Source organism: Staurois parvus, unplaced genomic scaffold (genome assembly GCF_062004578.1).
Source record: "Staurois parvus isolate SC_StPar_1 unplaced genomic scaffold, SC_StPar_1.0 ptg000602l, whole genome shotgun sequence".
NCBI classification, from domain to species: Eukaryota; Metazoa; Chordata; class Amphibia; order Anura; family Ranidae; genus Staurois; species Staurois parvus.
In genome coordinates, this window is record NW_028318398.1 from 184,159 (window position 1) to 328,337 (window position 144,179).

The 144,179-nt window shown below is 44.5% G+C and overlaps 1 protein-coding gene across 1 annotated transcript; it reads left to right on the forward strand.

Annotated features, from left to right (window-relative positions):
* Window positions 1–23,577: 23,577 nt before the first annotated feature.
* LOC149449819 (vomeronasal type-2 receptor 26-like) lies at window positions 23,578–110,612 on the forward strand. The gene is made up of 9 exons (XM_089692714.1): window positions 23,578–23,767; window positions 43,717–43,880; window positions 50,230–50,276; window positions 53,309–53,591; window positions 69,059–69,379; window positions 73,158–73,275; window positions 84,311–84,621; window positions 89,006–89,129; window positions 108,789–110,612. The coding sequence occupies exons 1-9, from the start codon at window positions 23,578–23,580 to the stop codon at window positions 109,691–109,693; spliced, it is 2,463 nt and encodes an 820-aa protein (XP_089548840.1). The 3' UTR covers window positions 109,694–110,612.
* Window positions 110,613–144,179: the final 33,567 nt, after the last annotated feature.

Sequence of the window (144,179 nt, forward strand, 5' to 3'; positions counted from 1 at the left end):
TCGATTCATTCAGGGTTTTTTTTTGTGCGTAGCTGTGATTTGGCTAATCACATGACACAGCTGGGCTGTGATTGGCCCAGTTTGTGCATGTGATCGCTGTGACCATTCACAGCTAGACACACTAGTATACAATGGATGGCATGAAAGGAAGCCATCCATGGTATACAACTGTCATGTGACCTGCTGTGATTGGTCACAGCAGGTCACATGGTACTGGCAACGGGGCCAGTACTCAGATCTGTCATCGGCCGTGTCATCCATCCGGTGACAGATCGCGCCTCTGCGCGGCTCTGCGGGCATGCAAACTGTGCATGCCCGAAAGGACACCATATGGCGTCCACCTGGTGGGACGAGGGGTTTTGCAGGCCGCCATCTGTCTATAGACTGGATGGGAACCTGTTAATAAAGAAAGAGGCCTGGAATTTTGTGGGTTGTCTGGATCTTTACCTGATTTGGGGATTGTTACAACTAATGCTTGTAGCATTTAGGAAGGTAATGAGGTGGAAGAAAACACGTCAGTGTATAGTTGGTTTAGATGAGGATTTTTTAACATTTTATAGTATTCGCTGGAAAATCCATCTGGTCCCGGACTTTTGCCATTGGGTAGTTTTTCTATTGTTCTGTTTATTTCATTTATTGAGATAGGGGAGTTTAAGATACTTAGTTGTGATTTCGAAAGAGTGGGTAAGCGAATGTGTGATAAAAATGCTTGTATGTTTTCTATAGAAGGTTGGAGAGTGGATTTGTCTTGATTTAGGTTATAAAGTGAATTGTAGTAACTAGCAAATGAATTTGCTATTTCTTGAGGATTAGTGATTTTAGTTTTATCTCTTGGGTTGATAAGGTACAGTATGCAGGGATTTCATTTTATTCGCTAGGTATTTCCCTGCTTTGTTTCCATTAGAGTAGTAGCTGAGTTTTAATCTTTGCGTACTTCTATCAAATTGGTACATTAGTAAGGAGCGTAATTCGTTCCGTAGTCTGGAGATTGTATTCGAGGTGGTTTGATTGACTTGAGCTTTATTTTGCATTTCTAGTTTGCGAATATCCTGTAGTAAGTCATTAAGCTGTTTATTTCTTTGCTTTTTAGCTTTAGCGCACATATGTAAAATGATACCACGTATATATGCTTTGTGAGCTCACCAAAGGGGGCCAGAGTTTGATACAGATTGCAAATTTATATGGAAAAACTCCTCAAGATGTTTTTCAAGTATATCAAGTTATTGTTGTTATATATACAGTATATATGTATATATATATATATATATATATATATATATATATAGTGGCAGTGCGGTATCCTGCCACGGTGGAAAGCACGATGGAGACCCAGGATTCTCAACCATACAGGTTGAGGGGCTCCAGGCAGATCTCATAATGCAGAGGAAACTGGTTTATCAGTTTCCTCTTTGGTTTGTAAAGCCTGTTTTGGGACCTGTAGCCTGGAGATTTCTAAGAGATTTGGGAGGGATGAAATCTCCAATCCTGGGCCCATATTTTGGGAGCAGCCAGCACGCTGATGGCACAGGTGTGTGCAGGCCTTTTTGTGGAGGCCAGGCCATGATTCTGGGCTCCACCCCGGCAGATAGAGTCAGGAGGGCTCCACCCCGGCAGACAGGAGGTCTCTGCTGTAGAGTCAGGTGGGCTTCACCTAGTAGAGGTGGAAGCCAGACAAGCTGTGTGCGATTGGCTAGCTGTGTGCGGGAAAGCCATTTTTGGAAAGAGTCTGCAGGAGACAGACGGAAATCAGTGTACCAGCCAGAAGGCTGAATGTCATTTGCATTTGTTTGATGTGGATACCCCTGCATGGGAAGATTTAAGGAACTTTTTCTTTCAAATAAAATTGTGCAAAAAGGCCCTTAAAAAGAAGCGAGTTGCTGTGTGCTTTGAAGAAGCTCTACCACTGGAAGCGAGTTCCCACTATATATATATATATATATATATATATATATATATATATATATATTTTTTTTTTTTTAATATATTGAATATGGCCAAAACTGTAGCATGTCAAATATATGTCAATATATTTGGGAAGAATATTTTTAAAATATATTTCAAATATATTTTTCTTTCATATGGGTTTCTTGTTGATAAATAGGGCTGAAGCATCTGATCGTTAAAATCCACCAACCCCCCATACAGATTATAATTCAGGCTTTTAGATGAGACCACATCTTCCATAAATTTCCCCTGAGGTGTCATTGTGGATGGTGGACAGGATGTATACATCTCTCTTTTCCCTCCATTTCATGGCCAACACTTTGTCATTATTCAAACTCGTTAATTGCCCCCTTTGTAGCCTTGCAGTTATCTTTTTTTGGGTGGTACAACAGGCCAAGGTTTTCTGGAGGTACAGGTGGCAGGAAAGGGGCAGACTTGTATAGAAATTATCCAGATAGATGTGACAACTCTTTTTGAATAGTGGAAATGCCAGGTCCCAGGCAATTTTTCCACTTTTGACGTTGGGCACTCATTGGGCTAGAGCTGGAGATCATTGCCTTTGTACACATGAAATGCATACAAATACCCCGAGGCTCTTTCACAGAACTTGTAGGACTTTACTCTATACCTGGCCCTTTTACTGGGAATGCACTGCTTGATTCCCAGCTGGCCAGTGAAGTGGACAAGGGACTCATCTACACTGACGTTTTTGTCAAGGACATACAAGTCAGTGAATCTCTGGGGAAAAAAATAAGTTTTGGGCAAATTTTGTAGAGCTTATCATATCCAGGCTGATCTCTGGGAGGACACTGTGTGATATCACTGAAATGAAGGAAGAACGTGATCATTTCATAGCGTGACGTTGACATTACAGTTGAATAAATGGGCATGTGATGAAAGGGGTGGGTATACCAGTAAGTATGTGCTTCATTTTGCAAGCCAAGGTCAAGGTTAATTGTGAGGCCCAAAAATAATTTGGACTCTTCCACTGTGAGAAGTTTCCATTCAAATGGATGGGCATAGGATGAATTATGGTTATTTACAATATATTGTTGGACATAAAGATTGGTCTGGTCCAGAATCAACTGGAATTGGTTTTCAGAAAAAAAAAACCCTAATTCTTGGTGTCTGATGGGATATCTCTGTACTAGTAACAGGCCTTTCATCTAGGGGTCAAGGGTAGAGATGAGCGAAGAAATGAAAAATTCGATTCGACTGATTCGGCGAATTCGTGGACAATATTCGATTCGAGTCGAATAAATTCGCTGTGAATTTAACTTAAAAAAGGGTGTTTCTAGGCTTCAGAGAGACTTAATATTAGTGCAGAACACTGTACCTTTAATTTAAATGCCCTTGGAGTCTGCTGGGGAAGAGAAATAATACTGTCTGTCAGTATGACATGCAGATGAGTGCCGTCGATCTTAGAATCACTGCACACTTCACTCCTTTGGCCAGTCACGGGGCCAAAACCAGTGTTTGGAGCCACAGTGTGGCGGTGGAGGCAGCAGCAATGGGAGGCCATACAGCAACCTATGACAAAATGGAAACCAGCAGGAGCGTGAGGAGACCTGAAAGTGGCACATGGCAGAGTGGGAGCAATGGGAGGCGGTACAGGGACCCAGGTCACACTGTGGGCCCAGCAGCAGCGTGACCAGGCGGTACGGGGGCCCATGGCCGATATGGGGCTTGGTGGCACCTATGGAAGGCCTGTAATCTGCCAGCAACCTATGACAAAATGGACAACCGCAGGAGTGTGAGGAGATTTCAAAGTGGCACATGGCAGAGTGGAAGCAATGGGAGGCCGTACAGGGACCCAGGTCACACTGTGGGCTCAGCAGCAGCGTGACCAGGAGGTACGGGGGCCCATGGTCGATATGGGGCCTGGCGGCACCTATGGAAGGCCGCTAATCTGCCAGCAACCTATGACAAAATGGACAACCGCAGGAGTGTGAGGAGATTTCAAAGAGGTACATGGCAGAGTGGAAGCAATGGGAGGCCGTACAGGGACCCAGGTCACACTGTGGGACCAGCATCAGCGTGAACAGGCGGTACGGGGCCCATGGCCGATTTGACCTCATTCATCCCATAGTCCTGCCGACTCACGAATAGCGTGGCCTCCTCAAAGGGCCTGAGCAAGCGCAGGTGTCACACATGAGCTGACAATGGCTGACATCTAAGTTACACAGGGAGTACCTTTATCCGCTTTTAACATCAGGAAATCTGTGATGGCCTTTAGCTGTTCGTAAAGGCGGTCTAACATATGTAGGGTTGAATTACACCTTGTTGCAACGTCACAGCATGAGGAGTCGGTACGGGGGCCCATGGCAGATTACATGTCTGGCAGCAGCAATGGGAGGCCCGTAATCTGCCAGCACCCTATGTCAAAAAATTTAACACACCAGCAGTGTGAAGAGACCTGAAAGTGGCACATGGCAGCAGAGTGTGGCGATGGAGACAGCAGCAATGGGAGGCCGTACAGGGACCCATGAGAGACTCTAGACTTGGCAGCAGCATGAGGAGGCGGTATATAGGGGCCCATGGCAGATTAGGGGCCTGGCAGCAGCTATGTGAGGCCCGTAATCTGCCTGCACCCTATGTCAAAAAATTTAACACACCAGCAGTGTGAAGAGACCTGAAAGTGGCACATGGCAGCAGAGTGTGGCGATGGAGACAGCAGCAATGGGAGGCCGTACAGGGACCCATGAGAGACTCTAGACTTGGCAGCAGCATGAGGAGGCGGTTTATAGGGGCCCATGGCAGATTAGGGGCCTGGCAGCAGCTATGTGAGGCCCGTAATCTGCCTGCACCCTATGTCAAAAAATTTAACACACCAGCAGTGTGAAGGAGACCTGAAAGTGGCACATGGCAGCAGAGTGTGGCGATGGAGACAGCAGCAATGGGAGGCCGTACAGGGACCCATGAGAGACTCTGGACTTGGCAGCAGCATGAGGAGGCGGTATATAGGGGCCCATGGCAGATTAGGGGCCTGGCAGCAGCTATGTGAGGCCCGTAATCTGCCTGCACCCTATGTCAAAAAATTTAACACACCAGCAGTGTGAAGAGACCTGAAAGTGGCACATGGCAGCAGAGTGTGGCGATGGAGACAGCAGCAATGGGAGGCCGTACAGGGACCCATGAGAGACTCTGGACTTGGCAGCAGCATGAGGAGGCGGTATATAGGGGCCCATGGCAGATTAGGGGCCTGGCAGCAGCTATGTGAGGCCCGTAATCTGCCTGCACCCTATGTCAAAAAATTAAACACACCAGCAGTGTGAAGAGACCTGAAAGTGGCACATGGCAGAGTGTGGCGATGGAGACAGCAGCAATGGGAGGCCGTACAGGGACCCATGACAGACTCTAGACTTGGCAGCAGCATGAGGAGGCGGTATATAGGGGCCCATGGCAGATTAGGGGCCTGGCAGCAGCTATGTGAGGCCCGTAATCTGCCTGCACCCTATGTCAAAAAATTTAACACACCAGCAGTGTGAAGAGACCTGAAAGTGGCACATGGCAGCAGAGTGTGGCGATGGAGACAGCAGCAATGGGAGGCCGTACAGGGACCCATGAGAGACTCTGGACTTGGCAGCAGCATGAGGAGGTGGTATATAGGGGCCCATGGCAGATTAGGGGCCTGGCAGCAGCTATGTGAGGCCCGTTATCTTGCAGCACCCTATGTCAAAAAATTAAACACACCAGCAGTGTGAAGAGACCTGAAAGTGGCACATGGCAGCAGAGTGTGGCGATGGAGACAGCAGCAATGGGAGGCCGTACAGGGACCCATGAGAGACTCTAGACTTGGCAGCAGCATGAGGAGGCGGTTTATAGGGGCCCATGGCAGATTAGGGGCCTGGCAGCAGCTATGTGAGGCCCGTAATCTGCCTGCACCCTATGTCAAAAAATTTAACACACCAGCAGTGTGAAGAGACCTGAAAGTGGCACATGGCAGCAGAGTGTGGCGATGGAGACAGCAGCAATGGGAGGCCGTACAGGGACCCATGAGAGACTCTAGACTTGGCAGCAGCATGAGGAGGCGGTATATAGGGGCCCATGGCAGATTAGGGGCCTGGCAGCAGCTATGTGAGGCCCGTAATCTGCCTGCACCCTATGTCAAAAAATTTAACACACCAGCAGTGTGAAGGAGACCTGAAAGTGGCACATGGCAGCAGAGTGTGGCGATGGAGACAGCAGCAATGGGAGGCCGTACAGGGACCCATGAGAGACTCTGGACTTGGCAGCAGCATGAGGAGGCGGTATATAGGGGCCCATGGCAGATTAGGGGCCTGGCAGCAGCTATGTGAGGCCCGTTATCTTGCAGCACCCTATGTCAAAAAATTAAACACACCAGCAGTGTGAAGAGACCTGAAAGTGGCACATGGCAGCAGAGTGTGGCGATGGAGACAGCAGCAATGGGAGGCCGTACAGGGACCCATGAGAGACTCTAGACTTGGCAGCAGCATGAGGAGGCGGTTTATAGGGGCCCATGGCAGATTAGGGGCCTGGCAGCAGCTATGTGAGGCCCGTAATCTGCCTGCACCCTATGTCAAAAAATTTAACACACCAGCAGTGTGAAGAGACCTGAAAGTGGCACATGGCAGCAGAGTGTGGCGATGGAGACAGCAGCAATGGGAGGCCGTACAGGGACCCATGAGAGACTCTAGACTTGGCAGCAGCATGAGGAGGCGGTATATAGGGGCCCATGGCAGATTAGGGGCCTGGCAGCAGCTATGTGAGGCCCGTAATCTGCCTGCACCCTATGTCAAAAAATTTAACACACCAGCAGTGTGAAGAGACCTGAAAGTGGCACATGGCAGCAGAGTGTGGCGATGGAGACAGCAGCAATGGGAGGCCGTACAGGGACCCATGAGAGACTCTAGACTTGGCAGCAGCATGAGGAGGCGGTTTATAGGGGCCCATGGCAGATTAGGGGCCTGGCAGCAGCTATGTGAGGCCCGTAATCTGCCTGCACCCTATGTCAAAAAATTTAACACACCAGCAGTGTGAAGAGACCTGAAAGTGGCACATGGCAGCAGAGTGTGGCGATGGAGACAGCAGCAATGGGAGGCCGTACAGGGACCCATGAGAGACTCTAGACTTGGCAGCAGCATGAGGAGGCGGTATATAGGGGCCCATGGCAGATTAGGGGCCTGGCAGCAGCTATGTGAGGCCCGCAATCTGCCTGCACCCTATGTCAAAAAATTAAACACACCAGCAGTGTGAAGAGACCTGAAAGTGGCACATGGCAGCAGAGTGTGGCGATGGAGACAGCAGCAATGGGAGGCCGTACAGGGACCCATGAGAGACTCTGGACTTGGCAGCAGCATGAGGAGGCGGTATATAGGGGCCCATGGCAGATTAGGGGCCTGGCAGCAGCTATGTGAGGCCCGTAATCTGCCTGCACCCTATGTCAAAAAATTTAACACACCAGCAGTGTGAAGAGACCTGAAAGTGGCACATGGCAGCAGAGTGTGGCGATGGAGACAGCAACAATGGGAGGCCGTACAGGGACCCATGAGAGACTCTAGACTTGGCAGCAGCATGAGGAGGCGGTATATAGGGGCCCATGGCAGATTAGGGGCCTGGCAGCAGCTATGTGAGGCCCGTAATCTGCCTGCACCCTATGTCAAAAAATTTAACACACCAGCAGTGTGAAGAGACCTGAAAGTGGCACATGGCAGCAGAGTGTGGCGATGGAGACAGCAGCAATGGGAGGCCGTACAGGGACCCATGAGAGACTCTGGACTTGGCAGCAGCATGAGGAGGCGGTATATAGGGGCCCATGGCAGATTAGGGGCCTGGCAGCAGCTATGTGAGGCCCGTAATCTGCCTGCACCCTATGTCAAAAAATTTAACACACCAGCAGTGTGAAGAGACCTGAAAGTGGCACATGGCAGCAGAGTGTGGCGATGGAGACAGCAGCAATGGGAGGCCGTACAGGGACCCATGAGAGACTCTAGACTTGGCAGCAGCATGAGGAGGCGGTATATAGGGGCCCATGGCAGATTAGGGGCCTGGCAGCAGCTATGTGAGGCCCGTAATCTGCCTGCACCCTATGTCAAAAAATTTAACACACCAGCAGTGTGAAGAGACCTGAAAGTGGCACATGGCAGCAGAGTGTGGCGATGGAGACAGCAGCAATGGGAGGCCGTACAGGGACCCATGAGAGACTCTGGACTTGGCAGCAGCATGAGGAGGCGGTATATAGGGGCCCATGGCAGATTAGGGGCCTGGCAGCAGCTATGTGAGGCCCGTAATCTGCCTGCACCCTATGTCAAAAAATTTAACACACCAGCAGTGTGAAGAGACCTGAAAGTGGCACATGGCAGCAGAGTGTGGCGATGGAGACAGCAGCAATGGGAGGCCGTACAGGGACCCATGAGAGACTCTAGACTTGGCAGCAGCATGAGGAGGCGGTTTATAGGGGCCCATGGCAGATTAGGGGCCTGGCAGCAGCTATGTGAGGCCCGTAATCTGCCTGCACCCTATGTCAAAAAATTTAGCACACCAGCAGTGTGAAGAGACCTGAAAGTGGCACATGGCAGCAGAGTGTGGCGATGGAGACAGCAGCAATGGGAGGCCGTACAGGGACCCATGAGAGACTCTGGACCTAGCAGCAGCATGAGGAGGCGGTATATAGGGGCCTATGGCAGATTAGGGGCCTGGCAGCAGCTATAGGAGGCCCGTAATCTGCCAGCACCCTATGTCAAAAAATTAAACACACCAGCAGTGTGAGGAGACCTGAAAGTGGCACATGTTTGAGGCATGATTCATGGCGGATTTAGTCAGTTGTGTCAGGAACTGGTGGTTTGAAATCCAGACTAATCCACGCCTGATTCATTTTCACAAACGTGAGTCTCTCCACACTTTGGGTGGACAGTCGTGTCCTCCGCGGAGTTACAATACCTCCTGCCGCACTAAACACGCGCTCCGATGCCACGCTACTGGCCGGGCATGACAGCCTTTCAAGGGCAAATTCAGCTAGTTGGGGCCAAAGGTCAAGTTTCGTTGCCCAGTAGTCAAGGGGATTGTCTACCTCGGTTGGCAGGGTGCTGTCCAAGTAGGCCCAAGCCTGTTGTTTGAGCTCCTGCTCCAGGTCCACCTGATGCTGCTGCTGCTGCTGCGGCTGGTTAGTAGTTTCCTCACTGCGCTGGTGAAGAAAGCTACTCATCATCGACTGCAGACTGAGGCAGCCACTGCTGGTGGAGCTGCCACTGCTCCTACCACCCCACCCCTCCCCTGCTGCCATGCCAGCGGAACGCGAGCGCACAGGGCCCACAGTGTCTGAGGATGGACGTTGGCGCACAAAGGCAGAGACCAACTGACTACATAGGTGGTTTTTATAGTACGTAATTTTGGCCTCCCTCTCAGCAGGTGTGAAAAAGGCCACCATTTTGGACCGGTAGCGAGGGTCCAACAAGGTGGACAGCCAAAAGTCATCCCTCTGTCTGATGGTTATTATTCGGCTGTCGCTACGCAAGCAACCGAGCATGCTATGGGCCATTTGTGCCAAGGAATGCGAGGGACTCCCTGCCTCCATCTCCACAGCATACTGCCACGGTGCGTCTGGGTCCTCTGTCTCCTCCTCCTCCTCCTCTACCAGATGCTCCTGCTCCTCCACTCCTGTCCGCTGAGTGGAAAAACCACCCATTTCACTCAATAATTCCTGAGCACAAATGTCCTCCTCTACCTCCTCCTCTTCTTCCTGTCCTGCCCCCACAGGGGTCATGTGGCGTTGAGATCTGTGCGCCACGTCTACCGCACCCTGACCAGCCATTGTTAACAGCATTTGTTCCAGGACGTGCAACAGAGGAATGACGTCGTTCATCCCATAGTCCTGCCGACTCACGAATAGCGTGGCCTCCTCAAAGGGCCTGAGCAAGCGGCAGGTGTCACGCATGAGCTGCCAATGGCTGACATCTAAGTTACACAGGGGAGTACCTTTATCCGCTTCTAACATCAGGAAATCGGTGATGGCCTTTCGCTGCTCGTAAAGGCGGTCTAACATGTGTAGGGTTGAATTCCACCTTGTTGCAACGTCGCAGATCAGGCGATGCTGTGGAATTCCGTTCTGCCGCTGCAGCTCAATGAGGGTGTTCTTTGCGGTGTAGGAATGGCTGAAATGCATGCACAGTTTACGTGACATTTTAAGGATGTCTTGCAGTGGGATGGTGGATTTTAGGAACCGCTTGACAACCAGATTGAACACGTGAGCCATGCATGGCGCATGGCACAACCTTCCTTGACGCAGAGCAGACACCATGTTCTTTCCGTTGTCAGTCAACATGGTTCCGATTTTTAGTTTGCGCGGAGACAGCCATCTGTCGATTTCTCTGTTCATTACACTCAGCAGTTCCTCCCCTGTGTGACTACGTTCGCCAAGGCATACCAGGTGCAGCACAGCGTGACACCGTTGCGCCCTGCACATGTGATATGCCGGTCGGGTAATGGGACTTGGCACGGGGGTGGCGGCTGAGGACACGGCGGAAAAAGAGGTGGTAGAGGCGGACATGCTTGCTGGACCAAGGACGTGCAAACGTGGAGGCAAAAGCGTCGTGACCTGTCCAAGTTGCTGGTGCGGCTGTGCCGGCACCACGTTCACCCAGTGGGCCGTAAATGACATGTACTGTCCCTGACCGTAGTTACAGCTCCACACGTCGGCGCTGCCGTGCACTTTGGCAGAGACCGACATGCTCAAAGACTGGCCCACCATCTCTTCTACATGTGAATGCAGGGCTGGCACTGCCTTTTGGGCAAAGAAATGACGGCTTGGCACTCTCCACCGCGGCGCGGCACAAGCCATCATTTCTCGGAAAGGTGCTGAGTCCACCAGTTGGAAAGGGAGGGACTGCAGCACCAGCAACTTGGACAGGAGGACGTTCAGCTTTTGCACCGTCGGGTGCGTGCTCGCAAACTGTTGTCTCTTGGATACGGATTCCAAGAAAGACTGTTGACGGAATCCGAGAAGAGGAGTAGCAGGAGAAGGAGCATCTGAACGAGCGGAAGATGCCAACGAGCGACAACTCCCCTCAGCAGAGGTGTTGGAGCCTTGACTGGCTGATAGAGGGCGATTGACGACGTCGGGTGACGGAGCAAGTAACGGAGCGGGTGATGGAGCGGGGGCTGGGGCAGGCAGAACCGCCGTATGTTTATCACGGTTTTCCCAGGCCACCGAATGGTGACGCTGCATATGCTGACGCAACGCTGTAGTCCCAACATGGGCCCCCTGGCCACGCTTGCATTTCTGGCCACATAGTCGACATACGGCTACGTTTACTTCCTCGGGCGGCTTGAGGAAAAATTGCCACACCACCGAGTAGGAAACTTTGCCCCCGCTACTCTTCACTGGCTGACTGCTACTTCCTCCGTGCGCACCGGCACCACTACTGGCCGTGGTGGTAGGCTGCAGTGGAGCTGGTGCTCTACTCCGTGGACGTTTGGCTCCACTGACACTGATGCGACCCTGCTGCTGTCTCCTGGGCAACCCACCGACTGTTTTGCTCGCTGCCAAGCTGCCACCCTCTTCTCCTGATGATGCGGAAGAAATTGCCTGATGACGACGAGGCTGCCAAGTGCGATCAACCTCCTCATCATCAAGTAGGGTCTCCGCCTCACTACTAGCCCCCTCGGCTGCGTCTGGGTCAGGAGACAGACCTGTCTCTAGACCGGCTACCGAGCCACTCTCCTCGCCAGTACTTGTTCGCTTGGCTGCTGAAAAGGCCGATGTCTCCCCCCGTTCCTGACCGCCCTCTGTTAGCTCTTCCTCACTGTACAGTGGGGCTGAGCCCACAGCATGCGATACTTCGCTTGGTGAGGGAACAGCAAAGGACAGGGGCAGGTAGAGGACACGTGATTTCAGTGGGCTTGCTCCCGGGCCATGCCAACTAACGGTTGTGTCTGACGTACCCACCGACCGTTGGCTGTAGGTGTCAGAGGTGACCTGGGAAGAGGAAGACGACCGAGCCAACCAATCAATGACGGCAGGGTTGTCGGTGGAGACACGACCGCTGGATGACACCGGGAGCACTGGCCTCTGGCTGCGAATACTGCTGCCTCGACCCCTTCCTCTGCTGCCACGTCTGCTCGCTCCTAAAACATTGCCTCCTCTGCCACTCCTCTGCATGTTGTCTGACATACTATTTAATTCAACGATTAGGTGTCCCTGAGTAACAATTCTCTGGCACTCAGTAACAATTCTGTCTGTCCCTGAGTATGAATTCTGTGGCCCTGAGTAACAATTCTGTGTCTGTGCGAGTAACAATTCTGTGTCTGTGCGAGTAACAATTCTGTGTCTGTGCAAGTAACAATTTTGTGTCTGTGCGAGTAACAATTCTCTGGCACTCAGTAACAATTCTGTCTGTCCCTGAGTAACAATTCTCTGGCACTCAGTAACAATTCTGTCTGTCCCTGAGTAACAATTCTCTGGCACTCAGTAACAATTCTGTCTGTCCCTGAGTATGAATTCTGTGGCCCTGAGTAACAATTCTGTGTCTGTGCGAGTAACAATTCTGTGTCTGTGCAAGTAACAATTTTGTGTCTGTGCGAGTAACAATTCTCTGGCACTCAGTAACAATTCTGTCTGTCCCTGAGTAACAATTCTCTGGCACTCAGTAACAATTCTGTCTGTCCCTGAGTAACAATTCTCTGGCACTCAGTAACAATTCTGTCTGTCCCTGAGTAACAATTCTCTGGCACTCAGTAACAATTCTGTGTCTGTGCGAGTAACAATTCTGTGTCTGTGCAAGTAACAATTTTGTGTCTGTGCGAGTAACAATTCTCTGGCACTCAGTAACAATTCTGTCTGTCCCTGAGTAACAATTCTCTGGCACTCAGTAACAATTCTGTCTGTCCCTGAGTAACAATTCTCTGGCACTCAGTAACAATTCTGTCTGTCCCTGAGTATGAATTCTGTGGCCCTGAGTAACAATTCTGTGTCTGTGCGAGTAACAATTCTGTGTCTGTGCAAGTAACAATTTTGTGTCTGTGCGAGTAACAATTCTCTGGCACTCAGTAACAATTCTGTCTGTCCCTGAGTAACAATTCTCTGGCACTCAGTAACAATTCTGTCTGTCCCTGAGTAACAATTCTCTGGCACTCAGTAACAATTCTGTCTGTCCCTGAGTAACAATTCTCTGGCACTCAGTAACAATTCTGTCTGTCCCTGAGTAACAATTCTCTGGCACTCAGTAACAATTCTGTGTCTGTGCGAGTAACAATTCTGTGTCTGTGCAAGTAACAATTTTGTGTCTGTGCGAGTAACAATTCTCTGGCACTCAGTAACAATTCTGTCTGTCCCTGAGTATGAATTCTGTGGCCCTGAGTAACAATTCTGTGTCTGTGCGAGTAACAATTCTGTGTCTGTGCAAGTAACAATTTTGTGTCTGTGCGAGTAACAATTCTCTGGCACTCAGTAACAATTCTGTCTGTCCCTGAGTAACAATTCTCTGGCACTCAGTAACAATTCTGTCTGTCCCTGAGTAACAATTCTCTGGCACTCAGTAACAATTCTGTCTGTCCCTGAGTATGAATTCTGTGGCCCTGAGTAACAATTCTGTGTCTGTGCGAGTAACAATTCTGTGTCTGTGCAAGTAACAATTTTGTGTCTGTGCGAGTAACAATTCTCTGGCACTCAGTAACAATTCTGTCTGTCCCTGAGTAACAATTCTCTGGCACTCAGTAACAATTCTGTCTGTCCCTGAGTAACAATTCTCTGGCACTCAGTAACAATTCTGTCTGTCCCTGAGTATGAATTCTGTGGCCCTGAGTAACAATTCTGTGTCTGTGCGAGTAACAATTCTGTGTCTGTGCAAGTAACAATTTTGTGTCTGTGCGAGTAACAATTCTCTGGCACTCAGTAACAATTCTGTCTGTCCCTGAGTAACAATTCTCTGGCACTCAGTAACAATTCTGTCTGTCCCTGAGTAACAATTCTCTGGCACTCAGTAACAATTCTGTCTGTCCCTGAGTAACAATTCTCTGGCACTCAGTAACAATTCTGTCTGTCCCTGAGTAACAATTCTCTGGCACTCAGTAACAATTCTGTGTCTGTGCGAGTAACAATTCTGTGTCTGTGCAAGTAACAATTTTGTGTCTGTGCGAGTAACAATTCTCTGGCACTCAGTAACAATTCTGTCTGTCCCTGAGTAACAATTCTCTGGCACTCAGTAACAATTCTGTCTGTCCCTGAGTAACAATTCTCTGGCACTCAGTAACAATTCTGTCTGTCCCTGAGTAACAATTCTGTCTGTCCCTGAGAATGAATTCTGTGGCCCTGAGTAAGAATTCTCTGGCACTCAGTAACAATTCTGTCTGTCCCTGAGTAACAATTCTCTGGCACTCAGTAACAATTCTGTCTGTCCCTGAGTAAAAATTCTGTGGCCCTAATAACGTTTCTGTGGCCCTAAGTAACAATTCTCTGGCACTGAGTGAAAATTCTGTCTGTCCCTGAGTATGAATTCTGTGGCCCTAACTAGCGTTTCTTTGTCCCTAAATAACGATTCTGTGGCCCTCATTAACAAGTCTGTGTCCCTGAGTAATGGTTCTCTGTCCCTAAGTAACTTCTCTCTGTCCCCAATTCTCGTTTCTGTGGCCCTAACTCTGTCCCTGTCCCTAGTACAGAGCGGTCTGCCTCTGTTCAATGACTGCAGGCAAATGAAGATTTCCAAAATGGCCGCTATATATACCTCGACCATTACACAGTGCTGGCTGGCTGGCTGCTGATTGGCTGATGCGATCACATGTCGTTGAGGAATGCATTATGGGGCAGCGCGCCTTGTCTGCGCGCCTTCCCCGACATCCCCGCTCCGTCGCCGCACATGTCAGCCGCCATTTTCGGAAAAATTTCGATTCGCGCGTCCGAATTAGGCTGTTTTTCGGATTCGGCACGAATCGAAATTTTTCCGATATTCGACTCGAATTCCACTTCGGATACTTCGATTCGCTCATCTCTAGTCAAGGGCCAATTCAGCATTGGAGTGTATGTGGCTACTGGTGGTTGCCTGGAGTTCAAAGCATCTTATCCTTTTTGGAGGGACTGTTTCTTCCTCCGATTCGGTCACAGATCCACAAGTTTCGATCGGTTCATACTCAGAATTGGAATTGGACAGTGAGAGCTTCTCGCTGCTCTAATCCGTCATACTGAGGATTTGAAAAGCCTCCTCACTAGTATAACTAGGGAAAGGTATACTGCTGATGGTGACTGTGTGACAGGTATACTGCTGATGGTGACTGTGTGACGGGTATACTGCTGATGGTGACTGTGTGACGGGTATACTGATGATGGTGACTGTGTGACGGGTATACTGATGATGGTGACTGTGTGACGGGTATACTGATGATGGTGGCTGTGTGACGGGTATACTGATGATGGTGACTGTGTGACGGGTATACTGATGATGGTGGCTGTGTGACGGGCATACTGCTGATGGTGGCTGTGTGGCGGGTATACTGCTGATGATGACTGTGTGACAGGTATACTGATGATGGCGACTGTGTGACAGGTATACGGATGATGGTGGCTCTGATCACTCTGTGTGACAGGTACACTTGATGGGGCACTGAAGGATCGCTGAATTTTTGGGTCCCCCTAAGCTCTGCACGGCCAGGCAACATGCATTTTCCACATGTTCTAGAGTCAGTAAAACAGTCCTTGAGTCCTTGTTTTTGTTGTTTTTAGTGAGGGTAACAACTTGGATGGGTTCTAGGGGTATATGAGATGCCCAAAGGAACTGTAAACTTAAAGGACACCTCAACACCTTCCCCCTCGACCCTATCCCCTCACAACTCCTACGACCTCCCTCCCCCTCCATCCTACGCTCCCTCACCCACATCTTTAATCTCTCCTCCGGCACTTTCCCCTCCCCTCTGAAACATGCACACATCACCCCCATACCTTAAAAGCCCTCCCTGGACCCCAATGACCCGAACAACCTCAGACCCATCTCCCTGCTCCCATTCACATCCAAACTCCTCGAGAGCCTAGTCTACACCCGCCTAAGCTCTCACCTCAATGACAACAACCTCCTCGATCCCCTACAGTCCGGCTTCCATCCCCTACACTCCACCGAAACTGCCTTACTCAAACTCTCCAACGACCTGCTAACCGCCAAAGCTAATGGCCACTATTCAGTGCTCCTACTCCTTGACCTCTCTGCGGCCTTCAACACAGTCGACCACCCCCTCCTCCTCAAAAAACTACACTCCCTCGGCCTCAGAGATTATGCTCTCTCCTGGCTCTCATCCTACCTGTCACAACGCTCTTTCAGCATTACCTATAATGCTACCACCTCCCCGTCACTCCCCCTCTCTGTTGGGGTCCCTCAAGGCTCTGTCCTCGGGCCCCTTCTCTTCTCCATCTACACCTCCTCCCTTGGCCAACTCATACACTCTCACGGCTTCAACTACCACCTCTATGCCGATGACACACAAATCTATCTCTCAACCCCCCACCTCACCCCCTCGGTCTCCGCCCGAATCACACACCTACTAAGCGACATATCAGACTGGATGTCGCTCCACTTCCTTAAACTGAACCTCTCCAAAACCGAGTTTCTTGTCTTCCCCCCAGCCCGCACACCACCCCCCATTGACTTCTCAGTCACATCCAACAACGCCACCATCAAACCCGCCCCACAGGCCAGAGTACTTGGTGTCATTCTGGACTCCGACCTATCCTTCCAGCCCCAAGTCCAATCTTTAACTAACTCGTGCAGACTCCACCTCCTCAACATCACCAAAATACGCACGTTCCTAACCCCAGAAACCACTAAACAATCCCTCAATCCCCTCATGTTTTGCATTGTATTGGTATTGTTCTGTCACATGTTCTGTCCCCCTTTGTAATGTATGAGCGAACCATTGGCGCTTTATAAATTCTGTATAATAATAATAATAATAATAATTTACAAAAATGTACAAGATGTGGACCAAAATCAGCAACTCTCTCTTTAAAGAACACTGAGTCCCTTTTGGTGTAGCTCCTCAGACCCTAGTTAAACCTCTCCTCATCCATCCGGCTGTCCTGAGGGTATCCCTGGGCAAGGGATTCCAAGATCTACAGTGGGAACTAGTTGGGTATTGCACTTGACCGCCCTCTCCCTTCTTTGGCCCAGGGGGTGTAGAAGTATTCACACTTTTTTTCTGTAGCTTAATGGGTTGAAGATGCTTCCAGGCCTCACACTGGGCTGTCTCCTTCCCTGCTGACAGGTTGTCTTTTCTAGCAGACAGCAGGACAGTGGAGATTCTTATTTCCAGATTCAGCCTGTAGGTAGGCCCCCTGATACTGGGTCCCCCTTCCAGGCTACAAACACCATCACCTTAATTCACTCTTTGTTCCGCTCAACTCCCTTTCAGGCTCGCCCATATTTAAGGGCCTGTCTGACCACTATTGCCCAGCCTCCGACCAGGGGATTGGTCAGACTCCCTTAAATATGAAAATCTAAGCCTCCTCCCCTCCTCTGCCCCTCTTCTAGAAAGTGCCAGAAGTTTCTAGAAGGGTGAGAAGGCTCCAGAAGCCCTAACTTGTAGAGCCTCCCAGCCTCCCCCGAAGTACCCTTGCTGACTCACTCCCAGGCTGACTTAGCCCAGGCTTCTAACAAGCCTCTGACTCACAAACAAAAAATCATCTACCTGGAGGGCGCTACACCAGTTATCCATGAGGTTTACACAACACGTCACACAATATGTTATAAAAATGAGGAGGGGATGTTTTTTGTAGTTCTAAATCTTTTCTGACAGTGCTGCTCCCTCACAGATACAGTAATTATGTTACTTGCAGTATTACTTGCTGGATTCTCAAGTGAAAATAAAAGGGAAAAAGCATAAAAAAAACAAACAAATGCAGCCATTACATCAGTAAGCTGTAATATATTGCATTGTTGCTTTATCTTTAATTTAATTAATTAGTAATTTTCTGCATGACAGTAAAAAAAATTTTCTGAGCAATTGCTTAAAAAAGATGAATTAGAGGATATGTCATCCAGAACGTGGTCTATAGGTATGAGATTAGAGGATTAATAAAGCACAGTCATTGTACTGCACGGCCAGTAATAATCAGCGTATGAACATTTGGCTGAATATGGCTACCTACTGTAAATGTACATCATTATTAAAACGTCAAAATGTTATAACGATCATTTACATTACAATCCCGTCTGTCTGCAGCTGGATGTATGCTTCAGGAACTTTTGTGTCTCTTCCATTACAATTCATAGTTTGTATTTATCAATGGCTTTACCTTCTCAGTAAGATGGAGTTTCAATTCTTCTCATTGTTTTTTTTTGGCTTCCATTCAAAACAACCGAGCCTGCTGCGTCTGCTACTAAATCTATCCCTGTCCAAGGTTCCCTTAGGTAATGTCGGCTCGGCATATAATTATAGAGGGGAGACCGAAGCTTTTCTGTGACAATTAGCAGACTTGTAACATCAATTAATATGTAATATGATCCATGTGATTAGTGATGGAACCGCAATGAAAGAAGTCATTAAATGATCACATTGAAACACATTAATGATAATACAGAGACAGTTGTCAAACATCAAGGCTCATCATACAGATCATATTCCATGTTCCTTATATACCTGAGGAGCAAGAAAAGTACCTGATTTACAGCGGAATGTCAGAATAGATTGATACTGGTTTTATGTCAGTAGAAGTATGGAACTAACTGCTATGGATTATGTGCGGGCAATATTAGTATTATCATTTATAATAATAGATCCTATTTGAGATCACATAAGCATTTTTATACATTCCACAGTATTTCACAAAGTCAGTATTATTATTAGTATTATTATTAGTAATAATAATAATAATAATAATAATTATTATTATTATTATAATAACACTACTACTACTAATAATAATACTACTACTACTAATAATGATAACTAGAAAAGGTACAATTTCTGGGGAAATTGTGTGAAGTGTTCTTGCATCCAACACTAACCAAATGATTGATGAAATGTAAGCAGTGCACATGGCAAGCATAAAGAAATGCATTTCAACTTTTATTTTGCAGCTCACACTGTAGCTTTGGTCACTCTGCTTCCTGGTGACTCACCTTCGGTTGCTATGGCAACTCACTCAGAGCAAGCTGAGAGGAACTTTTATAAACACACTGCTCCAACTTGCCAACTTCACTGGCAATTGCCATCTTCAAACACATGTAGTTTTAAAAGTATAAATGCTACTGCGAAGAGCTTTATATTGTGAGAATCACAAGAGCCAGACCTAAATTTTGATATATAGTATGTCTCTGAAATATTAAAAATGAAGGCACAGTCGCAGTTTAAAAATGGCCCTTGAAATTTCAGGTGTCTAGAGTGAAGATTCAATGAAAGTCAATGGGCGGCATAAGTTGCAAACAAATGGTCATATTGTGAAAACTATCAGGACTATGGCTTAGCCGTGAACATTTTTAGTGACAGCAGGGTTAGCTGAACGTTTTGATATAAGATATGTGTAGGTGGGCTTGAAAATGACAGAGTGATGGCAGTTTACAAATCATGTTCTGATTTTTCCTTCCACCCTGTAGCTTTGCTCTGCTGCCACTCTAGATGCACCATTCATTCCTATGGGAAAATTTCACCACAAAAACCGCGATATTTTGTGAACGATTCAGTGAAACGTTCCACAAAGTAATAGCAATCCGATCGGGAACAATCCGCACGTTTTGATATATTACTTGTCTTTGTAGTGTAAAAACTGTGGGAGGAGTTAGCGTGGCAAATTTAGCTATAATAATAAGAATATATATGTGAGATAACAATAAGTGTTCCTGCTATGCAAGAACACTTAATAAGAACTAGAAAAGGTACAATTTCTGGGGAAATTGTGTAAAGTGTTCTTGCCGGCAACCTTTACCAAGTGATTGATGAAATGTAAACAGTGCACATGGCAAGCCTGATAGACTGAGAACTTTATTTCAACTTGGTGACTCAGCTGCCTGTGAGTCATGTTTGGTTGCTATAGCAACTCACTCAGTCACAGGAATGTGAGAAGCTCTGTTCTAAACACCCTGCTGTAACTTGCCAACTTCACTGGCGATTGCCATCTTCAAACACTTGTAGTTTGAAAAGTATAAATGCTACTGTGAAAAGGTTTATATTGTTAGAATCACAAGAAACGTTCCACAAAGTAATAGCAATCCTATCGGGAACAATCCGCACGTTTTGATATATTACTTGTCTTTGTAGTGTATAAACTGTGGGAGGAGTTAGCGTGGCAAATTTGGCTATAATAAGAATAAGAATATATATGTGAGATAACAATAAGTGTTCTTGCAAGAACACTTAATAATCATATTAACCTCTTCCCGCCCACAATGTACTGCGGCCAGGCGGCAGCTACAGGCAAAGCACCGTACCCGTACGTCGCTCTGGATGTACTAACACAGGGGACGCAGTGCTCCCCCCTCGCGACTGCTGTGTCTGGCGGACACAGCGGAATGAAGATCCCAGTGAATGGGACCCGTCATATGATCGCTATCCGATCACAATGTAATCAAAGCTGTTATGAATCAATCTCATTCATAACAGCTCTGCTCCTCTTCCTAGTGAGCTGTGATTGGCGCACAGCTGTCACATGATACATGGGGCCAATCACAGCACCCTGTACCATGTGACCAGCTCCAGCCAGTCACAGACTATACTGAGCTGTCAAAAACCTAACTCATTGATGACAGTTCATGAATGAGTTATGTTCATGACAGCCAGCTTTACATTGCAGGATCTTTATTTCTCCTGCAAAGCAAAGTATAAAAAAATAAAAAAAACATCCCTGATCACCCCCCCGCCCAGCAGTACAGTGTTACTATGGTAATATTGTACTATTCTGATAAAAGTATTACACAAAAAAAATTTAAAAAAATGTTTAAAAAAATAAAATAAAACATACCATATTGAGAATTTTCTTTAAAAAAATTATTTTTAAGGGTTTTTTTTTTAATTATTTGCCAACCGCTCACCCACATTTTGCGGGTGAGCAGCAGCTCTTGGCAAAGTGATGTAATCTTGCATCGCTTCCTATTTTGGGGTGTGAACGTGCCTGCATCTCCCGCTGCCCCCCCCCCCCCCCCCCCGGTCAGTTCAGGTTCAGAAGAGATAACACGGCATTGAGTAAAAGCACTACATTTTACACAAACATGTTAGATTAGCACATTTAATCCGTTGATTGCCCCGTCACCAAGCCAGTGCCATTAGTACAGTGTCAGTATATATAATTTTTCACTGATCACTGTATTCCTGCCACTAGCAACATCAGATAGCATCAGGGTCAGTTAGTGTCCCTCCCAGCCAGGGTCAGTTAGTGTCCCTCCCAGCCAGGGTCAGTTAGTGTCTCTCCCAGCCAGGGTCAGCTAGCATTGCCCGCACACTATCGCACTCACGCTATAGGTCGCTGATCACCCCCATTACTAGTATAGTGTTTGAATGAATCAAGATATTGATCATGAACAGAACTATACTAGTGCCTGCTTAGTATAGTGTCCCAGAAAATTCAGTGTTAGCAGGATCAGCGATGTTCAAAGTAATTTTATAATGAAAAAAAATGTTTTTCATGTAAACAAAAAGTGTCAGAAAAGGCTTGGTCTTCAAGAGTGGGTGATGTGTGGCATAAGCTTCTAATGTTGGTCCTGAAATGTCAGGATAGTAGAAGAACCCCCCCCAAATGACCCCTTTTTGGAAAGTAGACACTCTAAGGTATTTGCTAAGAGGCATGGTGAGTATTTTGCAGATCTCATTTGTTGTCACATGTTTTTGGAAAACGAAGAAAGAAAACAAAAATGTATTTTTTCTTTTTCAAAATGCTGTGACAAAAATTATATCTGTAAAATACTCACCATGCCTCTCATCACATTTCTTCGAAAAGGGGTCATTTGTTGGGGGGTGTTTGTACTATCCTGGCATTTTAGTGCCTTTCAAAACTGTGATAGGTAGTGGGGAAGTGATATGAGGAAATATGCCCTTTGAAAGCCTGGAGGTGGTCATTGGATTTTGGGGACCTGTATGTAGTTAGAATGCCAAATTGTCTCTCACATGTGGTATCCCCATATTTGGGAGAAGTATCAGAATGTGTTTTGGGGTGTTATTCCACATATACCCATGGCTTGTGTGCAAAATATATCATTTAAATGACAACTTTGTGTAAAAAAATAAAATTGGATTTTGGGAGCCTGTGTGTAGCTAGGCTGCCAAAATGTCTCTCACATGTGGTATCCCCATACTCACGAGAAGTAGAAGAATGTGTTTTGGGGTGTTATTCCACATATACCCATGGCATGCATGAGCAATATATCATTAAAGTGACAACTTTGTAAAAAAAAATGGTAATTTTAAGAAAAATTGTGGCAAAAAATAAAATGTTCCATGGACTCAACATGCCTCTCTGCAAAATCCTTGAGATGTCTATTTTCAAAACAGGGGTTATTGGGAGGGGGGGGGGGGGTTATACTGACCTGTTTTTTTAGCACCTCAAGAAATGTGATAAGCAGTCAGAAAGTACATGAGTGAAAGAAAAACACATATAGTGTTATGGTGGTGCTAAATTAATAGTAATAAAGTGATATAGTGAGTACAACACAATAAATTGTGAATAAATCACAAAATGACATCCATGAATTAATGTGAATACAAAAATATATATAATGATCCAAAGTCCACAGAAATGATTCCTCCTTCTTTGGAATCCATCACGTGCTGTTTACTGAAAGCAAGTGCTTCAAAATATTCCCCACACGGATGTGGACTCAGCAAAAGTTGTTGCCTCCCAATTTCGTGTTTGGCAAACAGGCTTCAAGGAATAATCCTCCAAAATATAAACGGACTATAACCAATGCTTATATATCATACAATCATGATATTCCTCTATCTCACAATTATCATGTAAAACAAATAGCAGAGAGGCACTCCAATGGTGTAGTATTAAAACCAAGATCCTTTAATTGTTCAAATGGACATTACTCACAAGCAAACAGTTGTAAAAAGCCCGGTATCATATACATGGATAAACCTGAAGTGACAATAGACAGTAGGTGCTCTCACCACCTCTGGATTGTTGTTTTCTGAAACTTCCGGTTCCGGTCAACGCTATATATGTGTTGTTTTTTCACTCATTTATTATGGTTTGTTTAAAGTGGCAGCTTTTAGAATATATTGGATACACTTAGCACAATTTAATAGGAGTTGAGAAATATCACATATAAGTTTATTTAATACACTCATTTTATGTATATATTAGTCAGAAAGTAAATGCCACGTAAATTCCAATATATATACCATAGATTGTAGACGCTACAACTTTCACACAAATCAATTAATTTATAAGTATTGGGATTTTTTTTTTACAAAACACATGCAGCAGAATACATTTTAGCCTAAATTTATGACTAACTTTGAGTTTTTTGGATATTTTTTATAACCAAAAATAAAAAATATTGTTTTGTTCCCCAAAATTTTCAGTCTTTTTTTGTTTATAGCGCAAAAAGTAAAAACTGCAGGGGGCGCATGCGCGGCCGGCTCTGATGGTGGACGTGCTTTGAGAGCAGCGCCGTCCACCCGCCAGTAACCGAGCGGCTCACACCGGCCCTGGGACTCCACACAGGCTCCACTGCACTGACATAAAGTGCCCGCACCTCCTCAGCTATGCCGCGGAGGAAAAAAACCTCCGATCAGCCCGGGAAACTTACGAAATTCTTCCCGGCCGCCGGGCCGAGATTCCGAGATGGCGCCCGCGGCTGCAAGCAGGGGGACATCAGCAGCACCCAGCAGGAGGACTACATGGCCCAGCAACATGATTCCAGGCTGCAACACTCGCTCTACCCTGGGGACCCTGGTGAGTTGTCACCCCCACTGTCCCCTACATCACTCAGCCCAGCTAAATCCAGGCCACGGCTAGATCAGGACCCCAGTACAGCATATCAGGCCTCAAACCCTTTATTGCAACCTTCTCATAAAGCCATGCCTGACATAGACGTATTCCCTCTGACATACCCTTGATGGAGATATGCATGAAAAGTATGCTTACATCTCTGCGCCAATCTTTACACAACGATATTTTTACGTCACTCAACCAGCTATCAACTATAGTACAACAACAAGAACACAGAATAAGCCACATTGAAAATAACATGGGAGACATAATCACGGCGCACAACAACTTGATTGACGCACATGCAGATCACTCAACCGATATTGAGCAAATCAACCAAAAACTGGCCGACTTGGAAGACAGATCACGCCGCAACAACATTAAGTTCAGAGGCATTCCTGAATCTATCACCAATGGCGACTTACTACCATACATACAGCACTACATCAAAATTCTCCTTCCATCAATCTCTGACATAGAGATCGCAATTGACCGTGCGCACCGCCTACCAAAACCCTCCTTCCTACCAGCAACCATCCCTAGAGATGTATTAGCCCGCATCCATTTCTACCATGTAAAAGACAAAATTATGTCGGCGGCCCGGAATCCACCGCCACTCCCGCCATCTCATGCAAATCTCTGCCTATATGCTGATTTATCTAAAGCTACCCTCCTCAACAGAAAAAGAATGGTATCCATCACCAAGGCCCTCAGAAACCACGGTATAGCCTACCAATGGGGGTTTCCCACCAAATTAACGGTGCGGCAACATGGTAGGATTTTTACTATTAAAACACTGGAGGCAGGCCTGGATTTACTAAAAACCTGGAATATCCTCCCTGCGGAATCACAAGAACCCGCACATAGCTCTATGGAAGCAACATAATCTTTACAAGACATATTTTCTACTGAAACATGCTCACACTCTCTCCCAGGAGCCACTTCTTAATTCGATATTTCTGGCGTTCGGCCCAGACCCATTGAAGTTTGTACGACGTGTTTATAATAGGCTTGACTCCCTCAGGCGGTCAAGTCCATTCGCATCCCCCAATTTTAAAGTAGAAATGTTGGCTACTCAACATATTTGCATTTTTTGCAAATGTTTTTTTACTGTTCTCTATATCCTTCCATTTCCATTCCCTTGGCACCACTGGACACCCACTCAAGACCCAAGTGTTAATTACCTCGATTCCTCATGGAACACTCCCCTCAATGCTCCGATTGAGCGACCATCCTACCACCCCCACCTGAATACCCATTTTCTTGGAAAACACAACATCATACGCTTCTCTCAAATACCACACCAGATTACGGAAAAGCTGGAAACCACGCTTACCAATGATTAATCTTACATCTTTAAATGTGCGTGGCCTAAACTCACCATATAAACGATCACTACTATCCAAAGAAGCAAGGAAGTTACGAACGGACATACTCTTCATACAGGAAACACACTTCGCTACCCAAAAGACACCCAAACTATACCTTCATCGTTTTTCTCAGCTGTTCATGGCAACTAACCCCAAAAAGAAAAATGGAGTGATTACGGCCATTAATGACTCTCTCTCATTCCGTATCCTATCACAGACGGCGGACCCACAAGGCCGCTACCATATATTGGTGTGTAAAATAAACGACAAGACCCATACTTTAGTGAATGTCTATGGCCCGAACTGCTAACAGCTACGTTTCTACCGTAAACTCTACAAAGTCATCTCTCCACTTAAACAAGGGAAACTCATTATCGGTGGAGACTTCAACATTGTAGGTAACTCGGACATAGAATCGTCTTCCACCTCGAAATCCACAAAACCGACCCTTAACCAATTTCTTCATGACAATGACTTATATGACATCTGGAGATGTCAGCACGGCTCTGAAAGAGACTATACCTACTACTCTCCCCCACATCTCTCGTACTCACGAATAGACATGTTTGTGATGGACAAATGGACATGTGACGTCATCTAAAATAGAAACTATAACCTGGTCCGATCATGCCCCAATCCAAATATCATTAGATGATGATCAAAATATGGAGATCCCACCGATTTGGAGACTCAACTCCTCACTCCTAACGTCACCGGAAAATCAGAAACATATTCAAGAAGCTCACAAACTCTTTTTTGATACCAATGTCACCCCTGATATATCCATCACCACACTTTGGCCGGCTTACAAGGCCTACATGAGAGGTATCCTCATACAATTAAACTCCCGCACTAAGAGACAACGATCTCAACAAGTCGACCAACTCATGACCTCCATTCGCCTAAATGAACGACTCAATAAACAACATCCAACTCCCTCCACAACCGCGACACTAAACGCGGATAGAAATAAATTAAGCACCATTTTACTACACACATACGACGCCAATCTGCAAAGATCGAAAGCCAAATTCTATGCACTCGGTAACAAAGCAAACTCGCTTCTTAGCAAGATCATTAAACAAAAACGACTTAAAACCAAAATACCCATAATTCGACACCCTACTTCGCACGTCCCCTTGACAAATCCCCGAGATATAGCCAATGCCTTCGCGACCTACTACCAGACATTATATAACTTAAAAGATGACACTAATACAACCCAACCAACAACGCAATCAATAGAACAATTTTTACATAACACTAATCTCCCACACATAACTCCCTCTCAACTTGAATCTATATCCGTACCGATTTCTCCTTCCTTTAAATAAATCACCAGGGAATGATGGTTTCACAAATGAATACTACAAAACATTCGCCCCCAATCTTAACTCACACTTATCTGTCCTATATAACCATGTCGCATCCTCCGGGGAATTCCCCCAAGAAATGTTACAGTCAATAATTACTACCATTTCGAAACCTGGTAAAGACCCCCAACTAGTACAAAATTACAGACCAATTTCGCTTCTTAACACGGATATAAAAATATACGCTAAGATAATCGCCCTCAGACTACTCCCCCACCTACCGACCTTAATTCACCCAGACCAAGTGGGATTTATTCCTGGTAGACAGGCGCCTGACGCCACTAGACGTATCATATCCCTACTACACCACCTTGAATCAGATACCCAACCTTCGCTTCTACTATCGCTTGATGCAGAAAAAGCATTTGACCGAATCCATTGGCAGTTCATGTCGTATACGCTCCAAAAATTTGGAATATCTGATTGGATGTTATCAGCTATTCTGTCCCTTTACTCTAAACCTTCAGCCAGAGTTCTAACCAATGGCACACTATCTCAACCCTTCTACATCTCCAACGGAACTAGGCAAGGATGCCTGTTATCCCCTATAATTTTTGCCCTACTCATTGAACCACTAGCAACCAACCTTAGAAATGATCCTAATTTCACGGGAATCAAATTTCTAAATTCCGAACACAAGATCAGCCTATTTGCAGATGACATTATCCTAATGGTCACTAATCCATACAAATCCCTCAAGTCGATACGAATGCATATTCAAAATTACGCATCCATATCTTACTACAAGCTCAATGAGCCTAAATCATCCATATTGAACTTACACATGCCTGAGACCACCCAAAGCCTACTCTCTAAACACTTCCCTGTTACTTGGGAAAAACTTAGCATCCCATATTTGGGAATTAAACTTACTGCAAGGACAAACCAACTCTATAATGCTAATTTTAAACCACTACTTGAATCTATTCCGCAAGAGATTAAAGGATTACGCACCACTACCCTCTCGACATTAGGTAGAATGGCGACAGTTAAAATGTCTATACTACCCAAGATACTCTACATCTTTCGCACTCTCCCTATCCCAGCCCCTCACACTTTCTTCACGAAACTCCAGGCAATATTGAACAAATTCCTTTGGAACTTGAAAAAGCCCAGGTGTGCCACAAACCTTCTAATTCGTCCTCCCTCCAGAGGGGGAGCTGGTCTCCCACATGTGAAATCATACTACCATGCCGCTCTACTTGATCAGCTCTTCTTTTCGAGGCAGCCCACAATAAGTAAAACCTGGACTCTGATGGAAACTTCCCTGTTACTACCGCACACCTTATCAGATTTATTATTTGTACCCCGTGGAGCACACCCTACAAATTTACACAACCACCCTTGCAAACAAGCTTCATTAATAGCTTGGTATGACTTTATTGCCCATAGCCACTTACGCAAAGATAACCTTCAAATTCCCACTCCGCTCTCATCCCTACATTTCCTTTCCCCCCATTTAAACCTAACTCTATGGATAAACCATGGAATACTGAATATACAAGACTTATACACTAACAATACATTAGATTCCTTTCAGACTATTCGAGGGAAATACCAAATCCCGGCTACTGAACATTTCACATATGTACGTATAGCCCATATCCTGTATAAGGTACATGTACCACTCAACGTAAAAATTCCAGCAACAGCACAACAATTCTTCCAAAGGACAACTTATCCAAAAAAAGGTATATCAACTTTTTACACAGCTCTAGTTGAAGCACAATTTACCACATACACATCATCCCTTGCGAACTGGGAAAAAGTAATCTCCCAGCCCATATCTCCCAATACGTGGGAGGAAACTTTCACCATCACTTTCAAGGCTTCAAAGTGCAGCTCCCATTGGGAAGCATATTTGAAAATAATTCACCAATGGTACTTAACTCCCGTTAAACTGTCCTTATTCTACCCTCAGCATTCCCAAAATTGCTGGAGACATTGTGGTGAAACAGGCTCACTTCTCCATTTAATGTGGGCGTGTAAATCCCTCACCTCCTACTGGAAACAAGTTTTCCAGATAATCTCCTCCATCGCTAAGACATCAGTTACTCCAAACCCTGCTCTAGCACTCCTACATATCGGCATAGACAAACTACCACTGTCTTCACGCATTATTACCATACACATCTTGTCAGCTGCAAAGCTCAATATCACCAGGTTGTGGCGATCTATCACCACTCCCTCTTTACACCGCCTACTAACTGTCCTTAACTTTCTATGCGAGATGGAGAGAAGAACAGCCCTCCATAATTCCTCATAAATTTGAGACTCACTGGACTCGCTGGCTACAGAACCCCAACTGCATAATAAAATGATCTTATAATATCCAAGTTACACGATTTCGATTATTTAGGTGCCATCACTTCCCCCCCCCCTTTTCCCCCCTTTGCCCCTTCCAATTTCCCTATATAAATATCTACCAAAATTTCAACAAGGTTCACAAAATTAGAGCATACCTCTCATGTAACCAAGACGAGACTTTAATATCTACCCCGGCCAGTTGGCGGGGTACCTCCACTCCATCCTTTCCTATCCATAATGTCTATATTTATTGTGAACCTTGTATTCCGTTGATCTCTGTTCTCTGTTATGTTGTATGTTTCAAAATATTTCAATAAAAACTAAGTGAAAATAAAAAGTAAAAACTGCAGAGATGATCAAATACCATCAAAAGAAAGCTCAGTTTGTGTGAAAATTAGGACATAAATAGTTTTTATACAGCATGGCACAACCTTGCAGTTACCAGTTGAATTAGGGCAATGCCAAACAGCAAAAAATGGCCTGGTCATGAAGGAGGGTAAATCTTCTGGAGGGCAAGAGGTTAATCACAATAATAATAATAATAATAATAATATAATTCCAACATTTAAACACCACATTGTTGGAGACTGAAGAACTGAAGTGGTATAATTGTGGCATAAACAATAGATTTGTACATTTTAAAATATATTTTGGTGATAATGTTAAAACAGTTATATATTTGTATCTTTGCTGAGCTTTCCATAAAATGTTTCTTAGTAAAACTTTTTCATTTTTATCAAAGAAAACAACTGAAAGTAGATACAGAAAAAAATAGCATATGCAGAACAATGATAAATCTATTACACTGAAATGTATAAAAAGAGAGAGGAGAGATGATGACATTGTCAGTAACTTACTGAGGGCATGTCACTGATCAATGTTCAGTATCATCTCCACATCCATGATATTGATGCCAGAGAACGCTTTATGTTCTATGAAGATCAGAATCTTAGTTTCATGTAATCTCTATAAAGGTCTTCTTTTCTGCATTGTCCTTTGGATGACATTTTTTATAACCAAGACTCACAATTTACCACCATTCTTTAAAGTCCAGTTGGGGTATGAGGAAGATGAGACTGGATATTATCAAGATGGTGACCTTATTATTGGAGGAATATTAACAATATCTGCAGATGTTGTACCAAAGGTGGAAAACAATACCCTAATCCTTTCTACTATTGGGTAAGTAGCATTTTACAGAATTGCTTACATTGTTCTCTTTTTTTTTGTTGAATTCAGTTGAAGAAATGTCCAGGAATTGCCATAACCAGTGATAAAAAATAAAGGGATTCTGTGAAGATAGAAATATAGGAGTTTCATCTGATGACTTGTTTGAAAACCTGTACTGAAGTGTATGAGACTGTCTGTGGTGACCTTCCTAAAAAAATACTAGTTCTTTGGCCAACACGCTGATCGTTCAGGTTCAGTCCTTCCTTGATCACAGACCTAGGGCAAAATGAGGCTCCAGAATTCTGACTTTCCTAATCTGAAGGCTTGTTTTTGTCTCAGGATGTATTGGTCCAGAGGAATACAGTTTTCCTTTAGGGCAGACATTTTTGCATTGTGATATTGATCCTCTATTCATTGGCTAGACGGTCACTGACTTCAAATAATTATGCAGGATGCACATATTAATATTATTCAGCACTTTCTATATCCACTTCAAATTTGGAAGGTTTTACCCCCTTCATGACCAGGTCATTTTTTGATATTCAGCGCTACTTTTATTGGTAATTGTGTGGTCATGCAACACTGTCAGGGGCGTATTTACTGCTAAGCAAAAAAGGCATTTGCCCCATGGAAGACGAGACTAACATGGCAGGGGACAGATGATGGGCTCCGGGTGAGGCACTGCCTGAGCTCCGCCATGGGATCTGAGAGAGGCTGCGGGCTTCCGGAGGGGGTAGGTAAAGGGCGACTCTCATTCCCGCACAAGGGCGACACTGAGGATGGCTGGCTGCTTTCATTCTGGAGAGGTGCAGGTGAGTGCTGGAAGAATGCTTCTCTCTGTCTGTGGCTCCGGGGATGGCTAGCTGCTTTTTCTCTCTCTTTTTTTTTATTTGGGGGGGCACCCGATTTTTCTGTTGCCTAGAGCAGAACAATCACAAAATAGACCACTGAACAATGTACCCAAACTAAATGTATATACATTTTTTCACACAAACATAGCTTTCTTTTGGTGGCATTTGAGTAACACTGGGTTTTTATTTTTTATCATATGTATTAAAAAAGACTAAAAATTTTGAAAAAAAATATATTTTCTACTTTCTGCTATAAAACATATCCAATAAAAAAATCGAATTTCTTCATAAATGTAGGCCAAAATGTATTTGCTACATGTCTTTGGAAAAAATCCCAATACATGTATATTGATTGATTTGCGTGAAAGTCACAGTGTCTACAAACTATGGTATATATACTGGATTTTTTTCTTTTTTTATACTACTAATGGCAGTGATCAACGACATATAGTGGGACTGTGATAGTGCAGCAGGAAATTTGACACTAACTGATACTGACATCTCCAGTGACACTAATACAGTGATCAGTGATAATACTATACACTGTCACTGTACTAATGACACTGGTCGGGAAGGGGTTGACATTTTGGATAATCAAGAGGTAAAATGTGTGCCTAATACATGTTCATTTGTGTAATGTGTTCTGATTTTTACTAAAAATCTCTTTGATTCTTCTCCCTGCTTTGTAGGGAGTAGAAGTATAGAGATCATTCCCTCTGTGCAGAGCCCTGTGTTGATTGTCAAGCAGGTCCCATCCATGAATAATTGTCTTGGACCTGCTGACAAACTTCCACTGTGTACAATCGGCGGGCGGGGGTGCGCACATTCACCTTGTAGGTGGAAGAGTCCAGCGGTGTACAGGTACGTTGCATTGCCTGTATGGGCCGCCCATCCGCAGTACATTGCTGGTGGTCCACAAGTGGATATAAATATAATTTGTACCACCACCCAGTTTTATTTTCAAATAATTTTTATTGAAATTTTTATCATCTTAAAACAAGATAACAGCGTATAGAAACATTCAAGTGAGAGGTTCACAAAGGCAAGGTTACAAAACGTAAGATAAAAGAAGAGGTGATAGATCCCCACCATCCGGTTGGGGACCTGTTAAGTGTAATCAAGTTTACGTGAGAGGTATGCTCGTGGTTCATGAACCATGTTGTAGAACGTAAAACAAAAGAAACTAGGTAGGGGTTGAGAGAAGGGGTAGGAAGAATGGGGGAGGGAGGGAAGAGGGCACCAATGAGCTGTGAAAACAGTATCTGCTAGGATTTAGGACTAGTAATCAGGTGAGTGAACAATTGGGGTGTTTTAACCAACGAGACCAGTGTAGTATGAATTTATGATAGGTGGAGTTTCGGAGGGCCGTTCTTCGTTCCATCTCGCATTGTAGATTGATATCAGCAACGAGACGAGACAATAAGGGGGGTGACGTATTTCGCCATAGTTTAGTTATGTTTATCTTAGCTGCTGCCAGAATGTGTACAATAATAGTGAGTGAGCGTTTGGGGAATTTTTCTATCATTATATGTAGGAGGGCTAGACCAGGATTTGGGGTCATTGGTGTATCTATAATTGAAGAAATCATTTGAAACACTTTGTTCCAATACGACTTGATGGATTTGCATGACCATAGCAAATGAAAGAGCGAGCCAGTTTCGCCGCAATGTCTCCAGCAGGTTTGTGGCTGTTGTGGATAGTACAGAGATAATTTGGCAGGGGTTAGATAGCATTGATGGAGAATTTTCAAATATGAATCCCAGTGGGAACTACATTTTGAGGCTTTGTATGTGATGGCGAACGTTGTTTGCCAGGATTGTGGAGTGGTTGGGAGAAGTAAAATCCTCTCCCAGTTAGTCAGGGACGACGTATGGGTTGTAAATTGCGCTTCAATTAGTAATGTATAGAAGGTGGATATTCCCTTCTTCGGGTAAATAGTCTTCTGGAAGAAATGGTGTGCGGTAGCAGGAAAGTCTATTTCAAGTGGTATGTTCGTTTTATGGAGCAAGTGGGTTACGCGCATAAAAGTGAATTGCTCCTTATCAGGAAGATGGAATCTCCTCTGGAGGGTCTGAAAAGAATCTGGTTTTTGAGTAGTGTAGAGATCTTGAATATGATGTATACCGCACGCTTTCCAAGAAGTTAAGTTTAAATGGGGGGACAAGAAGTGCAGTGATGATATGGGGATAGGGATTCGTAGATTAGTCTTATGTGAATGCGTGTATGTCAGAAAATCATGCCAAACCGTCAGAGAGGCCTGAATACATGGATGTGAATGTAGAGGACCAGTCTGAGCTATGTGGGGGGTAAAAAGTAAATCTATTAATAATCCCGGTGAGTACAAAGAGGATTCCATGATAGTCCAGGTTTTGTCTTAGGTGGGGTGCCACCAGTAGAAGAGCTGATCTAATAAGACAGCTTGGTAATAGGATTTTAAATGCGGGAGACCGGCTCCCCCTCTGAAGGGTGGGCGTATCATTTGGAATTCCAAATGAATTTATTCAGAATTTTTTGAAGTGTGGAAAAAAAGGAGGAAGGTATAGAAATAGGCAGCGTGCGGAAGATATATAAAATTTTAGGCAGTATGCACATTTTGATAGTCGCTATTCTGCCTAACATAGATAAGGTAGCTGTACGTAGGCTTCTAAGCTCCTGTGGAATTATGTCAAGTAACGGTTTAAAATTAGCTGCATAGAGTTGATTAGTTTTGGCAGTCAGTTTAATCCCCAAGTAGGGAATATTGTGAGTTTCCCACTGAAAAGGGAAATGTTTTATAAGCCAGTTTTGAAGTGGAGCAGGAGTATATAAGTTTAAAATAGAAGACTTGGGTTCATTAAGTTTATAGTATGAGACATCTGCGTAGGTTTGTATGTGAGAGCGTATTGAAGTAAGTGACTTATAAGGGTTTGTAATCATTAGAATAATGTCATCCGCAAAGAGGCTAATTTTGTGTTCGTGCCTAAGAAATTTAATTCCTGAGAAACTGGGGTCATTTCTGAGGTTAGATGCTAGTGGTTCAATGAGTAAAACGAAGATTATGGGGGAAAGAGGGCAGCCTTGTCTAGTTCCGTTGGAAATTTAGAACGGTTGTGAAAGCGTGTCATTGGTGAGAACTCTAGCAGAGGGTTTGGAATATAGAGATAGAATTGCAGACAACAACCAATCCGTAATTCCAAATTTTTGGAGAGTGAGTGTCATAAACTGCCAGTGAATGCGGTCAAATGCTTTCTCTGCATCCAGAGATAGGAGGAGTGAGGGTTGATTTTCTAAATCAAGGTGGTGTAGTAGTGATATGATTCGTCGAGTCGCATCGGGGGCCTGTCTACCTGGTATGAATCCTACTTGGTCAGGGTGGATTAGGGTGGGAAGATAGGGAAACAGTCGTAGAGCTAATATCTTGGCATATATTTTTAGGTCTGTGTTGAGCAGTGAGATTGGCCTATAGTTCTGAACTAATTGGTGGTCTTTACCTGGTTTTGGGATAGTAGAGATTATTGATTGTAGCATATCAGAGGGAAATTCCCCTTTAGAAGCAACGTAGTTATAAAGATCCGAAAGGTGTGGAGTGAGGGAGGGAGCAAATATTTTGTAATATTCATTAGTGAAACCGTCGTTACCTGGTGATTTGTTCAAAGGGAGTTTATTTATGGTTTTCTCGATCTCTGTGGGTGAAATCGGTACAGAGAGGGAGGCTAACTGGGAAGGCGTAATGTGGGGGAGACTGGTATGACGCAGGAAATTTTCAATCGATGGGGTTGTTGGTTGAGTCGTGTTGGGGTCGTCCTTTATATTGTAGAGAGATTGATAGTAACACGCAAACGCGTCAGCTATGTCTTGTGGGTTGGTCAACGGGGCACGTGAGATTGGGTGTTGGACCGTGGCAATTTTGTTTTTAAGCCGTTTTTGTTTGATGATTTTAGTAAGAAGAGAATTTGATTTGTTGCCTAGTGCATAGAATTGGGACTTTGTTTTTTGGAGGTTCGTATCATAAGTATGTAATAGAATAGTACGTAGTGTGTTCCTATCTCGGTTTAAGACCGCGGTCGTGGTGGGGTTTGGATTTTGTTTGTTAGTGTCTTCATTCTTGCGTATAGAAGCTAGGAGTTGGTCAATTTGCTGTGACCATTGTTTTTTAATGCGAGAATTTAGTTGGATGAGGATACCTCTCATGTAAGCTTTATATGTTAACCAAAGTGTGGTAATAGAGATATCCGGAGTGATGTTAGTTTCAAAAAAGAGGTGATGAGCATCTAATACAAATTTTTGGTTGTCTGGGTGTTTCAGAAGTGTAGAATTAAGTCTCCAAATAGGAGGAATCGCTGACCGTCGGTGATCATCCAAAGAGACGCTGATCGGAGCATGATCGGACCAAGTTATAGTACCGATGTTGGATGAGGACACGTGTTGTAAAGTCCATTTGTCAGTGACAAACATGTCAATTCTAGAGTACGAGAGATGTGGGGGTGAAAAATAGGTGTAGTCTCTCTCCGAGCCGTGTTGGCATCTCCAAATGTCATATAAGTCATGGTCATGCAAGAAGCGGTTGAAGTCCAGGTTGGTGTGTTTCTTGTTAGAGGAGGAATCTATAAGTGAATTGCCAAGGACATTAAAGTCTCCTCCAATGATGAGTCTACCTCGTTTGTGTCGGGAGATGAGGTTGTAGAGTTTGCGGTAAAATCTGAGTTGTTTACTATTCGGGCCATATACGTTCACTAAGGTATACGTAAGCTCCTTAATTTGGCATATCAAAATGAGGTAGCGCCCTTGTGGGTCGATTATGGTGGAGGTGAGTTGGAAAGAGAGAGCGTCATTAACAGCGATAATAACTCCATTCTTTTTTTTATCATTCGTTGCCATGAATTGTTGAGAGAATCGGTGAAGATACAGTTTAGGGGTCTTTTCCGTGGCGAAGTGAGACTCTTGTATAAAGAATAGGTCTGCTTGAGATTTTCGAATTTCTCTTAATAGCATCGATCTCTTGAAAGGGGAGTTGAGGCCTCGTACATTAAGAGAGGTGATTGTAATCATTTATAAGTTGATTTTCGGGGTAGAGGCATATTTGGGATGTTCTTTGGTAATATTCTGGGTCAGAATACTTCAATCCAGTGTCAGAGATATATAGCTGGTGGTGCCATGGGAAGGGATAGGTGGAAAGGGAGAAAACGGGAGTAAAAAAACACTTACGTAAAACGCAAGTAACCAATGTAGCCAGGAACGCTACTGCAAAAATGGGGGAGCCAAACAGGTTTTGACCACCGGAGGGGTCATACCTATAGAACACTTTGCAAACTAAAGTCATTAGGTATAGGCCGATCGCCAGAAATAGGAGTGTTCAGAGAGAACCTCCAGGGAAAAACATAAGCATGCGTAAACACGTTTTTGCCACTGGGCCCTTCAAGTCGCTTCCATATTTTGAACGGAACCAGGGTTGTTCTTCTGTGGGTCTGCAGGTAAAATGCTCCAAGCCTTAAGGAAGTCCAATCCAGCCTCCAAATTTTTAATAGTATAAATCCTGCCTTGGTGTCGCACTATTAATTTTGTTGGGAATCCCCACTGATAGGCCATACCATGATTCCTGAGTGCTTTTGTGATTGAAATCATCTCTTTCCTGTTGGAAAGTTTGGCCTTGGACAAATCAGCATAGAGACGCAGATTCGCATGAGAGGGTGGGAGTGGAGGTGGGTTTCTAGCCGCCATCATAATTCTCTCTTTAACGTGGTAGAAGTGTATACGGACGAGCACATCCCTAGGGATGGATGCTGACAGGAATGAAGGCTTAGGAAGTCGATGTGCTCGATCGATCGTGGCCTCTACTTCAGAGAGCGTTGGGATTAAAAGCTTTAGGAAGTGTTGCAAATATGGCAGCAGTGCGTCGGTAGCACTGTTTCTGGGACCCCTCTGAGTTTGATATTATTACGGCGCGATCGGTCCTCCATGTCAGCCAACCTTAGGTTAATTTGTTCGATGTCCGATACATGGTCTGTGTGAGCATCAATCAAATCATTGTGTGCCTCTATAATGTCAGCTATATTGGTCTCAATATGGCGGATTCTGCGTTCCTGTCTTTGCACCAAGGCAGTAATTTGGGTTAATGGCGCAGATATATCATTATGTAAAGTTTGATGCAGTGATGTTAGCATGTTCTTCATGCAGATTTCAGTCAGAGGTTGGTCAGATGCTGGGAATGCGTCTATGTCAGGCAAGGAGGAATGTAATGGCTGAGGTGGGACATTTATGGCTTGGCAGGAGTCGTCAGGGTCACTCTCTAGCCGCGGCCGTGATTTAGCTGGGCTGCAGGTCGTGGGTGACAGTGGGGGTGACAACTCACCAGGGTCCCCTGGGTAAAGCTGGTGCTGCAGCCTGGGATCCGCGCTCTGGGACCTGTAGTCCTCCTCCTGACCTTTGCAGCCTCCCTGCATGTCTGTATGGCGGCCGCCATCTTGGTTTCCCGGCATAACAGTCGAGAAGAAGTTTGTTAGTTTCCCTGGCTGCCCCGGGCTCTTTTTCCTGCGGGGCATGTCTAGTGGGCTGCGGGCACACTACGGGAGCTGCCGTGTGCTCTTAGTTTTCCCTGGGGTCTGAGTGAGCCGCTTCAATGCTGGCGGGTGGACGGAGCGGGAACTATCGCGCGTCCATCCTCGAGCCGGCCGCGCATGCGCCCCCCACCACCCAGTTTTAAACAATAAAATCAATCACTTATAAAATGAATTATAAAGTAAAGAATTATTAATGACAAAACAAGCCTGTATCCTAATCCTTCACATACATAATCTGGGAAATAGAGGAATAAAAGTCCTTCTTTCAAGTGTTTTTTCAGGAGCCTGAGATATATCAATAGAGCAAACCCAGAAGCTCCGTCTCTCTCTCTTTTAACCACTTCCAGTCCGGACACTTTCCCCCCTTCCTGTCCAGGCCAATTTTCAGCTTTCAGTGCTGTCACACTTTGAATGACAATTGCGCAGTCATGCAACACTGTACCCATATTAATTGTTTAGCATTTAGTTTGAGACAGATAAAGCTTTATTTTGGTGGTATTTATTCACCGCTGGGATTTTTATTTTTTTTTGCTATATAAATGAAAACGTCCAAAAAGTTTGAAAAAAAGTGTTTTTCTTATACAATTTTGCAAATAAATAAACTTTCTTCATAAATCTTGGCCAAATTTTATTCAGTTATCTTTTTAGTAAAAAAAAATAACCCAAATTAGTTTATAACCAAAAATTATAATTTTTTAAAACTTTTTTTTTACATTTTTATGTTTTTTTTATATTATTATTTATGTGGTTTTTTTTTGTTTTTTTTTACATACTGTCACCCTAGCAGCACAGTGTCACCATGGTGACACTGTATTACTTGTGGGGGTGATGAAGATTTCTTTTTTTTTTTTTTTTTTACACTGATTTCTTTTACACCCATAAAGGCTGTAAAAGCAATAATTTCTCCTTTTCTCTTTGGCTGTATTCTTGCAGCCATTGAGAAATAATGTGTGAGCTGTGATTGGTCACAGCTTGTCACATGGTACATGGCTGTTGTGAATAGCCTTGTACCATGTGACCTCGGTGATCAATCACAGATTTCACACGTAGTAAGCAATGATGTCAGAAGTGACATCTTGCTTACTACTCTGCATGTGATCACTAATAATATGTAAATATGCAGCGCTGATATGACTAAAAAACACACAATCATTAATAAAAACTTTAAATTAAATAAATATCATAAATAAGGTCTGAATCCCAATGTGATGGGATATTTACAGTGACACGTGCAGTAAAGTCATTGAATTCGTAGTGAAGAATGTCTATGGCTCCTGTGATAGTGGACATGGATACACATTGCACTAACCAGATAGCACAACTTAATGCGCATGGAGTATATAAGACCTACTCCCGGTTCTCTGGATGTGGAGTACTGCAGAGGATTGATGTCATCAGCGCTGCAACCACCAGGTGTCATCCATCTGAACTGAGCATCCAGCCTCCAGAAATGCCAATAACAGCCACCAGGGGGGTCATACACAATGCCAAGCCACAGCACTACAGGTGTCACCTTCAAAAAACGGGCTCCCAGGGAAAAAAGAGCCCAAGAGAAAGCCTCCAATAGTGTAGTATGTCTTTATTAATCCAAAATGACAGCATAAGAAGGATGAATCAGACTTACATCAAATTCCAATATGGCTGCCGGCCGTCCCAAAAATGGCCCTACGGTGTGTACAAAGTGGTTAGGGGCACCTCCCTAATGCGTTTCGTGTTCAAACACTTTTTCAAAGGGCCCTTTGAAAAAGTGTTTGAACACGAAACGCATAGCAGCGCGGTATATTTACATATTTTTATTCTGTTTTATGGGTTCTTGAGGTTCACCTGCATATGCTAGCAGCTGATTTATTATCTACCCAGCGCTCGATTATTTACATTTATTTATGCATGTGATCACTGATTGGTCAATCAGTGATCACATGATCGGGACCTCGCACAGAGTTCCTGTACAACGATCCGGAGGACACAGCGGACACAGCGGGCACCGGATCGCGGTACTGCGTGCTCCCAGGGACCGCGCACAAGCAGGGGGTGGGGAGGCCGTTTATGAACGGCCACCAGACCCTGCACTGCCACCGTCCTTCCATTTATATACAACGGCTGGATGGGAAGTGGTTAAACCACTGATGGCACGACCAGGAGCCTAAGAAGAAGAGCTCACCTGAGATATATCTCAGGCTCCTGGTTGTATCATCAGTGGTTTCTAAGAGTCAGAGACGGAGGTTCCGGGTATATTGTATCACAAACTGATAACCGGCAAGCCTTCTGGTGAGGAGCAAAGTGGTGGAGGATTCCACACAGACAAGTGGCACTTTTTGGATTAAGCACTAATATTTTTGAACTGTCACATGAAGGACTTTGACTATATTATTGCACGGGCACCTTAACCGTGGTACATTCACAGCTGCGGCTGTCAATCACTGGGTCCCGGGCAGTGATTACTCGCTGGTACCCGGTGATTGCCGAGGATCTCCGGCGGTGGGGGGGAACTGTTTGTAAGCAAAACAGTTCTCCTCCACAGCCATGCACAGCAGTGTGCTTACAGTGAAGCGCTAACACACAGCCCCACAGTAGAACAGCACACAGTTAACCCTTTGATCACCCTTCCTGCCCAGTGCCATTAGTACAGTGTCAGTGCTTTTTATTAGCATTTATCACTGTGTTGGTGTCACTGCGGATGTCAGCAGGAGCGTATTTACCACAAGGTAAACAAGGCATTTGCCTAGGGCGGCATTTTTCAGGCGGGCAGCAGTGCTCCTCCGGAAGAAGGGATAGAAGAAGAGACACATGTGGCATGGGGACCAGGTGAGATCCAAGAGAGGTTGTGAGCTGCTTGATGGTGTATGGAGAACCCGACTCTTGTTCCGGGGGATGTCCAGAGCTGTGAAGGTGAGTGTCTTTCTCTCTCTCAATGTGGGGGGGTGCTATTGGAAGGCTCTCACAGGGGGGTGGGCAGGGGTGTTGTTGGTCAATGTTAGGCTCTCTCCGTATGGGCGTGCCCGATTTTTGTGTTGCCTAGGGCAGCACAAAACCTAAATACATCATTGGATGTCAGTGACACCAAGTCAGTTCCCCCCAGTGTCAGAATGGCCGCTGCAGTCCCTCTATAAGTCGCTGACCGCTGCCATTACTAGTAAAAATAGAAAAAAAAATTCCTTTATATATACCGCCATTTGTAAATGCTATAACTTTCACATAAACCAATTATTTTACACGTATTGGGATTTTTGTTTAGCGAAGACACGGAGCAGAATACATTTTGGCCTAAATTTATGACGAAATTAGATTTTTACATTTTTTTACTGGACATGTTTAATAGCAAAAAGTAAAAAATATAGTTTTTTTTTCAAAATTGTCGGTCTTTCTATTTTATAGTGCAAAAAATAAAAAACGCAGAGGCGATCAAATACCACAGAAAGAAAGCTCCATTCATGGGAAAAATGGATGCAAATTCCATTTTGGGTGCAGCGTTGCATGATCGCGCAATTCTTAGTTAAAGTAACGCAGCGCTGTATCTCAAAAAATGGCCTGGTCAGGAAGGGGGGGGGGGGAATCCTCTGGAGGGCAAGTGGTTAATAAGCTTTTTTTTATATATATATTGTATATTGATTTATGATAATTGTACATATGTATTTATTTGGGTAGTCATATATATATATATAGCACTGCACCATCTTGATTTATTTGTTCTTTGGGTATTGTCACTTACCTTTGTTGCAAGCAGCTCCAAGACTCTAGCGCTCGCCATTTTTATTTGATTGCTATCAATGACCACTGATTGATCAGATCTCTGTCTTTAGTGAGCACACAGTAGGTGATGTGATGTGAGGCATAAGCTTCTAATGTTGGTCCTGAAATGTCAGGATAGTAGAAGAACCCCCCCAAATGACCCCTTTTTGGAAAGTAGACACTCTAAGGTATTTGCTAAGAGGCATGGTGAGTATTTTGCAGATCTCATTTGTTGTCACATGTTTTTGGAAAACGAAGAAAGAAAACAAAAATGTATTTTTTCTTTTTCAAAATGCTGTGTCAAAAATTATATCTGTAAAATACTCACCATGCCTCTCATCACATTTCTTCGAAATTGGTCATTTGGTGGGGGGTGTTTGTACTATCCTGGCATTTTAGTGCCTTTCAAAACTGTGATAGGTAGTGGGGAAGTGATATGAGGAAATATGCCCTTTGAAAGCCTGGAGGTGGTCATTGGATTTTGGGGGCCTGTATATAGTTAGAATGCCAAATTGTCTCTCACATGTGGTATCCCCATATTTGGGAGAAGTAGCAGAATGTGTTTTGGGGTGTTATTCCACATATACCCATGGCTTGTGTGAGAGATATATCATTTAAATGACAACTTTGTGTAAAAAAAAAAATTGGATTTTGGGAGCCTGTATGTAGCTAGGCTGCCAAAATGTTTCTCACATGTGGTATCCCCATACTCAGGAGAAGTAGAAGAATGTGTTTTGGGGTGTTATTCCACATATACCCATGGCATGCATGAGCAATATATCATTAAAGTGACAGTGTCAAAAAAATGGTAATTTAAAAAAAATTGTGGCAAAAAATAAAATGTTCCATGGACTCAACATGCCTCTCTGCAAAATCCTTGAGGTGTCTACTTTCCAAAAAGGGGTGATTGGGGGGGGGGGGCTTATACTGCCCTGGTATTTTAGCACCTCAAGAAATGTGATAGGCAGTCAGAAAGTACATGAGTGAAAAAACAACACATACAGTGTTATGGTGGTGCTAAATTAATGAATGAAAAAGTGATATAGTGAGTACAACAATAAAATGTGAATAAATAAAAAAAATGACATTTGTGAATTAATTTGAATACAAAAATACAAAAATATATATAATGATCCAAAGTCCACAGAAATGATTCCTCCTTCTTTGGAATCCACCATGTGTTGTTTACTGAAAGCAAGTGCTTCAAAATATTCCCCACACGGATGTGCACTCACCAAAAGTTGTTGCCTCCCATTTTCATGTTTGGCAAACAGGCTTCAAGGAATAATCCTCCAAAATATAGACGGACTATAACCAATGCTTATATATCATACAAGCATGATATTCCTCTATCTCACGATTATCATGTAAAACAAAGAGCAGAGAGGCACTCCAATGGTGTAGTATTAAAACCAAGATCCTTTAGTTGTTCAAATGGACATTACTCACAAGCAAACAGTTGTAAAAAGCCCGGTATCATATACATGGATAAACCTGAAGTGACAATAGACCGTAGGTGCTCTCACCACCTCTGGATTGTTGTTTTCTGAAACTTCTGGTTCCGGTCAACGCTATATATGTGTTGTTTTTTCACTCATTTATTATGGTTTATATAAAGTGGCAGCTTTTAGAATATATTGGATACACTTAGCACAATTTAATAGGAGTTGAGAAATATCACATATAAGATTATTTAATACACTCATTTTATGTATATATTAGTCAGAAAGTAAATGCCACGTAAATTCCAATATATATACCATAGATTGTAGACGCTACAACTTTCACATAAATCAATTAATTTATACGTATTGGGATTTTTTTTTACAAAACACATGCAGCAGAATACAAGTTATGACTAACTTTGAGTTTTTTGGATATTTTTTATAACCAAAAATAAAAAATATTGTTTTGTTCCCCAAAATTTTCAGTCTTTTTTTGTTTATAGCGCAAAAAAGTAAAAACAGCAGAGATGATCAAATACTATCAAAAGAAAGCTCAATTTGTGTGAAAAGTAGGACATAAATTGCTTTTATACAGCTTTGCACAACTGCAATTACCAGTTGAATTAGGGCAATGCCAAACAGCAAAAAATGGCCTGGTCATGAAGGAGGGTAAATCTTCTGGAGGGCAAGAGGTTAATCACAATAATAATAATATAATTCCAACATTTAAACACCACATTGTTGGAGACTGAAGAATTGACGTGGTATAATAAACAATAGATTTGTACATTTTAAAATATATTTTGGTGCTAATGTTAAAAAGTAATATATTTGTATCTTTGCTGAGCTTTGCATGAAATGTTTCTTAGTAAAACTTTTTCATTTTTATCAAAGAAAACAACTGAAAGTAGATACAGAAAAAAATAGCATATTCAGAACAATGATAAATCTATTACACTGAAATGTATAAAGAGAGAGGAGAGAGGAGAGATGATGACATTGTCAGTAACTTACTGAGGGCATGTCACTGATCAATGTTCAGTATCATCTCCACATCCATGATATTGATACCAGAGATCGCTTTATGTTCTATGAAGGTTCAGAATCTTAGTTTCATGTAATCTCTATAAAGGTCTGCTTTTCTGGATTGTCCTGTGGATGACATTATTTATCACCAAGACTCACAGTTTACCACCATTCTTTAAAGTCCAGTTGGGGTATGAGGAAGATGAGACTGGATATTATCAAGATGGTGACCTTATTATTGGAGGAGTGTTAACAATATCTACAGAGGTTGTACCAAAGGTGGAAAACAATACCCTAATCATTTACACTATTGGGTAAGTAGTATTTTACAGAATTGTTTTACATTGTTCTCTTTTTCTTTTTGTTGAATGCAGTTGATGAAATGTCAGGGAATTGCCATAACCAGTGATAAAAAATAAAGGGATTCTGTGAAGATAGAAATATAGGAGTTTCATCTGATGACTTGTTTGAAAACCTGTACTGAAGTGTATGAGACTGTCTGTGGTGACCTTCCTAAAAAATATTAGTTCTTTGGCCAACATGCTGATCCTTCAGGTTCAGTCCTTCCTTGATCACAGACCTGGGACAAAATGAGGCTCCAGAATTCTGACTTTCCTAATCTGAAGGCTTGTTTTTGTCTCAGGATGTATTGAACCAGAGGAATACAGTTTTCCTTTAGGGCAGAAGTTTTGTCATTGTGATATTGATCCTCTATTCATTGGCTAGACGGTCCTTGACTTCGAATAATTATGCAGGATGAACATATTAATATTACGCAGCACTTTCTATATCCACTTCAACTTTGGAAGGTTTTACCCCTTTCATGACCAGGCCATTTTTTAATATTTAGCGCTACTTTTATTGGTAATTGTGCGATCATGCAACACTGTCAGGGGCGTATTTACCGCTAAGCAAAAAAGGCATTTGCCCCATGGAAGACGAGACTAACATGGCAGGTGACAGATGATGGGCACCGGGTGAGGCACTGCCTGAGCTCTGCCATGGGATCTGAGAGAGGCCGCGGGCTTCTGGAGGGTGTAGGTAAAGGGCGACTTTCATTTACGCACAAGGGCGACACTGGGGATGGCTGGCTGCTTTCATTCTGGAGAGGTGCAGGTGAGTGCTGGAAGAATGCTTCTCTCTGTCTGTGGCCCCGGGGATGGCTAGCTGCTTTTTCTCTCTCTCCCTTTTTTTTTATTTGGGGGGCACCCGATTTTTCTGTTGCCTAGAGCAGAACAATCACAAAATAGACCACTGAATAATGTACCCAAAATAAATGTATATACATTTTTTCACACAAACATAGCTTTCTTTTGGTGGCATTTGAGTAACACTGGGTTTTTATTTTTTTATGTATTAAAAAAGATTAAAAATTTTGAAAAAAATATATTTTCTACTTTCTGCTATAAAACATATCCAATAAAAAAAATCTAATTTCTTCATAAACGTAGGCCAAAATGAATTTGCTACATGTCTTTGGAAAAAATCCCAATACATGTATATTGATTGATTTGCGTGAAAGTCACAGTGTCTACAAACTATGGTATATATACTGGATTTTTTCTTTTTTTTATACTACTAATGGCGGTGATCACGACATATAGTGGAACTGTGATAGTGCTGCGGGAAATTTTACACTAACTGACACTGACATCTCCAGTGACACTAATACAGTGATCAGTGATAATACTATACACTGTCACTGTACTAATGACACTGGCTGGGAAGGGGTTAACATCTTGGATAATCAAGAGGTAAAGTGTGTGCCTAATACATGTTAATTTGTGTAATGTGTTCTGCTTTTTACTATAAATCTCTTTGATTCTTCTCCCTGCTTTGTAGGGAGTAGAAGTATAGAGATCATTCCCTCTGTACAGAGCCCTGTGTGATTGTCAAGCAGGTCCCACCCATGAATCATTGGCTGGGATCTGCTGACAAACTTCCACTGTGTACAATCGGTGGGCGGGGGTGCGCACATTCCCCTTGTAGGTGGAAGAGTCCAGCGGTGTACAGGTACGTTGCATTGCCTGTATGGGCCGCCCGTCCACAGTACATTGCTGGTGATCCACAAGTGGATATAAATATAATTAGTACCACCACCCAGTTTTAAACAATAAAATCAATCACTTATAAAATGAATTATAAAGTAAAGAATCATTAATGACAAAACAAGCCTGTATCCTAATCCTTCCCAATTTACACATATTGGGATTTTTGTTTAGTGAAGACATATAGCAGAATACATTTTGGCCTAAATTTATGACGAAATTAGATTTTTACTGGACATGTTTAATAGCAAAAAGTAAAAATTATAGGTTTTTTTTTCAAAATTGTCGGTCTTTCTATTTTATAGTGCAAAAAATAAAAAACGCGATCAAATACCACAGAAAGAAATCTCCATTCATGGGAAAAAATGGATGCAAATTCCATTTTGGGTGCAGCGTTGCATGATCGTGCAATTCTTAGTTAAAGTAATGCATCGCTGTATCTCAAAAAATTGCCTGGTCTGGAAGGGGGGGGGGGGAATCCACTGGAGGGCAAGTGGTTAATAAGCACTGTTTTTATATATATATATATATACATTGTATATTGATTTATGATAATTTTACATATGTATTTATTTGGGTAGTCATATATATATAGAGCACTGCACCATCTTGATTTGTTCTTTGGGTATTGTCACTTACCTTTGTTGCAAGCAGCTCCAAGACTCTAGCGCTCGCCATTTTTATTTGATTGCTATCAATGACCACTGATTGACCAGATCTCTGTCTTTAGTGAGCACACAGTAGGTGATGTGATGTGAGGCATAAGCTTCTAATGTTGGTCCTGAAATGTCAGGATAGGAGAAGAACCCCCCCAAATGTCCCCTTTTTGGAAAGTAGACACTCTAAGGTATTTGCTAAGAGGCATGGTGAGTATTTTGCAGATCTCATTTGTTGTCACATGTTTTTGGAAAACGAAGAAAGAAAACAAAAATGTATTTTTTCTTTTTCAAAATGCTGTGACAAAAATGATATCTGTAAAATACTCACCATGCCTCTCATCACATTTCTTCGAAAAGGGGTCACTTGTTGGGGGGTGTTTGTACTATCCTGGCATTTTAGTGCCTTCCGAAACTGTGATAGGTAGTGGGGAAGTGATATGAGGAAATATGCCCTTTGAAAGCCTGGAGGTGGTCATTGGATTTTGGGGGCCTGTATGTAGTTAGAATGCCAAATTGTCTCTCACATGTGGTATCCCCATATTTGGGAGAAGTAGCAGAATGTGTTTTGGGGTGTTATTCCACATATACCCATGGCTTGTGTGAGAGATATATCATTTAAATGACAACTTTGTGTAAAAAAAATAAATTGGATTTTGGGAGCCTGTATGTAGCTAGGCTGCCAATATGTTTCTCACATGTGGTATCCCAATACTCAGGAGAAGTAGCAGAATGTGTTTTGGGGTGTTATTCCACATATACCCATGGCTTGTGTGAGAGATATATCATTTAAATGACAACTTTGTGTAAAAAAAAAAATTGGATTTTGGGAGCCTGTATGTAGCTAGGCTGCCAAAATGTTTCTCACATGTGGTATCCCCATACTCAGGAGAAGTAGAAGAATGTGTTTTGGGGTGTTATTCCACATATACCCATGGCATGCATGAGCAATATATCATTAAAGTGACCTTGTCAAAAAAATGGTAATTTAAAAAAAATTGTGGCAAAAAATAAAATGTAAATAAAACATTTTTATTTGATTGCTATCAATGACCACTGATTGATCAGATCTCTGTCTTTAGTGAGCACACAGTAGGTGACTGTCAGTCACTGGCTCTCTGCTCTTCCCCTCCAGCGCTCACGGGAATGCCAGGCCATGCAGGGGGCTGGAGTAGTTGGCTCAGGATATCATCAGCATGCTGAGAATCTGAACCAGCTGTCAATCCAGGCATCTGGGTGGATCCCAGCACTAAAGTGGGGATCTCTCCAGAGTCTGGATCAGCTGAATGATGCCAGCCAATAGTAGACTTTAGCCCTGGGCACAACAAAATGAACTCCTGTGATCTGTAGGGAAAGAAAGGCCAAAAGAACTTTGGCCCTACTTCTCCTTTAAAGCAGAACTTGTAAAAAAAACTCTTTGCTGTTTACTTACTAAGTACTATATTCCCAATACTCATTTCCATTTTAGGTGGTATATGAGACCACCTTATTGTAGAAGGAATTTCCAAATTTCAATAACACCCCTTCCTGCAGACCCAGCTGGTGGGAAGAAAGTGGACAGTTTCTGAGGCTGAGGCTGCTCTTTTTGCTGAGAAGACATCCTGGAGTGTGTCGGGGACATACAGTTGTCAGTGGCTGTGTGAGCGGTGGGGAGGGAACCCTTCCTTCTGTGAGGGGAGCTCTTATAGTGTGCAGCCATGAGCTAGAGCCGTCACCACTTCCCTCAAAGCATCTCCATGTTAATGTGTTGAATAACAATAACAAAATGTTGCATTTTTGAGAGAGAGCTTTCCTCCACACCATGGATCACTTATATGGGCTATTAAGGCCTTTTTTTATGTTAAGGGATGTAATTTTAAAGCACATATTGAAATTACATTAGAAGCTTGGAACAACTCAAAAGGGGAGATAGCAATCAACCAGTCATATACTGTACAGGTGAAACTCGAAAAATTAGAATATCGTGCAAAAGTTCATTTATTTCAGTAATGCAACCTGAAAGGTGAAACTAATATATGAGATAGACTCATTACGTGCAAAGCAAGATAGTTCAAGCCGTGATTTGTCATCATTGTGATGATTATGGCTTACAGCTCATGAAAACCCCAAATCCACAATCTCAGAAAATGAGAATATTGTGAAAAAGTGCAATATTATCGGCTCAAAGTGTCCCACTCTAATCAGCTAATTAACCACTTGCCTACCAGGCACTTATACCCCCTTCCTTACCAGGCCAATTTTCAGCTTTCAGCGCTGCCGCACTTTGATTGACAATTGCGCGGTCATGCAACATTGTACCCATATGAAATTTTGATCATTTTTTTCTCACAAATAGAGCTTTCTTTTGGTGGTATTTAATCGCCACTGGGCGCTTTACTTTTTGCGCTATAAATTTAAAAAAGTGCAAAAAATTTGAAAAAAAAAAAAAAGTGTATTTGTTTCTTTTATAAAATTTTTCAAACAGGTATTTTTTCTCCTTCACTGATTTGCGTTGATGAGGCGGCACTGATGGGCACTGATAGGCGGCACTGATGGGCACTGATAGGCAGCACTAAAGGGCACTGATAGGCAGTACTAATGAGGTGGCACGGATAGGCGGCACTGATAGACAGAACTAATTAGGGGTCACGGATAGGCGGCACTGATATGCAGCACTGATAGGCGGCACTGATAGGTGACACTGATGATGGGTACTGATAGACGGCACTGACTGGCATCACTTCTGGGCACTGACTGGCGGCACTGGCTGGCACAACCCCTGGGCACTGACTGGTGGCACTGACTGGCAGCACTGCTGGGCTGCACTGGTGGGTGGCACTGGTGGGCAGCACTGGTGGGTGGGCACAGGTGGGTGGCACTGGTGGGCACAGGTGGGTGGCACTGGTGGGCACAGGTGGGTGGGCACAGGTGGGTGGCACTGCTGGGCACATGTAGGTGGCACTTCTGGGCACAGGTAGGTGGCACTGCAGAGTGGCACAGGTGGGTGCACTGCTGGGCACAGGTGGGGGCACTGCTGGGCACAGGTGGGGACACTGCTGGGAACGGGTGGGCGGGGCTAGTGGGCGCACTGCTGGGCGGAACTTGCGGGTGTCACTGCTGGGCACCGATCATCAGGGCACTGATCATCAGTGCCCTGATGATCGGTGCTGATCCCCGCTCTGACAACTGCCGGTTCTCGGCAGTACTTTCCTCACGATCTGACAGCGTGAGGAAAGTGCAGCCGAGAACCGGCACTTGCATTTCCCTGTGATCAGCGTGTCATTGGACACCGCTGATCACGTGGTAAAAGGCCGGTGGGATCGGCCTTTCACCACATCACGTGATCAGCTGTGTCCGTAGGACACAGCGATCACGGAGATCGCCGGGTGCGCGCCCCCTGGGGCGCGCAGGAGAGCGCGTTCTGGGAGGACGTCATATGACGTCCACTCAGAACTAGCCGGCCGCGGTGAAGCCGTCATTCGGCTATGCACGGTCGGCAAGAGGTTAAGCCATAACACCTGCAAAGGGTTTCTGAGCCTTTAAATGGTCTCTCAGTCAGGTTCAGTAGGAACCACAATCATGGGAAAGACTGCTGACCTGACAGTTGTGCAGAAAACCATCATTGACACCCTCCATAAGGAGGGAAAGCCTCAAAAGGTAATTGCAAAAGAAGTTGGATGTTCCCAAAGTGCTGTATCAAAGCACATTAATAGAAAGTTATGTGGAAGAAAAAGGTGCGCAAGCAGCAGGGATGACCGCAGCCTGGAGAGGATTGTCAGGAAAAGGCCATTCAAAAGTGTTGGGGAATTTCACAAGGAATGGACTGAGGCTGGAGTCAGTGCATCAAGAGCCACCACACACAGATGGATCCTGGACATGGGCTTCAAATGCCGTATTCCTCTTGTCAAGCCGCTCCTGAACAACAAACAATGTCAGAAGTGTCTTTCCCGGGCTAAAGAAAAACAGACCTGGTCTGTTGCTCAGTGGTCCAAAGTCCTCTTTTCTGATGAGAGCAACTTTTGCATCTCATTTGGAAGCCAAGGACCCCGAGTATGGAGGAAGAATGGAGAGGCACACACTGCAAGATGCTTGAAGTCCAGTGTGAAATTTCCACAGTCTGTGTTGATTTGGGGAGCCATGTCATCTGCTAGTGTTGGTCCACTGTCTACCAGGAGATTTTGGAGCACTTCATGCTTCCTTCCGCAGATGAGCTTTATGGGGATGCTGACTTCATTTTCCAGCAGGACTTGGCACCTGCCCACACTGCCAAAAGCACCAAAACCTGGTTCAATGACCATGGGATTACTGTGCTTGATTGGCCAGCAAACTTGCCTGACCTGAACCCCATAGAGAATCTATGGGGCATTGCCAAGAACAAGATGAGAGACATGAGACCAAACAATGCAGAAGAGCTGAAGGCCGCTATTGAAGCATCCTAGTCTTCCATAACACCTCAGCAGTGCCACAGGCTGATGGCTTCCATGCCACGCCGCATTGAAGCAGTAATTGCTGCAAAAGGGGCCCAAACCAAGTACTGAGTACATATGCATGCTTATACTTTTCAGAGGTCCAATATTGTTCTATGTACAATCCTTGTTTTATTGATTGCATGGAATATTCTCATTTTCTGAGATTGTGAATTTGGGGTTTTCATGAGCTGTAAGCCATAATCATCACAATGATGACAAATCACGGCTTGAACTATCTTGCTTTGCATGTAATGAGTCTATCTCATATATTAGTTTCACCTTTTAAATTGCATTACAGAAATAAATGAACTTTTGCACGATATTCTAATTTTTCGAGTTTCACTTGTATATATACACAATATATTGCCAAAAGTATTGGGACACTTGCCTTTCCATGATGTTTAATGGCATCTGAGGTCTTATTCCACAGAGTTCAGTAATACGTTGGCCCCGCCCTTTGCAACTATAACAGCTTCAACTCTTCTGGGAAGGCTTTCCACAAGGTTTAGGAGGGCGTTTATGGGAATGTTTGACCATTCTTTCAGAAGCACATTTGTGAGGTCAGACACTGATGACCAGTGGCAGACTTACAACTCATGGGGCCCCCGGGCAATAGGGGATAATGGGGCCCCTGTGTCCTTGCCCAAACTCAAAAAAGCCTATGAAAAAGGTACCGGGGCATCTCATGGGGCCCCTTACTGACCCTGGGCCCTCGGGCAGTGTCCGAGTTTCCAAATGGTCAGTCCGCCCCTGCTGATGCCAGCCGAGAAGGCCTGGCTCACAGTCTCTGCTCTAATTCATCCCAAAGGTGTTCTATGGGGTTGGGGTCAGGACTCTGAGCAGACCAGTCAAGTTCCTCCACCCCAAACTCGCTCATCTATGTCTTTATGGACTTTGCTTTGTGCACTGGTGTGCAGTCATGTTTTAACAGGAAGGAGCCATCCCCAAACTGTTCCCACAAATTTGAGAGCATGAAATTGTCCAAAATGTCTTGGTATGATAATACCTTAAGAGCTCCCTTCACTGCAACTGAGGGGTTGGGCTCGGCCCACTAATTCCAGTGAAGGGAACTCTTAAGGTGTCAGCATATCAAGATATTTTGGACAATTTCATGCTCTCAACTTTGTGGGAAGAGTTTGGGGATGGCTCCTTCCTGTTCCAACATCACTGCACACCAGTGCACAAAGCAAGGTCCATAAAGACATGGATAAGCGAGTTTGGGGAGGAAGAACGTGACTGTCCTGACCTCAACCCCAGAGAACACCTTTGGGATGAATTAGATTGGAGACTGCGAGCCAGGCCTTCTTGGCCGACATTAGTGCTTGACCTCACAAATGTGCCTTTGGAAGAATGGTCAAACATTCCCATAGACACACTCCTAAACCGTGTGGACAGCCTTCCCAGAAGTTTTGAAGTTGTTATGGCTACAAAGGATAGGCCAACTTAACATTGAACCCTACAGACTAAGACTGGGATGTTAATAAAGTTCAGGTGTGTATAAAGTTAGGCATCCCACTACTTTTGGTAATATACAGTAGTATATATATATGATCTGTGGTCTAGGGGGCTTAGCTGGATCAAACCCATCTTGTCAGGAAAATCACTAAAGGTCATTGCAGGGATACACTCATCTCTGTCGCCATTGTTATTTGCCATATATGTGATCTCAATGGGAAATACCATTCAATACCATAGTCTTAGCTACCATTGCTCAATATATGGCACACAAATAAAACCAGACACAGGTGACCCTGTGATCATGTAATCGTAGAGGTTAGGCCCATGACCAGGTGAAAGAGGTTATTAGGGTGTGGCTTGGGAGGATTCAAAACTGAAGGCTAGTTGGTATACTTGGAACCAGGAGGCTTTCTGGTGAGTGCTTCTAATTCATTTATAGTTAGTGACACTACTTAACCACCATCATTGCCACATCACCTCACTTTTTCACTCTCTAAATCTTGTAAGACAAAATCTATTTTGAAGTGGTTATTCATTCCATACTGAAAAAATAATCTGAATTTAAATCTAGTCATGTCTACTTAAAAGTGTTAGACAACGTTTAGTGAACATGTGTGTAGTGGTCTACAATTTCCTGTCCCCACCTTTGACAAGCCAGACACTTAAGCTGGATATAGACAAATAGAATTTTGTTTGAAAAATGTAATTCTTAGAACATTCTTTGATTTTTTTAATCATTAATGGGGTCAAATCGATGTTTGTTTTTAACCACATTGATGCCTATGTGGATTCGTTCGGTTAAGTCTATTTGTTCCCAAATAGAATGCTAAAAGCAAATTACATTTTGAACTACTTTCGAACAACATTCATCAAGTCATTGAATGTTCTGATAATTTTTGAACACATTTTTGTTTTCAAACATTGCTTGAAAATCTACTAGCGTATAGCTTAATGTGTCTCTGTGCCACCAAGACGAGTGTTTGTTTTGTCAGAGATGTAGGAGAGGCCATCAGAGGCCAGTTGGTGTAAGTCCATTGTAAAATGTATGCTAATCCACCACAAATATTTTTTCTTTACAGATTTGATAGACATACACTTATAAATGTTTTTGCTTTTCTTTCTGCTATACGCGATGTTAATAAGAATCCAAAAATTTTGCCGAATCTTACACTTGGATTTCGTATGCTAGACTCATGTTTGCATCCTAGTTTTGTTGTAAGGAATGTTCTAAGGATTTTATCTGGACCACGGAAGACAGTCCCTAATTATTCATGTTCTAAAGAAGCTGAACTGGTGGGTTTCATTGGAGATCTTTGTTCAGTGACAACAATTCCAATGGCAGAGATACTGGGAATCTATGGATATACACAGGTAGATGCTAACTATTGTAATTCCCTCCCCATTGAACTAGCTAATCGCAGGTTATCCCCTCTTCAGTCTTTCATGAATGCTGCTGCCAGACTCATTCACCTCATCAACCATTCCATATCTTCCACCCCTCTCTGACAATCCCTCCACTGGCTTCCCATTGTCCAACAAATACATTTCAAAACATTGGATCCAAGCCACTGACTCCACCTCCCCTGCTGCCCTCTCCTTTGGAGGCCTCGTCTAGACCCATTCACCCAGACCGAGCGGACGCAGAGGCGGAGGGGTCGGTATGCTCCTACCACTGCTGAGCACCTTCCAGGTCCTCCCTAACCCTTCCTCCCTATCCTTCTCCTCCTTCGAGGCCCACTGCATCCGGCTCTTCTCTCCCACCCCCCTAAGGATTGCAGTAATCTATCGGCCTCCTGGCTCCTCATCCCCCTTCCTAGACGACTTTGCCGCCTGGCTTCCCTTCTTCCTCTCCTCCGAGCTACCGACCATCATCCTAGGTGACTTCAATATCCCGATCAACGCCAACAGCCCTGCTACTTCCAACTCCTCCTTCTAACCTCTTCCTTCGCGCTCACACAGCACACTCAGTCCTCCACCCACTCCAATGGAAACACCCTGGACCTCGTTTTCTCCCACCTCTGCACCCCCCACGACTTCACTAACACCCCCTTCCCCCTCTCTGACCACCACCTCCTCACATTTTCCATCTCCCCCTCCCTCAACTCCCCCCCCCCAAGCGTCTAACCATCACCCGCAACCTCCGCAATCTGAACCCGACCCATCTCCACCCAGCAGCTGACCGTCTGTATGACAGTATCCTCCCTCTGTCATGCCCTGACCTGGCCACTACTGCATACAATGACTCACTGTCAGCTGCCCTTGACTCCCTGGCACCCCTAACCACACATAGCATTAGACCCCGACCGCTTCTACCCTGGCAAAATGACCACACAAAATGCCTCAAATGACGCAGTCGCGCGCTGGAGCGCTTATGGCGCAAAACTAGATCCCCTCGCGCGTTCTCCCTCTATAAAGCCGCCTACCTCGCCTACACCACCTCCCTCCACGCCGCCAAGCAAGCCTATTTCATAACCCTTATCAACACCCTCTCCACCTGTCCTCGTTGGCTCTTCTCCACTTTCAAATCTCTGCTCTCTCCCCCTCCACCCCCACCCAGCACCTCACTCACCGCCCACGAGATTGCCAATCACTTCCAAAACAAGATTGACGCAATCCGTAAGGACATTGTCAACTCACAATCCACCTCTCCACCCAGCCTCCCGCCCTCCTTCAACCCCTCAACCGTCCTCTCCCCCGACCTCATAGCCGCACTACCCCCCACTATACCTAATGCCCCGCACATCATCACCTCCCCAACACTCCGCTCCTTCAGCCCAACCACCCCCGAGGAGGTCTCTAAGGTCTTCACTGAAGCCTGCCTCACCACCTGCCCCCTGGACCCTATCCCCTCACAGCTCCTCCAGTCACCCCCCCTCCATCATTCGCTCCCTCACCCACATCTTCAATCTCTCCCTCTCCACTGGCACCTTCCCCTCCCCTCTAAAGCACGCACACATCACCCCCATACTCAGAAAACCCTCCCTTGACCCCACCAACCTTAACAACCTTAGACCCATCTCCTTGCTGCCCTTCACTTCCAAGCTCCTTGAGCGCCTGGCCTACAATCGCCTAAGCGCCCACCTCACTGATAACAACCTCCTTGACCCCCTACAGTCTGGCTTCTGTCCCCTGCACTCCACCGAAACCACCATACTTAAAATCACAAACGACCTCCTAACCGCCAGAGCCAATGGCCACTATTCTATCCTCCTGCTCTTCGACCTCTCCGCGGCCTTCGACACTGTTGACCACCCTCTCCTCCTTGCTAAACTGCACTCCCTGGGCATCAAGGATGCTGCTCTCTCCTGGTTCTCCTCCTACCTTTCCCAACACTCCTTCAGCATCACCTACAACACTGCCACCTCCCCCTCCCTCCCCTTCTCTGTCAGGGTCCCCCAAGGCTCTGTCCTCGGGCCCCTCCTTTTCTCCATCTATACCTCCTCCCTTGGCAAACGTATTCACTGCCACAGCTTCAATTACCACCTCTATGCCGACGACACCCAAATTTACCTCTCCTTCCTACCCCACATCCAACTGCTAACTAGATCTTGTAGGCTCCAGCTCCCCAACATCTCCAAGATTCGCACATTCCACACCCCAGACACCACCAAACAACTCGTACACTCCCTCATCATCTCACGCCTGGACTATTGCAATTCCCTTCTCACTGGCCTACCCAAACGAATGCTATCCCCACTCCAGTCGATCCTAAACTCAGCGGCTAGATTCATCCACCTCACCAACTGCTCCACATCTGCCTCCCCCCTCTGCCAATCCCTTCATTGGCTCCCGATTGCCCAACGCATCAAATTCAACCTGCTAACTCTGACCTACAAAGCCATTCACAATGCCGCCCCAAACTACATAACTGACCTGATACCCAAATACTACCCTACCCGTGACCTCCGCTCCTCACAGGACCTCCTACTCTCTAGCTCCCTGGTCTCCTCCTCCCACGCTCGATTGCAGGACTTCTCCAGGACTTCCCCCATCCTCTGGAACTCCTTACCCCAATCCATCAGACTGTCACCTACCCTCCTCACCTTCAGGCACACTCTGAAAACCCTCCTCTTCAGGGAAGCCTACCCAAACCTCACCTAACACCTGACCTCACCTAACAACTAACCTCCTCCACTCCTCCCGCCACTCCATCCCCCACAGCCATCTCCTCCTCTGCCACCTTTCCCTCCCTCCTAGATTGTAAGCTCAAAAAAGCAGGACCCTCGAACCCCTTGTGTATTGTATTGTTACTATCTTGTCTCATGTTCTGTCCCCCTTGCTACTGTACAGCGCTGAGCATACCCTTTGGCGCTATATAAATACTGTATAATAATAATAATATAAAGCCATTTATAACTCTGCCCAAAATTACATCACCGATCTTGTCTCCAAATATCACCCAAATCATCCTCTCTGCTCCTCGCACAACCCCCTGCTCTCTAGCTCGCTTGTCTCCTTCTCCCACGCTCATCTCCAAGACTTCTCAAGAGCCTCCCCCATCTTCGGGAACTCTCTACCCCAATTTGTCCATCTATAGCCTACACTTTTAGGCGATCTCTGAAAACCTCTCTCTTCAGGGAAGCCTATCCTGCCCTCAGCTAATAATGGAATCTTCTATTCCTCCTACCAGTCCATCCCCCACAGTTATTACCATTTGTACCACCAGCCCCTCCCTCTTAGATTATAAGCTACCAGGATCAGGGTCCTCCGAACCCTCTCGTATTGAACTGTATTGTTGCTGTATTGTCCCCCTTTATACTGTAAAGCTCTGAGTAAACTGTTGGCACCACAAATCCTGTATAATAATAATGATAATAATAATATTCCTTTTATCTTTCCATCATGTGCAAAATTCTAATAATATAAAGCCAATGAGAAAAAGCATGTTATTCAATGCAACTGAAATGATTGTGAAAATAACTGTTTTGTGCACGGAACTCCTGGTATTAAGTTTTAAAGGACAATTATATTTAGTATGTTGTCTTTAATTAAACCCCCATCCCCTGATTGCATCCTGCTTGATAAAATGCTTAGCCTCCCCCTTTTGTTTTCACTGTGAGCCCCTGCCCAGAATAGCAAAGCTTTTGCAAGTGTAGCACCTTCCTAGTTAGTACAGGCTGTTAGGAAAATGTAGTAGAGCTCTTCTGTAATCAGTGGAGCCGGGGGTCATTATTCTGGCTTGCTCAGTGTTTCACCAACTGATGCTCTGATTGCTTTCCTCTGGTGGGGGGAGAAGTAGAGTGGGGATCGGTGGTGATGACAGGGGAGCAATGTTAGAGGGAGGGTAATGATGATGGGCTGGTTTCTTGTTGCAGTGTGGTGAGTGTAGGACAGCCATCAGTGGATGCACATGCCGGGCTCCTGTCTGTGTGATGAGTGACATGTGAGGTCAGACCTCGGCTCTAGCAGTGTGTGTGATCCTCCAGTGCTTTGTAATGATCATTCCTCATCCATGAGATCACATGACAGTGTATGTGCGCATCAAAGTGAATGTAAAAATCTCACAAATGGTCCAGTGTGAACAGTCTGTGGTGGAGGCTGGATGTCCCACCAGAGGCTCTATGCCCCCTCCTCCAGTACCACTGAATGCAGACTGAAGGGGAATAGTTCAGTTGGTTCTCTTCTTCCTCCATTAGCTGCTTCTTTTTTGGAATGCCCCAAATTCCTCTGTCTGGGGGAGCACTAGGAAGGATGATACAGATTTCCTGGCAGAGGACATTTGATCTGATCCAGTAGTGACCACACTTAGGGGTGGGATGGCTGTGAGCTGTATACCATGAATAGATCCCATAGACTGGAGGAGCTCAGGGTGACCACTCTATATGCTCTTATGTCCAGAATGCTGTGTACTGGGAGGTAAGGCAGACTTCATACACCCCCAGTGCCATCTAGCTGGACGAGATCTGATCACACACTACTATTTAATTCACTGCTCATCCATAGAATACCTAGACTTCCACCTGTCCAGGATTCACCCTGACAGTCTGGGTTTTAAATCATGTGTCCACATTTCAGTCTGCAAGAAAATTGGCACATTAGTCTGATCCGGCTGTGACTCCCCAAGTAAACAAAATACTCACACACAAATGCCATTCCAAGAGCTGTGGGTGGCTGTAGGCAGGACTGGCATTATTGGGGGAATGGGGTGATGATGTCAGCAAGAGAAATTTGGCCACACCCACTGTTCGCCGTGGCACGCTATGTGCCTCGCTTTAGGTGCCTTCGGGCACCTAAAGGTGTCCCAGGTCTTTTATGATCCTATAGTGTATACTTCAGTAAATAAATTTGCCCTGCACCGCTACAGTGTTCAGGTTTGGCTTAAAGAAACGGTGGCAACCCTAGGCCAGGGGGCCATGGTTGCGGCAGTCAGTGGTGGCAGAGTGTGGTGGTGCGGGGGGGGGGGGGTTGGTCACGTGTTGCATAGGGAAGCACAAGGACTAAATACACCACTGAACGCATCATGGAACTCAGCGTGGCATGACTTCATCACACCAGCGCTGCAGTCCTTGGTGCGTTCCAGCTCTCGCTCCAGATGTTGGATTGGTGACCAGTTATGTAGGGCTACACCAATAGGACCAGACTGAAAAGCAGGAAAAGTAATAAGATTTATTAGGAATGCACACTTTTTTTTTTAAATACAAACACCAACAAAACACAAAACTCCCTATCTAACCTGACAATTAAAATGACATTAAAGTTTCATTTTTTTTTTCAATAAATAACAAACATGTCATACTTACAGTACATGCTCTGTGTAATGGTTTTGCACAGAGAAACCCCAATCCTCCCATCCTGGGGTCCCGTGCCGGCATTCCAGGCTCCTCTCCCCTCCTTATTGCCCACCATAGGAAGCCGCTTCCTATGGTGGTCACTTGTGTGTGCTTGCTTCAAAGCTGAGCTTCATGTGTCTATTCAGACATACATCCCGGCTTGGCCTGGCCCCCACTGTCTACTCACTGGTCTTGAGCCAATGGCTCCCAATGCTGTGGGAGATGGCAGACATGCGCGGTGATGGACCAAGATCGAGCTCAGGTAAGTATATAGGGGGGCTGTGGGGAGAGTTGCTTCTTAAAAGATTTTTTACAGAGAATGTATTAAGGTAAAACACATTTTACCTTTTCTACCACTTTAATTAAATAATCTACAAACCAATGCAAATTTCCTAAGATATGTACAAGTGTAAACTACCTAAACTAAATGCAAAGCAGCAGGAGGAGTCAGGTAACACAGTGTAAGTTAGGAGGAACAAGGAACAGTGGATATGATGGGTCAGGAACAGGGGCGGAATGACAACTCATGGGGCCCCCCAGGCAATAGGGGATCATAGGGCCCCTGTGTTCTAGCCTACACCCAAAAAAGCCTATGAAAAAGCCAATTAAAGGTACCAGGGGCATCTCATGGGGCCCCCTACTGACCCCGGGTCTTCGGACAGTGCCCGAGTGCTCAAATGGTCAGTCCGCCCCTGGTCAGGAACAGGGCCAGAACAGGAATCACATACACAGGAAGCAGGTACAGGCAGTAGGAACAGGAGGATGGGGATAAAGGTTCATAGGAAGCAGGATCAGGATAACTGGCAAGGAGAAGCAAGTAAGACAGGTAAGGAACTGGACCAGGACAAGGTTCAGGATCACAGAAAGCAGCAACAGGATGAAGGGCAGCAGGGGTGAAGTTTGTGATTGGAGAGAGTACCAAGACAAATGTCACATAATGCATTGAAGTGCCGGGGAAATCTGGTCAGGTACAGAGATTGCATATCCACATTTTTTTTTTTTTATAAATATTTATTAATTTTCCATTTCATATACAAAACATTTCAACATTTCTATTAAAATAATTATCACAAACGTTTTCTTCTTACATAAATTATCCCTGTATATGACTTTCTTTTCTTACCCTCCCCCCCTCCCCTACTCCCCCCCCCCCTCCACCCCCCTATCTCCTCCACCCCCTCCCACGCTCAACATTCTCTTTACTCTCGTTACCTCCATATTATTCTGTTGTTTCTAAATCCCAGTTCTAAGCCGGCTTCCAGGAATATTATCTCTTCATATATTTCACCTTTTCTCTGTATTCTTCCCAGCCTTTCCATTTTTTTTATATAACTCCAACTTGTCCTCGTGCGTATAATACAATCTTTCTGTCCCAGCGATCTGATTTACTTTAGCCATCCATTCCTCCTCAGTTGGCACCTCTCTTTTCTTCCAGAACCTGGGTATCAGACTCTTTGCTGCGGTCAAGTAATGCCATATCCCCGAACTCTTGTATGTTTTCACAGAGAGTTCTGAGATATGGAGGAGACATAATTCTGGATCTAATCCTATATTGATTTTAGTGATTTTCCCTATCAAATGAACTATCCTCCGCCAGAACACCTGTATTTCTGGACACTCCCACCAGACATGATACCACGTGCCCTCCTCTCCACAACCTCTCCAACACATCCGTGATATTTCCATGTTCATCTTGTGCTCCACGTTGGGTGTAATATGCCATCTATTCAAACACTTAAAATTTATTTCTACTTCCCTCATACTAATATTTTCGTGAATTAATGTGAACATTTCCCTCTGCTCCTCCTCCTCTATTTTTCTCCCCATATCTCTTTCCCATTTCTCTATGTGCGTTAATTTTGTGTCTGTGTCAAGTTCCATTAATATCTTGTGTATTTTTGCCAATCCGTGTCTACCATTTCCCCGTGACTCAAATATTCTCTCAAATGGATTCCAATCTTTTCTAGTTCTTATAGGCTTTGGAAGGCTTTCAAAAAAGTACTTCAGTTGGTAATATCTTAGTCTATCCATCTTATTAAAGACTTCACCCTTTCTTTCCTCCATATCCCTATATGACCCTATTTCCTCTCCTATCATTATATCTCTCAATTGCGCCTCCTGTTTTATAATCCATTTCCCTGCTATACTATCCTTACCCTGGATGAAAAATTTTGTGTTCCTAAGTGGTATTAAATGTGAGTTAAAAACCCACCCCTTTTGTCTGTGTAGTAAATCCCATTCTTTTAAAACATTAAGAGTGTACGTGCTTGTGCTCTCCTCTAATTCCCTATATTGTGCGGGTACCCAAATATTTTTACTTAAACTTATTCCACTCAGTGCTGTCTCTATTTTAACCCAGCTTTTCTCTGGATTATGAATCCAGTCAAAGATTCTCGCAATTATCCCCGCTTTGTAATATCTCCTAAAGTCTAGTATCCCCAATCCTCCTCTTTCTTTACTTCTAGTCAATGTTTCATAACCTATTCTAGGTTTTTTATTCCTCCATATACATTTTATTATCATTTTCCTGAGTTCTTTAAAGTATGCCTCTGGGAGTTTGATTGGGATCATTTGAAATCTGTATAATACTTTGGGGACAATTACCATCTTTATCAAGTTTATACGACCTATCCATGATGGATTTCCATTTCCTACTCTCCTCAGCTCCTCCTTAATCTCATTTAATAATGTTATATAATTTGCTTTATATAGGTTCTTAATTGAGGCTGATAGTTTTATTCCTAGATATTTTAGTTCTTTATCTCTCCAAAGGAAGGGGAATTCCTCTTGTAATTTTTCTTTTTCGCTGTTTTTGAGGTTTATGTTTAAGATTTTAGTCTTTGTCGGGGTAATTTTCAGATTCGATAGGTCTCTGTACTCCCTCAATGCTTTCATTAAATTTGGAAGTGCTGTTCTAGGGTTTCCAACATAAAACATCAAATCGTCCGCATATGCCACTACCTTATGTTCTCTATCTCCTATCTTTATTCCTTTTATGTCTATGTTCTTCCTAATTATGGACAGTAAGGGCTCCAGTGATAACACGTATAACAATGGAGACAATGGACATCCCTGTCTTGTGCCATTTGACATCTTAAAATACTCTGATCTTCCTCCATTTACCATTATGGTAGTGGTAGGCCCTCTATATAATTCTCCAATCCACCCTCTCATTCTATCTCCTATTCCTAACGCTTCCAGAGTGTCCATCATAAAACCCCAACTTACTCTGTCGAATGCCTTCTCAGCATCTATCAACATCAGTATCATTGGAGTTTTCCCTTTTTTACCCTCCTGTATAAGCAACAATGATCTCAAAGCATTGTCTCTGCCCTCTCTTCCCGAGACAAACCCCACCTGGTCTCTATGTATCCACTCCGGCATCAGCTTTTTCAGTCTATTTGACAAAACCTTTGCGTATATTTTAGTGTCAACATTCAGCAGTGCCATTGGTCGATAACTTGCACATTGCGAGGGGTCTTTATCTTCCTTCTGTATCAATACTATATTAGCCTGTAAAGATTCTCCCCTTATCTCCATCCCATTCCCCAAAGCATTCATATAAATCTTCATTTTAGGTATTAACCTCCTTGGCGGTATTCCCGAGTGTAGCTCGGGGTAACATTTCAGTACCAAAAGCGGTAACCCCGAGCTACACTCGGGAATACCATGCGGCACTGCTCCGGCATGTGTTCTTCACTTACCTTACCCTGCGCTCCCACGATGTGTCCCCTGCAGCGTCCCCGGCCATCTCCTCTGGCCGATGCCGGCATCCGGCTTCTGTGTCCTGTCCCTGTGACGTCGGGACATACAGGCGCCGCCGGCGGCGGGAAATTTAAAAATTTTAAAAAATGTCATTTTTTTTTTTTTACATTTTACATAGTAAAACATTGCTGTCTCAACCAATTTCACATACATTTTGTCCCGAGTGCTTTGTCCGGCGCCCTGCCTGCATTTTGTCTGTTCTTTCTGCCTGGAAACTGAGAAACATCCATGGTGTCCAAAAAGTGTCCCTTTAGGTCAAAAGCGGTTTAGATCAGCTAGAGAACAGCGATAGTAAATCAGAACCACTTGCAGAATTGAGTGATAATGATTCGTGGGGGAAATTCCTCATCAGACACTGAAAACGATTCTGCGACTGAGCTCAGCAATGTGCGAACTTGGCGCTATATTTCAAATTTCAGTGTTTTTGGTTTGATTATATTATTGAATTAAATTTTTTATTATTTTTATATTATTTTTATGATTATTTATTAAATTATAATTTATGATTTTGTGTTTCAAATTTTATCATACCCGGGATGTTTACTAGACTCTTGTTCGGACAGATTTCAGTGAGTTTTTCCTAAAAATTACAGGCCTACAATTAAAAAAATACATATTTCCATGCAAAAAATGGTACCGCTTTCAGCACCAAAAATCTGAAATAATCATACCGCCAGGGAGGTTAAAAGCTCATTATATTTTTTATAGTATTTAGCCGTATATCCATCCGGGCCCGGACTTTTCCCTCCCGCCATGATTTTTAACGCTATTTTTATTTCCTCTGAAGTTATTTCTGCCTCTAAAGAGTTCAGTTGTGTTTCTCTTAATTTTGGTAGGCCTGCATCCTCTAGGTATGTCTTTCTTTTCTCCCTATTTACTATTTCCGTTTACTTAAACGTATCCTGAGGTATGATATTATACAGCTCATTATAATACTCTTTAAATATTCTAGCAATATCCTTGGTTGAGTGTACAAATTCCCCCTTAGGATTTCTTATTTTCTCAATATAATTTCTATTTTTCTTCTTTCTTAAAGTTCTCATTAAATACTTTCCCGGCCTATCTCCCCATCTATACCTTTTACATGTTATTTTATTAAAGACTCTTCTTTTTTCCTCCTCCATTACTTTCTCTAATTCTTCTTTCTTTTTTATTATCAGCTGCATTATCTCCTTAGATCTTTCCCTTTTATGCACCTGTTCGTGATCATATATTTCATTTAATAATCTATTTATCTTTTCTCTCCTTTCTTTTTTCTTTTTTGCCCCCATTGCAATGAGTAGACCTCTAATGTAAGCTTTATGTGCTTCCCACACCGTTGCAACCGACACATCTTCTGTTTCATTCTCTTCAAAAAACCATTCAATTTCCCTCTCTATTCTTTGACCAATCTCTTCATCCATGAGCAGTGCCTCATTCAACCGCCACACATATCCTTCTCTCTCCTCTCTACCCCATCTTAACTTCATTGCAACTGGGGCGTGATCCGACAGGGTGCTTCCTCCTATTTTTACTTCTACCACCAACTCTATCAATCGGTGTTCTACTAATATGTAATCTAGTCTAGAATAAGTCTCATGTACATGCGAAAAGAAAGTATAATCTCTCTCCTTCATGTTCCTGATTCTCCAGATGTCCACTAATTGACACTCATGCAAAAGTTTCTTTAACATTCTCAAGGGCTTGCTTTCTTCCCTCCTCACACAGGAAGTGGTATCCATCCGTGGGTCCATACAGATGTTAAAGTCCCCCCGCTATTATCATACATCCCCTTTTAAAATCCATCAATCTCTTCAACACTTCTCTCATAAACCTCTCCGGCTTTTTATTTGGGCTATATATGTTTGCTATTGTGCACTCTATTTCCTGTAATTTACCTCTCAAAAATAAAAACCTTCCCTCCGGATCCGTTAATCTCTCCTCCACCTCAAACCTTACGTTCTTTGCAAAGCCTATAGCAACTCCCTTTGCTCTTTTAGTTGGTGAGTCCGCATAGAACCATGTTGGAAAATATCTAGTCCTCAATCTAACCTTTGAATCTATCTCTAAGTGTGTTTCCTGCAAAAATACCACTGAGTATTTTCTATGTTGGAGTTCTTTAAATAGCCTAAATCTCTTTCCTGGACAGCTTAACCCTTTTACATTGTAGGTTATATATTGGATTTCTTCCATCTTACTCTTTTCCTGCTAACTCCTTCTTCCTCCTTCCCTTCCTCTTTCTTATTCCTATTGAGCGTTTTTATCCCAATACTCTTTTCTCTCCCCCTCCCTCCCCCCCTCTCTCAGTACTCCCCTCAATCCCCCACCCCCACCACCTCTCCCCTCCCTCCTCCCCCCTCTTTTTAGGCCTTCGTTTTGCCTCAACATCATTTGTGGAGCTAACATCCACCTTTGACTTAATCCTTAGGGCTACGCTCCTCCCATGGACAGCCTCCCTCCCCTCCGAATCCCCCCATTGACCCTCTTTCTACTTATACTTCTAAAGAAAGCAAGGGAAGAAGTTAAGCTGGAGTAGCGGGGGGGGGGGAAGGCGCTGGATTGGGAGCAAGGAGGTTCAGAAAGAGAGAAAAAAAAACCCCTCTTCTCTCACTTCTCCTCTCCCTCCCCACCCTACCTCCCCCCCGCCACCCGTCTCCACTCCTCCCCTCTTTTCAATCTATTTCCCCTGGATTCTTCTTCCCAACCATTAATTTCAATTCTCTGCATTTCAAATCTATCGCAAAAGTTTCTCAAGTCCTCTGGGAACCTCAAATAGGCTGTTATTCCGTTTTTCCATCCTATTAAGCACTCCGGTACTCCCCATCTATATTGCACCTTCTGTTTTTTCATCAGCTCCAGCAAAGGCCTCAGAGCTCTCCTCCTCCGGAGAGTCTCCGATGACAAGTCCGCATAAATTTGGATATCCATTTCTCCATATTTTATTACTGGTTTTCCCTTAGTTTCCCTCCAAATTCTTTCCCTTTGCTGCAGTTCATAAAATTTAACAAGTATGTCTCTCGACCTTTCCTTCTCATAGTTCCCCTGGAGTCTCCCGACTCTAGAGATTCCTTCTATATTAGTCCTTTCCATATCAGAGTTTCCCATTATAAAGTTCAGAATTTTGTAAACCTCCTCTTCCAATATTTCTCCTTTTAGACTTTCCGGTATCCCTCTTATCCTTATATTTCTCCATCTTTCTCTATTCTCTTGGATTTCCACCTTGTACTGCAATTTTTCCTGAACTTTTTCCATATTAATTATCTTCTTCTCTAATTCGGAAATAATCTGGGTCTGATTTTTAACTTTCTGCTCCGTTTCTTCCACTCTTAGCAACAACTGCCCCAGGTCATTCCGAATATTTACCATTTCTTGCTTTCTTGTTCTCTCCAATTCTTTAAACGTTTCTGTCATTTATTTTTTATTTGGGATTTGGAGCTCTTTTCCTGTCTCTGATATTTGTTGACTACTAATATCCAAGTCCATTAATTGTTTAGGGCTAATTTGCATACTTAGATCTAATTCTCCTTTGTCATTTCTACTCTGGGGCCTTTCCGGGGTCACGTTTCCCTGGGATGTGTACTTTTTAATTGTACCCGTTTGGGTCCCTTTTGGCCCCGTTCCTTTTGCACTTTTATTTTTCATTTCTTCTGTATCTTTTCTATTTCTCTAGAGATTTGTGTTAAGAAGAAGCCGTTTATATGATTTGCAAGTCCCAGCCCTGTCCATTCACTTTTCTTTCCTACATACGTTCTTCTCTTTATTTATATTCTCTTCTCTGGGGGTCCCCCCTTTTCTCTCACACTGATTCCCCACTAACTCAATACAGATTTTATGTGTGAAGCCACAGCCAGACTCACTCACCCTCCTTGCACATTTCTTCTCGTGAGACGGCTCCAGGCTCCCTCCTCCAGTTTCTTTTAGCAGGTCAGCTCCTCTCCACCTCCTCTCAGGGGGACCCTCCAGGACTTTCTTCCACTCTCTCCTGCCTTGGACCAGGCTGTTCTTCCCTGCCAGCACCACGACAGGGGTCCGGGATAGCTGGACGTTTTCAGCAGATCAGTGTCTCTCCTGCTCCCTGTCAGCCGCTTGCCGGCCAGCCGGCTTCCTCGCCTCCCAGGGATGCACTGCAACAGGTCACGTGTCCTGGCCGCACCTCCTCGTCTCCCGGCAACCAGGCTCACTATTCCAGCCTCTCACCGCTGCTCTCCAGCTCCAAGGCTCTCCCTCCCGCGGGCCGTCGCTCATCAAAGGGGCCCGCCAGGCCGAGGTGAGTCTCAGCCTTCTGGAGCTCCATGCATCCGGGGGGGATTTGGGGCCAAGGGGGGGGGATCAGACAGAGGAGCCTCGTGCAAGAGCTCCTACCACGAACTCCCCGCCGCCGCCATTGTCAGGCTCCGCCCCCTACTCCCGCGTGGAATGCATATCCACATTTAAACACCCTTGTTCTCATGGGGACAAGGTGCTTTGCCAAGGTTGTCCCTCAAGGCAAGGCCCATATTGTGGACATGTGGCCTGGTATGGTTCAGGAGGAGGAAAAAGTACCCTCCCCCCATTCCCGGCCATCTAGGCTGCATGCTTGGATAAGGGCCTGGTATGGATATTGGAGAGGGGCCCTATGCTTTTTTTTCACTTCTGTGTCGGATTACCCCTTAAACACAATACAAGACTCAAATAGTCAGGTGTAGAATTTGAAGAGAATCCACATTCTTTCTGGCAAGGCCCCTAAAAATGTTGGTGGTGTCTCTCCTATGAATTTTGGGGGGCACCCTATGCTGTTTACTATCCCCACCCCTTTGTTCACATTCACCTTTAAGCTGTGAATTTCCAATGAAATGGGTTCGGTGGGGATGATTCAGTGTTAGCAATACTGTTGCATTTCCCACTCCAGCAGGATGTTTGACTCATTCGCTGAACCTCCAAACAAGCAAAACTCCGTCAGAACATGGGTTGACGCTGAACTAGAAGCTCATCCCTACTGATAGCTACTGGACCAGGCTTGTTATATCTTGAGTTCACACAGGATTGGTGTGGAAAACCTCCCTGCGCTCATCCCATGCTGAGCGGAGGGTGGGCGATTTGAGATGTATACTATGGAAGCAGATGCTTCATATTCTCAGTGGTAGGAGAGGAGAAAAAGTGGTGAGGATTTCAGATCCCCACCACTTTTCCTTCTCTCCTTGCAGGGATGACAGTTTGGGCTAGAGGGCTTTTTATTAATCAGCACCCTCACATGGATGGTGCTGACCAATCAGTTGCCATCTAGCCCGTACTGTCATCCCTGCAAGGAGAGGAGAAAAAAAAAACTTCACAGGTCTAGGGATTTGAAATCCGTACCGCTTTCTCTCCTCTCCTTGCAGCAAAGAAGCTGATTGGCTACCATGCACAGCTCCACCAGATTCTGAGTGAACCAGCTTTAGTATATAAACCCCTATATGTCTAGACCAGGGGTAGGCAACCTTAACCTCTTCCTGACCACCCTATAGCAGAACTTCTGCTACAGGGTGGCAGGGCTATGCAAATTCACATATATAAATGTGATTTTGCATTATCTGGTAGGGGTCGCACACGTGCCTCCCTACATATGCTGCCATCGGTGGCTACAGCTGTCAATCACAGGGTCCTGGCCGAAGATTGACCACCAACACCTGGCAATCGCCAAGAAACACTGACACGGGAGAGGTCTGTATGTAAACAACAGCATGCTGCTTACATAATAAAACACCTTCCTAACCCCTTCCTACCCAGGGCAATTAGTACAGTGTCAGTGCATTTTATTAGCACTGATCACTGTATTAGTGTCACTGTGGATCTCAGTGGCAGTTAGTCAGTTCCCCCCAGTGTCAGAATGCCCGCCGTAGTCCCGCTAAAAGTCGCTGATCACCGCCATTACTACTATATATAAAAAATACTATACTATTATGCCCAGTGTATTACTTCACACTGACCTGAAGATCTCTTCTTTCCTGCTGCCGGCACCACTCTAGAGGCCACTAGCCGGGATAAGAGGTGGAGTGTAGTGGGTATCATGGGACAGGAGCCGCCACTACAGAGGAGGCATCGGCTTATGTGGCTCTTGCTCCCTACTACAGCTCCAACTTTACAAGTAGCATTGCACTCTGTTTGATGCTCAGAGATGGGGGGTCCGCAAGCCCAGACCACCATCTACCAGTCACCTAGCCACGATCAACTGATAGATAGCAATCTATCGGTTGCTGACCCCCGGTCTAGACTATAGTAGACTGATTTAATTCCTTTTGTCTTGTGGATATATTTCATAAAATCGACTTCAGCATTGAAAATAATGGCTCTTTTTCTGTTCTATAGATCAGTTATGGAGCTACGGACTATTCTCTAACCAACAGGCTTCTCTATCCTCATGTATTCCGGACAGTTCAGAATGACCACGTTCATTATATGGCTGTTATTAAGTTGCTGAAACATTTTAGCTGGACGTGGGTTGGAATAATTGCATCACAAGATGATGCTGGAGAAAAAGATAAAGAGATATTAATAAAGTACATGAAAAGTAACAGTATTTGTGTGGAATATACAATATCAATCGGGTCTTATATGTTTGCTGCTGACACTGATATAGAGCGTGCTATAAAACGTGATATCTCTGTTATTAAAGAGTCTAAAGCTAAAGTAATTGTAATATGTGGATCACTTATCAGTCAGAGTGTATTTTATATGTATTTACATGATGTAAGTACTAGCTTTGAAAAAACATTTATCTTTCCTCCTCTGAGGTATTTGAGCTTTTCTGGATATAATCCACTACCTGCCTTTAATGGTAGCTTGGCTGTGGATTTATATCCTTTATTCATTCCAAATAAACAACATTTTTTTGATGGAATTGACAAGACTTTTAGCTTAACTAATTCATTTGGAGACATCTATATTTTATCAATTGCAAAGTGTATGTCTGCAAACAAAGAAAATGAAAATAGAACCATATCATGTCCACTTAACTTTGCTGATTGTATAATGGAAGAAATGTGTCCAAATTTATTTCCTTTTGTGCATCAAGGACTCTCTCCACGAATTTATTATGCAGTGAAAGCTATGGCTGAAGTACTGCATTATATGAACCTGATCTATAAAGGAACATTGACTACAAAACAACCTTACAGGCACAAGGTAGAGTACTCTCTTTTTTTGGAAAATATAAAATAAAAAAGCGATATGGTCAAATTTCAAATATTCAATCCCTCTACCAAAAAAAAAAAGAAAAGTTGTTCCTGTAATAAAACAGTTTTGTTAGTTATGTTGACATATTTAGAGGAGGATTGGGAATTTATAGCCAGGGGGCAAACAGGACCAATTGGCCCATTCATGGTAGGGACACTTTCAGGGACAAATCACGCTGCAATATGAACGGGGTGAATAAATGTTTTTTTGCATTAATGTTTCCTTGCTCTGTCAGGCTTCCCTCTACTAAGTCACCGGTCACACCGCTGCAATTTAAAATTGTGAGATTTGTGTGCAATTTCAGGTGCAATTTCTGAAGACTTTATTTCTACTTGTGAAGATTTTCAATGATTTCTTGCAATTTGCAGTGCAATTTCCATTATATTCTATGTATGTGAAATTGCATCAAAACTGCAGAAAAAGTAATGCAAGAACTATAGAAATTGCCTTGCAGCAAATCGCATGTGTTAAGACACTGACATTCACATTCATTAGATGAAATTTCAGGTGCGATTTCAATTTGCATTAGGTGAGATTAAAATCGCACCGGTATGATTGGGCACTAACATGTTTTTTCAGCTACACCCTATACATATACACTATATTGCCAAAAGTACTGGGACACCCCTCCAAATCATTGTATTCAGGTGTTCCAATCACCTTCATGGCCACAGGTGTATACAATCAAGCCCCTAGGCATGCAGACTGCATTTACAAACATTGGTGAAAGAATGGGTCGCTCTCAGGAGCTCAGTGAATTCAAGCGTGGTACCGTGATAAGTTGCCCCCTATACATTAAGTCCATCCGTGAAATTGCCTTGCTACTAAATATTCCATGGCCAATGGTTAGTGGTATTATAACAAAGTGGAAGCAACTGGGAACAGCAACTCTCATGTAAAATGAGAGAGCGGGGGGGGGCATGACTTGGGGAGCATGGAGCCACAGGGATACTTACCTTCTCCTCCGCTCCTGTCGCTTTCTCCATGGGCAGGAACCAGCACTGGAACCCCAGGAGGTCAGGTGGGGGACGAGCCAGCTGCGATTTAGGCTTCATGAGGTCTACGGCCGCGGCCTTGCATATTCCAGCAGGCAAGATTGCGCCGACCTCGCCTTCTTCTGCTCCTTGGGACACAGAGCCGCAAGCAGACATGCAGGTGAGCTCCCAGGGCCGCCTCTCCTTTCCTGGGAACTCTGACAAGCTCTCTCAGTGGTCCCGTAGCCCCTCTCAGATATCTCTTTGCTCCGGGAATGGCTGGGACATGCAGTCTCATATCAGGTCCTTGCATGAATATATTAGATCCCTACCTACTAAGGTGGACTTTGAACATTGTGTGAAGTGCATAGAGAACACATACAAACAAGAGATCTCTGATCTTAAGAAGGATCTTTGTCTACGTATGGAAGACATTGAAAATACCTCTGACGGCCATTGTAACGCATTACAGTCCCATGAAGGGACCCTCAACTCTCATACTACAACAACTCATGTAGCAACAGGATGATATAGGGAACAGGAACAGCCGCAACAATATAGGGATCAGGGGTGTTCCAGAGTCCATAGAATCTAAGGACTTAGTCGGAGCAGTTACTGCCATCTTCAACCAGTTACTGCAACAGCCTAAAGATGCAAATATTGAGCTGGACTGCGTACACCGCTCTCTGGGCCACAGGAATCCTGACCACTCTTTTGTTCATGATATTCTATGCAGGGTTCACTATTTCAAGGTCAAGGATGCCATTATGCGTGCAGCCAGCACACAAGATACCATCTTGTTTAACGAGATACCAGTGATATTCCTCCCTGACATTTCCTGCCAGACACTGAACATGCGCCAAGCCCTGCGCCCACTCACTCAGCTGTTACAGGATTGACACATTAGATACCAATGGCGGTTCCTCTTTCAACTCAGTGCCTCCCAGAATGGTAAATCTGTGCAGTTCCGCACTCTTGGGGACTTGTCCACCTTCCTCGGCACTTTTGAACTGCCTCAAGTAGCTTTTCCGGACTGGCCCTTTCATCTGCCAACTCCAGGTCTTCCTTGTGCCCCACAATGGCAGTGGTCCAGCAGGAAGAAGCTCTCCAGATCCTCTTCTCAGAAGATTCCAGATGGTTGACTTCCCAGCTGCTATGCATTGGGAGGTTTTCCTTTTTCTATTTGTGTTTGCATTTGACTGCATGGCCTCCACCCCTACTAGGTGGTTTCTGAAGTTCTGTTGGTTCCATGCTCTTAAATAACTACATTAATGTTATTTTTCTTGAATTGTCATTGTTACATGTGGTTTTTTTTTTATCCATTCCTTGTGTGTTTTGGTTTGGGGTTAGCTCCTGAGTACTACAACCTGTGTTTTTGGGGGGAATGGTAGGGGGCTCCATCAATCCTTCCTGTGAGGGTTTTGCGCCCCTCCTTTCTTTTTGTGGGGGAAGCTCTCCCACTGCTCGTGGGCTCATGCCTCTCTGGGGAGGAGGATAGCTTGTTTTCCTCCATTTACCTCCTGAGGGTATGTTATACACATTTTTTATGAGGGGGTTGCTCTTTAACTTGAGTAGCTTCCCTCTTGGATCTGTTTCCCTGTGGGAGGGCTGGACCAGGACCTACTCAATGTGCCTTTGACGTTCCCCACCTAGGCCTCTCAGTGTTTTTTTTTTTTTTTTTACGCACTGTATTATATTTAGACGGTTCTTTGTCTACTAGTTTTTCTTCTCTGGTTTTCTTCTTTTCCTGGTTCCTCTTTTTCTTTTCTATGCCTTCTGTTATTTTGTATTTTCCTTTCTCTTTTGCTTCCCCCATACTCTTTCCTTCTTACTTCTCCCATGAGAATCGTGAGCGACACTGTGGGCCGCCTTTGGTGGCATTTGTCTCCCTCGCCCTTTATTCCCTATGGTGGGTAGGACCCCAATTAATTTCTCCTCTGTCAACTGCAGAGGATTTAATACCCCAGAGAAGCAGAGCCAAATGCTCTATCACTTTCAAAAGACTGGATCCCAAATTTTTCAGGAGACCCATTTCCATACGGACAGTATTCCGGTTCTCCAAAAGTCTCTACTACACCCAATGGTACCACAGTACTAATACACAAGCCAGGTCTAAGGGGGTGTTGGTGGCCTTCCATAATATCTTTAGTCCTGAGGTCTTGGACTCCCTCATAGATCCTACCGGTCATTATATTGTTCTTAAATTGAAACATCAGGACTTTGTCTTTATGGTGGTAAATATTTATGGTCCCAATCAGGACCAGGGTCCCTTTCTCTCCGCTGTTCTGACCAAATTGTCCTCGTTTGGTGGTCCCTGTGTCATCGCGGGAGGTTACTTTCATATAGCTTTTTCACCTACCTTGGATACTTCCTCAGGTAAATCGTCTTTTTCCTTCTGAGTGTTAACTCAAATTAAATCCCGTCTACATGATTTGCATTCAGTGGATGTCTGGCATGTTCTGTACCCTTCAGAGCGGGACTATAGTTATTTCTCAGCGGCTCACGCATCTTACAGCCGCATTGATTACTTTTTAGTTTTGCAGTGCTTACTCGATTCCCCTATTTCAGCCTCACTTGGTCACTTCTTATGGTCGGACCATTATCCCATCCATCTCACCATACACAACCTCTCTATGTCTTCTCATTGTTTTTCCTGGCGTTTAAATGATACTCTGCTTAAAGACTCCCTATGTGTTGCAGAGGTTACAAAAGCTATCCAGAATTTTGTTCTTGACCATGCTTCGGATACTACGGGTCCCCTTACCCAATGGGAAGCCTACAAATGTGTTCTCCAGGGGGGTTTCATTCAGCACGGCGCCCGCTTAAAGAAGGCTCGGGCTTCGGACATTCGCCGGTTGTTTTCGGTTGTCGCGGCCTTAGAGTTCTCTCTTAAGCGCACGTTGGATCCTTTTCTCTCGGTTGATCTGTGTAATGCCCACCAGGTTATACTTCAATTGCTGGACTCCTCTTCCCTCATTGCATGTGATAGAGTGCATAATACTCATTATTCTTTAGCCAATAAATGTGGCCAACGTTTGGCGTGGGTACTCCACTCTCGCCCGTCTCGTCACCCGATCCAATGTATTCAGGTTCCCGATAATACCAAAACTTATCATAATAAGGGAATCTCCTTGGCGTTTGAACGTTTCTATTCTGAACTCTATAATTTATCTCTGTGACCCCTAATGCTTCTGTTGGCCCTTGCCCCTTTCAGTACATCACCTAGATGGCATTGCCGGTTCTTGATGCATAGTACTCCTTAGATCTTGAGGAGTCTTTTTCTGTTCCAAAAGTCCTTGGGGCAATTAAAGATCTCAAATCCGGTAAGTGCATGGGTCCCAATGGGTTTTCTCCATGATTCTATAAACTTTTGCCCCTTTGCTGGCCCGGCTTTTATCCCAAGCTTTTAATGTCATTGACGACTCTCACCTGTCTTATCCAGCCTTTCAGCCAATATTTTAATTATTCCTAAACTGGATAAGGATTCATCCCTCTACAGTAGTTATCGCTTAATTTCCCTGATTAACCTAGATGTCAAGTTATTTGCTAATATTATGGTGAACCATTTGTCACTGTTCTTCCCTGCTTTGATTCACCAGGATCAGGTGGGTTTCATTTTGGGTTGTGAGGCTAGGAATAACACCACTAAAATTATTCATCTTATTTCCTATATCAAACAGCATCGCCTGAAGGCCTGCCTTCTTTCGTTTGATGCTGAGAAGGCATTTGATTGAGTAGATTGGCGTTTTTTGCGTCTCACTCTGGAGTAGATAGGTTTGGGATCAAGGTATACTGCCAGGATTATGTCCCTTTATTCTTATCCCATGGCGTTGGTTCTTGTGAATGACACATCCTCTTCGTCCTTCTCTATCTCGAACGGCACTAGGCAGGGATGCCCATTTTCTTCTCTACTTTTTGTTTTGGTTATGGAACACCTGGCGCGGGCTATACGGGCTAACGATTCTATTTTGGGTATTCATATCCCTTCCTCCCATCGCAAACTTTCTCTTTATGCAGATGACCTTCTGGTTTGCATGCAACAGCCACTCATCTCACTCCCTAGTCTACTTCATGAGTTTCATAGGCTTGGTTCGTACAGTAACTTTAAACTGAATATCTCAAAAATGGAGGCGCTGAATACTACTCTGCCCAACAACATGTTGTTGCATCTTCACTCCAATTTTTCTTTTCAGTGGCGTCTGAAGGATATTTCCTACCTCGGGGTACTGATACCTTCCAATCTTGCTGAACTGTACTCCCTTAATTGTCTGCCCCTGATTTCTTGTCTGCGTAAAGACTTGGCCTTATGGGGAGCTTCCTCTTTGCCCTGGTTTGGACGCATTAACACCCTTAAGATGGACACTTTACCTAAATTGCTCTACGTTTTCCAGACTATCCTGGTTTCAGTGCCCAGGAGTTTCTTCCTCTCCCCGTGTTCTATATCGATCATGTTCATTGGGCATCGTGGTTTTTCGAGACTGAAGTACAAGTTACTTACTTATCCGAAGCTCTTGGGTGGAGTAGGCTTGCCTGATTTTGAGCTGTATTACAGAGCCGCCTTGCTGGCACATATGCTTGATCGGTTCCCCAGACCCTATCATAAGGCTTCTTCCATGGTGGAACTATGGTGGAACCATCTATACCATGGTGTATGGTATAGATGTGGCCTTAATACCCTACTGTCGTCGATCCTTCCCCACTGTCGTCTCTATTTGACAATCCTTCCTTTCCACAAGGGATAGGTTCTTCTGTTCTTAGTCTCTTCTCCCATGCCTCCTGGCTGGTAGCTCATGACTCAATTCATCCTTAGACGGGCCTCCCTCTCCTGCTGGGTTGTCCTAGGGATTGGCTGACTGCTTTGCACTTATCTTCATTTTGTAAACACTTGCACTCCTCCTCTCATATCCATTGCCTGCTCTCTGAGTTTGAGCAGTTATGTTTCCTTTCTGAACCTACCAGACATCTTTTAGCTTCCCTCTACAGATTTTTACATTCCGCGATTCACTCTGAACTTCCATCCTATACCAGGGCGTGGTCCCAGTATCTGGGTAGGGACATATCTGATGGGGAACGGCTTACGTCATTCCATTTTACCCATACATCTTCTATATCCTGATACTCACAGGAATAAAATTTTAAGCTCCTCTCATGATGGTACAGTATAGGGATCCCTTGTCCATGCATAGGGTATTTCCTTCTACATCTGACCTTTGTTGGCGTAGTAGTGGGGCTGTGGGCACTCATTTCCACATTTGGTGGGATTGCAATAGAATTCTACCCTTTTGGTACGAAGCCTTTGATGTTTATAATAAAATCTATGGCGAGTCCTTGACCTCTTCCCCGGAGATGGCTCTTCTTTCTATATTACCGGGTTCCTTGGCGGCACAAAAGAGATGTCTACTGTGTTTCTTCTTATCTGCGGCTCGCCAACTGATACCCCTTTTTTGGAAAACAGCCACCCCCCCCTCCCCTTTCTTTGTGGGTCTCTAGGATTAATGATATTATGCGCATGGAAGAAATGTTGGCATTTGCTAATGACACTTATGACAAACATAAGCTATTGTGGTGGGTCTGGCTCCATTTCTCCTCCACCACCCTTCGGGAATTGTGTGTTCCTGCTGTGCCTCCCCAAACCTCATTCATTTGGACTAGTGGACTCACTGTCATCTGTCTAGGTACCGGTTTCCTTGCTTCAGACATGACTTGTCATGCCCCCCCAATTGGGATTTGTCCAGATGACCACCGGTGTGGCCCTGCCCCCTGTCTCTTCCCGCTTCCTGACTCCCCCTCTGCCTTTTCTCACTTCCTGTGCTTGTTTCTTTTCTTTCCCTTTGTTTTTCCTTCTTGCTACATTTTCTACAGTGAACTATCCAGTGACAGATATTAATGTTCCTTGTGCCTTACCTTAGGGTGCGCACCTGGGTCATATATCATTGTAATGCTTATGTTGTTTACTAATTCTACCGTTGTGGTTAGAGATGAGCGAAGAATTGAAAAATTTGATTCGGCTGATTCGGCGAATTCCAGTATGAAATTCGATTCGATGCGAATTTCTCCGCTACGAAGATGACTTATAAAAAGGGTTTCTAGGCTTCAGAGAGCCTTTAAATTAGTGCAGAACACTGTACCTTTAATTTAAATGCCCTTGGAGATCAGGAAGGAGAAGGAGAAGGAGAAGGAGAAGGATGAGAAGAAGGAGAAGGATGAGAAGAAGGAGAAGGAGAAGGATGAGAAGAAGGAGAAGGATGAGAAGATGGAGAAGGAGAAGGATGAGAAGAAGGAGAAGGAGAAGGATGAGAAGAAGGAGAAGGATGAGAAGAAGGAGAAGGATGAGAAGAAGGAGAAGGATGAGAAGAAGGAGAAGGAGAAGGAGAAGGATGAGAAGAAGGAGAAGGATGAGAAGAAGGAGAAGGATGAGAAGAAGGAGAAGGAGAAGGATGAGAAGAAGGATGAGGAGAAGGAGAAGGATGAGGAGAAGGAGAAGGATGAGAAGAAGGAGAAGGAGAAGGATGAGAAGAAGGAGAAGGATGAGAAGAAGGATGAGAAGAAGGATGAGAAGAAGGAGAAGGAGAAGGATGAGAAGAAGGAGAAGGATGAGAAGAAGGAGAAGGATGAGAAGAAGGAGAAGGAGAAGGATGAGAAGAAGGAGAAGGAGAAGGATGAGAAGAAGGAGAAGGAGAAGGATGAGAAGAAGGAGAAGGATGAGAAGAAGGAGAAGGATGAGAAGAAGGAGAAGGAGAAGGAGAAGGATGAGAAGAAGGAGAAGGAGAAGGATGAGAAGAAGGAGAAGGAGAAGGATGAGAAGAAGGAGAAGGATGAGAAGAAGGAGAAGGAGAAGGATGAGAAGAAGGAGAAGGAGAAGGATGAGAAGAAGGAGAAGGATGAGAAGATGGAGAAGGAGAAGGATGAGAAGAAGGAGAAGGATGAGAAGAAGGAGAAGGAGAAGGAGAAGGATGAGAAGAAGGAGAAGGATGAGAAGATGGAGAAGGAGAAGGATGAGAAGAAGGAGAAGGATGAGAAGAAGGAGAAGGAGAAGGATGAGAAGAAGGAGAAGGATGAGGAGAAGAAGAAGGATGAGAAGAAGGAGAAGGATGAGAAGAAGGAGAAGGATGAGAAGAAGGAGAAGGATGAGAAGAAGGAGAAGGAGAAGGAGAAGCAGAAGGAGAAGGATGAGAAGAAGGAAAAGGAGAAGGATGAGAAGATGGAGAAGGAGAAGGATGAGAAGAAGGAGAAGGAGAAGGATGAGAAGAAGGAGAAGGATGAGAAGAAGGAGAAGGAGAAGGATGAGAAGAAGGAGAAGGATGAGAAGAAGGATGAGAAGAAGGAGAAGGATGAGAAGAAGGAGAAGGAGAAGGATGAGAAGAAGGAGAAGGATGAGAAGAAGGAGAAGGATGAGAAGAAGGATGAGAAGAAGGAGAAGGATGAGAAGAAGGACAGTTCTGTGACAGTTTCTGTCTATTTCTGACAGTTCTGGGACATTCACTCCATACAGCGGTTTCAACCGCTGTATGGAGGGAATGTCATAGAACTGTCAGAAATAGACTATTTCTGACAGTTCTGGGACATTCACTCCATACAGCGGTTTCAACCGCTGTATGGAGGGAATGTCATAGAACTGTCAGAAATAGACTATTTCTAACAGTTCTGGGACATTCCTTCCATACAGCGGTTGAAACATTGTATCTATTTGTTTCCATAAATGGATCCATTTATGGAAACAAATAGATACAATCTTTCAACCGCTGTATGGAAGGAATGTCCCAGAACTGTCATAAATAGTCTATTTCTGACAGTTCTGGGACATTCCCTCCATACAGCGGTTTCAACCGCTGTATGGAGGGAATGTCATAGAACTGTCAGAAATAGACTATTTCTAACAGTTCTGGGACATTCCTTCCATACAGCGGTTGAAACATTGTATCTATTTGTTTCCATAAATGGATCCATTTATGGAAACAAATAGATACAATCTTTCAACCGCTGTATGGAAGGAATGTCCCAGAACTGTCATAAATAGTCTATTTCTGACAGTTCTATGACATTCCCTCCATACAGCGGTTTCAACCGCTGTATGGAGTGAATGTCCCATAACTGTCAGAAATAGACTATTTCTGACAGTTCTGGGACATTCACTCCATACAGCGGTTTCAACCGCTGTATGGAGGGAATGTCATAGAACTGTCAGAAATAGACTATTTATGACAGTTCTGGGACATTCCTTCCATACAGCGGTTGAAACATTGTATCTATTTGTTTCCATAAATGGATCCATTTATGGAAACAAATAGATACAATCTTTCAACCGCTGTATGGAAGGAATGTCCCAGAACTGTCATAAATAGTCTATTTCTGACAGTTCTGGGACATTCCCTCCATACAGCGGTTGAAACCGCTGTATGGAGTGAATGTCCCAGAACTGTCAGAAATAGTCTATTTCTGACAGTTATGGGACATTCACTCCATACAGCGGTTGAAACATTGTATCTATTTTTTTCCATAAATGACATTCTGCAGATACACTTAGAGGAGCGCTGCAGATACACTTTTTGCCTACTTCTTCTTCTTCTTCTTCTTCATCCTCATCCTCTTCTTCTTCTTATAAGGATGAGGATGAAGAAGAAGAAGAAGAAGTAGGATGAAAATAAGATTAATTCCAAGCCGGCAAAATGTGTATCTGCAGCGCTCCTCTAAGTGTATTTGCAGAATGTCATTTATGGAAACAAATAGATACAATGTTTCAACCGCTGTATGGAAGGAATGTTCCAGAACTGTCATAAATAGTCTATTTCTGACAGTTCTGGGACATTCACTCCATACAGCGGTTTCAACCGCTGTATGGAGGGAATGTCCCAGAACTGTCATAAATAGTCTATTTCTGACAGTTCTGGGACATTCCCTCCATACAGCGGTTTCCGGCAAAAAGTGTATGTGCAGAGTTCCTCTATTCTGCAGATACACTTAGAGGAGCTCTGCAGATACACTTAGAGGAGCTCTGCACATACACTTTTTGCCGGCTTGGAATTATTCTTATTTTCATCCTACTTCTTCTTCTTCTTCTTCATCCTCATCCTCATCCTCTTCTTCTTCTTCTGAGGATGAGGATGAGGATGAAGAAGAAGAAGAAGAAGAAGAAGAAGTAGGATGAAAATAAGATTAATTCCAAGCCGGCAAAAAGTGTATGTGCAGAGCTCCTCTAAGTGTATGTGCAGAGCTCCTCTAAGTGTATCTGCAGAATAGAGGAACTCTGCACATACACTTTTTGCCGGCTTGGAATTATTCTTATTTTCATCCTACTTCTTCTTCTTCATCCTCATCCTCTTCTTCTTCTTCTGAGGATGAGGATGAGGATGAAGAAGAAGAAGTAGGATGAAAATAAGATTAATTCCAAGCCGGCAAAAAGTGTATGTGCAGAGCTCCTCTAAGTGTATCTGCAGAGCTCCTCTAAGTGTATCTGCAGAATAGAGGAACTCTGCACATACACTTTTTGCCGGCTTGGAATTATTCTTCTTTTCATCCTACTTCTTCTTCTTCTTCTTCTTCATCCTCATCCTCATCCTCAGAAGAAGAGGATGAGGATGAGGATGAAGAAGAAGAAGAAGTAGGATGAAAAGAAGAATAATTCCAAGCCGGCAAAAAGTGTATGTGCAGAGTTCCTCTATTTCTGACAGTTCTCTGACAGCTTCTTCACATGTACAGCGGTTGAAACATCTGTATCCTAAATGTAAACTAATAGATACAATGTTTCAACCGCTAAACATGTGTTCCTTCTGTCAGAGAACTGTCAGAAATAGCGGAGCTCACTGCAGGGACACTTTTGCCGGCTGATCGGGAAATGTTCGATTCGCGCACCTGAAGTAGGCAAAATTTCGGATTCGACGCAAATCGAATATTTCCTGAAATTCGACTCGAATTCCGGTTCGCCTGGTTCGATTCGCTCATCTCTAGTTGTGGTGTTCAGATTGTTTTTCTCTTTTTGGATTGTCTTCATGCTTAGACCAGTGCTCTGGTCCCATATGGCTGCACTCACTGTTTTCCCTTTTCTTTATATATATGTCTTCTTATAAAATGTGATAGTGACAAATTTGCCTTTAAAATGAGAGAGTGGGGTCAGCGCATGCTGAAGAGAACAGTGCGCAGAAGTCACCAAATGTCTGAAGTGTCAATAGCTAAAGACCTTTAAACCTTGTGTGGCCTTCAGATTAGCACAATAACAGTGCATAGAGAGCTTCATGGAATGAGTTTCCATGGCCGAGCAGCTGCATCCAAGCCTCACACCACCAAGTGCAATGCAAAGCGTCAGATGCAGTGGTATAAAGCACGCCGCCAATGGATTCTAAAGCAGTGGAGTAATGAATCACACTTTTCTGTCTAGCAATCCGATGGACATGTCTGGGTTTGGCAGGTGCCAGGAGAATGGTACTTACCTGACAGCATTGTGCCAAGTGTAAAGTTTGGTGGTGAGGGGATTATGGGGTGGGGTTGTTTTTCAGGGGTTGGGCTTGGCCTCTTAGTTCCAGTGAAGGAAACTCTTAAGGCATCAGCATAACAAGACATTTTTACAATTTCATGCTCCCAACTTTGTGGAAACAGTTTGGGGATGGCCCCTTCCTGTTCCATCATGACTGCTCACCAGTGCACAAAGCAAGGTCCAAAAAGACATGGATGAGAAAGTTTGGGGTAGAGGAACTTGACTGGCCTGCACAGAGTCCTGACCTCAACCAGATAGGACACCTTTGGGATGAATTAGAGCAGAGACTGTAGGCCAGGCCTCCTCCCCCGACATCAGTGCCTGACCTGACAATGTGCTTCTGGAAGAATGGTCCAACCTTCCCATAGACACCCTCCTAAACCTTGTGGACGGCCTTCCCAGAAGAGTTGAAGCTGTTATAGGTGCAAAGGGCGGGACCAACTCAATATTGAACCCTACGGACTAAGACTGGGATGCCATTAAAGCTCATGTGCTTGTAAAGGCCGGCCAACCAATACTTTTGGCAATATAGTGTAGAATATATGTAAAGTGTTGGGAGCGTGTCTTTTGATTCTAAAGGTTGAAGGCCTTTTACCTTTAAGCATTTTATGCATGAAGGTAGAGAAATGCACTGTGCAGCTCCCCCCTCACCCCCCCCCAATACTTACCTGAGCCCAATCTTGATCCAGATATGTGCATGAGAGCAGCTGCTCTCCTAGCTATCTCCCTCCTCATTGGCTCAGGCATAGCAGGTGGAGCCATTGGCTCCTGCTGCTGCCAATCACAGCCAGCGAGGAGGGAGCTGGGGGCAGGGCCAAGCTGAACTCTGTGTGTCTTATGGACTAACAGGGCTGGCTCTGTAGTGAGCATGCATGAGTGTCCCAAGAGCAAGTGGCTTGTTCTGGGGGCACTTGGCAGCAAGTGACACAAGAAAAGGAGGATTGGGGCTGCTCTATGCAATTGTAGGGAGCAGTTAAGTGTAATATGTTTGTTATTTTACAAAAAAGCCATAAGAAACATACTCTGAGTCTGGTATTTTAAGGGGGCTACTAAAAAATAAAGGAAAATCCATAGCAGAGCCTTAAACAGATCATGCAGTCTGGAAGTCCAGAAAAGTGGGGAACAAATGTGTGCCCTCCCCCTCCCCTTCCTGTATCATACCAGGCCATAAGACCTGCTACAGGACTCAACAAATGCCTACTGACACTTTTCCGGACATAGGACCCTTTCAAATAACCTGCGGCTGCTTCAAAAAGCCCTGCCTTCTGTTTTGATAGCGTTGTCAACATGTGCAAAAGATTCAGGAAGTTATTAACCACTTGCCGTCCGGCCGCTGTATGTAAACAGCTGGACAGTGGCAGTCCAGGGGCGGGTTGCCGTTCATAAAGAGTGCCCGCCTTATTGGACTGTGCGCGCTCCCTGGGAATGTAAAATGTAAAATTTTTTTTTAAATTATAATTTTTGGTTATAAACTAATTTGGGTTATTTTTTTTTTTTTTTACTAAAAAGTTAACAGAATACATTTTGGCCAAGATTTATGATGAAATATTATTTATTTGCAAAATTTTATAAGAAAAACAATTTTTTTCAAAATTTTGGGACTTTTTCATTTATATAGCAAATAAAATATAAATCCCAGTGGTGAATAAATACCAACAAAATAAAGCTTTATCTGTCTCAAACAAATGCTAAAAAATTCATATGGGTACAGTGTTGCAGGACCGTGCAATTGTCATTCAAAGTGTGACAGCGCTGAAAGCTGAAAATTGGCCTGGGCAGGAAGGGGGTTAAAGTGTCCGGACTGGAAGTGGTTAATAATGCCAGTTTTACAAAGTGGTGCCATTAATGTACCAAATTCAAAATAATTTCCTTCAGTTTGTAGATAATGAAAGTGGAGGTGTATAAGACTTGTGTCTGTCTCTGTCCTCTGCTGTGTAGCCGAGTGGCAGATTTGTTGTGTCTACTGCCTCCCCTTCTACCTGTCACTGGTTGTTAATGATGTTGTTGACTTTACAGCCGACTAGACATGTGTGTTTAGTTTTGTAACAAATCGATTTTTGGACAAAAATTGAATTTTCAGAGATTCAGATGTATTTAAATCTCTGAAAAAACATAGTAACAAATGTCAATGAATCTGAAAAATGTAACAAATTAAATTTTCAGATTCAAGTAAAGTTGGGATTTAAATTGAATTTGTAATTGTCACAGTCAGTCAGTTCAGTTCCACAGTCTAATACAATTCTTAGCTTTGAAAAATGTATAGATGAATGACGATTCCAACCGAAAACCAATATGTAACAATCTTTAAAAAAAAACTGCAAAATTTTTTCGAATCCACCCGGACCAACGCATATATGAAATGAACACCAAAGATATGAAATGATGCCACAGTGGATGGAGCCTGATGGAGACGCTGAGATACTAGTTCCCCCACATGTCCACTTTCTACTTTTGATTGATATCAGAATCGGGCAGTTTCTATAGCCATAAGAAGGCTGTCTGGTGTCATAAACACTCTTTATGAATTCCTTTAGGTGTGTCTTTGACTTACTGTAAATATACAGTATAAGATTTCAGCAATCAACAGCAGCAACTAGCTCTCCCTGCAAACACTGCTTGATCTGTCCCTAATATGTTATACGACTGTCCACCAGTCAGTTTTCTCACTAGTGTTCTGATCGTCTCTGCTAGTGGTCCCTGCTAGTGGTCCTATGGCTTCTTCCTCCTCAGTCTGCTAGTATCTGGGGAAGCAACCTTAGGGAAATAGTCCAAACCTCTGTGAGGGGTCCCTAGTGAATATTGCCCGTTCTTCAGACTCCACTCCTCAGGGAACCCAGACATAGTCAGAGTAGGGTCCAGGTCACTCCACTATGCTCAGTTTGTGACAACTAAGTATATTGATTATTTTCTACAAGATCAGGAGATAATCTGATGGACACTGAGGGCTGGATATAAATATTGATTTCCCTTTGTCCTGTTACTTTTCTTTACTTAACACATTTTATCTTTCTATATTCAAATTGAAGTTGTATCATCTTTTAAAAGAAATTAAATATGAATTTGGATTACTCGAGCCAAGATCATTTTTTAATGAATACGGAGAATTTGTTTATCATTACAAAATTACAAATTGGGTATTTAAGGATAATCACACTATGATTTATAATGATGTGGGAAATTTTACATCCTGGGCACCAGAAGATCAGCAATTACAAATGAATACTAAAGCCATAACATGGAAGCTTGGCAATGAGGTAAGTCCATGATATACACTCACCGGCCACTTTATTAGGTCCACCTTGCTAGTACCTGTTGGACCCCCTTTTGCCTTCAGAACTGCCTTCATTCTTTGTGGCATAGATTCAACAAGGTGTTGGAAACATTCCTCAGAGATTTTGTTCCATATTGACATGATAGCATCACGCAGTTGCTGCAGATTTGTTGGCTGCACATCAATGATGCGAATCTCCCGTTCCACCACATCCCAAAGATCCTCTATTGGATTGAGGTCTGGTGACAGTGGAGGCCATTGGAGTACAGTGATCTCATTGTCATGTTCTAGAAACCAGTTTGAGATGATTTGAGCTTTGTGACATTATCCTGCTGGAAGTAGCCATCAGAAGATGAGGACACTGTAATCAGAAAGGGATTGACACGGTCACCAAAAATAATCAGGGAGGCCATGGCATTTAAATGATGCTCAGTTAGGACTAGGGGGTTCATAGTGTGCCAAGAAAATACCACCATTACCAGCTTGAACCGTTGATACAAGGCAGGATGGATCCATGATTTCATGTTATTTACACCAAATTCTGGCCCTACCATCTGAATGTCGCAGAGTAAATCGAGGCTCATCAGACCAGGCAATATTTTTCCAGTCTCCTATTTTCCCATGTTGGTGAGCCTGTGTGAATTGTAGCCTCTGTTTCCTGTTCTTAGCTGACAGGAATGGCACCTGGTATTGTCTTCTGCTGCTGTCGCCCATCTGCTTCAAGGTTCAATGTGTTGTGCATTCAGAGATGGTATTCTGCATACCTTGGTTGTAATGAGTGGTTGTTTGAGTTACTGTTGCCTTGCTATCATCTCGAACCAGTCTGCCCATTCTCCTCTGACCACTGACATCAGCAAGGCATTTTTGTCCACACAACTGACTCTCACTGGATATTTTCTCTTTTTTGGACCATTCTCTGTAAACTCTAGAGATGGTTGTGCGGGGAAAATCCCAGTAGATCAGCAGTTTTTAAAATACTCAGACCAGCCCGTCTGGCACCAACAACCATGTCACATTCAAAGTCATTTAAATTCCCTTTCTTCCCCATTCTGATGCTCAGAACTTCACCAAGTCATCTTCATTATGTCTAGATGCCTAAATGCATTGAGTTGCTGCCATGTGATTGGCTAATTAGCAATTTGTGTTACCGAGCAATTGAACAAATGTACCTAATAAAGAGGCCGGTGAGTGTAAACTTGGAATAACAATAAAGATGAAGAATTTGGGATTAATTAGAAAAATAGGAACTGTGTAGAGATACAGTATAGGGTGGACAGCACCAGCAGGAATCTTAGCTCGCAACCAGGTATGCCCCCAAAACCCCCCAAAACAAACAGAATACAAGGAGATTACAGCACAGAGCGCTTAATGCATTGCTCCTATTAGTTAAAAAAGAATCCAGTCACTTGAGGCATCTCTGCCCTTATAATCACTGACCTGCACAATGCAGTAGAAATAGAGATACACTATATTGCCAAACATATTGTCCCCGCCCTCCAAATCACCAGATTCACTTGTTCCAATCCCCTCCATGCCCACAGGTGTATACAATCAAGCCCCTAGGCATGCAGACTGCTTCTACAAACATTGGTGAAAGAATGGGTTGCTCTCAGGAGCTCAGTGACTCCAAGCGTGGTCCCGTGATAGGTTGTCACCTGTGCAATAAGTCCATCCATGACATTTCCTGGCTACTAAATATTCCACGCTCAACTGTTAGTGGGATTATAACAAAGTGGAAGCAACTGGGAACAACAGCAACTCAGCCACCAAGTGGTAGGCCACGTCACATGACAGAGCGGGGTCAGCGCATGCTGAAGCACACAGTGCGCAGAAGTTGCCAACTGTTTGCAGAGTCAATAGCAAAAGACCTCCAAACTTGGTGTGGCCTTCAGATTAGCACAACAACAGTGTGTAGAGAGCTTCATGGAATGGGTTTCCATGGCCGAGCAGCTGCATCCAAGCCTTACATCACCAAGTGCAATGCAAAGCGTCAGATGAAGTGGTGTAAAGCAAGCCATCACTGAACTCTAGAGCAGTGGACATGTGTTCTCTGGAGTGATAAATCACACTTCTCTGGAAATCCGATGCATATTTTTGCATTTGGTGGTTGCCAGGAGAACGGTACTTGCCTGACTGCATTGTGCCAAGTGTAAAGTTTGGTGGTGGGGGGGTTTATGGTGTGCGGTTGTTTTTCAGGGGTTTGGCTTGGCCCCTTAGTGCCAGTGAAAGGAACTTTTAAGACATCAGCATACTACGACATTTTGGACAATTTCATGCTCCCAACTTTGTGGGAAGAGTTTGGGGATGGCCCCTTCCTGTTCCAACATGACTGCGCACCAGTGCACAAAGCAAGGTCCATAAAGACATGGATGAGAGAGTTTGGGGTGGAGGAACTCAACTGGCCTGCACAAAGTCCTGACCTCAACCCCATAGAACACCTTGTGAGGTCAGGCACTGATGTCAGACTGCAAGCCAGGCCTTCTCGTCTGACATCAGTGTCTGACCTCACAAATGTGCTTTTAGAAGAATGGTCAAACTTTCCCATAGACACCCTCCTAAACCTTGTGGACGGCCTTCCCAGAAGAGTTGAAGCTGTTATAGCTGCAAAGGGCGGGGCCAACTCAATATTGAACCCTACGGACTAAGACTGGGATGCCATTAAAGTTCATGTGTAAAGGCCGGCGGCCCAATACTTTTGGCAATATAGTGTATCGTCTGAGTTCAGAACTTAATGACTTACAAATATACAACACATGAGATACTAAAAGAAGGAAACCTCAAGAATGAAAAAAAAGAATCACTTTGATGCAGTTGGCTAACTTGAACATGTATTGCAATGTACATGAACCAAGAATTCCTGTATTTTATGCAAAATTTTTCTAGGAATAAATAAGAGTGTATGGTATTGTGGAGAGTTCATTTAAAATTTTAGCGTGAGTGTGTGTACTTGTCAAGCAGGGCCTGATCTAGCCTGTCTGATGTGGGGGTGCAGGGGGGCAGAGGATGTGAGATCAGTGGGGTAGTATACAGGGGGTCAGCAGAGTAGATGATAAGGGGCAACAGAGCATATGGCAAGGATCAGCAGGGTGGAGAAAAGGGGTTATCAGGTCACCAGGATGGAGGACAGGGGTCAGTAGTGCAGGAGACAGGGGTCATCAGTGCAGAGGACAAGGGTCAGTAGTGCAGGAGACAGGGGTCATCAGTGCAGAGGACAGGGGTCATCAGTGCAGAGGGCAGGGGTCATCAGTGCAGAGGGCAGGGGTCAGCAGGGCAGAAGACAATGGTTAGCAGAAAAGAGGACAAGGTCATTGCTGGCAGAGCACTAAGATCTCCTCCTCCCTTCCCCACACTGTAACCAGCCTGGGTACTCATAGCTCCTCCACACCACAGCACATAGCTAAGATTGGATTCCCTTACAGACACAGCATCCATCTGCACAGTGTGTGGCTGGCTACAGATTGAGGCTGTGTCTGTAAGGAAATTCAAGCAAACCCAGCTATGGGCTATGAGGATCTGTTAAGTGCACTCATATCATGTCTCACCCCCCCAAAAAAATCATCCCTCCCAGCACACGTTATATTATCCTCAAATTTCCCATTTTAGAAGAAATCCTCCCTGCCAAACCCCCCTCCCAGCACAAATCCTATCCCCCAAATCCTTCCTCCTAGCACAATCCCCTCTCATTCCCCCTTCTAGCACAACCCCCTCCAAATTACTCTTCCCAGCACAAATCCTCTCAAGCCCTATCCTCTTAACCCAAATTCCCCCATCCCCTTCTAGCACAAACCCCCACCCCCTGCATGAAAAAATCCCACTCTTAGCTCAAATCCCTCCACTCCCAATCCCCCCTCCCAGCACATATCCAACCAAACTCCCTCTTTGCACATATTCCTTCCCAATCCCCCACCTAGCACATATCTCCCTCAATCCTCCCTCCTAATATGTTCCCCCCTCCTAACACATATCCCCCCAATTCCCCTATAAACACATATCTCCCCCAATCCCCCCTTGTCCTAGAATACCCCCCATCCCCCCTCCTAGCACATATCCCCCTCATTCCTTCTAATAGCACATATCCTTCCACCCCAATCCCCCCTTTTAGCAAATACCCCCCCCCCCAATTACTGTTCCCAGCACAAGTTAACCCTCCAACCCCTCACATTATGTTCCCCACCTGTATGTCCCCCCCCCCACCCCCACAGGAGACAGGAGAGAGGCTGTGCTGTGTCCTCCTGTCAGTGCAGAGCTCCTCCACACACAGGATCGTTTGTTCGGGCTGCACACAGTGTAATTACCATGGGATAATAGTCTCATGGGATGTGATAGACCTATACAAAATAATAATAATAATAATATCTGAATTTCAGGTCCCAGTATCTCGATGCTCAGAACCCTGCTTACCTGGCTGCAGAAAAAAGTTTGGATCTTCTGTTCACAAATGCTGCTATGAGTGTGTCCCATGTCCAGAAGAAGAGATATCCAACATTTCCGGTAGAGTTTGTGTTTCTGGATAGAGATTACCACTATTGCCCTCCAGAGGATTCCCCCCCCCCCTTCCTGACCAGGCTATTTTTTGCATTACGGCGCAGTGTTCCTTTAACTGACAATTGCGCGGTCATGCAATACTGTAAATAAATTACATTTATGTCCTTTTTCCCCCTCAAGAGTAGAGATGAGCGAAGTATTCAAAAATTCGATTTGACTGATTCGGCGAATTCGTGGAAAAAATTTGATTCGAGTCGAATATATTCGCTGTGAATTTAACTTAAAAAAGGGTGTTTCTAGGCTTCAGAGAGACTTAATATTAGTGCAGAACACTGTACCTTTAATTTAAATGCCCTTGGAGTCTGCTGGGGAAGAGAAATAATACTGTCAGTCAGTATGACATGCAGATGAGTGCCGTCGATCTTAGAATCACCGCACACTTCACTCATTTGGGCAGTCACGGGGCCAAAACCAGTGTTTGGAGCCACAGTGTGGCGGTGGAGGCAGCAGCAATGGGAGGCCATACAGCAACCTATGACAAAATGGAAACCAGCAGGAGTGTGAGGAGACCTGAAAGTGGCACATGGCAGAGTGGGAGCAATGGGAGGTGGTACAGGGACCCATGACACACTGTGGACCCAGCAGCAGCGTGACCAGGCGGTACGGGGGCCCATGGCAGATTTGGGGCCTGGCAGCACCTATGGGAGGCCTGTAATCTGCCAGCAACCTATGACAAAATGGAAACCAGCAGGAGTGTGAGGAGACCTGAAAGTGGCACATGGCAGAGTGGGAGCAATGGAAACAGCAGCAATGGGAGGCCGTACAGGGACCCATGACACACTGTGGACCCAGCAGCAGCGTGACGAGGCGGTACGGGGGCCCATGGCAGATTTGGGGCCTGGCAGCACCTATGGGAGGCCTGTAATCTGCCAGCAACCTATGACAAAATGGAAAACAACAGGAGTGTGAGGAGACCTCAAAGTGGCACAGGGCAGAGTGGGAGCAATGGGAGGCGGTACAGGGACCCATGACACACTGTGGACCCAGCAGCAGCGTGACCAGGCGGTACGGGGGCCCATGGCAGATTTGGGGCCTGGCAGCACCTATGGGAGGCCTGTAATCTGCCAGCAACCTATGACAAAATGGAAACCAGCAGGAGTGTGAGGAGACCTGAAAGTGGCACATGGCAGAGTGGGAGCAATGGGAGGCGGTACAGGGACCCATGACACACTGTGGACCCAGCAGCAGCGTGACCAGGTGGTACGGGGGCCCATGGCAGATTTGGGGCCTGGCAGCACCTATGGGAGGCCTGTAATCTGCCAGCAACCTATGACAAAATGGAAAACAACAGGAGTGTGAGGAGACCTCAAAGTGGCACATGGCAGAGTGGGAGCAATGGGAGGCGGTACAGGGACCCATGACACACTGTGGACCCAGCAGCAGCGTGACCAGGCGGTACGGGGGCCCATGGCAGATTTGGGGCCTGGCAGCACCTATGGGAGGCCTGTAATCTGCCAGCAACCTATGACAAAATGGAAACCAGCAGGAGTGTGAGGAGACCTGAAAGTGGCACATGGCAGAGTGGGAGCAATGGGAGGCGGTACAGGGACCCATGACACACTGTGGACCCAGCAGCAGCGTGACCAGGCGGTACGGGGGCCCATGGCAGATTTGGGGCCTGGCAGCACCTATGGGAGGCCTGTAATCTGCCAGCAACCTATGACAAAATGGAAAACAACAGGAGTGTGAGGAGACCTGAAAGTGGCACATGGCAGAGTGGGAGCAATGGGAGGCGGTACAGGGGACCCATGACACACTGTGGACCCAGCAGCAGCGTGACCATGCGGTACAGGGGCCCATGGCAGATTTGGGGCCTGGCAGCACCTATGGGAGGCCTGTAATCTGCCAGTAACCTATGACAAAATGGAAACCAGCAGGAGTGTGAGGAGACCTGAAAGTGGCACATGGCAGAGTGGGAGCAATCGGAGGCGGTACAGGGACCCATGTCACACTGTGGACCCAGCAGCAGCGTGACCAGGCGGTACGGGGGCCCATGGCAGATTTGGGGCCTGGCAGCACCTATGGGAGGCCTGTAATCTGCCAGCAACCTATGACAAAATGGAAAACAACAGGAGTGTGAGGAGACCTCAAAGTGGCACATGGCAGAGTGGGAGCAATGGGAGGCGGTACAGGGACCCATGACACACTGTGGACCCAGCAGCAGCGTGACCAGGCGGTACAGGGGCCCATGGCAGATTTGGGGCCTGGCAGCACCTATGGGAGGCCTGTAATCTGCCAGCAACCTATGACAAAATGGAAAACAACAGGAGTGTGAGGAGACCTCAAAGTGGCACATGGCAGAGTGGGAGCAAAGGGAGGCGGTACAGGGACCCATGACACACTGTGGACCCAGCAGCAGCGTGACCATGCGGTAGGGGACCCATGGCAGATTTGGGGCCTGGCAGCACCTATGGGAGGCCTGTAATCTGCCAGCAACCTATGACAAAATGGAAACCAGCAGGAGTGTGAGGAGACCTCAAAGTGGCACATGGCAGAGTGGGAGCAATGGGAGGCGGTACAGGGACCCATGACACACTGTGGACCCAGCAGCAGCGTGACCATGCGGTACGGGGGCCCATGGCAGATTTGGGGCCTGGCAGCACCTATGGGAGGCCTGTAATCTGCCAGCAACCTATGACAAAATGGAAACCAGCAGGAGTGTGAGGAGACCTGAAAGTGGCACATGGCAGAGTGGGAGCAATGTTAGGCGGTACAGGGACCCATGTCACACTGTGGACCCAGCAGCAGCGTGACCAGGCGGCAGGGGGGCCCATGGCAGATTTGGGGCCTGGCAGCACCTATGGGAGGCCTGTAATCTGCCAGCAACCTATGACAAAATGGAAAACAAAAGGAGTGTGAGGAGACCTCAAAGTTGCACATGGCAGAGTGGGAGCAATGGGAGGCGGTACAGGGACCCATGACACACTGTGGACCCAGCAGCAGCGTGACCAGGCGGTATAGGGGCCCATGGCAGATTTGGGGCCTGGCAGCACCTATGGGAGGCCTGTAATCTGCCAGCAACCTATGATAAAATGGAAAACAACAGGAGTGTGAGGAGACCTCAAAGTGGCACATGGCAGAGTGGGAGCAATGGAAACAGCAGCAATGGGAGGCCGTACAGGGACCCATGACACACTGTGGACCCAGCAGCAGCGTGACGAGGCGGTACGGGGGCCCATGGCAGATTTGGGGCCTGGCAGCACCTATGGGAGGCCTGTAATCTGCCAGCAACCTATGACAAAATGGAAACCAGCAGGAGTGTGAGGAGACCTGAAAGTGGCACATGGCAGAGTGGGAGCAATGGGAGGCGGTACAGGGACCCATGACACACTGTGGACCCAGCAGCAGCGTGACCAGGCGGTACGGGGGCCCATGGCAGATTTGGGGCCTGGCAGCACCTATGGGAGGCCTGTAATCTGCCAGCAACCTATGACAAAATGGAAAACAACAGGAGTGTGAGGAGACCAGAAAGTGGCACATGGCAGAGTGGGAGCAATGGGAGGCGGTACAGGGACCCATGTCACACTGTGGACCCAGCAGCAGTGTGACGAGGCGGTACGGGGGCCCATGGCAGATTTGGGGCCTGGCAGCACCTATGGGAGGCCTGTAATCTGCCAGCAACCTATGACAAAATGGAAACCAGCAGGAGTGTGAGGAGACCTGATAGTGGCACATGGCAGAGTGTGGCGTTGGAAACAGCAGCAATGGGAGGCGGTACAGGGACCCATGACACACTGTGGACCTGGCAGCAGCGTGAGGAGGCGGTACAGGGGCCCATGGCAGATTAGGGGCCTGGCCGCAGCAATGTGAGGCACGTAATCTGCCAGCATCCTATGACAAAATGAAACACACCAGCAGTGTGAGGAGACCTGAAAGTGGCACATGGCATGACACACTGTGGACCTTGCAGCAGCGTGAGGAGGCGGTACAGGGGCCCATGGCAGATTAGGGGCCTGGCCGCAGCAATGTGAGGCCCGTAATCTGCCAGCATCCTATGACAAAATGGAACCCAGCAGCAGTGTGAGGAGACCTGAAAGTGGCACATGGCAGAGTGTGGCGTTGGAGACAGCAGCAATGGGAGGCGGTACAGGGACCCATGAGACACTGTGGACCTGGCAGCAGCGTGAGGAGGCGGTACAGGGGCCCATGGCAGATTAGGGGCCTGGCCGCAGCAATGTGAGGCACGTAATCTGCCAGCATCCTATGACAAAATGAAACACACCAGCAGTGTGAGGAGACCTGAAAGTGGCACATGGCATGACACACTGTGGACCTTGCAGCTGCGGGAGGAGGCGGTACAGGGGCCCATGGCAGATTAGGGGCCTGGCAGCAGCTATGGGAGGCCCGTAATCTGCCAGCACCCTATGACAAAATGAAACACAACAGCAGTGTGAGGAGACCTGAAAGTGGCACATGGCATGACACACTGTGGACCTTGCAGCAGCGTGAGGAGGCGGTACAGGGGCCCATGGCAGATTAGGGGCCTGGCCGCAGCAATGTGAGGCCCGTAATCTGCCAGCATCCTATGACAAAATGGAACCCAGCAGCAGTGTGAGGAGACCTGAAAGTGGCACATGGCATGACACACTGTGGACCTGGCAGCAGCATGAGGAGGCGGTACGGGGGCCCATGGCAGATTAGGGGCCTGGCAGCAGCAATGGGAGGCGGTACAGGGACCCATGAGACACTGTGGACCTTGCAGCAGCGTGAGGAGGCGGTACAGGGGCCCATGGCAGATTAGGGGCCTGGCAGCAGCTATGGGAGGCCCGTAATCTGCCAGCACCCTATGACAAAATGGAACCCAGCAGCAGTGTGCGGAGACCTGAACGTGGCACATGTTTGGGGCATGATTCATGGCGGATTTAGTCAGTTGTGTCAGGAACTGGTGGTTTGAAATCCAGACTAATCCATGCCTGATTCATTTTCACAAACGTGAGTCTCTCCACACTTTGGGTGGACAGTCGTGTCCTCCGCGGAGTTACAATACCTCCTGCCGCACTAAACACGCGCTCCGATGCCACGCTACTGGCCGGGCATGACAGCCTTTCAAGGGCAAATTCAGCTAGTTGGGGCCAAAGGTCAAGTTTCGTTGCCCAGTAGTCAAGGGGATTGTCTACCTCGGTTGGCAGGGTGCTGTCCAAGTAAGTCCAAGCCTGTTGTTTGAGCTCCTGCTCCAGGTCCACCTGATGCTGCTGCTGCTGCTGCGGCTGGTTAGTAGTTTCCTCACTGCGCTGGTGAAGAAAGCTACTCATCATCGACTGCAGACTGAGGCAGCCGCTGCTGGTGGAGCTGCCACTGCTCCTACCACCCCACCCCTCCCCTGCTGCCATGGCAGCGGAACGCGAGCGCACAGGGCCCACAGTGTCTGAGGATGGACGTTGGCACAGAAAGGCAGAGACCAACTGACTACATAGGTGGTTTTTATAGTACGTAATTTTGGCCTCCCTCTCAGCAAGTGTGAAAAAGGCCACCATTTTGGAACGGTAGCGAGGGTCCAACAAGGTGGACAGCCAAAAGTCATCCCTCTGTCTGATGGTTATTATTCGGCTGTCGCTACGCAAGCAACCGAGCATGCTAAGGGCCATTTGTGCCAAGGAATGCAAGGGACTCCCTGCCTCCATCTCCACAGCATACTGCCACGGTGCGTCTGGGTCCTCTGTCTCCTCCTCCTCCTCTACCAGATGCTCCTGCTCCTCCACTCCTGTCCGCTGAGTGGAAAAACCACCCATTTCACTCAATAATTCCTGAGCACAAATGTCCTCCTCTACCTCCTCCTCTTCTTCCTGTCCTGCCCCACAGGGGTCATGTGGCGTTGAGATCTGTGCGCCACGTCTACCGCACCCTGACCAGCCATTGTTAACAGCATTTGTTCCAGGACGTGCAACAGAGGAATGACGTCGTTCATCCCATAGTCCTGCCGACTCAGGTATAGCGTGGCCTCCTCAAAGGGCCTGAGCAAGCGGCAGGTGTCACGCATGAGCTACCAATGGCTGACATCTAAGTTACACAGGGGAGTACCTTTATCCGCTTGTAACATCAGGAAATCGGTGATGGCCTTTCGCTGCTCGTAAAGGCGGTCTAACATGTGTAGGGTTGAATTCCACCTTGTTGCAACGTCGCAGATCAGGCGATGCTGTGGAATTCCGTTCTGCCGCTGCAGCTCAAGGAGGGTGTGCTTTGCGCTGTAGGAATGGCTGAAATGCATGCAAAGTTTACGTGACATTTTAAGGATGTCTTGCAGTGGGATGGTGGATTTTAGGAACCGCTTGACAACCAGATTGAACACGTGAGCCATGCATGGCGCATGGCACAACCTTCCTTGACGCAGAGCAGACACCATGTTCTTTCCGTTGTCGGTCAACATGGTTCCGATTTTCAGTTTGCGCGGAGACAGCCATCTGTCGATTTCTCTGTTCATTACACTCAGAAGTTCCTCCCCTGTGTGACTACGTTCGCCAAGGCATACCAGGTGCAGCACAGCGTGACACCGTTGCTCCCTGCACATGTGATATGCCGGTCGGGTAATGGGACTTGGCACGGGGGTGGCGGCTGAGGACACGGCGGAAGAAGAGGTGGTAGAGGCGGACATCTTTGCTGGACCAAGGACGTGCAAACGTGGAGGCAAAAGCGTCGTGACCTGTCCAAGTTGCTGGTGCGGCTGTGCCGGCACCACGTTCACCTAGTGGGCCGTAAATGACATGTACTGTCCCTGACCGTAGTTACAGCTCCACACGTCGGCGCTGCCGTGCACTTTGGCAGAGACCGACATGCTCAAAGACTGGCCCACCATCTCTTCTACATGTGAATGCAGGGCTGGCACTGCCTTTTTGGCGAAGAAATGACGGCTTGGCACTCTCCACCGCGGTGCGGCACAAGCCATCATTTCTCGGAAAGGTGCTGAGTCCACCAGTTGGAAAGGGAGGGACTGCAGCACCAGCAACTTGGACAGGAGGACGTTCAGCTTTTGCACCGTCGGGTGCGTGCTCGCAAACTGTTGTCTCTTGGAAACGAATTCCAAGAAAGACTGCTGATGGAATCCGTGAAGAGGAGTAGCAGGAGAAGGAGCATCTGAACGAGCGGAAGATGCCAACGAGCGACAACTCCCCTCAGCAGAGGTGTTGGAGCCTTGACTGGCTGATAGAGGGCGATTGACGTCGGGTGACGGAGCAAGTAACGGAGCGGGTGATGGAGCGGGGGCTGGGTCAGGCAGAACCGCCGTATCTTTATCACGGTTTTCCCAGGCCACCAAATGGCGACGCTGCATATGCTGACGCAACGCTGTAGTCCCAACATGGGCCCCCTGGCCACGCTTGACTTTCTGGCCACATAGTCGACATACGGCTACGTTTACTTCCTCGGGCGGCTTGAAGAAAAATTGCCACACCGCCGAGTAGGAAACTTTGCCCCCGCTACTCCTCACTGGCTGACTGCTACTTCCTCCGTGCACACCGGCACCACTACTGGCCATGGTGGTAGGCTGCAGTGGAGCTGGTGCTCTACTCCGTGGCCGTTTGGCTCCACTGACACTGCTGCGACCCTGCTGCCTCCTGGGCAACCCACCGACTGTTTCGCTCGCTGCCAAGCTGGCACCCTCTTCTCCTGATGATGCGGAAGAAATTGCCTGATGACGACGAGGCTGCCAAGTGCGATCAACCTCCTCATCATCAAGTAGGGTCTCCGCCTCACTACTAGCCCCCTCGGCTGCGTCTGGGTCAGGAGACAGACCTGTCTCTAGACCGGCTACCGAGCCACTCTCCTCGCCAGTACTTCTTCGCCTGGCTGCTGAAGAGGCGGATGTCTCCCCCCGTTCCTGACCGCCCTCTGTTAGCTCTTCCTCACTGTACAGTGGGGCTGAGCCCACAGCATGCGATACTTCGCTTGGTGAGGGAACACCAAAGGACAGGGGCAGGTAGAGGACACGTGATTTCAGTGGGCTTGCTCCCGGGCCATGCCAACTAACGGTTGTGTCTGACGTACCCACCGACCATTGGCTGTAGGTGTCAGAGGTGTCCTGGGAAGAGGAAGACGACCGAGCCAACCAATCGATGACGGCAGGGTTGTCGGTGGAGACACGACCGCTGGATGACACTGGGAGCACTGGCCTCTGGCTGCGACTAGTGCTGCCTCGACCCCTTCCTCTGCTGCCACGTCTGCTCGATCCTAAAACATTGCCTCCTCTGCCACTCCTCTGCATGTTGTCTGACATACTCTTTAATTCAACGATTCTGTGTCCCTGAGTAACAATTCTGTGTCCCTGAGTAACAATTCTGTGTCTGTCCCTGAGTAACAATTCTGTGGCCCTGAGTAACAATTCTGTGTCCCTCAGTAACAATTCTGTGTCCGAGTAACGTTTCTGTGGCCCTAAGTAATGGTTCTGTGGCCCTCAGTAACAATTCTGTGGCCCTCAGTAACAATTCTGTGTCTGTCCCTGAGTAACAATTCTGTGGCCCTAAGTAACGTTTCTGTGGCCCTAAGTAATGGTTCTGTGGCCCTCAGTAACAATTCTGTGTCCCTGAGTAACGTTTCTGTGGCCCTAAGTAACGGTTCTGTGGCCCTCAGTAACAATTCTGTGGCCCTCAGTAACAATTCTGTGTCTGTCCCTGAGTAACAATTCTGTGTCCCTAAGTAACGTTTCTGTGGCCCTAAGTAACGGTTCTGTGGCCCTCAGTAACAATTCTGTGTCCCTGAGTAACGTTTCTGTGGCCCTAAGTAACGGTTCTGTTGCCCTCAGTAACAATTCTGTGGCCCTCAGTATCAATTCTGTGTCTGTCCCTGAGTAACAATTCTGTGGCCCTAACTAACGTTTCTGTGGCCCTAAGTAACGATTCTGTGGCCCTCAGTAACAATTCTGTGTCCCTGAGTAACGTTTCTGTGGCCCTAAGTAACGGTTCTGTGGCCCTCAGCAACAATTCTGTGGCCCTCAGTAACAATTCTGTGTCTGTCCCTGAGTAACAATTCTGTGGCCCTAACTAACGTTTCTGTGGCCCTAAGTAACGGTTCTGTGGCCCTCAGTAACAATTTTGTGTCCCTGAGTAACGTTTCTGTGGCCCTAAATAATGGTTCTGTGGCCCTCAGTAACAATTCTGTTGCCCTCAGTAACAATTCTGTGTCTGTCCCTGAGTAACAATTCTGTGGCCCTAACTAACGTTTCTGTGGCCCTAAGTAACAATTCTGTGGCCCTCAGTAACAATTCTGTATCCCTTAGTAACGTTTCTGTGGCCCTAAGTAACGGTTCTGTGGCCCTCAGTAACAATTCTGTGGCCCTCAGTAACAATTCTGTGTCTGTCCCTGAGTAACAATTCTGTGGCCCTAAGTAACGTTTCTGTGGCCCTAAGTAACGGTTCTGTGGCCCTCAGTAACAATTCTGTGTCCCTGAGTAACGTTTCTGTGGCCCTAAGTAACGGTTCTGTGGCCCTCAGTAACAATTCTGTGGCCCTCAGTAACAATTCTGTGTCTGTCCCTGAGTAACAATTCTGTGGCCCTAACTAACGTTTCTGTGGCCCTAAGTAACAGTTCTGTGGCCCTCAGTAACAATTCTGTGTCCCTGAGTAACGTTTCTGTGGCCCTAAGTAACGGTTCTGTGGCACTCAGTAACAATTCTGTGGCCCTCAGTAACAATTCTGTGTCTGTCCCTGAGTAACAATTCTGTGGCCCTAACTAACGTTTCTGTGGCCCTAAGTAACGATTCTGTGGCCCTCAGTAGCAATTCTGTGTCCCTGAGTAACGTTTCTGTGGCCCTAAGTAACGGTTCTGTGGCCCTCAGTAACAATTCTGTGGCCCTCAGTAACAATTCTGTGTCTGTCCCTGAGTAACAATTCTGTGGCCCTAACTAACAATTCTGTGGCCCTAAGTAACGATTCTGTGGCCCTCAGTAACAATTCTATGTCCCTGAGTAATGTTTCTGTGGCCCTAAGTAACGGTTCTGTGGCCCTCAGTAACAATTCTGTGGCCCTCAGTAACAATTCTGTGTCTGTCCCTGAGTAAAAATTCTGTGGCCCTAACTAACGTTTCTGTGGCCCTAAGTAACTGTTCTGTGGCCCTCAGTAACAATTTTGTGTCCCTGAGTAACGTTTCTGTGGCCCTCAGTAACAATTCTGTGGCCCTCAGTAACAATTCTGTGTCTGTCCCTGAGCAACAATTCTGTGGCCCTAACTAACGTTTCTGTGGCCCTAAGTAACGGTTCTGTGGCACTCAGTAACAATTCTGTGGCCCTCAGTAACAATTCTGTGTCTGTCCCTGAGTAACAATTCTGTGGCCCTAACTAACGTTTCTGTGGCCCTAAGTAACAGTTCTGTGGCCCTCAGTAACAATTATGTGTCCCTGAGTAACGTTTCTGTGGCCCTAAGTAATGGTTCTGTGGCCCTCAGTAACAATTCTGTGGCCCTCAGTAACAATTCTGTGTCTGTCCCTGAGTAACAATTCTGTGGCCCTAACTAATGTTTCTGTGGCCCTAAGTAACGATTCTGTGGCCCTCAGTAACAATTCTGTGTCCCTGAGTAACGTTTCTGTGGCCCTAAGTAACGGTTCTGTGGCCCTCAGTAGCAATTCTGTGTCTGTCCCTGAGTAACAATTCTGTGGCCCTAACTAACGTTTCTGTGGCCCTAAGTAACAGTTCTGTGGCCCTCAGTAACAAATCTGTGTCCCTGAGTAACGTTTCTGTGGCCCTCAGTAACAATTCTGTGGCCCTCAGTAACAATTCTGTGTCTGTCCCTGAGTAACAATTCTGTGGCCCTAACTAACGTTTCTGTGGCCCTAAGTAACGGTTCTGTGGCCCTCAGTAACAATTTTGTGTCCCTGAGTAACGTTTCTGTGGCCCTAAATAATGGTTCTGTGGCCCTCAGTAACAATTCTGTTGCCCTCAGTAACAATTCTGTGTCTGTCCCTGAGTAACAATTCTGTGGCCCTAACTAACGTTTCTGTGGCCCTAAGTAACAATTCTGTGGCCCTCAGTAACAATTCTGTGTCCCTGAGTAACGTTTCTGTGGCCCTAAGTAACGGTTCTGTGGCCCTCAGTAACAATTCTGTGGCCCTCAGTAACAATTCTGTGTCTGTCCCTGAGTAACAATTCTGTGGCCCTAAGTAACGTTTCTGTGGCCCTAAGTAACGGTTCTGTGGCCCTCAGTAACAATTCTGTGTCCCTGAGTAACGTTTCTGTGGCCCTAAGTAACGGTTCTGTGGCCCTCAGTAACAATTCTGTGGCCCTCAGTAACAATTCTGTGTCTGTCCCTGAGTAACAATTCTGTGGCCCTAACTAATGTTTCTGTGGCCCTAAGTAACAGTTCTGTGGCCCTCAGTAACAGTTCTGTGTCCCTGAGTAACGTTTCTGTGGCCCTAAGTAACGGTTCTGTGGCACTCAGTAACAATTCTGTGGCCCTCAGTAACAATTCTGTGTCTGTCCCTGAGTAACGGTTCTGTGGCCCTAACTAACGTTTCTGTGGCCCTAAGTAACGATTCTGTGGCCCTCAGTAGCAATTCTGTGTCCCTGAGTAACGTTTCTGTGGCCCTAAGTAACGGTTCTGTGGCCCTCAGTAACAATTCTGTGGCCCTCAGTAACAATTCTGTGTCTGTCCCTGAGTAACAATTCTGTGGCCCTAACTAACAATTCTGTGGCCCTAAGTAACGATTCTGTGGCCCTCAGTAACAATTCTATGTCCCTGAGTAATGTTTCTGTGGCCCTAAGTAACGGTTCTGTGGCCCTCAGTAACAATTCTGTGGCCCTCAGTAACAATTCTGTGTCTGTCCCTGAGTAACAATTCTGTGGCCCTAACTAACGTTTCTGTGGCCCTAAGTAACAGTTCTGTGGCCCTCAGTAACAATTCTGTGTCCCTGAGTAACGTTTCTGTGGCCCTCAGTAACAATTCTGTGGCCCTCAGTAACAATTCTGTGTCTGTCCCTGAGCAACAATTCTGTGGCCCTAACTAACGTTTCTGTGGCCCTAAGTAACGGTTCTGTGGCACTCAGTAACAATTCTGTGGCCCTCAGTAACAATTCTGTGTCTGTCCCTCAGTAACAATTCTGTGTCCCTGAGTAACGTTTCTGTGGCCCTAAGTAATGGTTCTGTGGCCCTCAGTAACAATTCTGTGGCCCTCAGTAACAATTCTGTGTCTGTCCCTGAGTAACAATTCTGTGGCCCTAACTAACGTTTCTGTGGCCCTAAGTAACGATTCTGTGGCCCTCAGTAACAATTCTGTGTCCCTGAGTAACGTTTCTGTGGCCCTAAGTAACGGTTCTGTGGCCCTCAGTAGCAATTCTGTGTCTGTCCCTGAGTAACAATTCTGTGGCCCTAACTAACGTTTCTGTGGCCCTAAGTAACAGTTCTGTGGCCCTCAGTAACAAATCTGTGTCCCTGAGTAACGTTTCTGTGGCCCTCAGTAACAATTCTGTGGCCCTCAGTAACAATTCTGTGTCTGTCCCTGAGTAACAATTCTGTGGCCCTAACTAACGTTTCTGTGGCCCTAAGTAACGGTTCTGTGGCCCTCAGTAACAATTCTGTGGCCCTCAGTTACAATTCTGTGTCTGTCCCTGAGTAACAATTCTGTGGCCCTAACTAACGTTTCTGTGGCCCTAAGTAACAGTTCTGTGGCCCTCAGTAACAATTCTGTGTCCCTGAGTAACGTTTCTGTGGCCCTAAGTAACGGTTCTGTGGCCCTCAGTAACAATTCTGTGGCCCTCAGTAACAATTCTGTGTCTGTCCCTGAGTAACAATTCTGTGGCCCTAACTAACGTTTCTGTGGCCCTAAGTAATGATTCTGTGGCCCTCAGTAACAATTCTGTGTCCCTGAGTAACGTTTCTGTGGCCCTAAGTAATGGTTCTGTGGCCCTCAGTAACAATTCTGTGTCTGTCCCTGAGTAACAATTCTGTGGCCCTAACTAACGTTTCTGTGGCCCTAAGTAACAGTTCTGTGGCCCTCAGTAACAATTCTGTGTCCCTGAGTAACGTTTCTGTGGCCCTCAGTAACAATTCTGTCTGTCCCTGAGTAACAATTCTGTGGCCCTAACTAACGTTTCTGTGGCCCTAAGTAACGATTCTGTGGCCCTCAGTAACAATTCTGTGTCCCTGAGTAACGTTTCTCTGTCCCTAAGTAACGTTTCTCTGTCCCTAAGTAACGTTTCTGTGGCCCTAACTCTGTCCCTAATACAGAGCGGTCTGTCTCTCTTGAATGACTGGAGGCAAATGGAGAATTCTAAAATGGCCGCCATTTATAGCTCGACCATTACACAGTGCTGGCTGGCTGGCTGCTGATTGGCTAATGCGATCACATGTCATTAATGAATGCATTATGGGTCAGCGCGCCTTGTCTGCGCGCCTTCCCAGACATCCCCGCTCCGTCGCCGCACATGTCGCCGCCATTTTAGGAAATTTTTCCAATATTCAAAACGAATTCCACTTCGCCTACTTCGATTCGCTCATCTCTACTCAAGAGCTTTCTTTCTGTGGTATTAATCACCTGTGTGTTTTTTATTTTTTGCGCTATAAACAAAAAAAGACTGACAACTCTGAAGAAAAAAATATATATATATTTGACTTTTTGCTATAAAACATATGCAGTAAAAAAAATAAAAAAGTCCAATTTTTTTATAAATTTAGGCCAGAATGTATTCTGCTCCATGTCTTTACGTGTCAATCTCAATACGTGTAAATTATTTGGTTTACATGAAAGTTATAGCGTCTACAAATGGCGGTATATATACTGGGATTTAAATTTTTTATACTAGTAATAGCGGTGATCAGAAACTTATAGCGAGACTGTGGTGGGCATTCTGACACTGGGTGGGAACTGACTAACTGCCACTGACATCCCAATGACACTAATACAGTGATCAGTGCTAATAAAAAGCACTGACACTGTACTAATGACACTGGGCAGGAAGGGGTGGGGCGATCAAAGGGTTAACAGTGTGCTGTGTGCTGTTTTACATCATGTGCAATGTGTGTTTTACTAGGGAGACATGCTGCTGTGTATTTCTCCGATGTGCAGAGTAATACACAGCAGCATGTCCTTGCTGAAGGATAGAGATCTGTGTTGCTTACACACAGGTCTCTCCCCTGTCAGTGATACTTGGCAATCTCCAGGTGTCGGTGGGGAATCTCCGGCGGAAACCCGGTGATTGACATCCCTAGCCGGCAATGGTGGCACAGGTAAGGAGCAAGTACGCGCCCCCTGCCTGGAGATGCAAATCACATATACATACGTCATTTTGCGCAGCCCTACCACCTTGTAGCAGTAGTTCTACTATAGGGTGGTGGGAAAGCAATTAAAGGGCATGAAGGTAAAAAAATGACTCAGTACATTACTACAAGGTAAGCTCATTTTCTCAGGAGTTTGTACACCACAATAACAATAAATGGTGTCAGCTCTGCCCAATCATCATTTGCTACTGCTACTGTACTGAACAACCAAATCCCTCCCCATCTTTTAAATATAGAGAGCAATTGTTCTGTAATCTTAGATAAGAACTGGGAGGGTTGAGATAACACTGGGATAGGACAGCTCTTTATTTCCTGAGGAATCAAAAGGTATTTCTTGCACTTTTCAAAAACATCATTCTTGGCGAGCAGTCATTGGGAATGTGGATCATGTCAGTGGACTGCGTGCATTGGATGATGTGATTGGTGATGGATTTATGTGGGTAGGGGTGAACGTACCTAGGTTCAGTCTGAAGCAGGATCTAAGAACATGGCTAAAGTTCTGGTGCCGAATCTGAAATTCTATCACAAATTCTATTAACATTCTCGATTTCTCAAGTAATGATGAGCCATACCCACTTGAGTTCAGTCCATTGTGCGCTCTGCAAACTTTAACTACATTTGGATGCCAAAATATAATCCTATTGAAATCATGGGAGCCAAAAATTAGAAGTCTGTCGTGGCCATTTTCTAGGCTAATAGACAAGGGATTGTCAAGTAAGTGGCATGAGGGGGTGCTGCAGGGTACTGTCCTGAGAAACCTACCCAAGCAAAAAAAAAGTTGAAAAATTTCTATTTGCAGGCATGACGCCCTTTAAAAACAATATTAAAAAAATGCAACATTTCCTTAAATACCAAGCCTGGGGTTCCCTAAACTGCCTGTGAACCAATGCCCCTGTACTATGTATGCAAGCTACAGTAGCAAACCTGGCATTTACAAAGAAACATGTAGAACTGCCTACTTAGGAGCTGCTGAAGTTTTTGGGTCTCCCTATAGTCCAGTACAGCCAGGCAACACACATTTCCTCATTCAGACTTTTCATCCAGGAGACATTAACCAGTCCCTGAGCTTTGTTTTGAAGTTGTATTAGGAGATTTTAACTGGGATAGGGTTAGGATGTATGGGATGCCCAATGGAACTGAGGTCAGCTTCCTGGAACTTTACAAGGCTTTACAGCAAAAAAAAAAATCCTCTTCTTGGAGCTAGCCAGCATCCCACTTGTACCACCCCAGACCCTAGATACTCCTTATCCAGCTGTTCTGGGGGAATCCCTGAGCAGGGGATCCAGTGCCTGTCACTTTAAAGTAAGACAGTCTTGGGTAGTTGCTAATCTGGTTTCCCACCAGAGTTCTCCTTCCCCTATCTGGCCCAGAGGGTGAAGGTCTACTCACTCAGCCCTTCTTCGGTGTTGATGATGGGTTGGTGGCTGCTACCTGGCCTCCTAGCTGTGCTGCTCCTTCCCTGCCTAACAGGTGGTCCTCTCTAAGGGAGCCGGTGAAGTCCCAAGCTTTCCTCCTTCCAAGCTTCCTGCGTGGAGTAGAGACCCGGAAATGTAACTCCACATCAATCCATATAGCTAACATGATATCATAAAATATCCCGCACTGCCTATGTAAGCCAACAATACAACTCACATAAAAACACAGATGATAAAGGAAGCTGCTGTTATAAAGTGTTACAACACCTCAATGCATTCAGTGTAACCCCTCCCCCCACCATGGGCAACAATGCTACCTTACCCTCTATTTAGGTGAAAAAAAAAAATGAAATAAAATGAATCAGAATGAATCAAAGTCTTATATCCATAGAATAGTCCACAATAAAAGATTCATCCAATAATGTGTCAGTGCTCTGTGATAGTTTTTACACCAATGAATAGAGCCAAATACACTCACCGGCCACCTTATTAGTTACTCTTTGCTAGAGCCTAAAAATCTCCCCCCCACCATTACACCACCAGCCTGAACCATTGATACAAGACAGGATGGATCCATGCTTTCATGATGTTTACGCCAAATTCGGACCCTACCATCTGAATGTTGCTGCAACCGGTCTGCCCATTCTCCTCTGGCCTCTGACATCAACAAGGGATATTCGTCCACACAACTGCCACTCACTGGATATTTTTTATTTTTCAGACCATTCTCTGTAAACCTTAGAGATGGCTGTGTGTAAAAATCCCAGTAGATCAGCCGTTTTTTAAATATTCAGACCAGCCGTGTCTGGCACCAACAACCATGTCATGTTCAAAGTCACATAAATCCCCTTTCTTCCCCATTCTGATGCTTGATTTAAACTTCAGCAAGTTGTCTTCACCACATCTAGATGCCTAAATGCATTGAGTTGCTGCCATGTGATTGGCTGATTACCAGTTTGTGTTACCAAGCAATTGAACAGGTGTACCTAATAAAGAGGCCGGTGAGTGTAGAGTGCTCCAAGGATGTGTTTTCAGGTTGGGGTTCATCCAATGAGAGACCACAGGGATTTCTCACCTCATTCATCAGACAACTCTGACCCCTTGCATTAACAAGTGAGTCAATAAAGTATGGTTTCCCATGGATCCTGAATCATGCGTCTCAGCTCCCCCAATGGTCTTCATCCAGCTCCCCAGTGAACATGTGTCACTGTCGCTTATGGTAGCTTTAGACTTTTCCTTGGCATCTCTCCTCCATTCCAAAGTGCTGCTCAGACATCAGCCTGCAACAGAATCGGGCTGATTCTGGATTTTGTTGCAAGCTGAAGTCTAAGGCTGGCCATACATTATACAATTTTCTTGAGATTTTTGGTTTAGATTTACCAAAAACCATATAATAGGAGGTCCAACCTAACAACACTTTCAGTTGTATCCAATTAGGCAGGCTCTTGCACTACATAGTTGAAGGTAAATCTAAAGGAAATTGGACAGAAAATTGTATAGTGTATGGCCAGTCTGAGTAGCACTTTCAGCATCCGAAAAGTTTACAGAGTGTACAACGAATCGAAATCAGGTACATTCAGCTCATCATTACTTGAGAAATCTATAACTTTAATAATAAAATGATATCACATTTCACACTTGTATAGTGAGGAGAGAAATATGGAAGCAGCCCTTACTGACTTAATTTTTAAACATTCCAGATGCAGAGTTTTTAATTAATTTCTGGTTTCACTTATTTGTAAATCGTTGACCTGGAAAATAATCCAACCAATGAAGATTAAAATGTTACAAAGTGGACCATTCATTAGATATTTTATTTCATGTTATGTGCATGGTTGCTGGTAACGTGTAAAGGGTAACATCTATAGATATTTAACATCTCACTGAGATCATAGCACTCCCTTTGTCAACATCTTAATTGGGGATGAGCTGAATGTATCGGGGTTCAGTTTGAGAAATGTATAGCAAAAAATATTGAAATTTAGATTTGGAATCTGAACCCAATTGAAATTGTTTGGAGCCGAACCGTCATTTTCAGTAATGGCCATTTTCTAAGCTAGAAATCAAGAGATTGCCAAAAAAGGGCATAGTGGCTGGGCACTGACCGGAGGAACATGTACCAAAGGACAAATAATTAAAAGTTGTCATTCAACAGAAAGATGCCACTTTGGAGCATTCCATAGGGCAACATAAACATAAAGCTTATACACTATATTGCCAAAAGTATTGGAACACCTGCTTTTCCATCACATGAACTTTAATGGCATCCCAGTCTTAGTCCGTAGGGTTCAATATTGAGTTGGCCCCGCCCCTTTACAGCCATAACAGCTTCAACTCTTCTAAGAAGGTCGTCCACAAGGTTTAGGAGGGTGTCTATGGGAAAGTTTGACCATTCTTCCAGAAGCACATTTGTAAGGTCAGACACTGATGTCAGACAAGAAGGCCTGGCTTGCAGTCTACACTCTAATTCATCCAACAGGTGTTCTATCGGGTTGAGATAAGGACTCTGTGCAGGCCAGTCAAGTTCCTCCACCCCAAACTCGCTCATCCATTACTTTATGAACCTTTTTTGTGCACTGGTGCACAGTCATGTTGGAACAGGAAGGGGCTACCCCCAAACTGTTACCACAAAGTTGGGAGCATGACATTTTCCAAAATGTCTTGGTATGCTGATGCCTTAAGAGTTCCCTTCACTGGAACTAAGAGGTCAAGCCCAACCACTGAAAGATAACCCCACATAATAATCTCCCTTCCACCAAACTTTATACTTGGCACAATGTAGTCAGGTAATTACCATTCTCCTGGCAACCAAACCAAACACGTCCATTGGATTGCCAGACTGAGAAGCATGATATGTCACTCCAGAGAACACGTGCTCACTGCTCTAGAGTGCAGTGGTGGCATGCTTTACACTACTGCATGCGCCGATTTGCATTGCACTTGGTGTTGTAAGGCTTGGATGCAGCTGCTCGGCCATGAAACCCCATTCCATGAAGCTCTCTACACACTGTCGTTATGCTAATCTGAAGGCCGCAAGAAGTTTGGAGGTCTTTAGCTATTGACTCTGCAGACAGTTGTCAACTGTGTGCTCCAGCCTGCACTGGCCCCACTCTGTCATTTTACGTGGCCTACCGCTTGGTGGCTGAGTTGGTGTTGTTCCCAGTTGCTTCCACTTTGTTATAATACCACCAACAGTTGACCGTGGAATATTTAGTAGCAAGGAGATTTCATGGATGGACTTATTGCACAGGTGGCAACCTATCATGGTACCACACTTGAATTCACTGAGCTCCTGAGAGCGACCCATTGTTCCACAAATGTTTTTAGAAGCAGTCTGAATTCCTAGGTGCCTGATTTTATTTACCTGCGGCCATGGAGGTGATTGGAACACCTGAATTCAATGATTTTGCAGGGGTGTCCCAATACTTATGGCAATATATTGTATGTCTTTGTTGTTTAAATGAAATAAAAGTTATCCACAAAAAAAGCCCAAGGTCAAAGTAGGTGCCATCACACATCACAGACAGTGCAGTAGTACCCATGTCTACAACAATGAAGTCATACCATACTTATCAGAAATTGAATATTGCAGAACTCCATGGTGGGTCCAGGTGGGTGGTGGAGTAGCAGGTGTAGGAGAAAGAGACCAATGTGCCAACATTTCCTCTACATTCTTCGTTTTTCTTTTTTTACAAACTTTGCAATTTCTTAAAAGCATCAATCATGTTGTCATATTTTACTACTGGCCATAGCCAGTCTCTACATACAAGGAAGTCCAGCAACCCTCTTTTTATGTTACATGATGGCTATAGAACCAGAAAAAAAATAATACAAAAGATCAATCTATAATACAACTTAACACTGACATTTAAATACTATTCACTCTCCCACAATGAACTGGAAATCAAATTGCTAGCTGTGAGGCAAAACAGTACATATGTTTTTTTCTTAGAAACTTTGACACAGATGCTCATTGTATTTGTATTTATCTTCCTGCAGACAGTGAAAACTGCATGAAATGTCCTGATGATGAATGGCCAAATGAGAAGAAGGATCGGTGTGTTCCAAAATCGTTGGAATTTCTCTCCTACACCGATGATACAATTGTTGCAGTATTTTCATCTGTCTCCATCTTCTGTTGTCTTCTGACTGGTATAATATTGGGGATATTTCTACATTACCAGGACACCCCCATTGTTAAAGCGAATAACCGGAACCTGAGCTATCTTCTCCTGGTCTCCATCATGCTGAGCTTCCTCTGTGTCTTCTTGTTCCTCGGCCGTCCAGTAGATGTAACCTGCATGCTGCGTGTAACCTCTTTTGGTGTCATCTTCTCAGTTGCCGTCTCTTCTCTACTTGCCAAAAGTATCATGGTGTGTATTGCTTTTAAAGCCACCAAACCTGGAAGTCCCTGGAGGAAATGGATGGGAGCCAAACTACCTAATCTTATAATCTGTGTGTTCTCACTTGTTCAAGTCATAATCTGTGTCACTTGGTTGTCTATTTCTCCTCCCTTCCAGGATCAGGACACTCACTCTTATCAGGGAAAGATCATCCTTCAGTGTAATGAGGGTTCAGTTATCGGCTTCTACTCTGTCCTGGGATATATGGGGCTTCTGGCAGCTGTGAGCTTCATTATAGCTTTTTTAGCCAGGACATTACCGGACAGTTTTAATGAGGCCAAGTACATCACCTTCAGCATGCTGGTGTTCTGCAGTGTCTGGATTGCCATGATCCCGGCCTATCTGAGCACTAAAGGGAAAAACATGGTGGCTGTGGAGATTTTTGCTATAATGGCATCAAGTATTGGACTTCTTGGTTGTATATTTTTCCAAAAATGTTACATAATTCTGTTCAGACCTGACCTGAATACAAAAACAGGTTTGCTTGAAAACAGAGGATAATATATATTTTTAATGTTTTATATAATATAAAGAGAGAGATAGAAAATTACTTTGTTAACATTACAATTTTGCAAATGTTATTTTCTCAGTGTATTGAGAATGACCGCTGTTAAATTTTCATATTTCAGGCTTTTCCAAAGGACCATGCATTTATTTATTGCTCTCTTGAAAAGCTATGGACATCTCTGATATCTGACACTTTGAATTTGTTCAAAACTTTGTTCCCTGTTGAGTTTAAAGGTTCCTCTTACTGGCAGCCACATCACTACAGAACAGCCTTTTTCATCCAGGGTGCCCAACTTTCTAGCCACCAACAACATAAACAACCAATGATGTCATCAGTTGATAAGAAGGACATGGGGCCCCTGCACAGCATTTTGCTTGTCCCTCTTCTTCCCCTCTCTGTCAGCTCTGGAGACATTAGCTAAGTGAGAAAGAGAAACTGAGGAAGAAGAGAAACAATGGAATACTAGTCAGTACCAGTGTGTAAAGGTGTATTTGCTTTGAAAGAATAAATCACCTTTGACGTTGAGTGCCCCACATGTGCAGATGTTGCTGTGTTCTCTGAAATTGTTAATTTAGTTTTTTACATTTTGCAATTTGTGCCTCAAGATTGTGCAAAATTTTAAAGGGTGCCTTGACTAGAAAAGGTTGAAAAACACCGCTACAGAGCACAATAGTTACTTACTGAGGGGAGGAGCCACAGTGACCAGATGGGGGGGGGGAGTATCCAAAGCATCCTCAAGTATTAGATACCAGTCCCACCCTCAGGTCTTCAAAAGAGAGATTTCACTTATGACTTTCTACACAAGAAAATATTAACATGTTCTTTTATAATCTGTTTGTAATACTGTATATGTTTTAGTGACAGAGTTGTTTTAAATACACTGCTCAAAAAAAATAAAGGAACACTTTTTAATCAGAGTCTAGCATCAAGTCAATGAAACTCCTGGGATATTGATCTGGTCAGGTAAGTAGCAGAGGTGGTTGGTAATCAGTTTCAGCTGTTTTGGTGTTAATGAAATGAACAACAGGTGCACTTGATGGGCACCAATAAGATGACCCCCAAAACAGGAATGGTTTTTAACGGTGGAGGCCACTGACATTTTTTCCCCTATTCTTTTCTGACTGTTTTTCACTAGTTTCCCATTTTGTTAGGGACAGTGTCACTACTGGTAGCATGTGGTGATACCTGGACCCTGCAGAGGTTGCACAGGCAGTCCAACTCCTCCAGGATGGCACATCTTACGTGACATTGCCAGAAGGTTTGCTGTGTCTCCCAGCACAGTCTCAAGAGCATGGAGGAGATTCCAGGAGACAGGCAGTTACTCTAGGAGAGCTGGACAGGGCCATAGAAGGTCCTTAAAGCATCAGCGGGACCGGGATCTGCTCATTTGTACAAGGAGGAACAGGAGGAACAGGATGAGCACTGCCAGAGCCCTACAAAATGACCTCCTGAATGTCTCTGACCAAACAATCAGAAACAGACTTCATGAGGGTGCCCTGAAGGTCTGACAACCTCTAATATGCCCTGTGTTCTCTGCCCGGCATCATAAGCTCGATTGGCATTTGCCATTGAACACCAGAATTGGCAGGTCTGCCACTGGCACCCTGTGCTTTTCACAGATGAGAGCAGGTTCACCCTGAGCACATGTGACAGATGTGAAAAGGTCTGGAGAAGTCGTGAAGAACATTATGCTGCCTGTAACTTTGTTCAACGTGAGTGTTTTGGTGGTGGGTCAGTGATGGTCTGGGGAGGCATATCCATGGAGGAACGCACAGACCTGTACAGGCTAGACAATGGCATCCTGACTGCGATTAGGTATTCAGTCCTCTGTAGGTTGATAATTTTCATTTCCACCAAAAGATGGGGCATCCTTACATTCCCAACACTTTACCCAGTCCATATCAGTACAGATATCCAGCAGGAGATTTTTCCCCATTGAGATCTGATGTGTTGTCAAAGTGTTCCTTTACTTTATTTGAGCCGTGTATATTGTATGTAGATGTATCTGACTATATTAACAAATGCAGTTTGCTATTGTGTATTCTAAAATAATTTTTAATATTAGTTAAAGTTGATGCAATCATGCTCATAATTAGTTCACATTTTAAGAGATATATCACTTCATTTTAACCCTTTTGCTACCACATGGCATACGTCAGCAGCAGTGGTGGGATTTACACTTATTCCTGACTGACAAGGCAATTGTTGGATGTCAGGTGGAAGCGATCAGGCAGCTGTTCAACTGTTAAATCTCTTCCATGGACCTCCAGTAGTGTGGTCCCCCCACCATGTTTACTGGGCTCTGCCGTCCCACCTGAAAAAAAAAAAAAACAACAACAAAAAGACTTTGCTTAAAACAGAGTTTCTCAATTAGGCTTCCTCCAGAAGTTGCTAGGGGTTCGTTAAGCAATAAGTAATTTCTGCCTTTCAGATAAAGTCCCACTGACACCATTAATCTTTTTAGCTTTTTGTAAGAGGTACAATGACCCAATGACCACAAGTGAAAGGAGCATTCTTCCCACTGAATATAATTCTAATGTATCGTGAGTTGCAGATATAGTAGTTTTTAGTAGGGGTTCCCTGAGCCTGGAAAGTTGTTTCAAGGGTTCTTCTGTGTTGAAAAGGTTGAGAAGGGCTGGGTTAGAAGCTTAGAACAATACAGTACAGCACAAGAAGACACTGAAAGAAGACAAAACCCTAACCAAAAAAATATTGGGACTTTTAAGGTGCCACACCAATAACAATCATAAATATTATGTAAAAATGAGCTTTATTATACAAAATAAAAGACATAATTGTAGTACAAAAGCTAAGCATAAACATATTCTCTGAAAACATATACAACTACGTCTTGTAACAATAGAGACATTAAGCTGGATGTAAATAATTCCACGGTTGTATATTAAGTCAATGAAGAGATTTCATTTTGATGTATAAAACACTGACACGTTTCACTGGGCAAAGCCAGCTTCCTCAGGGAGGTCTAGTATTAATCTCTAGGATCATAAGCAGCACCATAGTAAACAAACAGAAAAATACAGAAAAGATAAAACAGAATACATTGTACATTTTACTAAAGTATATCTATATATCCAAAGACGTAGTACCTATCTGTTCAAAGTTCACAAAGAAACTCACAGCGAACGAGAACCACAATCATCCATTTTGAAGGAGGACCAATTCATTAAATAAATGTAAACATATATAGCATAGAGATGAAGCAAATATAGGTCCTATAGAAAAATACATTGAAATGGTCAAAATAAGCAAAGAAAAAAAAGAAGTACTTAAAAAGGAGGAACAAAGGAAGTAACTTTCTAAACTGAGCTTCTTAAATAAATGTAATAAATACTCCATCAATAGTGTCTTAAAGACCCAAACAGTTCCAAACTACACCCCTACTCCCAACACTGATATCAAACAATTCACATGAGGACCCACAAGTCACTTCTATCTTAAGTACTTTTTTTCTTTGCTTATTTTGATCATTTCAATTTATTTTCAATTTATTTCAGATTTATTTTTCTATAGAAACTATATTTGCTTCCTCTATATGCTATTTAATGAATTGGTCCTCCTTCAAAATGGGTCATTGTTGTTTTCCATCACTGTGAGTTTCTTTGCATTGTATACTTTGAACAAACATTCTATTTCTTTTGACATATAGATATATCATCATACAATGTAGAATGTATCCTGTTTTGTTTTTTCTGTTTATTTATCATGGTTCTGCTTATGATCCTAGCAATATATACCAGACCTCCCCGAGGAAGCTGGCAATTAAGCATTTTTAATATTGTATAATAAAGCTAATTTTTACATAAGATTTATGATTGGTATTATTATTTCAGGTACTTATATAGCGCCATCAATTTATGCAGCATTTACATATATATTGTGCATTCACATCAGTCCCTAACCCTCAAGGGGCGTACAATCTAAGTTCCCTAACTCACATTCATACATACACATACTAGGGACAATTTAGACAGGAGCCAATTAACTTACCAGCTTCACAGTGTCTTTGGAGTGTAGGAGGAAACCGGAGTACCCGGAGAAAACTCACACAGTCACAGTGAGAACATGCAAACTCCAGGCAGGTGGTTCAATGGTTGGGATTTGAATTGAAGACCCTGGTACAAGCCAGGCAGAACTGCTAATCATTTGGCCACTGTGCTGCCCAGTATGGTACCTTAACCTCCCTGGCGGTATGATTATTTCAGATTTTTGATGGTGAAAGCGGTACCATTTTTTTGCATGGAAATATGCATTTTTTTTAATTGTAGGCCTGTAATTTAGAAATAACTCACTGAAATCTGTCCGGACAAGAGTCTAGTAGACATTCCGGATATGATAAAACTTGAAATGCAAAATCTTAAATTATAATTTAATAAATAATCATAAAAAATAATAATATAATAATAATAAATTTAATTAAATAATATAATCAAACCAAAAACACCGAAATGTGAAATATAGCGCCAAGTTCGCACATCGCTGAGCAAAGTCGCAGAATCGTTTTCAGTGTCTGATGAGGAATTTCCCCCACAAATCATTATCACTCAATTCTGCAAGTGGTTCTGATTTACTATCGCTGTTCTCTAGCCGGTCTAAAACCGCTTTTGACCTAAAGGGACGCTTTTTGGACGTCATGGACTTTTCTAAGTTTCCAGGCAGAAAGAACGGTCAAAATGCAGGCAGGGGACAGGACAAAGCACTCGGGACAACATGTATGTGAAATGTTTTGAAACAACAATGTTTTACTATGTAATAATCATTTTTTAAAAAATAGCATTTTTTAAAAAATTTCAAATTTGCCACCGTTCTGGCGCCCGTACGTCCCGACGTCACAGGGACCGGAACACAGAAGCCAGATGCTGGCATCGGCCGGAGGAGATGGCCGGGGACACTGCAGGGGACACATCGCGGGAGCGAAGGACAAGGTAAGCACTGCAGGGACTCCCTATGCAACGCTGCATGGTAAGCCCGAGTGTAGCTCGGGGGGGGTTACCGCTTGTGGTACTGAAAGTTTACCCCGATCTACACTCAGGAATACCGCCAGGGGGGTTAAATGTCCTGTTAGTTTTCTTGGTTAGAGTTTTGTCTTCTTTTAGTGTAATAAAGGATGCGGTACCAGTACAACCTATTGACAAGGTAGAGACCGTTGTTTATACGGGTCTCCTTCCCCTTCTTTTCATACCGTACTGTACAATAAGGCCATATTAACCACTTGCCAACCGCAGATAGCCGAATGACAGCTACACTGTAGCCGGCCAGTTCTGTGGCCGGCCATATCGCACCTGGCGATCTCTGTGATCACTGTGTCCTACGGACTTGGCTGATCACGTCATGTGGTAAAAAAGCCAATCACAGAGGCCTTTTAACACGTGATCAGTCGTATCCAATGACACAGCAGATCACCGGTAAATGCAGTTGCTGGTTATTGGCTGCACTTTCCTCTCGCTGTCACAGTGTGCTGATGACCGTCTGCTTAACTGCTTAACTGTGCTGATAACCGTCAATTGTCGGAGGAGGGATCGGCACCAATCAGCAGGGCACTGATGATCAGTGCCCTGATGAAAGGTGCCCAGCAGTGCCACCCACCAGTGCCGCCCATCTGTGCCCAGCAGTGCCTCCCACAATTGCCCAGCAGTGCCACCCACCTGTGCCCATCAGTGCCCAGCAGTGCCACCCACTTGTGCTGAGCAGTGCCACCCACCAGTGCCGCCCATCTGTGTCCAGCAGTGCCTCCCACAATTGCCCAGGAGTGCCACCCACCTGTGCCCATCAGTGCCCAGCAGTGCCACCCACATGTGTTCAGCAGCGCCACCCACCAGTGCTGCACATCAGTGCTGCCCAGCAGTGCCACTCATTAGTGCCCAGCAGTGCCGCCAGTCAGTGCCCAGCAATGCTGCCAGTCAGTGCCCAGCAGTGCCACAAGTCAGTGCCACCCATCAGTTGTGCCTATCAGTGCCACCTATCAGTGATCATCATTGTTGCATATCAGTGCCAGTTCATCAGTGCCACCTATCAGTGCCCATCAGTGCCACCTATCAGTGCCCAACAGTGCCGCCTATTAGTGCCCGTCATTGTTGCATATCAGTGCCAGCTTATCAGTGCTACCTCATCAGTGCCACCTATCAGTGCCCATCAGTGCCACCTATCAGTGCCCAACAGTGCCGCCTATTAGTGCCCATCATTGTTGCATATCAGTGCCAGCTTATCAGTGCTACCTCATCAGTGCCACCTATCAGTGCCCATCAGTGCCACCTATCAGTGCCCAACAGTGCCGCCTATTAGTGCCCATCATTGTTGCATATCAGTGCCAGCTTATCAGTGCTACCTCATCAGTGCCACCTTTCAGTGCACATCAGTGAAAATTGGATGAAGATTATACCGGGTGTACACAGGTGTATACATTATGATGTGATGAGCGATTTTTGCCCGTTCATGAGGTCTAAGAGTGGAGTGAGCAGGTTTTTCACCTGGTTGATTGAGGCACATTTGGCACAAGACAAAGATTGACAAGTATACCTACTGTATATACAGTATATATCTCAAGATCGACTACACAAATTTACAACTGTCTGGTCTTGCTGATCTCATTTCTCAAGTCCTCATGCCCACTGGGTGTTTTTACAGCGGCTGTTTTTGGCTTTTGACATTTTTTTCTACAGCCAGTAAACCCCCCCAGCATGTTATCCTATGTGTCCATGCACACATAGACTGGAATCAATGTTTTTTTGGCACGGACGTTTTTTGGCTGAAAAAAAAACAGGATTAGTGGGTTTCCAGAGGAGTTTTTTAGCTGTAAAAATGCTCTAACATTGACAAACGCGTCAAAACGAGGTAAATATCGGTAAAACGCCGCAAACCGGTGTTTTTGCATGTTTTTTTTTTAAGTAAAAAAATGCTAAAAATGCAAATGCAGAAAAACAGGAAAACACTACTAAAGGCTACTGCAAAAATGCTAAAAAAGCTGAAAAACTCTTGTTTTTATCGTGATTTTATGCGTTACCAGCGTTACCAAAACACCCGGTGTGCATGGAGCCTAACTACTCAGCAATACAGGAAATACATACAATAGACGGCCTTAGTACTATACTGTACTGTGATCATATTTCCCACTCTTGGGTACATTGTATATTTATCCCTTGTATGGGCCATTTAGAGAGGGAGGAGTTGTGGGGACCAGAATATGATGCGGTATACCGGGGTCTTCCCCTTCACTTTCCTTCCCCATCTCCTTTCCCCCTTTTTTTTCTTCTTTTTTTCTCTTTTTTATTTATATTCTTATTCGCCTCCTGCAGCCGAACAACCCCAGCAGGAAACCTCCCTTTTTGTGGCTATAAGGTTTGCTCCACAGATATTACTTTGCCTTTAATAGGAGATTTTCTGTACGTGGATTGATATCATTTGTTGTAGGGATTGGGGTATTTTATACCATTTTATACCATTTTTTGGCTATTGGCCTACATTTGACTTGTACACCCTTTTTCTTTCTTATATTGAGCATACTTTATATTTCAGTTAACTCTTTGCTCTTTTATTGTCTTCAATTCTTTATAGTAACATGATTGGTACTTGTACTTGTAATTTGTTGTATAACATAAATAAAAAATGTATGGTAAAAAACCCTCTATGCTCCCATACTATGGAGACTTTTCAGTTTCTCATTCATGACATTTCTTTCGGTAAATGGCAAGAAAAAGGTGTATATTGGTTGGCAGCCATACTAGTCAAATGTGAATTGTTTCCCTTTGAAAAACTTCAACTTATTCAATTCTGCAGATTTCTATGCCCAAAAAGAGCTGGAGGAATTTGAACTGACATTCCCACAAAGGTAAAAGGCATTTCCCTCTTTTTGAGCTTTTACAATGCAAAACAATATTTACAAAATTGCCCACAATGACTAAATTGGAAAGAGCCCATAACATATCCATCACAGATCACCAATGGTGTGAAGCACTTGTTATTAATGCTATTCATTCCCGCTGCATTAACAACTGGGAAGCAGCTCAAAAAATCCAACTTTGGTGACACTTAACACCATATGTAGTAGCTAAATTCTCCCCCGATGCTTCAAATACATGCTGGAGAGGCTGCCGTCAAGTAGGCACAATTTTCCATACAATATGTTATGGTCCTGCTCAAACCTTAAAGAGTTATTGGAACTCAGTGTTCCGAAGCTGGTCCCATATTACAGGGCAACCAAACGCACCCACTCCAGAACTGGCCTTGTTGACTGTGGGGATGGAATCCATTCCATTTATACTTAGGACTGGTGTGATGAATGTACTATTTGCAGTAAGATTGATGGTGACTAGGAACTGGAAAAGCTCAGCAGTCCCTAACATTTCTGATGTTCTTAAGACATGTTGACCTGATCTATGTGTATGAAAAAAATAATAGCATCTAGATATGGACAAAGAGGAGATTTCCATAACCAGTGGGCTATATGAGAATTAGCTCAAAATCACCTCTTAGGCTCCACTGGTATCCACCTTTTGTTTGCTGGTTAAGCATTTGAAACATATATACTTACTACAAGAGGCGTTCAAGTCCAAGTGGGACTTTTCATTTTACAGATATAAAAAGGGATGCTTGTGTGGCGTTACCACATGCAGTAGTAAGTGGCAAGTTTGTCCCATTACTTATAGGTGACGCACATGTAAAGGGCCAGTCAAGAGACTGTTAATCAAGATGGCAGACAATAGTGTTAGTATATGTATGGAACAGCATGTTTTGATGAAGTTTCTTGTGAACCAAGGTGTAAAACCTTTGTATATATACAGAAGACTTCATTCACAGTGCAGTAATGAGACGCTCAGCAGCAGTAATACATTTGAATGGTGTAAACATTTCATAGATGGCTGTACATCCATCAGTGATGATCCTGGCCATGGTGGTTCCCAGCCCACAGCAGTCATTGTTGTGAACATTCAGTGTATGGAACACCTTATCCTGGATAATCAACACATAACCTGTTGTGAAACTGCTTAAAAGACAAATCTTTCTGTGGGAATAGTGAACACAGCTGGCTGTCCGAGGATGGTTCAGGCGTACTGACAAATCTTTCTATGCCAAAGTTTTCCAGGCATTACATTGTGAAAATGTTAAATCCGGGGATAAGTGTATGAATGTAGCAGGGGAGTATGTTGAAAAATAACTCCTTGACCTCATTTTATAAACTCAAAAGTCCTGGTTTGATTTGAACACTTCTTGTGTATTACTTTTATTGGTATGTTACTATCCTGTTACTGCAGAAAACTCTCTGGATTATTGGACGTTTGCAAATCATATTTTTTCATTCCCTTTTTTAGTTCTTTTCTGTTTCTATTTTCTGTTATTCTAAAATTCCAATAAAGAATTATTCAAAGTAGAATTTAAAATACAATTTCTGTCATCGGTGTCCAAAAAAATACCCTTTTTTTTTACAAGTGCTAAATGCCTGCTCAAGATCTAAAATATTGCCACCTTTTTAAAAAGGCTCTCTGGTTTTAGTGCAATCCTGTCTTTCCATTTTAGGTGTCCATATGATACTAATGTTTATTCTGTGGCTTTCTTAAAAAGACTTTATAGCTATAGCACAAACCTAAATACTATTGGCATTGCCGGTGACCAAAGAAAGATACTATATTTTTTTTACAGATGCTAATAGCCTGCTCATATTCTCAGAAATTATGCCTTGATCAAATAGTCTTTTTAGCTGTAATTGTACAGTTGTATGCTATTTCCATCATCAGTGTAAAAAAAAATCCAGTAATATTTTTTTTTACAGATGCTAAATGACTGCTCAGGATTTCAGAAGTTGTGGCGTATTCAGCTGTGCTGCAAACCTGTATGCTATTTGCATCTTCAGTTGACAAAAAAGGAACTTTTTTCTATAGATGCTAAATGCCTGTTCAAAGTCTCAGAAATTGCAGCGTGTTCAAAAAGGCTTTGAAGCTGTGATCCTAGCCTGTCAACTATTTCCATCTTTGATGTCCAAAAAAGATACTTTCAGTTTTTACAGATTCAAAATACATCTTCAATCTCTCAAAAACAATGACCTTTTCAAAAAGAATTATTAGCTGTGGTGCAAACCTGTATGTCACCTGGTAAAATTATAGGGCTAAGAGCACCAAAAAACCATCAAAAAGAACAACATCTGCATCTGAAAGTCCCATAAGGGTACAGGCCACATGGATCCTGTATTCCATGTCTCAAAAAGTGACTGCAGGTAAGTAAATCCACTAGAGATTCATTGCTATTAAATGAAGTTCTTTGTTGCTTGTCTACAAAATGTTTAAGCACTGGATCCTCCGTAAGAATATGACAGAGCTTTCTCATAATACTGTATCTCTGATGATATTAGCCTGGTAATTGAACATAATAATGGGCCAGATCCTGACCTCTTCATGTCTTTACTAAGAGGAGTAATATCAAGAAAGGGTAATGAGAATGATCTTCCTCAGAGGCAAAATCAAAATTACCTCCTGTAACCTGCCCAAAAAAATATACCCATGGACAAAGCAAAAGAAAAAGGACAATTCCTAGAGATGAAAAAATTGAAAAAAAGGACAGGCCAACAAGCAGCAAAATAAAAGGAAAAAATGTAACAAAAAAAAATCTTAAAAAATAAATATTGTATTTTCAATGCAATCTATAGAGAAAAGATGTGAGAAAAACTTTAAGATATTCTTAAAACAACTCATGTTAATGTAGATAAATTGTGCTCATTAGGCTAGAATTTCTCCCTTGTATAATGACACTAAGATTATTTTTGCATAACAAAGAATAGCAAAGTTATTACAAGCAATATACTGTAAAGGCTTTCTTCCTGAAGCTGTGTGGGTGTTTTTTTTAGTCCTTTAGTGAAAAAAAATATGATAATAGCATCATTCAACCTATCTTATCATTAACGTATTTCATGTACTTGCAATCTACTTTTTTTCTGTTTCTTCTCTTTCTTACTATAATATACTTTTCTGAATTGTACTTTTCAAAAGTGCCTTGTTTTTGCTGTAAATATTATTTGAAAATGTGCTGTTGTTTTACTGTCTACTTCTATTCAATAAAATCGTTTGTAAACAAAAAAAAAATATGATAGTAATCAAATATAGAAAAACACAGTTTAATCACTTGCCCTCCAGAGAATTTCCCCCCCTTCCTGCCCAGGACTTTTTTTTGCTATTCTGCGCTGCGCTATGTCAACTGGTAATTGCGTGGTCATGCAACGCTGTACCCAAACAAAATGTATGTCCTTTTTTTCACACAAATAGAGCTTTCTTGCTTTTGGTGGTATTTGATAACCTTGCGCTTTTTATTTTTTGTGCTATAACCAAAAAAAGACCATCAATTTTAAAAAAAAAACTATATTTGTACTTTCGACTACAAAAAATATGTAGTAAACTCAACGTTAGCTATACATTTTATCCCAAATATATTTTGCTACATGTCTTTGGTAAAACTACATTTTGACCTAAATGTATGACAAAATTTGAGTTTATTGGATATTTGTTATTGGATAACAATATCCAATAAACTCAAATATCGTCATACATTTAGGCCAAAATGTATTTCGCTGCATGTCTTTGGTAAAGAAAAACCCAATAAACTGCATATTAATTGCTTTGTGTGAAAGTTATAGCATCTAAAAACTATGGTATAGATAATTGAATTTACACAGCTTTTACTTTCTGATTGCCTATCACATTTCTTGAGGTGCTAAAATACCAGGATAGTACAAACACCCCCAAATGACCCCTTTTCCGAAAATAGATAACCCTAAGCTATTTGCTGAGAGGCATGTTGAGTCCATGGGAGATTCATTTTTTATACAAATTTTTGGAAAATGACATTTTTTTTACACAAAGTTGTCATTTAAATTATTTATTTCTGGCACAAGCCATGGATATATGTGGAATTACACCCCAAAATACAATCTGCTACTTCTACCGAGTATGGGGATACCACTTGTGTGAGACTTTTTGGGAGCCTAGCCACATACAGGAGCCTGAAATCCAATGACCACTTTGAAAGCCTGAAGGTGTGCAACTTCCTAATTTTGTAAAAAAACAAAACCTCAGCGCTCAGGACTTCCTATTTACCATATAAAACCCCGTGAGATGCTGCTGTGCACAGGTACAAAAGACCAAAAACTTTTAACAATGAAAACCAGCGCAAACCCACATGATCAATTACATTACTCAGTGTAAAAAAACATTAATGTGCTAATAAAATTATATATAATAAATTATATATAAATTATGTTGATACAAAAATATATCTATAAAATTATGAGTCCAGTGAAAAAACAAAGTGACAAAAAATCAGAAAAATCCCAGAAAGTATATATATATAAATAATTAAAGTCCCGTGACAAAATTAATCAAATTAATTTATAATATATTTTCCATATGATTCTTCCGTGTTACGGATCCCTTCACCATCCACCAGTGCAGAAATCAACATTAACCGCACTCACCAGATAATGGTGAGTCACACGCCTTTCAGGATTGTTAAGGGCTCCTGGACCCCCTTTACTTTCTCTGAGACCTCCAAGTGCTGTTTCCTCTCATGTCTAGGTACCTCTTCTGCTTACTCCTCTCACCGAATCCCCCAAAGGAAAATCAGGAAGAAGAAAAGACCATAGCGTGATACCGCAGTAACTTCTCCTCAAATTAATCTCTCCAGACCACTCACATTCTTTTGCGGGATATAGCCCGCTTTTTATTCAAAACAACAGCGATTCTCTTCAAAATTGATCCACTTTTCATGTACACCGATTATATAAGGATTATATAAGGACCCCACAGTTTAGTGTGCAGCAGGATGGCAGACCTCAGCTACAGACTCTTCTCCTTAGACTAAGATGGCCCCTTGGAACGCACCGCTCGGCGTGCGCTCCACTCACCGGAAATGACGTCAGACGACGGACCAGGCAACCGGAAGTGCTTCCGGTTGCCTGGTCCGTCGTCTGACGTCATTTCCGGTGAGTGGAGCGCACGCCGAGCGGTGCGTTCCAAGGGGCCATCTTAGTCTAAGGAGAAGAGTCTGTAGCTGAGGTCTGCCATCCTGCTGCACACTAAACTGTGGGGTCCTTATATAATCCTTATATAATCGGTGTACATGAAAAGTGGATCAATTTTGAAGAGAATCGCTGTTGTTTTGAATAAAAAGCGGGCTATATCCCGCAAAAGAATGTGAGTGGTCTGGAGAGATTAATTTGAGGAGAAGTTACTGCGGTATCACGCTATGGTCTTTTCTTCTTCCTGATTTTCCTTTGGGGGATTCGGTGAGAGGAGTAAGCAGAAGAGGTACCTAGACATGAGAGGAAACAGCACTTGGAGGTCTCAGAGAAAGTAAAGGGGGTCCAGGAGCCCTTAACAATCCTGAAAGGCGTGTGACTCACCATTATCTGGTGAGTGCGGTTAATGTTGATTTCTGCACTGGTGGATGGTGAAGGGATCCGTAACACGGAAGAATCATATGGAAAATATATTATAAATTAATTTGATTAATTTTGTCACGGGACTTTAATTATTTATATATATATACTTTCTGGGATTTTTCTGATTTTTTGTCACTTTGTTTTTTCACTGGACTCATAATTTTATAGATATATTTTTGTATCAACATAATTTATATATAATTTATTATATATAATTTTATTAGCACATTAATGTTTTTTTACACTGAGTAATGTAATTGATCATGTGGGTTTGCGCTGGTTTTCATTGTTAAAACTTCCTAATTTTACTTCCTCACTACCTATCACAGTTTCGGAGGCCCTAAAATGCCAGGATAGCACCAAACACCCCCCCCCCCCTCAAATGACCCTTTCTGGAAAGTAGACACCCCAAGGAATTTAATAAGAGGCACGTTGAGTATTTTGCAGTTCCCTATTCTTTCGCAAGGTTTTTAAAAATAAAAAATGATAATAAAAAAATATGTTTTTATTTTCTTTCTTCATTTTCCAAAAACATGTTGCAACAAACAAGATCTGCAAAATACTCACCATGCTTCTTATCAAATTCCTTGGGGTGTCTACTTTCCAAAAAGGGGTCATAATATTCTGGCATTTCAAGGCCTCCGCAACTGTGATAGGTAGTTAAGAAGTGTAATGAGGAAATACAGCCCTTTAAAAGCTTGAAGGTGCTTATTGAATTTTGGGGTCCTGTGCGCGGCTACACTGACAAGAATTCTCTCACATGGGGTACCCCCATACTCGGGAGAAGTAGCAGAATGTAATTCCACATATACCCATAGCTTGTGTGAGCAATAAATCATTTAAGTGACAATTTTGTGTAAAAAAAAATTATATTGTTGTATTTTTTGTCATTTTCCAAAAACTTGTGGTAAAAAAATAACATTTTCTATTGACTCAACACACCTCTCAGCAAATAGTGTTTTTAATGTTTATAATTTTTTATGTCACATAGTACTCGCGCAGCATTTATTCAAACACAATTTTTAGAAAAAAAAATACACTTTCTTACTTTTAATGCACAAAAACACAATGTATTGGCCAATGATTTGGTAAAATATGAAAGATGATGGTTTGCAGAGTAAATGGATACCTAACATGACATGGTTTAAAATTGAGCATGCCTCGTACAATGGTGGAAAACTGCATACATTTTTAATATCCATAGACTACGCTTTAACAGCCTTTACAGGCTACCATTTTAGATTTACAAAGGAGGTCTAGTGCTAGATCTACTGCCCTCTATCTGACGTTCGCGGTGATAACTCACATGCATGGTGGAACTGCTATTTATATATTCTTTTTACATTTTTACACAGAAATTACATTTCTTTTTTTTTCTTATCACTTTTATTGCTATCACATTGAATGTAAATATCCCCTGTGACTGCAATAGGCAGTGGCAGGTATTCTTTTTTTGATAAATCTGGGGTCTGTTAGACTATAGATATCTCCTATGCCCTGACATCATCTGATATTACCAAGATCGGTGTGATCAGATGCTTTCCCAATATACAAATGGCGCTGTTTATATCCTGTGAAACTGAAGTGATGAAATGCTCGTAGCTTCCGATTTCTTAGACTATTCCGGTCTCCAATCAGCTCTATGGTCAGTTAGCAGAACCACCGGCTGCATTAAGGTGATTTAGAAGGGGCCGAATTTTGTGGAGACGATCAAATTCAGGGTCACCCTGAGGACAACAGAGTGTATTGTCATTGAAATGCATAAATCGTATTACATTCTCATATCTATGGCTGGCCATGGCAGCAGAGAACACGGGCATATGATGAATCGGGTCTGCGGACCAATACAACCGCAATTCATTTTTTTTTAGTAATGCCCATGTTAAGGGTTAGGCCCCAAAAAACTTTAAATTCAGAAACCGTAATGAGTTTCCATGCAAGTGGTCTGGCAAGGTTTGAATATGGGTTGGTGGCAATAAACTGTTGTGCATATAAATTACTTTGATCCACAATTAATGCATACCAATCTTTTGTGAAAAACAGCTCAAAAATCAATGGGAGTAGTTAAATTTGCTGTGTTCACCTGAATTCCGGGTTGGGCAGTGAAGTACGTATGCTGCAGAATTTGTGGGCTGCCAATTAGGATTTGCAAGCAAATTCCTGATGACTGCGGGACATTACTTGTGCTCGCCCCTCACCAGCTTGTACTGCACTTATGGGACTCACCATGTCACCAAGTGATACTGTAGTGCTGATATGTAAAAGACCAGGATGTACTAAGCTGCTGGTGCTCGCCAGTTCACCAAAAGGTAGAGCAGCACTAGTATTGGCACTCTGCTGCATATGAGAGTCATCATGCGTTTGTAACATCTCAGCAACCTGGGAATGGAGTCGGGTACTCTTGACCTTAGCAGGGACCTCTTCTCCATCATCTGAGCTATCTGTCAGGGTGCCGCTGCTGTCTACAGGTTCGTATTCTGAGGCAGATTCTGTCAGAGAGGCTTCCCCTTCGCTCTCCCCTGACATGCTCAGAATCCTGTAGGCCTCTTCACTAGAGTACCTTTCGTGGGACATTTTGGCTATTAAATATATAGGTACCTAGTGCGACTCATGAAAAAGAGCACCTGGCTGTCAGGGACTGCTTGAACACAAAAGTTACCTGCAAGTGCTAACAGAGATCAGGCCTGATTCTGCGAGCACTGTAGTTTTGTGTGCAGTGTATCAAGTGACAGTGACCAACACAGTGACCACAGTGACTGCACTTGCTGGGGGACGGGGTAAGCGTAGATGCTGGCAGGTTCGTGGCTGATCCCACTAATGCTGCATTTTGGGGACGCTATACTAATGTGAACGCTGGTATAGTGCTGATCTGATCAAAGATATTGATCCGTTCAGACACTGTGCTAGCAATGGAGATTTATTGTGTATGTGAGAGTGTTCCTGGCAATCAAGGGGTTAAATGTGATGACTGGTGTAATGACGGGAAATATCTGGGAGGGACACAAACGCTATCTGAAGTCACCAGTGACACTAATACAGTGATCAGTAAAAAATCTGTACACTGTACTAATAACAGTGGTGACAGGGCAGTGAAAGGGATAACTGGGGGGGATCAGGGGGTTAAATGTGACCTAGCTGTGTTTTTATTGTGAAAATGTGCTATTTTTACTCACGTGGATCTGCTGTTTTCTCTTTCTGGGATGGAATGTGCCCAGAGAGAGAAGATTGCATAATTTCCTGTTCCTGTGTAAATGGAAACACAGATATAGGATGATGTGTGATAGGGCAGGGATCAATCCGCAGATCCCTGGTGAACATCACTGGCTTGAATCTGTTGATTGATTTGGCACCGGCAGATCGGCTGGCACGCACGCCCCCAGCCTGTGATCACGGAGGGAGCACGAACATAAATATACGTGATTTTGCACAGGGAGTCCGCCCTGTAGCAGTATTCCTGCTATAGGGCAGAGCTAAAGCAGTTAATTGCTGCTCATTTTTGGTGATTTTCCTTCTATGTCTAATTTCAGTATATACCATTTTTAGACAACGCGCATGATCCAAGTCTATCCCTTGGTCTGTGCACTGTAGAGCCTTTCTTTGGGCCAGGTGGCACACCATAACCCTTTCCCCCTTTTCTTTGTGTAGCACCCCCCTAGGTAGGCTGCTGGTATGTACGTAGTCTAGTTTAGTATAGTGTAGTCTCCTGCTTAACAGAAAGCTACAATTGTTAAGTGAGAGAGATCCTGTGGGGCTCACAGTGCTGCTGCTGCTGTGATTGACTCCTCTGAATCCAGGAGACCTTGGAAGGTTCTGGTTGAACAGGAGTGACCCATGCAGATCAGCAGCATGAATATAGATGCCGTTCCAGCCAATTACAGGGAGTGGTACCCCTGAGAATGCTGGATACTAGTATTTATATTCAATGAACACATGTGATCTGAGTTTTGTCTTCCTGTTCCTCTGAGAAGGGAGTTCCAGTCAAGGGAGGTGGCTGCCACCCCTGGCTCATGCTACCAGAAGGCCTTTGGTAGGTGACCCGAGAGCCAGAATGCTGAAACCCAGAGTGCTTCTAGGAGCTTACTGAGGGGAGTGTCTACAGATCCTGTCTGGTATGATGGAGGAAGGTGACCTGCAACAAGGGCCTTGTGAGCACAGACTGTTCCACATGGATGCTGGGACTTGTGCTCTTTAACCTCCTCAGGACCTATGTAGTCAGCTGCTGGGTGTAAGCTAGAGGGGACACCAACTGGTGTCCAGAAGAGCAGCTGTCCACTAAAATTCTGCATTTCTACAAAGGGACTTTGCTTCATTCTTTGTACAGTTTGCTACACAGATCTATTTAGAGAAAGCTGTCCTCAAGTGTACATAGTTCAATTCGGAGTATCCCACTATATCCCTTCCCTATCCCACTCATGAAACAAAATAAAAACAACAAAAACTACAACCCCTAGACTGACCATTGGAGCAACAAGTGGAAGTTGTGTGCACCTGGCTATAGGAAATGTTGTGTGCTTGGCTGCGGGAAGAGATCTAGGGGAAACCTGAGCAAGATACAAGCAGCTCCTGCGGGGTTAGCACTACATACATTTGTTTGAGTTCTCTGAGTTTAAGGGGTTGCCTTTTCCTAACAGGTGTAAGTCCTCCAACACTGTTATATTATTAGAGTTCATTTTTTCCCCCAAGAATGGAAATTGATTTATATAATATTTGAAAAACCCTTATCTATGATATTTGATGTTAAAATCTTAATATCATTTGAAGTTTTGTTTTGACTATATGTAACCAGAAATATTTGTATCACATCCACGCTTAGATCCTTTAAATGTTAATAGCAGCTTACACAATCTTACACAAATGTATACAGAACAGATCAAAATAAAGTGCAGCGCTCAATATATATATATATATATACTGTATATAAATAGGGCATTAGTGAATAATCACAATAAAAGTTCTCCAAAAGTCCCAGTAAAGAATCCAGAATTTGTAAATATGCTCGAAAGGCAAACTTCAGTGTAATCATTCCAGCCTTCCACCTCCGGTAAATGTGCAAAGCCTCTTACCAGAATGTATTGACCCTCTATAAAATGAGTGGTCAATTTTTATCAAAGCTTTTGTACACTCTCACAGATTCAACTGGGCCACTTTGGCATACACTCACCGGCCACTTTATCAGGTCCACCTTGCTAGTCCCGGGTTGGACCCCCTTTTGCCTTCAGAACTGCCTTCATTCTTTGTGGCATAGATTCAACAAGGTGTTGGAAACATTTCTCAGAGATTCTGGTCCATATTGACATAAGTTACTGTTGCCTTTCGCAACTACAAACTATGGGAAATGTACTGGATTTTTTTTAAAATAAATTATTATACTAGTAATGGCAGCGATGTGCAACTTATAGCAGGACTGCAACATTTTTGCACTAACTGACACTCTGTGATAACCAGTGACACTAATACAGTGATCTATGCTAAAAATGTGCACTGAACACTGTACTAATGACACTGATTGGGAAGGGGTTAACATCTAGGGTTAAGTGTGTGCCTAACTTGGTGTACACTAGATGGAGCAGGTACAAGGGGAAGTGATGGATCATGTTCCCAGCTGTAAACCAGGGCACAGCTGTGTTCTTCCTCCAAGCCCGGCAATCTATGAGTACCAGCACAGATGTGTTCACCAGGACCCGCAGATCTGCTTCTACTGCGACAGTTCACAGCAGAAGCAATCCGCCAGCAGCGTGCACTTGCCCCCATGAGGTAGTACATATACAGGTGAAACTCAAAAAATTAGAATATCGTGCAAAAGTTCATTTATTTCAGTAATGCAACTTAAAAGGTGAAACTAATATATGAGATACACTCATTACATGCAAAGCAAGATAGTTCAAGCCGTGATTTGTCATCATTGTGATGATTATGGCTTACAGCTCATGAAAACCCCAAATCCACAATCTCAGAAAATGAGAATATTGTGAAAAGGTGCAATATTCTCGGCTCAAAGTGTCCCACTCTAATCAGCTAATTAAGCCATAACACCTGCAAAGGGTTCCTGAGCCTTTAAATGGTCTCTCAGTCTGGTTCAGTAGGAATCACAATCATGGGAAAGACTGCTGACCTGATAGTTGTCCAGATAACCATCATTGACACCCTCCATAAGGAGGGAAAGCCTCAAAAGGTAATTGCAAAAGAATGTTCCCAAAGTGCTGTATCAAAGCACATTAATAGAAAGTTATGTAGAAGGGAAAAGTGTGGAAGAAAAAGGTGCACAAGCAGCAGGGATGACTGCAGCCTGGAGAGAATTGTCAGGAAAAGGCCATTCAAAAGTGTTGGGGACTTTCACAAGGAGTGGACTGAGGTTGGAGTCAGTGCATCAAGAGCCACCACACACAGACGGATCCTGGACATGGGCTTCAAATGTGAGCTGCTCCTGAACAACAAACAACATCAGAAGCGTCTTACCTGAGCTAAAGAAAAACAGATCTGGTCTGTTGCTCAGTGGTCCAAAGTCCTCTTTTCTGATGAGAGCAACTTTTGCATCTCATTTGGAAACCAAGGACCTCGAGTATGGAGGAAGAATCGAGAGGCACACACTGCAAGATGCTTGAAGTCCAGTGTGACGTTTCCACAGTCTGTGTTGATTTGGGGAGCCATGTCATCTGGTGTTGGTCCACTGTGCTTCATTAAGTCCAGGGTCAATGCAGCCGTCTACCAGGAGATTTTGGAGCACTTCATGCTTCCTTCCACAGTTGAGCTTTATGGGGATGCTGACTTCATTTTCCAGCAGGACTTGGCACCTCCCACACTGCCAAAAGCACCAAAACCTGGTTCAATGACCGTGGGATTACTGTGCTTGATTGGCCAGCAAACTCGCCTGACCTGAACCCCATACAGAATCTATGAGGCATTGCCAAGAGAAAGATGAGAGACATGAGACCGAACAATGCACAAGAGCTGAAGGCCGCTATTGAAGCATCCTGGTCTTCCATAACACCTCAGCAGTGCCACAGGCTGATAGCTTCCATGCCACGCCGCATTGAGGCAGCAATTGCTGCAAAAGGGGCCCAAACCAAGTACTGAGTACATATGCATGCTTATACTTTTCAGAGGTCCGATATTGTTCTATGTACAATCCTTGTTTTATTGATTGCATGGAATATTCTCATTTTCTGAGATTGTGGATTTGGGGTTTTCATGAGCTGTAAGCCATAATCATCACAATGATGACAAATCACGGCTTGAACTATTTTGCTTTGCATGTAATGAGTCTATCTCATATATTAGTTTCACCTTTTAAGTTGCGTTACTGAAATAATAACATGATTTTGCTCAGGAGAGCCACTCTGTAGCAGTAAAACTGCTATAGAGTGGAGGGAAAGTGGTTAAAAATATGTATACACTGACATGGTAGTAGAAGACATATGCATATCATAAAAACCACAACAAGATGTCACGGTCCTCAGCATGTCAAACGTCATTTAGGAGTTACAGGATGTGATGACATCATGCTGAGGATTGCGGCCATCCTGTGGTGGATTTTATCATATGCATATCTCTTCTTTTATCATCTGTGTGTACTGTATGCCTATATTTAATGTTGATTTTTTTTTTAATACTACCCCATGAGGCTGTTATATTTGTTTTGATCATAGGATATTGGGAACTACATGCTGAGAAATGTGTCCTGAGAGAGCAGGGTGATCCGTGAAACGTGTAGATCAACTTAATCCATTCTGGACGTCAACTCCTATCTGGGTTTCAACTTTATATGTACAGTACATGTATAATGTGATTGAATAAAGTGATGTGTAGAAAAAAAAATAACGTGGTTTTAATTACATTGGTTAAAATATGATATATATATATATGTAGCACTGCCCCTTGGGACAAGCTGGAATATATTATGGGTCCTGCGCTCAATAGATCCAACCCTAAGCAAACCCAATCCCTCTGGCGCAACTGGTAATGAATAGCAAATACCCTGCCAAGAAATTTGCTGACACAGGGTTAAATGAAACAAGAACAATTTTATGGAGAATGAAATGCAGTGTAGAGGGGTGGGGTTCCCCTTTCAACTTCAAAACTTACTTTTCTTCTTTTATGCAATGCAGTAAATTTGGTCTGCCACTAGAGGGCTTCACAGCCAAGAGTCTCCGGATGGAAGAGTTGCACTTTAAGCAGAATACAACTGATATCAAACAAATAAACTTACTTATACTCTATCAATGAAATGTATTACCCACACCGGTGTATGATTCTGCTTCTGAGGGGCGTTAGCCAAAAATCACCTCAGAGTCAGAACAGAATGCAATAAAGAGGTACCTCTAATAAGGCTACTAAGCCAGATTCCCCCACTCTAGTCCTTGTAACGGTGGAGCTCTAGTTGGTGCACGTTTAGTCCTTACAATGAAGTAAATAGCAGCTGAAGGCTTCTTTGGAGTTTCAGCTGATGTGGGTTACATCCGATTTCACTAGGTTTCTGGGCTGAGAGGGTCCAACCTCAGTGTCTAAACGCAACACAAAGCACCCCAAGACCAGGGGCAGTCGCAGGATGCAATCTCCCAGTATGTGTCAGTCCCCAGGGCAGACAGTATCAATTACACTGGTGGTGAGGGGCAAAGCAGGCAGAGGGATCTGTGGCTTGCACAGGGCCCCAGGTGGGTGAGATCCCAGCAGTGGGGTGCGGATGTCCCAGTCTATATGCAAAGTGTAAATGGTGTGTCTTACTCTCTCCAGTGGGACAGCTCACCAGACTCTGAACACACAGCAGGGTCCCTCTATCCGCGCTGAGTGCTGTAGTGCCTCCTCCTCTGCTTGGACGGGCTCCACATGTCCCTGTCTTTTCTCCAGCCTCGTGTTTCTCTGTTCTCCCCTTCACTTCCTGCTTCCTCCCCTTCCCAGCGTTCTTTGCTGTGTAGTGGATGAGTCATGAACTTGGCAGAATGCCCAGGTTTTACAAATAGGGGAGAGAGAGAGGAAGGACTGACTGCTGGACATGTGATTCCTTCTGAATCCTCTTGTACAAGGAGCCTGCTACACACTCCCCCCACCAGAGAAGCTTTGGTCCTCCAAAGACAGCAGTAAAAGCAACCTGTTACAGGCTTTTTATATACACGCAGATAAAAAGCAAAGTTAGTACACACAGGAAATTAAATTATTCACACTTGCATAAGAATCTGGCAGAGGAACCTCCCACCATGTAGCAGAGTGAGGGTTGTCCTGCCCATAGGCCACACTAATGGGAATGGCCCAACCAGATGTGCCAGGGGGTGAGTTGGGGCTGTTCTCTACCAAAACTGCTGTAGGAGAACCAGGCGTCACGAGATTCCTTTGAGAAGCATGTATTACTTCCTCAGAGTTTTCACCCAACACATCATATGTCAGTCTCTTTGGGGGTTGAATAACTCTACGCTCTCTCTGTTCTCTGGGCTCTAGCAATGGTTCTGGCGTTGCTTCCGATGTTGGTTCTGACACTACTGACTCATCAACCCTCGCTTCTTGCTCGACGCTCTCTGTCTCTCCCAGTTCAGCTTCCTCCATATCTTCTCCTTCATCAACAATGGACCACCCGTCTTCCGGTTCTTGCAAGTCTTCTGCAGGTTGTGCCTGAGGCACAAATTCAGGAGCCTCTGGCCTAAGAGGAACTACGTCAGTCACTCCAGTGGAAGAAGGAATGGTGGGTTCGGAAATGTCAGATGGCCACAGCAAATCTGTCCCTACCTCCTCACTCTCACTGTCCTCTTCATCTGCAGGAGGTGGTGTTGGTTGAGACCTGGTCACAGGTCTAGTCCTCTGAGAAGTTGAGGGGGTAGACTGTGGATCAGATTGTGATAGTAGACGGACTGCATCTGACAAAGGCAAAAGGTGGTTGCGGTGCCAGGTTTTGAGTGGGCCAACACTCTTTTCCGCTCGAATCTGGTAAACTGGCAATCCAGGCAATTGTTTGCAGATGTCATAGGGCTCTGATCGCCACCTATCCGCCAACTTGTGTTTTCCAGGGATACCCAGATTTCTCAGTAAGACTCTGTCTCCAGATTGTAAGTCCTGTACTGCGAGGAAACAAAGAGAACTTTGATCTCAGAGTGCGACTCTGAGATCAAAGTTCTCTTTGTTTCTCTGTCCCCTGGCGTCTGAGGTGGCTTGAGCCTTCTCATAAGCAATCTTCAGGCTTTTCCTTAGGCGGTCCACATATCCTCTATGGGAAGCTGCAGAGGTATGGTCTACAGAGGTTCCAAAAGCCAAGTCTACTGGCAGTCGGGCTTCCCGGCCGAACATCAGCCGGTAAGGAGAGTATCCTGTAGCGTCATTGGCAGTGCTATTGTAGGCATGTAGATGGCTGCTACATGCTTACTCCAGTGTTGCTTTTGCACTGAAGTCAAAGTCCCGAGCATATTCAGGAGGGTACGATTGAATCTCTCTGGCTGAGGATCTCCCTGAGGATGGTATGGAGTAGTCCTCGAATTTTGGATGTCTAGTAGACTCAAGAGTTTCTTGATGAGATTGCTCTCGAAATCTCTCCCTTGGTCTGAGTGGATACGTTGTGATAGTCCGTAATGCACAAAGAACCTTTCTACTAAAATCTTTGCCACAGTTGATGCTAACTGATCTCTAGCAGGAAAAGCCTGGGCATACCTGGTAAAATGGTCAGTCACTACCAGGATATTTCCCTGTCCACTCTGATCCGACTCCAGGCACAGGAAGTCAATGCACACCAACTCCATGGGTCCCTGACTTTGAAGGTGGCCCATTGGGGCAGCTCGTTGAGGCAGAGTCTTCCTCTGAATACATCGGATGCAGGAGTGACAGTAACTTTCAACTTCTGTCCGCATGCAGGGCCAGTAGAAGCGGTCTCTTACCAAGCAAAAGGTTCTTTCTGGTCCCAGATGGCCATGGTCATCATGGAGAGCAGCCAGCACCGTTTCTCTGTGTTTTGCAGGCAAAAATAGATGCCATTTCTCTTCAGGATTATCAGAGGGGCCCCTTCGGTAGACCACTCCGTGGCGTAACTGTAGCCGATCCCACTCACGATGTAGCCGCCGGGCCTCCCTTGACGATGTAAGAAGCAAATCAGGGCTTTTGCTTTCTAAAGCCTTCAATACTAGGCCGCAGAGGGGGTCTTCCAACTGATCTCTACGCAGATCCTTCCTGGAAAGCTTGGGCAGGCCTTCACCCCCAACCTGGGTGACATTGCAATAACACCTGGGAACGCCAGACGCCGAAATCCCAATGTCATCTGCCCTGGATCCACCTCTTGTTCGGTGTTCCACTCCTTGGCATAAGGCTCGTACCCCTTCAGAGGGCACTTGAGTCCACTCTTCTGGGGAATCCTTGGAATAGTGAGGTCTTCAGGATAAGGCATCTGCATCCCTATTCCCAATCCCTGGCCGATAACTGAGGCTGAAAGTGAACTCCGATAAGGCAGCTAACCACCTGTGGCCAGTAGCATCCAGCTTAGCTGTAGTGAGAATGTATGTGAGGGGGTTATTATCTGTTTTTATCATGAATTCTGCTCCATATAGGTAATCTCGAAGTTTGTCCACTACTGCCCACTTCAAGGCCAAGAATTCAAGCTTGTGGGTGGTGTAGTTCTTCTCAGCGGACGCCAAACCCCGGCTCACATAGGTGACAGGTAGCAAGCATCCATTCTGTTCTTGATAGAGGACTCCCCCTAACCCATCTCTACTTGCATCCACATGCAATTCGTACGGCTTGGCTGGGTCTGCATAGGCCAGGATTGGGGCGGTGGTTAGACTCTTTTTCAGCTGTTCAAAGGCCTCTTCACACTGGGTTGTCCATTGTCCTTGAATAGATTCCCTAGGCCTCCTGGGTCCCACTGCTGGCTTCGCAGGTCTAGAAAGATCTGCATCATCATTGTCTTCTTCGTTTCTGAGCAGTTCATTGAGTGGGCGGGCTATCCGAGCAAAGCCCTGGACGAATCTGCGATAATAGGAGCAAAACCCCAGGAAAGATCTGAGCTCTGTGACATTTGTGGGCCTCGGCCATGAGGTGACAGCTTCCAGCTTCTTGGGGTCAGTGGCCACTCCATCGGCAGATACGATATGACCCAGGTAATTGACCGAGGGTTGGTAAAACTGGCACTTCTCCAAAGACAACTTCAGTCCCTCATCATGAAGTCTCTTGAGCACCTTCTCCAATCTCTCCTCATGTTCCTCCAGGGTCTTCCCGAACACAATGATGTCGTCCAAGTATACCAGTACTTCAATTAAATTCATGTCACCCACCGTCTTCTCCATCAGCCTTTGAAAGGTGGCTGGAGAGTTGCACAAACCTTGAGGCATCCGGTCAAATTCAAAGAACCCTATTGGGGTTATGAACGCGGTCTTTTCTCGGTCTTCCGGGTGCATGGGGATCTGGTAATACCCATTCTTCAGGTCCAGCACACTGAACCACTTTTCCCCTGATAGGCTTTGCAAAGCATCCTCTATCCTGGGGGTGGTATACTGATCAGGAACAGTTCTTCGGTTTAGCGTCCGGTAGTCGATGCACAATCTTAAAGATCCGTTCTTCTTCCGGACCACCACTATCGGAGAGGCGTATGGGCTTCGGGACTCTCTGATGATGCCTGTCCTCTTCAACTCTGCCAATTGCTCACGCAGGTCTTCCAAATCTCCCAATGGAGCTCGTCGAACCCTTTCCCTGAATGGGGCGTCTTCTCGAAGCCAGATCCGATGATGGGCACTCTCTGCACACCCCACATCGAACTCACTTCTGGAGAATGCAGCCCGCCATCTTAGGAGTTGATTCTTCTCTCTCTCTCTCCATTCCGGGGAAAGGGGGGTGTTCCTTGGGTAAAACGCATCGATAGGGATTTCTTTCTCTCTTCCGTCCCCTAGCTCAGTGGGCAAGATTGGGGTTGCAGGATCCACATGTCCTAACAGCACCCGAGCTGGGATTTTCACTGGGGCAGCAGTTGGATTATGAACACTGACCTAAACCTTTCCGTGGCTCCTCCGTAGCGCTTTTGTTGACACTACCTCCGGGAGGATCTCCACTCCTGTGTTCTCTTCACAGCCACCAGCCTCAAGGACAATGAAGGGGCCTGGCTGCTTCCAGGTCAGTTTGACTGATGCCTGTAAACACGCCACCTCTCCAGGTTGTAGCACCTTCTCATGTTGATCCAGGCGCCATATCTTCCCTATTCTTTCCGCTGGGGCTCTCCTCTATTGTACCAGGCGCTGATATGCTTGCCTCAGCATGGGATGTACAGACATGGGTTGATCATTGGGCTCTTCGACCAATGGCGCCAGCACCCTTCTGACAAGATTGGTGTTGGTCCCTATGATTAGGGGACTCCCATTGGCCCCAGGCGGCCGGGACAGATGACGGCTAAGGCTTCGAAAGTCTCAGCCTTCCCTGTCATGGAAGGATCAAAAGTTAGTCTGACCGATAGGTAACCATCATAGGGAAACTTCTGGGTTCCTATGCCCCATATTTCCAGATCTTCCAGCTTCTGCAAGGGCAAATGCTTCAGATGCTTGTCATAGAAGTCTTGGTACAGAAGGGTTACTTGGGCTCCGGTGTCCAGAAGAGCCCTGGTATAAATCCCTTCTACCTGAATCGGGACGACAGGGGAGGGTCCCACTAAATTCTCAGGGAGTGGTGAACAGGTAGTCGTCTTCTTCTGTTCTGCAGTTCTTATCCTTACTCTCCTCCTGGGGGAGTTTTGGCTCGGCCTAAGCCGTGGTTGACTCCCAGGTTTGAGGTGTGCACTGACTCCCTGAGGTGAAGTGGCATTTTCCCTAGGCTGTTTGTAAGGGATGGTAGGGTCCATCTGGATAGGGCCAGATTTTCTCCTCACCCCCCTTTTACTTGGTTGAGTGGAGCTAGCTGCGGTGGTGGGGTCCCTGGGTTGCTCCTTCACCAGGGCCCTCTGAAGTTTTCCGCCGGTTTTTGGCACTTAGCTTCAGGCTTCCTGGGGCTTGGACAGACTCTCCTGACATGTCCGGTCCCTCCACAATTAAAGCAGGTAATTTGAATGGTGGGACTAGTTGCTTGCGTTGGGGCAACTCCTGACAGGTTTTCAGAAACTGCTCTCGTCTCTCTCGCTAAACCCGACGGTCCCGCCATTAGTAAGGTCACCATCTCCATTAGTTGGGACACCTGAGTCTTAAGGAGTTCAACTTCAGGGGTGTCACCTCCCACATTGACTACCCGGACCCCTACAACAGAGTCTGACTGTCTCTCTTTGTCATCCAACATGGCTTCCTCCTCTCTCACAGTCCGGATCAAGTCTGGATAGTTCAGGAGGCCACCATCTCGCCAAGTTCGTAATAGAATGGCAATGGGGTCTAGGGGCCTGGCTCCCCGTAGGACTTGTTGCGCCCGAACCTCATCTACTCTTTCAGGGCCTATTCCCCTTTTTAGCAGAATTTGGTATATTATCTTGTCTAGGCGTCCCATGTAACTGGAGAGTTTCTCCCCTTCATTTTGGTAGGTATGCTCTAGCTGATAGATGAGGTCTGAAGCCTTTTCAGTACGCCCAAATACATCTTGTAAAATATCTAGATAGCCCTGAGCAGTGCAATCCTGTTTGCTAAGTTTTAGGTTGTGAATTGCCTCCAATGCAGGGCCTCTTAGGCTCTCCGTAATCCTCTGTTTCTTGTGGGCCTCAGGAATGTCCCATTCACTTAGTGTTTGCATGGCTTGGTCTAGCCACTCTTCAAAGCCATCCTCCCCAGTAGGTATTGGTTGCCTACCCGAGAAGAATCGGGGCTTCCGATACATCCCTGTGTATGGAGAGGGGTCTTTGCGGCATTTTAACATGAAGTCCCCCAATGCAGTGAGGAATTCCGGGCCTATGGTGGCTAGAGGTGTCTGGGACAGGGGTTCTTCCCTCTCAGGTTTTGCACAACTAGGCCTGGGGGTGTTCAACTGAAGTAACTGGAGCCTTGTCCCATCCTCTATTTGGATATTGGCTCCTTGGAAACTGTCAGGGATCCCCTTCTTCCACTCTAGCAGGGCATATGCCAGGGTGGTGTCTGAGGCGGGTATCACATCTATCACCCACGTTTTCTTTCCCTCTGTGGGTAGTGCATTCACTATCTTGGTAATCTGTTCTTCGGTCCCCATTTCTCTGGGGAACTCGACCACTACCCTCCGTTCTGGGCAAGCATTTTCCCTGCTGCACCACTTGGTCGCGGCTGCGATGTCCATCTTAGGAGTTGGTATAGGGCACTGCTTGAGTGGTTGTTGGGTAATTGAGCAGCAAGAATTCCGGACGAGCCCCCACGTGTAGCACTGCCCCTTGGGACAAGCTGGAATATATTATGGGTCCTGCGCTCAATAGATCCAACCCTAAGCAAACCCAATCCCTCTGGCACAACAGGTAATGAATAGCAAATACCCCGCCAAGAAATTTGCTGACACAGGGTTAAATGAAACAAGAACAATTTTATGGAGAATGAAATGCAGTGTAGAGGGGTGGGGATCCCCTTTCAACTTCAAAACTTTTCTTCTTTTATGCAATGCAGTAAATTTGGTCTGCCACTAGAGGGCTTCACAGCCAAGAGTCTCCGGATGGAAGAGTTGCACTTTAAGCAGAATACAACTGATATCAAACAAATAAACTTACTTATACTCTATCAATGAAATGTATTACCCACACCGGTGTATGATTCTGCTTCTGAGGGGCGTTAGCCAAAAATAACCTCAGAGTCAGAACAGAATGTAATAAAGAGGTACCTCTAATAAAGCTACTAAGCCAGATTCCCCCACTCTAGTCCTTGCAATGGTGGAGCTCTAGTTGGTGCACGTTTAGTCCTTACAATAAAGTAAATAGCAGCTGAAGGTTTCTTTGGAGTTTCAGCTGGTGTGGGTTACATCCGATTTCACTAGGTTTCTGGGCTGAGAGGGTCCAACCTCAGTGTCTAAACGCAACACAAAGCACCCCAAGACCAAGGGCAGTCGCAGGATGCAATCTCCCAGTATGTGTCAGTCCCCGGGGCAGACAGTCTCAATTACACTGGTGGTGAGGGGCAAAGCAGGCAGGGGGATCTGTGGCTTGCACAGGGCCCTGGATGGGTGAGATCCCAGCAGTGGGGTGCGGATGTCCCAGTCTATATGCAAAGTGTAAATGGTGTGTCTTACTCTCTCCAGTGGGACAGCTCACCAGACTCTGAACACACAGCAGGGTCCCTCTATCCGCGCTGGGTGCTGTAGTGCCTCCTCCTCTGCTTGGACGGGCTCCACATGTCCCTGTCTTTTCTCCAGCCTCGTGTCTCTCTGTTCTCCCCTTCACTTCCTGCTTCCTCCCCTTCCCAGCGTTCTTTGCTGTGTAGTGGATGAGTCATGAGCTTGGCAGGATGCCCAGGTTTTACAAATAGGGGAGAGAGAGGAAGGACCGACTGCTGAACGTGTGATTCCTTCTAAATCCTCTTGTACAAGGAGCCTGCTACATATACAGTATATATGGGTCAAATGGCATATCTATAAGTCTATTTGAAATTCTGTTTTATACTATATTTGGGATGATGTCCCAGCCGAAATAGTATTATTAGATGATGTTGGCTCCATAACCCCTTTTTTTAAGACATGGAATGATGACTTTGCCCTCGTATCTTTCTTTCATGATAGTTCTAACATGTACAATTTCTTCTTGCTATTTGTCTCGGTGACTCTGGTGACCATGCCAATTAGAGGGATTGCTGTCCTCAGTGGGAAAACAAACCGCAATGTAAACATATCAGAAGGATCAACCCTCCTCTACCATTCATGTACATTTTGAGGTCTTGTGGAAAGAGGGAAATCTTGACACAGCAGTTAATTTAGCTGTTATCGTGTGTCTTCAAATAATCTAAACTTCAAATTAACTTGCTTTCTGTGCTGATTATTATTAAAGCAGACCGGTATCACTCATTACTAACATGGGGTAGAGAAGACACAGCTTTAAAATCATAATAAAGGAAATTAGAAAGTAGAAGAAAGGGATGGCAATGGGAAAATGGGGCAAAGGGTAACACCGGCCAAGCATTGTGTAATCATTTCTTTCAATGTTTTGACTAGTTAACTGCTTGCCATCCAGGCACTGTGAAAAAATGGCCACAAGGTGGCACCGCTGGGCAAAATCATGTTTTAAAACGTCATTTTGCAAAACAGGTAGGGGGCACACGTGAGGTGCTCGACCGTCCTACCCACACCGCCGATCGCGGCCGCAGGTGTCAATCACCAGGTCCCGGCCGGTCATTACCCGCCGGCTCCCGGCGGTGCCGTCAAACAGTGACACAGAGCACAGCTGCATTGTTTACAATGCAGCGCTGCTCCCTGTCAGTTCCTAACACACTGTTTCTGAGAGCGGAGTTTAGCTCTCGGGATCAGTGTGTTTCTGTGAAGTACACCCCCCCGCCCACTAGTAAAACACTCCCCTCACACAGTTAACCCCTTGATTGCTTAAAAATATTAACCCCTTCCTCCCCAGTGCCATTAGTACAGTGTCAGTGTTTTTTTTGCACTGATCACTGTATTGGTGTCACTGGGGATGTCAGTGACCCCAAGTCAGTTCCCCCCCAGTGTCAAAATGTCCACCACAGTCCCGCCATAAGCCGCTGATCATTGCCATAAGTCACTGATCGCCGCCATTATTAGTATAAAAAAAATCCCAATATCTTTCCCACCATTTGTAGACGCCACATCTTTCACGTAAACCAATTAGTTTACACGTATTGTGTCTTTTTTTTAGCAAAGACATGTCGCAGAATATATTTTGGCTGAAATTTATGATGAAATTTGATTTTTATTTTTTTTTACTGGACATGTTTTATAGCAAAAAGTCAAAAATATTTTTTGTTCTCAAAATTGTCAGCCTTTTTTTTATAGCACAAAAAATAAAAAACGCACAAGCAGTCAAATACCACCAAAAGAAAGCTCAATTTGTACGAAAAAAGGATGTAAATTTAATTTGGGTGCAGTGTTGCATGACCGCACATTCGTCAGTTAAAGTAACGCAGTGACGTAACACAAACCGCTTCTGTAACCGCTTCCTGACCGTCCTATAGCATAAATACTGCTACAGGGCGGCATGGGTGCACAAAATCACATATATATATATATATACATGATTTGCGCTCTGTGGTTTTCACGCCCCTCCCAGATAGCATCAGAGTGCCTGTCAGTACACCAGTCATCACATTTAACCCCTTGATTGCCAGGAAGACGCTCATACACAATAAACCTCCATTGCTAGTATAGTGTCTGAACGGATCAATATCCTTGATCAGATCAGCACTATACCAGCGTTCACATTAGTATAGGGTCCCCAAAAATGCAGTGTTAGAGGGATCAACCCCGACACCTGCCAACACCTGCGTTTACCCCCTACGCTTACCCCCCCTTCTCCCCCAGCAAGTGCAGTGTCAGTAGATCACTGTCACTTGATACATTGCACACAAAACCGCAGTGTTGGCAGAATCAGGCCTGATCTCTGTTAGCACTTGCCGGTAAATTTTGATGACTCTCATATGCAGCAGAGTGCCAGTAGTAGTGCCGCGCTACCTTTTGGTGAACTGGTGACACCAGCGGTCTAGTACATCCTGGTCTTTCACATACCTTTTAGATTGTAAGCTCCCAGGATCAGGCCCTCCTAACTCTCTTGTATTGAACTGTATTGTTGCTGTATTGTCTCCCGTTATATTGTAAAGTGCTGAGCAAACTGTTGGCGCTATATAAATCCTGTATAATAATAATAATAATAATACCAGCACTGCAGTATGACTTGGGGATGTGGTGACTCCCATAAGTTCAGTACAAGCCAGTGCAGTGGCAAGCACAAGTATTGTCCCACGGCCACCACATTTAACTCCTCTCCTTGATTTTTGGAGCTGTTTTTCACAGAATATCTGTATGCGTTGATTGTAGATCAAAGCAATTTATATGCACAACAATTTATCGCCGCCAACCCAAATTCAAACCTTGCCAGACCAGTCTCATAGAAACTCATTACGGTTTCCGAATTTACATTTTTTTGGGGCCTAACCCTCAACGTAGCATTACTAAAAGAAATGTATTGCAGTTGAATTGGTCCATTGACTCAGTTCATCATATGCCATGTTCTCAGCTGCCATGGCCAGGCATAGATATGAGAGTATAATGTGTTTTATGCATTTCAACGACAATAAATACACTCTGTCATCCTCGGGGTGACCCTGAATTTGACCGGCTCCACAAAATTCAGCCCCTCGCAAATCACCTTAACCAAAAATTTGCAGATGTCTATACTCCCCAGCAAAACATCTGTGTTGATGAGTCCCTCATTAAATTTTCTGGCCGCCTTCCATTCAAACAATTTCTCCCCAGCAAGCGTGCCAGATATGGGGTCAAGATGTAGAAGACCTGTGAGAAAGCAACAGGCTATATTTATAAGTTTTGGATTTATGAGGGAAAAGATAGTCACGTGGAGCCCGCCCGGATGCCCAGACTACATGGGGAGCAGTGGCAAGATAGTTTGGGACTTGGTGTCATCCTTTTTCCATATGGGGTTCCACTTATAGGGGCAGAAGAGTCTGATAGACCCCAGATTTCTCAAAAAAGAATATATGATAATGCCCATTGAAGTTATAAGGGATATTTGCATTCCCTGTGATAGCATTAAAAGTGATTAAAAAAAATGAGAGGTACAGTGTAAAAATGAAAAAAATCAAAATAACTTTAAAAAAAACTCGCCCCTCCCATGCACGCACACCTGTGTGCACAAGCATTGACCCTGTGCTGGTATGTAAACAGTGGTTGCACCATGAATGTGAGGTATCGCTGTGAACGTCAGATCAAGGGCAGTAAAAGTTTAAAAGTTTGTCACCATTGCACGGAGCGTGCGCAGTTTTTAAACATGTCATGTTTGGTATCTATTTACTCGGCATACTATCATCTTTTATATGTTACCAAATAATTGGCCAATATATTGTCTATTTGTGCATTAAAAGTAAAAAAGTGTATTTTTAAAAAAAAATTGCTTTTGAAAAATCGCTGCGCGGGTACTGTGCGCCATAAAAAATTGACGTACCCACCATTTTATTCACGCTCCCAAAAAGTCTCACACATGTGGTATCCCTATACTCGGTAGAAGTAGCAGAAGTTTGTATTTTGGGGTGTAATTCCACATATACCCATGGCTTGTGTGAGAAATAAATCATTTAAATGACAACTTTGTGTAAAAAAAAAAAAATGTTTTTGTCAATTTCCAGAAACTTGTGGAAAAAAAATAAATCTTCCATGGACTCAATATGCCTCTCAGAAGATAGCTTAGGGTGTCTACTTTCCAAAAAGGGGTCATTTGAGGGTGTTTGTACTATCCTGGTACTTTAGCACCTCGAGAAATGTGATGAGCAGTCAGAAAGTAAAAGCTGTGTAAATTCCATTATCTATCCCATAGTTTGTAGACGTTATAACTTTCACACAAAGCAGTAAATATACACCTACTGGGATTTTTTTTAACCAGAAATGTAGCAAAATACATTTTGGCCTAAATTTATGACAACATTTTAGTTTTTTTGGATATTTTTTATGACCGAAATGAGAAAATATTGTTTTTTTAAAAAAAATGTTTTTTCTTCAAAAAGTTTTTTGTTTTTAGCGCCAAAAATAAAAAGTGCACAGGTGATCAAATACCACCAAAAGAAATCTATATTTGTGTGAAAAAAAGGAAATAAATTTAATTTATGTATCACATTGCATGACCGCGTAATTGTCCGTTAAACTAGTGGGGCGCTTTATAGCAAAAAAATGGCGTAAATTGCAGTATACCATAGTTTGTAGATCCTATAACTTTCACACAAAGCAATCAATATACACTTATTGGGATTTTTTTTATCAAAATCGTGTAGCAGAATACATTTTGGCCTAAATTTATAACTAACTTTGAGTTTACAATATATTTTCAACTCAAAGTTAGTTATCAATTTAGGCCAAAATGTATTCTGCTCCATGTTTTTGGTAAAAAAAAATCTCAATAAGTGTATATTGATTACTTTGTGTGAAAGTTATAGCGTCAACAAATTATGGTATAGATTCTGCAATTTACATGCAATACGGTACATAAATGA

Excerpts from the sequence above, each read along its gene's own strand:
- LOC149449819 (XM_089692714.1), top strand. The coding sequence starts at position 23,578 with ATGCCGCGGAGGAAAAAAACCTCCGATCAGCCCGGGAAACTTACGAAA. Across the intron at positions 23,768-43,716 it reads GCTCTACCCTGGGGACCCTG|GTCTGCTTTTCTGGATTGTC; the intron begins GTGAGTTGTCAC and ends ATCTCTATAAAG. Across the intron at positions 43,881-50,229 it reads TAACAATATCTACAGAGGTT|AAGTGTCTTTCCCGGGCTAA; the intron begins GTACCAAAGGTG and ends AAACAATGTCAG.